The 121,896-nt window shown below is 39.4% G+C and overlaps 5 protein-coding genes across 7 annotated transcripts; 3 read left to right on the top strand and 2 right to left on the bottom strand.

Moving 5' to 3' along the window:
* Positions 1-527: 527 nt before the first annotated feature.
* On the top strand, positions 528-34,242 carry LOC133448772 (6-phosphofructo-2-kinase/fructose-2,6-bisphosphatase 4-like). 2 transcript variants are annotated; one of them, XM_061727625.1, is made up of 14 exons: positions 528-630; positions 22,760-22,876; positions 22,982-23,078; positions 23,357-23,423; positions 23,513-23,587; positions 23,675-23,731; positions 25,755-25,876; positions 25,952-26,159; positions 26,277-26,423; positions 26,517-26,621; positions 26,713-26,842; positions 27,040-27,102; positions 28,898-28,962; positions 33,802-34,242. In XM_061727625.1, exons 1-14 carry the CDS (start codon positions 588-590, stop codon positions 33,859-33,861), a joined length of 1,356 nt encoding a protein of 451 aa, XP_061583609.1. In that variant the 5' UTR covers positions 528-587; the 3' UTR covers positions 33,862-34,242. The 2 variants fall into 2 exon arrangements, with proteins under 2 accessions (XP_061583609.1, XP_061583608.1); XM_061727624.1 differs by lacking the exon at positions 528-630 and adding an exon at positions 20,772-20,978.
* A 346-nt stretch (positions 34,243-34,588) lies between these two features.
* arpc4 (actin related protein 2/3 complex, subunit 4) lies at positions 34,589-38,747 on the bottom strand. Its single transcript, XM_061727626.1, has 6 exons — positions 38,697-38,747; positions 36,315-36,433; positions 36,080-36,191; positions 35,868-35,963; positions 35,605-35,775; positions 34,589-35,405 (listed from the first exon to the last, which is right to left on the bottom strand). Exons 1-6 carry the CDS (start codon positions 38,697-38,699, stop codon positions 35,400-35,402), a joined length of 507 nt encoding a protein of 168 aa, XP_061583610.1. The 5' UTR covers positions 38,700-38,747; the 3' UTR covers positions 34,589-35,399.
* Positions 38,748-41,158: 2,411 nt separating this feature from the next.
* Positions 41,159-49,136, bottom strand: rab7a (RAB7a, member RAS oncogene family). Its single transcript, XM_061727623.1, has 6 exons — positions 48,797-49,136; positions 45,204-45,266; positions 43,541-43,667; positions 43,130-43,348; positions 42,606-42,734; positions 41,159-42,478 (listed from the first exon to the last, which is right to left on the bottom strand). The coding sequence occupies exons 2-6, from the start codon at positions 45,254-45,256 to the stop codon at positions 42,383-42,385; spliced, it is 624 nt and encodes a 207-aa protein (XP_061583607.1). The 5' UTR covers positions 45,257-45,266; positions 48,797-49,136; the 3' UTR covers positions 41,159-42,382.
* A 5,790-nt stretch (positions 49,137-54,926) lies between these two features.
* Positions 54,927-59,990, top strand: si:ch211-157b11.8 (fibroleukin). The gene is made up of 6 exons (XM_061727622.1): positions 54,927-55,428; positions 56,900-57,095; positions 57,423-57,500; positions 57,579-57,691; positions 57,811-58,073; positions 58,979-59,990. Exons 1-6 carry the CDS (start codon positions 55,165-55,167, stop codon positions 59,319-59,321), a joined length of 1,257 nt encoding a protein of 418 aa, XP_061583606.1. The 5' UTR covers positions 54,927-55,164; the 3' UTR covers positions 59,322-59,990.
* Positions 59,991-77,823: 17,833 nt separating this feature from the next.
* gata2b (GATA binding protein 2b) lies at positions 77,824-86,232 on the top strand. 2 transcript variants are annotated; one of them, XM_061727620.1, is made up of 6 exons: positions 77,824-77,986; positions 78,236-78,652; positions 79,329-79,934; positions 81,377-81,522; positions 83,944-84,069; positions 84,893-86,232. In XM_061727620.1, the coding sequence occupies exons 2-6, from the start codon at positions 78,430-78,432 to the stop codon at positions 85,175-85,177; spliced, it is 1,386 nt and encodes a 461-aa protein (XP_061583604.1). In that variant the 5' UTR covers positions 77,824-77,986; positions 78,236-78,429; the 3' UTR covers positions 85,178-86,232. The 2 variants fall into 2 exon arrangements, with proteins under 2 accessions (XP_061583604.1, XP_061583605.1); XM_061727621.1 differs by having other exon boundaries at positions 77,824-77,990.
* Positions 86,233-121,896: the final 35,664 nt, after the last annotated feature.

Here is a 121,896-nt window from a genome sequence, read left to right as displayed (position 1 = left end):
AAAAAAATATTGTTCCACTGGCAGAATTTTCTACTTATTTCCAGTGAAAATCTACTTGAAACAGGTGAAAATTGTTGTTTTTTCCAGTGATGAGACATTTGAACTAGAAATAAGACAAATATTCTTGTTAAGATTTTTGAGTTTTTGCAGTGATCCATTTTACTTATCCTGTGAAAGACAGATGCATATTGATAAGTTCAGAAAACTGTTTTTTATTGTTGTGTTTTGATGTATTTGATGTAAGCCCAGTGGATATTTAAAGCTTACAGAAGGCTGCATTTAACTGCTGCTATGTCATTCCTGCAGTATTTCTGCAGGTGTTTTGGTCAGTGCTATTATTTCTAATATATTATATTATTTGTATTCAGCACAAATTATCTGTCCCCATATGATAAAATCCACCACCCCCCCTGATTTCTTTTTACAACTCGAGTACTACCTGTAAATAATAATAAAGGCTCCTGCAAGTAGAAGTGGAGGAGCACGCACGCACGCGCATCAGTGAACGCGGCTCCGCTTCATTCATTGCTGCTGCTCGGATCAGACGCTCCTCTGCGAGGGGGAGGACGAGGCTGCAACCCGGGACCATGAGGGGCTCCTGCCGCCCGAGAAGCCCCCGGAACAAGGAAGGTCGGTTGCCAACTCCACCTCGCGTCCCACTTTCTTCTCCCTCTCTGTGTTTCTCTGGCATTTGTGTGTGTAGAGCTGCAGAGCTGCGGAGCTGCGGAGCTGCAGAGCAGCTGCTAGCAGGCTGGCCAAGTAAACAAGTCCGTGTCACGTAGCCCTGCTCCGGGGCTGACAGGAGCTCCCACGCTGGCTGGGGAAGATCTGCTCAACGTGGTTGTTTAGTGATCGGCACCGTGAGGACCGGGTCACTTATCTGGTAGTTTTAGCAGCGTGCTTTCCATTGCAGCGGCGTGTTTTTATTGCGAGCAGCAGCTGACAGTTGTGGGACTGTAAAGCCTGATTTATGGTTCTGCGTTAAATCGACGCAGAGCCTACGCCGTAAGGGTACGCGGCGACGCGCGCCGTACGGTAACGAAGGCTCTGCGTCGGTATAACGCGCAACCATAAATCAGCCTTAAACTGTTGACACACCACGTCATTTATAATTAGGTGTCAGAGCCAAAATACGTAACATTTGGTGATTTGCTTTGATTTTTTTAAGGATGATGGTAACATGTAGACTGCACCTTTTATTTAAAAAATCTTTTTTATTTTTTGAGGAATGTTTGTTATCCCTACAGAGGCAATTTGTTTTACGGGCAGTCTTTCTCTTACTTTTTGCTTTTATTTTATTAATTTAATTAATCTTTTTGAGGGTAGGCAAATAATAAGCTTTGCTTCAGCCTACCCCTTTTTCGGTCTAGATGTTATTTGTTTATTTGTATACTGGAAACTTCTTTGTTATGTTTTCTTTGAACAATTGAACGTTTTCTTGTTGTCAGTTTTATTCTTGTTTTTTTTATTTTTTATTTTTTTTTGTGTCATGACCGAAAATAAACTAAACTAAAACATTTCGGGGGGTAGGGGGATAATTATTGGACTTATGTAGTCGGGACTTCCAAATGTTAATGAGCAGAGATTTGTATAGTTCAAATATTTGACAAGTAAATGGGAGACAATATCAAACTGTGTGGTGTGCTGTGACGTCAGGGCTCAGTTTAAACCCCAGACTTTTTATTTAAAATTTATTTAGATGGGTTTTCATGTTTGTGGACATAATTCCTGTTTCATGTGAGGTCAGTGAATGGGACAGAACAGATTTCAGCGTAACTCCTCTTTGTTTACTTCTCTGAAAACCCAGCCAGCATTTCTGCATTCTTCAAAGACCAATGCTGAATTCCTGGTTTAGGATCCACAATGAACAGTCTGCATACAAACCAAAAAGACACTGTGCACACGTGGTATCTGTGATAATACTAGGGCATCTATAATCCAATGCCTTAGTTATTTTGAGGATAGTTCATTATGTAATTTCATGAGTCATTCATCCCGGAGGCCTATTTAATGTTATATTGCCGTGCTGTCATGTTAGTGGGCACTGACAGACACAGACTGACAGATTCGAAGGTGGTAGCAGTGGTTTAAATGTCTACAGCCCAAGCTGTTGTGGCAGATGTACAGGGGATGAACAAAGCTCAGGCTGTACTGGTGAGTAGGAGATGTAGCAGTCGGTCTGCCTGCATGGCCTAAGAGGAAGAGCTGAGCCAAAAATACCCCAGAATGCATTTTTATGTTTGTGGAGGCTGTCTAGCTTGTTTGAAGAGAGCAGGTGAACATGTAAACAACTGTTTTGGATTTTAGTGTTGAGCGTGGTGACAGCATGAAGTTGTTTACTGCTACAGCACTGTGAGGCTACTTCCAGACTGGCTGATAAGTATTGACTTAGCTGTGTATCCACATAAAGCACATGTGTTATTGCTGCAGTGAACATGCCTCAGTGGATGCAGCAGGCCAAACATGAATTACATGATGACGTTCACCTCACCATGGCTGCAGGACGTTAATCACCATACCGGAGAGGGTGCCTCTTAGAAGCTGCCACATACACGGAGTAAACCTCCTTTCATCCTTTTGTTTCCATAATCTTTATTGTTTTTCATTTATATGTATGTCAGATTTCCACTCCAAATCACCACTCTCTCCTTCTCGTCCTTGTTAGTAGCTATCTGTCACAGCTCCTCCCTCTCGCCCTCCCTCTCGGTGTCTGCTTTATCTGGGGGAAAGTTCACCCACTCTCTCGGAATCACATTAAAGGCTTCAAGCAAGGCTGTGTGTAATGCATGTGCTGTAAACTGTTTGGCTGTGCTGTGCACTGACGGAGCTCCTTGTTTGCATGCGGGGATAATTAATGTATGTCAGGATTGGTTGTAATATTTTTAATATGTATTGCTGTGCAGATGTAGTAAGATTTCTGTACAGTGGGGACATTTACTTGTGGTCATGCAGTCTGCGAAGACGACATTCTTGTAATCCTGTGATGAGTCTAAATCAGTATGAACTAAATATGAATACAACTAATACATTCCAAAAAACAGTCTAACATTCATTTATGTGATTGATTAGGAAACTAGGAACTGATATTGAAGTAAAAGATTTTGTCATTTGTATATTTACACTCAAAATATTCTAAATATCAAAAAGTGTGCAGAGTCCCTTGATCATGCATGATCACGTAACTTATATCTTCCTTTTCTTACAAGTCTGCACCAGAGGTAGGGTATGCTTTCATTGCTAATTGTCCAGGTGCAGGGTATGTACAAATAAACACAGGACCAAATTCATGGAAATGTGAGGAAGATAGAGCATGCATAAATGAAGAACTCACTCACTTGAACACTTACAGTTACTTGCACATCTAAATCAAGCTATTGGCAACAATCTAGCAAAGAATTAAACTGGAGTTTCAGAAAAGTCCAAGTATACATGCACAAGAAGACAATCGATTATTGAGTGAGCTGCTTTCGACTCCACGATGCTAGGTGGCGACACGCGCCCTTTTGTGTTCTCCCGGTTTGTTCTTTGTTGTTCGTCTTCTTCTTCTCCTACTGTGTTGATATTCTGGCTTTCACGCTTGTAACTTCTGGAAGGGCCAGTCCCAGGACGGCTAAGCGTGGGATGCGTATACATACCCGAATAACTCAAATTAAGACTGCATTATCTGGCACAAAAAGCTCAATCTCAAGAGATTCAGTTCGGTTCGACTACAGCCCGGCTAAGGTGTATACATGGCTTTTACAAATTCGATATCGGTCAGATTAAGGCAACAATTTGACTTTCTATTAGTGCATGTAAACGTACTGACTGAAGTTTGATGAGGATTTGGACCCATAAGATCATGTGATTTGTCTTCGTGCCTCTTTGTCTGATCTCTCCACTTGTCAACCTATTCAAAATATTTTGAAGGATGTTTTGAGTCCTAAAAGGATCCTTACAAAGGGAGTTGCGAGGAAAGAAGAGCCTAGTGTTAGGAACTATGAATGAGGATTCACCTCACTTAACTTTCTGGAGGTATTTTTCATATCCCTGTAAACATGTAAAGGGGGCATGACATCATAATCCCACTTTGTTTAACAATAAATCCATGTCTGATATTTATAATATGGCTGCACATATTATATGAAAGGGATAAATTACAGAGCAGGATTAATGGGTTAGCAAGGCTCGTTGGGCCTAAAACCAGTTTTCAGTGTAACAAAGGAGTCTCTCTTGACCTGACTGGATCACTATAGTTGTGTTTCTGTTGCCACTATAACTGTGCAAAACTTCAATATCACAAAGAAAAACCTGTAATGAATTTGAAAAAACTGTCAAATGTTACAAAAACCTTATTATGCTTTCATTAAGTAATTTTTCAGAAGTGTCTTGTCCAGTTTAGTGCAAAAGTGTAATGAAAACACTTCGTATTTGGACGTCTCCAGCATCACTGGATGTGACATAGTCGGTCATACGACCAGAGAGAAAGCAAGATGGCCTGCTTTGTGCAAAACGGAGGAGGACACGAAGAAAGATCATCCGCTGCCTTATATTCTGTTAACTATTTTCACAACGGCAGTAGCGGCAGTTGGAATAAGTTGCTTATAATGTTTCTGTCCATCTTCTTCGAAGTCGAGATCTTCTTCATTGTTTTGAAGAAAGGTATTGCTGGACGAGATTCGAAGAGATTCACGCTCTTAAAAAGAAGTCGAAAAAGAACTCGGCAGTGTTTTGCTGTTCATAAGTTTATATGAAATCTTAATTGAAAGAGGGTGAATAAAAGTTCCCAAAGACAAACATGAACACAGTTAGAGATACGAGGAACGCAGGGAAACAGCAGAAATCACAAGACGAAGTGAAAGGAAAAAGAGGGCCGCCATTTTCCTTGAGCGAGGCGAGCGGAAAGAAGGGCATGATGAACTCGGAGGAGATTTTCCGGGAGTTGAGAGAGTTGAGGAAAGAAAATAAGGAGTCGTTTGCAGACACGAAAGCCTCGCTATCTAGACTGGAAATGTCGGTTGCGGACCAGAGGATGGAGAAACTAGAGCAGAGAACTGAGGAGGCGGAAACGAGAGTCAGCGCTGCGGAGGACACCGGCCAGCGTCATGAAAGGATGCTGCAGTTCTTGGTGAAACGTGAGGCGGCTCTGACTAATCTGTGTGATGATTTGCAGAACCGAATGCGCCGCAACAATTTATCAAAAGAAATTTATCAAGTCCTGGAAGAAAGTGAGAAAAACGACATGGTTGGTTTTACGAAGAGATGAATTGAGAGCGTACTACAACTTCCGCCCGAGGTAAATATACAGATTGAGAGAGCACACAGATCGCTGGGTCTAGAGCCAGCCAAAACGGCGCCTCCAAGCTCCATCATCGTGAAGTTTCTGGATTACACAGTAAAGGAAGCGGTGTTGCGGCAAGCCTGGGCCAAAAGACAAGTAAAGTTTCAAGGTGAAGTAATTTACTTTGACCAAGACTACTCTCCAGAAGTGCAGAGGGAGAGAGCGCGGGTCTGTGGAGTGATTAAACAACTGAAGGAGAAGGGGATTCATGCCAGGTGCTGCTTCCCGGCACAGCTGAGAGTCAGACTGAGAGTCAGCTGTGCCGGGAAAAGTTTTCGGGAGTGAAAACTTTTCCTACACTGGTGGAGCTTGGCATCGCGGTGCAGGTGAGCGAGAGGGAGAGGCTGGAAGGGGAGCTTTCAAGGGAGACATGGCAAAAAAAAGACGGCGGGAACAGAGGAAGAAAAGACACTTCACTGTCTGACCCGGACCTGCGGTCCATTTTGCAGGGTTAAAATGATGAGTGCTGTGCTCAGGTAACAGATTTCGATGAGGTTGCCCTGTCACACTGTGACAAATTGTCACATTATCACTGACAATGACAAGGTGTTATCTTTATCACAGTGTATTACGGAAACAGCTGAACCTGCTGATTATAAGTGAAATTCATAAGGATGTTAGTAAGACAATAGGGGAGTTAACTCTGTTTTTATTTTATTTAATTTTTATGAGACCCAAGACAGGATTACTACCTTACCAAGGATTTTGTCTTTTTCTTTGGTTTGTGGTTAGGTCAGCACTTTCATGTTGCCCGGAGGGAATTAAAAGTCACAACCCTCTGCCTGTATTACAACAGGGGCTGGAAACATTTCTGTACTCAGCTGGACTTTTGGGAGTCACATATGTTATTTTCTATGTTCTGTGTGTTAAGAGTTCCTATATCCTTGACATGTTGGTTAAGTCCATACAAGTGGCTTTTGTACATATTATGGTATGGTCAAATACTTTTTGCAAAGGTGAAACTGGGGAGAGTAAGATGATAACAAGGAATGTTAATTTACCGTATGTCTGATTTAGGGGTTGTCAGTTATAACGCGAAAGGAATTAATAATCCTATAAAAAGAAAAAAGATTTTAACTCAGTTGAAAAAACTCAATTGCTTAATAGGATTGTTACAGGAAACTCACTTAAACGATGTAGAACACAGGAAATTGAGAAGAGACTGTGTTGCACAGGTATTTTATGCTTTTTGTTCAAACAGTAGGAAGAGAGGAGTGGCAATCTTGATGAGTCGGTCCATTATTTTTGCAGTCCAGAGAGAAGTAAAGGATAAAAAGGGTAGATACATACTTATTATAGGAACAATAGGTGGAACAGAGTTAACCATCATGAATATTTACGCTCCTAATGAAGATGATCCTACCTTCTTTAGTGAAGTAGCATCTGTAATGGCAAAGGAAGCCAGAGGTACCATAATTTTAGGGGGTGACTTTAATTGTGTTTTAAATGTGAACATGGATAAATTACCTTCTGATTATGCACCTCCTGGCAGGAAATCAAAAGCAGCGAAACACATGTTGGAAGAACTAGGGCTTGTGGATGCTTGGAGAGCCAAGAATCCAACGACTAAAGATTTCACCTTTCTGTCCATGGTACATGGGTCATATTCTAGAATTGATCTGATTTGCATTTCGAAAAAAAAGAGCCTGCATAAAATTAGAGAGTGTGTTATTGAACCTGTTACTTTGTCTGATCATGGTCCTGTGAAGCTGAAATTAGATTTAGACTTTGAGTGGCACTTCAAATACTGGAGAGACTGAATATCTAATTGCTAACTGACCCAAGTATCAAAGAACAAATAAAACAGACAATAAACGAATACTTCACAATTAATGATAACGGAGCAGTATCCCCATCAACACTTTGGGATGGGGCTAAGGCGATGCTGAGAGGGAAGTGTATTGAGATTGCTGTCAAATTAAACAAACAGAGAATGGCGAGGGAAAAACGGTTAAAAAGTAATATAAAAAGATTAGGACATGAACACAAAATGACCGGGGATGAAAATATACTGAAGCAATTACAAGATTGTAGAGCTTCCTTGGACGAGCTTCTTACACAAAAAGCGGAGAGAGCGCTTCGATAGACAAGTCAAAGATACTATGAGATGGGAAATCGTGCGAGCCGGCCTTTCAATTGAGAAAAGAGCAGTCAACCCGCATCGTTCCTAAGATAAAACACCCAACATCTTTAGCTGAGGTCTCACACCCAGAGGAGGTAGCAGAAGCATTTCAAACTTTTTATAAAAAGCTCTATGATGCTCCAAAAGAAACACAAAACAAAAGGAAATTGGAAGATATGTTTAAAGACCTTAATTTACCAAAACTATCTGTGTCTGAGGTGACCGAATTGGTAGCTCCAATTCGAGAAAGTGAGATACAAGACATCCAAGTCAAGTCACTGAAAGTCAAGTCACTGAAAAACAATAAATCTCCTGGCACAGACGGTTTACCAGGGGAATTTTATGAGACCTTTATGGAGGAGCTTGCACCAAAACTTTGCCAGGTCTCTAATTACGCTTTACAGGAAAATGACCCCCCAAAGAGCTGGTCAGAGGCCATAATAACAGTAATACATAAAGAAGGGAAAGGCCCACTGGACTGCGATGCCTATAGACCAATCAGTCTGTTGGGGAATGATGTAAAAATGATCAGTTCCATATTGGTGAATAGGATGCAGAAATACTTAGGTAAATTGATTAACCCTGACCAAACCGGTTTTGGTCGTCAGGGAGCAAATAATATAAGAAGAGTTTTAAATGTACAATCAGTAGCAAGACATTCTGCCCACCCGTCAATGCTTCTCAGTCTTGATGCTGAGAAAGCATTTGACAGGGTAGATTCATTGTATCTGAATTACACTATGGGACAAATGGGATTCAATTTGACATTTATAAGATGGATTAATGCCCTGAATAAAGACCCAACATCAAGGGATAGGGTCAATGGATACTGCTCCCAATTTTTTGAGCTTAAAAAAGGTGTTAGATAGGGAAACCCAGTCTCTCCTATTTTGTTTGCGCTGTGTATTGAACCGCTTGCTGAGTTAATAAGGGGAAATGATCAGATTGAGGGAATAGTGGATGATGGAGGCATGATGCATAACATTTTGTTGTTCGCAGATGGTATTATTTTGTTTATAAGAAATCCACAGTCATCTATACCAGCTCTTATGCAATGCCTACATATAGAGCATGGTTCAGTAAAAAGTACGTCACTCTCAACCCTTCCCACTCTAAATTCAAAACTGTGGTGTAAACTTAAAGGGGACCTATTATGGCATTTAATGTATATTTTAAACAGGCCTTGAATGTCTTTAAAAACAATCAAAAGCTTGTTTTTTCTACATAAATCAGAAATTCAGCCTCTGGGCCATGTCTCTATTTTTACCGCTTCTAACCTCCTTCTCTATGCTGGATTCTGAGGGGAGGGGAGGTTATGATAATGAGGCTCTGTGCTGATTGGCTGCCTGAATGACGTGTAGCAGGGGAGGACACAAAGCCTCTCCGGCAGAAGAGCAGCGGCTGCGTACACAAAGCGTGTCCGATGCGAGCGAGCTTCGGCGACAAAATCAATTCCATTGCTTTATTTTTTTGTATTGGACTGTCCTAACTGGCCGCGAGTTTAACGGTTTCAGTGTGGACAGAGAGCGTCCGATGTCACGCAGCTCGACGCGATAGTCGGACGCTCGCATGCAGTTACATGGTGTAAACGGATCTTAAAGCCTGAATTACAGTTCTGCGTTAAATCAACGCGTTCCCTACGCCGTAGGCTCTGCGTTGGTGTAACGCAGAACCATAAATCAGCCTTTAGTTACCTGAAAGGGGGACTGGGTCACTTCGTCTTCACACAGGAAGATTTAATTGAATTCTAAACGGGTACACCACAGTTATTTACTCCGATTTCTCATCATTTCATTTCTTATGTTACAAGACAAATGAATCATGTTAACTGTAAAGAAATCACAACACTGAATGTTCACAAATGACAACTTTATTGTTTAAAAAAAATAAAAGAACATAAGTTGTATATAAATAACATTTATGCGCTATTGCTGGCTCAATGAAGGACCGTGCTTCTTCTGAAGGTGTCGTTGAACAGCTTCAGGTGCATTGCTTGGAAGATCTGAAACCATTGTGGACAGGTGAGGGGTAACAAGTGATGGGGGGCGTGTCTCTGGCCCAGGTGTGCAATTATGTGGTGTTGAGCCAGCTGGGACAAACATTTTCCATAAAGGCAGCGGCGGACAGGTTGCTCTTGACAAAAGAGAGTGGAGAGTTGCATTTTAAGTCAAAAGTGCCTTGGAGTGTTCGGCTGTGGCCGGGGAATGGGAGGATGCAGTGAGTAGCAGCTCCATGCTGCAAAGAGTGCCTGTATACATTGCGCAATACCGCATGACAGACGGCATTCACAATCTGCATAGAGATGTAAGTTCTCTCTTGTGTATGGTGGTTTATGCACTACTGTTACGTTTATTCATATTCTATTATGAGTAAGGCGTCATTCGAATGTGGTTGTTTGTAGTGAGCTGATGCACCGCGCTGTGGGGAGACTGGATTCGTAGACTCCATGTGTTGCAGCACTTTGGTGAGCTGTCTTTTTGGTGCGTGTTGGCTGGGATGCGGTGCTCATCGACTCACGCTGTTGATTAATGGTGTTTTGTTTCAATGTCTTATACAGGGTTGTGCTGAGTAGTCACTGCTTTAGACCCGGTTTTGTTAGAGCCATAATACCACAGTGGCATTTGGGATAGCTGCTGTTAATGTGTGCCAACCTGTCTCTTTTATCGTTCATTACCTTATATATTTTGGGATAACGTGCTTTTTGTACATGTGTTTTTATCCAATGGATTTCTAAATAAAGATTGTATTTTTATATTCAGTTATTGTCCGTCTGAAGTGGTCTCTATAGCCCTGGGTTACACCATAAACAGAAAAAAATGTATTACGGTACTAATAGAGCTCCGGTGTTACTTAACGGGTAGGTGCCTCCGTTAGGGAACACTGGAGCTGCTCACCGGTCCGGTCCGGTGAGCAGCTCCGGAGCTAAGCTAAATACTTAGTCCATGCAAAGATCATACTTGTATACAAATATAAATAACATAAAAAAAATAACGTCACTTACCGCTGACTCGTGTGCAGTTGCCGGGTCCGTACCTTGGGTACTGATCCTTTTATGAGGGTAAGTGTCGATGCAAAAACTGTCCCTCGTTGTTCAAACAGTCACCACTTCCAAACAATGGCGGAGTTAGTTGTGGGCGTGGTTTCAGCAGCGGAGGCCGACCTATGGAAATCTGCGCCTGTCGTTACGTAACGACAGGCGCAGATTCTGAGCGGCTCGTAGAAGTTACATGACACTGGAAGGATCCTCCGGTCGGGGTGTGCAGACCCTGCAGAATTTGGTTGCCTTCTTCCTTCTCTGTGTTGGCAGGCTGAGGGGAGACCACTTTACATATGTTAAAGCAAGAAAAAACGTGTTTTTCATAATAGGTCCCCTTTAAGATACAAAATGAATGGGTTAATTATACACTAAAGGTATGGGAGAAGACTAGACAGATGTTGAATTTACCTCTATCTCTATCAAGGGCAACAAAAATAACTACTGTCTGTGACTTTCTGCCAGTAAAAATGGACAAGGGTTTCTTTAGATGGGCGGGGAAGAGCCTCAGCACAATCAATCAATTATTCGAAGGAATGACTCTTAGGGCTTTCTCACAACTTCAGGCAAAATATGGTATTGATTCTAAGGATTTATTTAGATATTTTCAAATTCGACATTATTTGATGACACACAAAGAGTGGGAAAAAAATAATGTATTGGTTATTTAAATTAATTAAATTGGCTTAAGCCTCATCCACCCACACTGGACCAGTGGACCCAAAGACTTAAGGATGTAAACTGTATGGAACACATAACGGCAAATCTTCGACTCCAGACGGACTTGTATCTTAAAAAACGGACACCTGTTATAATGTATTTAGAGAAGTGAGAATATAGTCTCTGTGCAACTGGGCTAGTTGGATTTTATTTTGTTTTATTTCTTTATTATTGTGAAATAAGTGGACTTATGAACAATATCATTCAACCTCTTGGCAATTTGATTGTTTGTCTATTTGGCATGATGTCATTTTGATACCAAGCTGAGTATTTGTACTTGTCATACTGTGTGAGAGACTATCAAGGAACTGGTTCTAATGTTAAAAGAAAAAAAAAGTCTTGCAGGAAGACATTTGACAACCCCTCTTAGGGGAACACATGCTAGCTTCAAGAAGAAAACACAGACAAAGCCAGTTGATAAGGTTTTGTTAAGTAATCTGACACATAGAAATCTAGAGTACATTCAGCTGTCCTGATAATCTCTTCCTCCGATGTAGCACTTGCTGTACAAAATAAGGTCAAGAGTTGCTGAAATTTCAACACTATTGACAACTTTGTGTCTTTGTCTTTGCTTCAATAGATTTAATCTGCACAAAAGTCCACAAGTCATCAAAAACTAAACCTCGTGAAGGAAAAAGTCAACTTGAGTGCACTTGACTGCATCTCTTAGCAAAAGGAAAACCTGTACATTTTAAACATTAAGACTTACATTTACACTCGCATTAAGCCACACTGTGTATGTCTATTTAATTTTTTTGGTAAGTGGCCTCGTTAAAATTCTGTCTGGTAAGACACTCCTCTGCAGCAGGGTGTGCTATTTTTATGTAACTGTGTCATTGTTTTTATAAGTGAACTTAACCCCACAGTAGATTACCATCTCTTACATTATGTTCAAAATAGCCCTGCTGGTTGACATGTGTAACTATTGTACCAGCTCAAAAATGTGTTTTTCACATTTCTTGACCATTTCATATAAACACACTGATTCAGATGCTAACACTTATGGAAATTGTAGTGTTTTGCTGAGCAACCGACCAAATGTTTAGAGATCAGAGTCTCCTCTGATCTCTAAACATTTGGTCAAACCTGCTACCACAATGGCATCCTGACAAATGAAATGTGAGAGACTTATTAGATTTAAAAAAAAAAAAAAAACGCTATTTGTTTTTTTATTTTATTAGTTTTATTACTCCTTTTCTGTTTATCTTCATCAGGTCCAGCTGATGTCCTAGCTGCTCTCTGACCCCTGGCCTCTGTTTCTATCACAAGAGATGCTGAATTGCAAACACAGCTGAATTATTTCTCCTGTGAAGATGCATCATTGTCTTGTATAAGCCACTGAGTGGAAATCTAAACTTGTTGGTTTTAAATATGAGGGTTCACAGTGCCATCTGGTGTCTCTCATACATTGGGTCTCACCAAGGCTGAGAAACAAAGCAAAGTAGACTTCCAGAAGCCTGAATGATAATATTAAATTGACAAAGTCTGGTCATTACTCATGTTTGATCTATACGATTCAAGAGGGGTTTATTGTCGTTATAGCCATGTACACAGTGCAATGAAATAACGTTTCCTGAGAAGTGTCAGTGCATCAATAACATAGGACAGCATGGGAGAACAACAATACAACATCAATAAACCAAATTATATCACTGGTTAAGTCCTCGGCTGTTGGTTTTGCAGTGAGAAAGAGCATAGAGCAGAAGTGATTCATCCTATCATTCTACAGCTGATATTTAACTTATCTATTTTGATTAATTTTTGTTGTTTGCTGTATATTATTTATATAATTACTCCTCCTCTCATGTTAATCATTTATGTTAAGCTTTACCATTTTTCATATCAATGACACTGACTATTTACTACTGGCCATGTGGTTAATGTGAGGTCCATGAGTGGGTGGGATGGGAGGGAGTTTAGTAAGGGGATAATAGGGTAAGGGTTTGATGTAAAAAAAAAAAAAAAAGAAAAATTACTGATTGTTTTATTGTTACTGTACATTGCTGCCTGGATTCAATAAAATATGTTAAAAAAAATAAACCAAATGATACATGTAACTGCTGGTGTAGTGCAAAAAATATGTATAAAGCTAATACAGAGTGACTTTATTATTATTAACATAATCATTTCTGCGAGGCAGAGCAGCTTTATAAATACAAATAAGAATATCTACAAGTTCTCTGCACACTTGTCAGTCTAAATTGAGTATCTACCTCTTTATTGAGCCAACAACACATTTTGTTAAATATTTTCCTTCTTTTTTCTGGATATAAATAGTGGCTGTTATTACATTTTTCAGCCATATCCGTTTAACTGTTAACCTATTTTTGTGTGTGAGAGCGTCATGGAATGGGTTTCTGTGTCCAAGCAGCTGCATCCAAGCCATATATCACCAAGTGCAATGCAAAGCATGGGATGCAATAGTGCAAAGCACACTACCATTGAACTCTAGAGCAGTGGAGACATGTTCTCTACAGTGACGAATCACGCTTCTCCATCTGGCGATCTGAGGGATGAGTCTGGGTTTGGCAGTTGCCAGGACAACGGTACTTGTCTTATTGCTTTGAGTCAAGTGTAAAGTTTGTTGGATGGGGGGATTATGGTGTGGGGTTGTTTTTCAGGAGCTTGGCTTGGCCCCTTAGTTCCAGTGAAAGGAACTCTGAACGTTTCAGCATACCAAGAGATATTGGACGATTCCACCCGCCCAACTTTGTGGGCACAGTTTGGGGATAGCGCCTTCCCATTCTAACTTGACTGTGTGTCGCTGCACAAAGGAAGGTCCATTATGTGGATGGATGAGAAAATTTGGTGTGGATGACCGTCACTGTCCTGCTCAGAGTCCTGACTTCAACCAAACACAACACAACACTTTTGGGGTGAATGATACCCCTTTTCCACCAAACCAGTTCCAAGGCTGGTTCTGGGTCACTGACTGCGTTTACATGCACTCAACAACCCTTTTAAAACCAGAATATTAGCAATAACCCGGTTTTGCACGGCCATGTAAACACCAATAACCCCTTTGAATAAGGCAAGGCAATTTTAATTATATAGCACAATTCAACACAAGGTAATTCAAAGTGCTTTACATTGACATTAAAAGCGGCAAGCCATAATTAGACAGTAAATAACAAATAAGATTGATAAGATGATAAGAAAAGAAGTAAAATAATAAAAAGCACAAGTTGTTAAAAAGTAAGGGCAGTAGAGTACAGCAGGTAAGTATTTAATTTAGGAGTACGCTTCAGTAAACAGTGATGTTTTTAGGCCTGATTTAAAGGAGCTGACAGTTGGAGCAGACCTCAGGTCTACAGGAAGTTTGTTCCACCGGTGAGGAGCAGAATAACTGAACGCTGCCTCACCTTGCTTGTTTCTGGTTCTTGGGACACACAACAAACCAGATCCAGATGAACCTCAGGGGTCTGGGAGCTTCATAGGAACTAACAGATCAAGCATGTATTTTGGTCCAAGACCATTCAGTGCTTTGTAGACCAGCAGTAAGATTTTTAAACTCTATCCTTTGACTCACTGGAAGCCAGTGTAGTGATTTCATGACCGGTGTAATGTGGTCCAGTTTCCTGGTGTTTGTAAGGACTCTGGCAGCAGCGTTCTGGATCAGCTGCAGCTGCCTGATTGATTTCTTGTTCAGGCCTGTAAAGATGCCATTGCAATAATCCAACCTACTGAAAATGAATGCATGAATTAGTTTTTCCATGTCTTGTTTAGACAGAATCCCCTTAATTCTAGCAATGTTTTTTAGGTGGTAATAGGCAGATTTAGTGATAAACTTTAGATGGCTGTTGAAGTTCAGGTCTGAGTCAATAATTACACCCAGGTTTCTGGCTTGATTTGTAGCTGTCAATGACATGGAGCCAAGGTGAGCGCTGATCTTTTCCCTTTCATTTTTAGGGCCAAGAAGGTGAAAAATGAATAACCCGAATTTGCTCATATTCAGGGTTTTTAAAAACCTGTATATGACCCCTGGGTTACTCCTTTTAAAACCCAAATATTCGGTCATGTAAACGCCTAACAGGATATCCCCATCAAAAGGAACATGAATTTGTTTTCTGCGCATGCTCTTTTTGCAAGGAATCTTGGTCTTTTGAGTCCAGGACGTACTTCTAAACATGGAGAAACGCAAGACCACGCCACACTTTTGGAGTGAGGAGGAGACTAATCACTTCATAAATGTAATGAAGGATATGAACATTTTGGCATTTGTAGACGGTAGAAAGTACCGGGATAGCGAGATTTACAAGAAGGAGAGCGAAAAGTTGCGCGAAGCAGCATTTGTTTTGAATTTGGATACAGGAAGAAGAAGTGGAAATGCCGGGAATTGCGTCATGATGTTCTCCGCGCGTCACTGTTTTGATCTAGATATCCCAAATGATTCATTACCATGTATACAGGGATAACCCTGTTTGCTCACGCATGTAAACTGAATATTCCGAATGTATCAGTAACCGGAATATTAGCAATAACCTGAATTTTGACTGCATGTAAACGTAGTCACTTTTTAGTTTGGAACTGGTCTTTCTGACAAAGAATTGGCTTTGGGCCAGAAAAAACGGTTCCAAGGTAGTACCAACTCTTTGCTGGGCTAGAGGAAAGAACTGCTTACATAGGCAGAAGGGGGCAGAGTTGTTAAGACCAACAGCAATAGCAAAACTGCGATACAGCGGCATTTACAAATAAGCGCTGTGCGCTGAACACCTGTCGATGATGACAAAGACATTAGATTTGCCGTTTTCTGGTCCCAATGAAGCAGCATAAAGCCAGAAGCATCAGCTGTACAATTGCGATAGTTGTCGTCCATAGTTGTTGTTGCTTCAATTTTTTTTTTTTTTAAACCCGTCGATTTTCAACGTTAGCACTCCGAGCTATGGAAAAGCAAACCGGTTCTCAGCTGGTTTAACGAGTTGTGAACCAGCACCAGCAAAGGCCCAAAACCAACTCTGGAACCGGTTTGGTGGAAGAGGGGTATTAGAGAGGAGACTGAGAGCCAAGTCTTCTGGTCCAACATCGGTGTGTGTGATCTCACAAATGCGCTTCTGGAAGAATGTTCAAAAATTCCCATAAACAAACTCCTAAACTTTGTGGACAGCGTTCCCGGAAGAGTTGAAGCTGTTATAGCTTTAAAGGGTGGACTTACATCATAGTAAACCCTAGGGGTGGAGAATGAAATTATTTAAGTTAATATGCAGGTCAGGGCAGGTAAGCAAATACTTTAGTGTGTGTGTGTGTGTGTGTGTGTGTGTGTGTGTGTGTGTGTGTGTGTGTGTGTGTGTGTGTGTGTGTGTGTGTGTGTGTGTGTGTGTGTGTGTGTGAGAGACTACCGGGGGGAAATTCACATCATGGAGTTGCTCAGTCTATTACTGTATGTACTCCTCTACACTTATGGTGATCTAAATGATTTTCCTGCAAAAGCAAACATCAATTAATCCTGTACAGGGTCATTGGGGTCTGTTGGAGCCTATCCCAGCTCATTGCAGGCAAAAAAGGGGTTACACCCTGGACAGGTCGCCAATACATCACAGGGCCTATAATAATAATAATGATAATTAATGATAATACTAAAAATTATTACGGTTATTATTCTCTGTTTGCTCGTGTTTCCACTCACTTGTGAACGAACGACAAATTATAATTTAAAAAAGGCAACAACATACTCTAATAGTTAAAGAATTTGCATTAATTATCATCTGGACTCCAGGTTTCTCCATCCTTTCTACAGACAACAGTTTACATAGAAACCACTCTCACACCTGCTGAATAATCTGTTTAAAATTTCACTATGGCATTAAATCAACAGTTAAACAGTGTGTTTAATGGTTTTTGTTTTTGTTAATCTTAATCTAGTAAAATTAATAGTGTATTTTTCCTGTTGCATTCCCGTGTGTGTGTGCGTGCGTGCATATGTATCCTTTTTTTGTAAAAAGTGTCAGGAATTTGTGAAAATGTTTTTTTTTTTTTTTTTTTTTTTTTTTAATTCTTTTTAAATCTGTTCTATTTTTCAGTTCATGGGGCCCATAACATGCTTAACAGTAAACAGAAAAAAGCAGACACTTTATTTCATTTTATTTTATTTTTTCTCCCCCTCCAAAAAATGGTTGATAGAATACCTTGACAGTCAACATGTTTACAACTTTTACAGGAAAAAATGTTCTGTTTCAGGGGAGGGCGTTGAGGGTCTGAACTTTTGCCATCAAAGCGTGCATGGGCTTCACTTGCTGGGGCTCGTGACGGGATCGTGAACAAGACTTTTCCTTTTCATCCATGTGTTCATGCGAGCTTCGTGCAGGCAGCGCGCCCTCCACTCCTCCCCCCGGCCTCTCCCATTGGCCGCTGAGCCTCGGGCTCTCCTCTGATTGGTCGCTTTTAAGCGCATTCGCTGCCCATGTGTGCTCCATGTGAACAACCGAGAAGTTGTTTTCTCCCAACATTTACCAGCTCCCGCTTCGTCTGCCCATCTACCCTTCCCATTACGGTACAACATCTAAAAGGTCTTTTCTTAGAAATAAAGGTTTTCTCGTGCTGTGGAAATGTTTGTGAAAACGTATTGTTTGAGGATTTAAACATTATTCATTTACATTAAAATATACTTAAACATGGTGGAGAAAACTAGTCTAAATGTTAATGTTTTTTTTAGTTTTTTAGGCCTCTGTGTGCATATATACATACACATATGTATGTATGTATGTATGTATGTATGTATGTATGTATGTATGTATGTATGTATGTATGTATGTATGTATGTATGTATGTATGTATGTATGTATGTATGTATGTATGTATGTATGTATGTATGTATGTATGTATGTATGTATGTATGTATGTATGTATGTATGTATGTATGTATGTATGTATGTATGTATGTATGTATGTATGTATGTATGTATGTATGTATGTATGTATGTATGTATGTATGTATGTATGTATGTATGTATGTATGTATGTATGTATGTATGTATGTATGTATGTATGTATGTATGTATGTATGTATGTATGTATGTATGTATGTATGTATGTATGTATGTATGTATGTATGTATGTATGTATGTATGTATGTATGTATGTATGTATGTATGTATGTATGTATGTATGTATGTATGTATGTATGTATGTATGTATGTATGTATGTATGTATGTATGTATGTATGTATGTATGTATGTATGTATGTATGTATGTATGTATGTATGTATGTATGTATGTATGTATGTATGTATGTATGTATGTATGTATGTATGTATGTATGTATGTATGTATGTATGTATGTATGTATGTATGTATGTATGTATGTATGTATGTATGTATGTATGTATGTATGTATGTATGTATGTATGTATGTATGTATGTATGTATGTATGTATGTATGTATGTATGTATGTATGTATGTATGTATGTATGTATGTATGTATGTATGTATGTATGTATGTATGTATGTATGTATGTATGTATGTATGTATGTATGTATGTATGTATGTATGTATGTATGTATGTATGTATGTATGTATGTATGTATGTATGTATGTATGTATGTATGTATGTATGTATGTATGTATGTATGTATGTATGTATGTATGTATGTATGTATGTATGTATGTATGTATGTATGTATGTATGTATGTATGTATGTATGTATGTATGTATGTATGTATGTATGTATGTATGTATGTATGTATGTATGTATGTATGTATGTATGTATGTATGTATGTATGTATGTATGTATGTATGTATGTATGTATGTATGTATGTATGTATGTATGTATGTATGTATGTATGTATGTATGTATGTATGTATGTATGTATGTATGTATGTATGTATGTATGTATGTATGTATGTATGTATGTATGTATGTATGTATGTATGTATGTATGTATGTATGTATGTATGTATGTATGTATGTATGTATGTATGTATGTATGTATGTATGTATGTATGTATGTATGTATGTATGTATGTATGTATGTATGTATGTATGTATGTATGTATGTATGTATGTATGTATGTATGTATGTATGTATGTATGTATGTATGTATGTATGTATGTATGTATGTATGAATGAATGAATGAATGAATGAATGAATGAATGAATGAATGAATGAATGAATGAATGAATGAATGAATGAATGAATGAATGAATGAATGAATGAATGAATGAATGAATGAATGAATGAGCTTTACTCCGAACATGAGAAAACATAAAAACACACAAGTCAAAATAGTCAAAACAACAAAAAAAACCAAAGCACGAAAGAAGCATGTGCTTATTTAATCTTTATTCATTTTTATCTTATTTAATTTAACCTTCTCCCTTCTCAGTAATTATCAATCCTCAGTTGATTTCAATATCCTGTCTTAAGACATATTCACAAACTACCGCATATATTGTGTACCAACACCTCATGAATATACATAGTTACATATTTACATTACATATGTACATATTTACAAAGAAAATAAATAATGTAAGTAAACAAGTGACTAAATGATCTGTGGAAACACCTGGTGATAATTTTTATATATATATATATATACATTTATTTATTTATATATACATTTATTTATTTGCACAATAACAACAGTAAAGTTTTTTTTATCATACAAGGACAAATAATTTGTGCAGGAGAGGAAAAGAAGCCTGAAGGGCTTATAAAAAATCCTCCCCCTCAATACAAAATCACCAAAACAAATCAGTCAATAGAAAAAGAATCGAAAGGAAAAGAAAAGGTAAAAGAAACAAAGAAAAATAAAATAAACACCCAAACAAAAATATCTATGAAATGGCAATTTCATTTTAGAACGAATAGCCTGTTAATTTTGTCTATATAAAAGATACCCCATTAAGTTGGTCCTAAACATTTTTAAGGATGACACTAACTTAAGAGATCTATCTAAACAGTTCCAGAGTTGAGGGCCATGAAATCTGATAAAGGATTGGTGACTGCAGGTACGACAAAGAGGTAAATGAAAGTTCTTCTTCCCACCTCTAACTGAATAAGAATGAATATCTCATGATAACAGAAAAAAATTATGAAAAGTGCCTGGAATGTCTTGTTTGAAATGAATGAATGAATGAATGAATGAATGAATGAATGAATGAAAAACTTTATTTCGAATATGCTAAAAAAAAAATATATATATATATATATATATATATATATATATATATATATATATATATATATATATATATATATATATATATATATATATATATATAATGATCAGTACAGACCAACATTGTGGACACAATTCCCCATTTGTTTGAATTAGAAGATGTGTCCAAACTTTTGGTCTGTACTGTGTATGTGTATAATATATACATATTTTACCATTATCTAAACGATAACGTAGACCGAAATGAATAGAAATGAAGAAAGTAATTCAATTCAATGTGAACGTGGAGAATGCATAACTACACTCATGGATTGAGGGGATAACAAAAGGACTGAGATAGAGACCCATATGTTATTGTTGGGGTTGTCGTCGGTAATCCTCGTTGCGCTCAGTCTTGGGGCGTTACGGTAGCGACAGGAGCTGCTGTTTCTCAGCTGATATGAAGCATCCTCCCCCTGCAGCCCCGCGTATCAGACCGGAGCTGAAGCCCACCGTCTCACTCCGCTCAGAGGACTGTAATGTACAGCTAAGGTCCCGGAATCCACGATGTTAGACAACGACGAGTCTGTGTTGGAGAGCCGCCCGCGGGAGCTGACCCAGAACCCGCTCCGGAAGATCTGGATGCCGCACAAGAACGGCCACATAGCGCAGAGACGCGGTGAGAGGACCGAGCACCGGCGTCTGCGCCGAGGACGAAGCCGGGCATCCACGGATATGTTTCTTACGGCTGATTCATGGTCCCGCGTTACACCAACGCAGACCCTACACCGTAACTTACGGCGTAGGCTTCGCGTCGATTTAACGCAGAACCATAATTCAGGCTTTATTCTTCAATCACAGGGGTTTAGGATTGTTACATGTGTAAAATCTGGCACACTAACGCGCGTTTTTACACACATTTTTTGCCGATTTTTACCGGCGGCAAGGGGAGACTGTTTATTTTTGCATTTGTCCGTGTCGCATCAGTTTTTTTTGTAATCCGTGATTATACGAACACGCCATTGAGGGCAAATTTAGGATTGGGATTAGGAGAATAATTGTCCACGCGGATCACATCTGTGGATTTAAGGCTGATTTTATGGTTCAGCGTTAAATCAGCCTTTACTGAGGGCCAGAACTGACCGGCTGCTCTTTTATCTTGCACGGTTGCTTTCTTGCAGGTCTGTCCTCTCTGCAGGTCTGCTTGTTTCTGCTGACTCAAGACACCCCCCACTAGCTACAGCTAGTCCTGTCCTGTATCTGAGTGTTCTGCTACTCTTAATCTATTAACATTTATGCCAAGTAGGCTTTGTCCTGCACGAGCACCAAAAGGCATAGATCCAAACCCCCCAGAACAGTGTTATCTTACAGGAAGGTTGCTCTCCTTCAGTTGAGTCAGGAGTTTAGGCAGGGACCCAAAAGTTTAACCCCATAAGGCAAAATTGTTGTTTGCTACAGAATGATCTTTTATTTTTCAAAAAGAACAAAAGAAAAAAAAACTGAAATGGCTTGAGACACAGCAAAATGTACATGGACAACAAGCAGAAATAACCCAAAATGTGGGCTCCTTTTTTTTTTAAATCTACAGAGCTCAATCCATGGCCTTTGTACTACAACATGCTGATCTCCGTAATGAATAGGCATGTGTCTCCAGTTAGCTGTTGAAGAGGTTTGTCAGATGGACTAAATACAGACTTTATCCTCTCCTATAAACCTGCTGTTTCTTAACGTTTTTCTCAACACTCCCTCTTAGATCTGACGGAGTTTATGATGCTGAGTCAACATTCATGAGCTGAATTTTTATTTTCACTTTCTATGTTTTTTTTTATGTCAATTCTTTTCAGACTTAAATTAAATTTCAGCCTAATTGATTCATTTTGAGGTACTATATGTAGGGAGTTCAGTCCCTGTTCCTATGGTACCTGGGCTTTGTATATCAATTCATAATGACCACAAACTATTGATGTGTGGAAGAAACAGACGTATTTGTCTAACCCCGTATCAAATACATGTAAATGTATTACACTGTTATTTGTTGTTATCACATAAGGCCACTGTGTGTATTTCAATTGTATGTGTGTGATGTTTGTTACGGGAGGCAGCTGATTTGTACTGCTGGAAAAAAGTGTTACAATTAAGACACAAGAAGACATAGTAGTTCATGTGTCATCAGCTCAAGCACATTGTGACTTAGAAGAAGATTAGATCACATTTTATGGCAAACTAATGCAGAAAACCAGTTATGTCCAATGGATCTGGATTGTTTTTTCTTGTCACCATATGACCAGCTGACAGTGAATAGATCAGCCACATGGACGTGTCCCATTACCCGATACCTGATCCAGCTATTTATTTATACATATTGGATTCAGTATCTGACATTGATATCAGTATTGGTGCATCAAATTTAAAAATGGGATCAATTAATCTATTAAAATGTGTTTTTCTTTCTTTTCCTAGTATGTATGACAAACTGTCCAACTCTGATTGTGACTGTTGGACTTCCTGCTCGTGGGAAGACTTACATTTCAAAGAAGCTCACTCGTTACCTGAACTGGATTGGTGTGCCAACCAAAGGTACGCATCCCCACATGTAACACCTAGATATGGACATGTTTTAAAATGGAAAGCCATTAAAGCCATAATCTGCTTGAAATACAACTGTCGTGTCATCTGTGACAGAGTTCAATGTTGGCGACTACCGGAGGGAGTGTCTGAAGATCTATAAGTCCTTTGAGTTTTTCCGTCCAGATAATGAAGAAGGGGTAAAAATCCGAAGGTGAGTGCGCACAGAATTTTCTGGATGTCACTCAGTATATTTCAAGGAACAGTCAACAATGACAAAACAGCAGCTTGCAGGTTTTTGCTTAAACATTTTGGCAAACACTCTTTCAAGAACTGTGAAATTTGGTAATGCTGGGACCAAAAACCTGCAAACCTTTTGTCTGCGGTGTCTGGTCTGCCATTGTGCATAGTGCAATGACTGACATTACATGACTTAATAGAACATCCAGTAAAAACTCAAAGTGTTTAAAAAAAACCACCTGTCCTCCACAGTCACTGTGCTACATCGGCACTCAATGATGTTCGCCAGTACCTGAGCGTTGAAGGAGGACAGGTTGCGGTGAGTCCTTGATAGTTTCCCTGAGGTCTGCATGTAAAATAATCGATTGTGAGAATTGCATCATAATTTCTTTTTTCCTTCATTTTCAGGTGTTTGATGCAACAAATACCACAAGGGAAAGAAGAGAAACCATCCTCAAGTTTGCTGAACAGAATGGGTTCAAAGTATGATCAAAGAAGGAGTGTTGTGCACTTTAAACCTTCATTTTTATGAATTTCAACTTTGTCAACAGTATTTTCTTTTCAACGTAGGTGTTTTTCGTGGAGTCTGTGTGTGAAGACCCAGATGTCATTGCCCAAAATATTGTGGTAAGTTGTACCTCCATTCACTCTGCTCTGTATAAATCCATATTAAACAAACAGTACTGATTTTATTTCAAATAAATGTTTTTTTTTTATGTACACACACTATCCATCTTAAGTCCCAAAGAGGTCTTGAAATGGGATAAATCCAACTCGGAAGAACAACAACCCACCATCTTACAGCCTTTTATTGATTTCACAAAAACAAATTAGCAATGTTACCTCCTCCATCAGGATTAAGAGGGCACGCAGCACCCAGTTGCTGCTCATTAAATGCACTTGACTAATTGATCATTAACAAGTATGACCACTTGTTATATGACGACTTCTATAAAAGCCTAAGTTTTTGTGGTTTGCTAGACTGGAGCATTTAGATATGAGCTTCACTAAGTCAAAAAGGAATGACATCAGCAATGACCTCCATTAAAAACAATAATTGCTTCCCATCAACCTAGGAAATAGAATAAAGATTGCATTCTACTAGTAAATATTTAGTCTTACCTGGATTGGACTTCCCAGTAAGTTAACTCTAAGGTCAGACTGTGCAATGCTCAATTTGCAAAAAGAAAAGGGAAAAAAAGTATTTTGGGCAAAGACCAAAGTGGAGATGCTTGCTGATAATCCTCAGAAACAAAAATAGCTAATCAGACCAAATACTTCTTGTCAGCTGTCAAGCGTAAAGGTGGAAGGGTGATGTTATGGGCTTGATGACGTTTTTTGGATCAAACATAATGATTACTTAAAATAATGACTATGGTTCTACAAGCTGGTGAATCATGGGTTGTATCTTTTTTTTTTCCCCCAACACACTTGACTCCAAGTCATCCAGGTTATAGCAACTCTCAAAGGCTTAAATTGAGGCAACTAAACTTTTATTTTGTTCGTTCACATGTTTTCCGCAGGGAAGGTGAGAAAAGGTCTAATTGCATTGATTTTTGTAAAATGATGAGTCTCGTATGCTGTTTTATGCCCGGTGAAGCCAGTTCCTACAGAAGAGTATAATTTCAGGTTTATTCGAGATAACATGTCAACAGAGGCAGCTAAGATGTTTATGCATTCTATGGTCATTTCCCATATCACTTACTGCTTAACAACCTGGTCGCAGGCTAGCACCACTACTCTAAAACCATTACAGTCTTTGTATAAACGAACACTCAAAATCCTTGATAAGAAATCAGTACATTTTCATCATTGCCCAATACTAAAAAAATATAACTTGTTGAGTTGGGAAAATATGATTAAATATGTAGATGTTTGTCTTATGCACAAGATTATATACGGCCTGACTTCTCCTCCACTCAGACACTTTGTCAATATTAGAACAACTGCTGATCGGTTCACATGAGGTGCAGCAAGAGGGGATTGTATTATTCCACTCAGAAAAAGTGCTTTCAGTCAGTCTGTATTCTCTGTTAAAGCTGCACAAGAATGGAACTCCATCCCTGCAACTATCAGAGAACTGGACACATACAGTTTATTTAGAGCTCATTTAAAGAAATGGTTGATTAATACTCAGCTCTGTCAGCACTAAAACTTAATTTGCACCTTTCTTTATTTCTGTACTTTTGTACTTTTCTGTACTTTCTGTATCTTTTCTGTACTTTTTTGTATTCTTACATCTGTCCAGGGACTACAGATGAAAAATAGCCTCTTGGCTAACTCTGGCACATTTACAGCAATGTTTTTATTGATGTGCATTGTCCCTGTCAAATAAACCAATAAATAAAATAAATAAGAGCCAACTTATTTTTTTTGTTTATCATGTGACCTAGAGAATCAAAGGAGATGTTTCCATTGCACTTTTGCAAAATATTCCCTTTTTAAATAGCCAGAAACTCCCCTTATGCAAGTATAAATCTGTCTTGCAGTATATGGGACTCTGTGAAATTTCTGTTTCCATTAGTTATATTTTCTATTCAATATGCACATTTTCAAGGGTAATGGAAACACACCAGCAGTCAGACAGCTAACCCCTGTGCCCGCTCCTTGTGCTCTGCTCACATCCTCTCCCTGTTTCTTCTCATTAAAGCAAGTTAAACTGGGAAACCCAGATTACATACACTGCGACGGCGAAGAGGCCATTGAAGACTTCATGAAGAGAATCAAGTGTTACGAGTCATCGTATCAGCCCCTGGATGAGAATCTTGACAGGTGAGGCCAAAAAAAAAAAAAGCGAGGTAGTTACCTGGTCCTGAACTCTTGATTGACCACATTTCTGTTTTATAGGAATTTGTCTTATATAAAGATTATGGATGTGGGCCGTCGCTACCTGGTGAACCGTGTTGCCGACCACATCCAAAGCCGTATTGTCTACTATCTAATGAACATCCATATCACTCCGCGCTCCATCTACCTCTGTCGCCATGGAGAGAGCGACCTCAACATTAAAGGACGCATTGGTGGAGACTCCGGGTTGTCTCCCAGAGGAAAAGAGGTGTGTTTGTTTACATGTGGTGTTTCTGCATAACGATAGCAAACTCATTGATGTATTAGCGTGTTTTAAAGAAGATATCACTATTACATTTTTCTGAAGTGGTCTTTTATAATCTAGTTTGCCAAACGTCTGAGGAATTTCATTGAGGAACAAGAAATCAAAGATCTGAAAATCTGGACGAGTCAGATGAAGAGAACGATCCAGACAGCAGAGTGCCTTGGAGTTCCATACGAACAGTGGAAAGCCCTCAATGAAATTGATGCCGTATGTCAACTTCTGTTTTCATTGGATTCATGCAAAAATCATAAAAGCACCAGTATTGAATGTTGACGTATCATATGTCCCCTGTTTACCAAGGGTGTGTGTGAGGAGATGATGTATGAGGAAATCCAGGAGCATTTTCCACAGGAGTTTGCAATGAGAGACCAGGACAAATACCGCTACCGCTATCCAAAGGGAGAGGTATGTTTTCTTTCTTTTTTAAAAAGTAAAATGAGTTTCTCATCTGTCCTGAAAAGCTTTGAGCATTTACTTGAGGAGTTGTTTCTATCAGTCCTATGAAGACCTGGTGCAGCGACTGGAGCCTGTGATTATGGAACTGGAGAGACAAGAAAATGTCCTCGTCATCTGTCATCAGGCCATCATGCGCTGCCTACTTGCTTATTTCCTGGACAAGACCGCAAGTACGAAGCACCTTTTTTATTACTTTTTATAACTGTTTTTGCTTATTTTATTTACTAATTTGTGGTGTGTATGTCTCCATTTATATTTTAGAGATATTTCTATCTGTCTGGATAAAAGCTACAGTGTGTTAAATAATTTGGTTGTCTAAGATTAAGAATTGAACAAACTTGTGTTTTGTCCCCCCCCCCCATCACAGAGGAGTTGCCTTATCTCAAGTGTCCTCTGCATACCGTGTTGAAGTTGACTCCCATAGCATATGGTAGGTTTCACATTTTCTTATGGGTTTCTCAATACCTTGACTTGTCACATAAAGGATGTTGCTGCTATATTATCAAAAACAGGAAAACTTGTTTAAATGTTTTTTTTTCAGCTGGTTTAAGTACAAACCCAATTCCAAAAAAGTTGGGACACTGTACAAATTGTGAATAAAAATAGAATGCAATTATGTGGAAGTTTCCGATTTCAATATTTTGTTCAGAATACAACATAGATTACATATCCAATGTTCAAACTGAGGAAATGTATAATTTAAGGGAAAAATATGTTGTTTTTCAATTTCATGGCATCAACACATCTCAAAAAAGTTTGGACAAGCCCATGTTTACCACTATGTGGCATCCCCTCTTCTTTTTATAACCGTCTGCAAATGCCTGGGGACTGAGGAGACAAGCTGCTCAAGTTTACAAACAGGAATGTTGTCCCATTCTTGTCTAATACAGGCTTCTAGTTGCTCAACTGTCTTAGGTTGCCTTTGTTGCATCTTCCTCTTTATGATGCGCCAAATGTTTACTATGGGTGAAAGATCTGGACTGCAGGCTGGCCATTTCAGTACTCAGATCCTTCTTCTACGCAGCCATGATGTTGTAATTGATGCAGTATGGGGTCTGGCATTGTCCTGTTGGAAAATGCAAGGTCTTCCCTGAAAGAGACGACGTCTGGAAGGGAGCATATGTTGTTCTAGAACTTGGATATACCTTTCAGCATTGATGGTGTCTTTCCAGATGTGAAAGCTGCCCATGCCACACACACTCATGCAACCCCCTACCATCAGAGATGCTTCTGAACTGAGCGCTGATAACAACTTGGGTTGTTCTTGTCCTCTTTAGTCCGGATGACATGGCGTCCCAGTTTTCCAAAAAGAACTTCAAATCTTGATTCGTCTGACCACAGAACAGTTTTCCACTTTGCCACAGTCCATTTTAAATTAGCCTTGGCCCAGAGAAAACGCCTGCGCTTCTGGAATTTGTTTAGAAATGGCTTCTTTTTTGACCCATAGAGCTTTAGTCGGCAACGGCGAATGGCACGGTGGATTGTGTTCACCGCCAATGCTTTCTGGAAGTATTCCTGCGCCCATTTTGTGATTTCCACTACAGTAGCATACCTGTATGTGATGCAGTGCCGTCTAAGGGCCCGAAGATCACGGGCATCCAATATTGTTTTGCGGCCTTGACCCTTACGCACAGAGATTGTTCCAGATTCTCTGAATCTTTGGATGATATTATGCACTGTATATGATGGTAACTTCAAACTCTTTGCAATTTTTCTTTGAGAAAATCCTTTCTGATATTGCTCCACTATTTTACTATTTTACTATTGCCGTAGCATTTGGTTGAATTGGTGATCCTCTGCCCATCTTGACTTCTGAGAGACACTGCCACTCTGAGAGGCTTTTTTTTTATACCAATTCATGTTGCCAATTGACCTAATGAGTTGCAAATTGGTCCTCCAGCTGTTCCCTATATGTACATTTAACTTTCCCGGACTCTTATTGCTACCTGTCCCAACTTTTTTGAGATGTGTTGATGCCATGAAATTGAAAAACAACATATTTTAACCTTAAAATTATACATTTCCTCAGTTTGAACATTTGATATGTCATCTATGTTGTATTCTGAATACAATATTGAAATTTGAAACTTCCACATAATTGCATTCTATTTTTATTCACAATTTGTACAGTGTCCCAACTTTTTTGGAATTGGGTTTGTAAATATTTTTCTTGAGTTATCTCTTTTTGGTCCACCATAAGAATCCTCTTATTTCCTTTTTCTCAGGATGTAAAGTGGAGTCCGTGTATCTAGCTGTGGATGCTGTGAACACACACAGAGACAAACCAGAGGTGGGTACATCCGACAGTAGACAGAGACGTTTCACCTGGGATTTAAAGCTCATGTCATCTGTGTCCCAGATCTCAGTGAGGGGATTCCTTTCAGTTAACTCTATATACAAAATACGTGTTCGCGGCCCACACTTGGGCCGCGAGCGCCATCTAAGTGGGCCGCCAAAAAAAATTCAGTTTTGTACGTGTGGGCCGCGAGGGCCGCGGGACTGCATAGCAACTCCCAACCAAATGAGGAGAAGAAGACACTCAGCTAGCTGTACGTGTAAAAGTAAGAGAAATGGTGTGTATTTACAGAGAAAATCCTTCATTTTGCACAGAGTAGGTTTAGATCCGCCAGGATTAGGGATCGATTACTTGGGTCTGCGCCCAGAGCGAGCGAGCGCGGCGTGATCATTTATCCCGGCGCGTCCCCACGGCCGGGGAGGTCGGCTGAGGCTGCCGCTCGGGCGGTGGGCTCCGTCGTTACTGCTGAAGATGGTAGATGTAGATGCGTGGGCTGTCGTGTCTGCTGGACTGGACTGTTCGGGCTTTCGAAAAAGCATCGGAAAGTAACTGCTGCAGCGCGACCAGAGAGCTGCGGTGCGGGCTGTGCCCGTCGCAGCTGATCAGGCTCGGATGAACCCGACACACTGAGTCCTGACAACTTATTAATGTAAATAACTTAAAGTAAAATCAAACTAAGTTTTGTCCTCGCTGTATTTTTAAATATGCAACCCGGAATGGACCAATTCATCCTGTTCAGTCTTCCCACTGGGACAAAACCAGTGTCTCATACGTTCAGAGACCGTGGCGTTCAAAGTGCGAAAGTGAAAGGCCACTGAAACAAAACACAAAGTTTTTCATCAAACATATCCACTCAAGTCTGAACTGAAGTCACAGAAAAATAAACTGACCATCTTAAAACATCCTGCCCATGTTTGGGTCCAGATACAGCTGTGAAGCAGCTTTCTCCACAGTTAACATAATTAAAACTAAATATCGTTCCAGGTTCATCAATGAGCACATTCACATGTGAATGAGAACCTGACACCATCCAGCCCAGATTTAAAGTCCTGACAGGAGAAGTTAGAGCTCAGTTCTCTCACTGAACAACAGAAAGTGGGGGCATAAGATTATAACAGGGGAAGAAGGAAAAACTGCAAAACTGTTAAATTGTTAAGATGTGTTTATATTAATTTAGTATAAAAATGTGTTGAGACAATTAACAAAGAAAAGGGGAAATTCAAACTGCTGGTAGAGAAATAAAATAAGATAGCTTTGAAAATAAGATTTGAAAAATAAAATAAAATCTACTTTATTTTTAAGAGAAAAAAATATGTTTAATTCAAGTTAAACATGTTAATTGGCAAATATGTACTTTTTTTTAATATAACAGTCAGATGCAGATGTTGATACAACTATGAGGCTACTTGAATATATACACACACACACACACATATATATATATATATATATATATATATATATATATATATATATATATATATATATATATATATATATATATATATATATATATATATATATATATATATATATATATATATATATATATATATATATATATATATATATATATTATGATGATCTGGACCTTCGCTTGAGTAAATTTTCTCTAAATGGACCTCTTAAAGTTTTAGTCGAATACCCCTGCTATACAGTGTTTATATTTAATGGGCCCCGGGCCACTCTGTACTGAAAAAATTGGGCCCCAAGGTCAGAAAGGTTAAGAACCCCTGCTCTAAATCACCTCCTTTAGCATATTCAGTCTGTCATATGAGCTGGCCTCACTGTCAAAATACTTTTTTTTTTTTTCAGTTCAGTTGTAGGATAAATCTCTCTGCTCTGTGTGCGTTTGTATAAATAACAGTGTCACAAAAAAAACTGTCACTTGGATACATTTTTAGATAAGTAGCTATTGCACAAAGTGAATAATGTGACAAAGCCAGTGTTAAAATGGGGTGTATGCGTGTTAACAAGAGTGTGTTTGTGCGAATGCAGCAGAACACAAGAGGAAATGAAAAAGGAAACAGCACAAACACAAGCTTCCTGAAATGTTTTTATTATATGAAGCCATGTGTGCCTATCTTATGTTCAATGTAATTGCTTTGTTGGGCCTTGTGTTGCCAGAACTTTACTTTTTGAATGTGAAAAATTGAAATGAAATATTCAGTGGCATTAACTGGAACTCTTAAGGGCAAATGTTACTAATTAAATTTCAAATTTGCCATGGCTGACATATTTTAAATGAAAAGAGTTATTTGCCTAATGGACTGTTTCCAACCAAACACACAAAGACTAACATCTTTGTAGAGAATTCAGATTTTAATGATCCTAGATAAAATACTTAATTGTGCATGTTCTGTTTGACTTCAATGAAAAAGTATTAAAGCCATTCTATGCAGTAATACCACTCTTGACCATGTGCGGGCACTATAACAGATTAATGCATCGGCCCTGGGGTGAGGTTATAAAGTGTATCTATAGTGGGACAAAGTGGGATAACCATTGACTGCATAAAACAGTGGATGAAGCATTAGTCATGTGACCCACTAGTTTCCGAAAAATGGTTTTGAAACTTTTTTTTCTTCGTATAGTGCAGTCATGTTGCTCGGCCAGCCAACGGGAACACACCTCTGTATGTCAGATAGCTGCAGAAGATCCCGCCGAAATATCTCCAGAGGTGTTGCGAATGTTCACAGCACAATATACCATATAACATGTTGACTTGATAGTGAATTCAAAAATTACCGCTGATTTTAGACACACAAACAACTGAGTGCTTCGCCAGATCACAGATGAAGTGATAATGGTTGGCCATTGGCTGAGCTTACTGTCAATCATATTAGAAATAAATGTATTGCATTATATAACTTCTACCATGTTACAGATAATGGCCGGGTTTCCCAGATCAGTTAAGTAGTTCTTAACAGCGAAAGACTTCTTTCAAACCTTCTTAAGGAGCCTGTGAAAGAAAATCGCGTTTCCCAGAGTCACTCTTAGCTTAAGTATCTCTTTCATTAAGAAGGAAATGAAAGATGCTGCTGACCCAGTCTTTACAACCATCTTAGTGAACAAAGACTCACAGATCCAGCCGCGTCAGGCAAATCAATATCACACCAAGCAATGAGATATTAAAACAATGCACCCCGCACAAATTTTGATCTATTTTATACTTTAGATTTATATTGTTTAGCATTTATTGGTGACAGCAAAGGGAAAAAAAAAAATAAAAAATAAGGAATAACAAGTGTGTTCCTGTATATGCTTTATGCATTACGCACAAATAAAACGATCATCATGAATATCATTTATTTGATAATTTGGCTGCTATACAGCATGTTCTCGCTGCAAATCAACCGCGTCGCCGTGCGCGAAGCAGAACTGTTTTTATGAACGCATTCGTGCGTCAGCACTTCAATCCCCTGGACGTTCTGTCGGACCGGCTGTCCAGGCAGCCGGGACACCGATCCTCCTGCCCGAGCCCGAGCGCACCTATGTGATGACAGGGAATCAGCAGCCGAAGAACGGAATCCTTTGATGAATCGTTCATTACAGTCTCAAATATAATCACTGGTGTCGGTTTATATTAAAGAATCTTTTTGCCCAGAAGAAAAAAGAGCGAAGACAACGACCCATAACTATTTTCTTCTCTTGAAAAAACCTGCACCGCGGGGTTTAGGATAAAAAGACGCTGCAGCGCGAGTCGGGATGCAGGGTCTCAGAAGAGCAGGAATACGTGCGAGGCGGGGCTGATCTCTGCAATCTGAAGCGCTCTATAATTGTAAAAAGAATTTCACTTATCATGGGTTCTTTTTGGAACATAACCCCTGCGAAAAACCAGGGATTGCTGTAATTCCACGTTGCGATTTGCGAAACTCGCCTTCTCTTGGCTCATGTTTTTGAACACACACAAACGCCCACCCCGTTTCCTCCCGGTTTCTGCGTGTGGGGAAAAAAAGCCTCACTGTAGCCAGAAATAACGGAGTAACGCACCGTTTGGATGAAAAAGGGTCATTGAATTATATTTATCATCTTAATTTTTTATTATAACGCACAGGCAGCAGTGAATTAGTGCGTTAGGCAGCAGTGCTGCGTGTGAAAATGCGCTGATAGTGATCGGTGATCGATTTACCTGGCATCGATTGCTTTGGTTTCAGAATCGGACAGCTGCTCCAAAGAGCTTCTGAAAGAGCGAAACTAAAGGACGGTGTTAAGAAGTCATCTGGGAAACACCCGTATCTTAGGGTTCTCTCTTAGTTCAAACCTTCTTTGAACCTCTCTTAAATCCTTAAGAGAGGTTGGATCTGGGAAACCCGGCCAATATGAATGCCCCCCAGAGTTGTTATAGGTTTAGAATGAAACGATTAAGACAAATGTTTTGGGTTTTTTTTGATAACCAGGCTGTAAATGTTTATTTCTGCTGTAAAGTTGAACATTAACATTGGAGTCAATGGACTCGCTTCCAACAGCCAGTCGAGGAACTGCAACAAATCTTAGTTCTGCATCACCCCAGAAATTAGCTGGTTGGCACTCGGGGATTACAAATTGTGTGGACGTTCCACCTCTAGAACTGTATGGTGCTTGCCTTTTATGTCAACACGGCAAATGTATATGCCCCCATGTGGTCAATAGGGGCATTACTAAATTGTGGCTTCAACCCATGTAATTGACCTTTTAAAGGGTGTTTGAATGACAGCTGCACTCATTTGCAATCACAAATACATTGAACAGGGAGGGGGAAAAACCCCAACAAAAACAAATACATTGGACATTTTTGTTTATTGTGTAAGCAGCATAGACCTAACTATTTCTTTTGTCTTGTTACCGTTTCAGAATGTGAATGTGCAGCGCAGCACAGAAGATGCTCTGCAGACAGTCCCAGCCCACCTCTAGTTTCTGCATTTCCTGCTGCAGCCAAGACCTCATGCGACTCGGTTCAGACCTCTGGACATCACAGAATGTGAACGGTGCTGTTCAGCTGCTTCTGTGGCAGCTCCCTCACTGACGGACACCTCATCCCAGACTCACTGTAAAGCACTTTCACTAAATGCCATTTAAGAATCTGTCTCTTTGTAGTAGCTTGACCTTCAGTGGGGAAAACTACAGACATGCCAGTATTTCTGATATGTGAATCCACTGTTGCTGGTGCTATGATGATCCTAATGTTCAGATTTTTCTTCCATGACTACATTTAAAAATCCACTCCATACTGAGCACCGTATCTGGTGCCCTATGCTTCCACTGCATTTGAAAATGAAAAAATGGTGAGAAAAATGTCAGTAAAAAAAATGACACTAATTATATTTTAACATTTTCTTTTTACTAGTTTATATTTTATTAAATAAAAATGGAAGTGACGGATTTGAGTGCACGCACCATGCTGTAACAAAGATTAATTTTAATCTTATACATTCCGGTGTTGAAGACAAAACTCAAGTCCTTCAGAGATGCAGAGGACTGAAATTCTAATCTCCAATCATGTGACTCTTTTTTCCTCTAAAATGTATTTTGCTAAGTGCTATAGTTAAAAATACAATAAATGTGAAACCAAATGGGAGTTTGGGATGCTGAATCAGCTTTTAATTAAGATGGAGAGGAAAAAAAAAAGCTATGACAAATCTTCAGTTGTACATACAGTATTTTACTTCAGGATGTGTTTTTATAATCATTATCTGCCACAAACAGAAAAAAGGAAAAAAGACTGGGAGTTTGAAGTAAGGTACTGTGTAAACTGTACATACATGTGTAATGCTTTGTGTTTTTGTTTTAATTGCGAGGTAACTTAAAATTGTATATTAATGTGCAAATAAAATTCCAAATGCCTTGTCTGTTTTAAGATGCAAAAGTTTAAATAAATGTTTGACATTTTTGGAAAAAAAAAATCAATTTTATATCTGTTGAAAAATATTTTAAAATAACCACATCAAGAAAGATATTGCACTAGAATACAAAGTATACAATATTTTTATTACATTTATTTCCAGCAGGTATACTTATATTAACTTGTGAACAAAACAACCAATTGATTGCTTACATGGTTTAAGATATGTGGTAATAAAACATAGCAAAAAAGTAATTTATATGCATATGTGTATATATGTTTTTTTTTATTACCTGAAGAAAAAAAATTCCTGTGCTCTTTAATATTGATAATTGTTTGTTATTTTCTAAGGACCAGCCGTTACCTCTAATGATCTAAAGGCAGAAATGCATGTCTGTTGTATATATATTCATTATGTACAAATATCAATATATAGAGCAGAGGAACATTTTCATGTTAAAGGGTCAAACCCAGTCGGCCTGTACAGTCTTACTGTACATCCTATGCTTCTTTATTTGTCTTGGCTGATCGTGCAGGGATGATCTAACCTGCAATGTGAAGGCCCCACAGTGATGGCCAAGATAGAAGGAATGTGTTTCTGGCATCTCTCTCAGAACTGAAAGAAAGAAAAAGATATATATAATGTTATAATACCTCTTAAACACAAAAGATGAGTATATCCCATTTTATATGAGTACCAAGTACACAATGGTATTTTATATTAGTAAAAAAAGTGATGCAAAACAAGGTCAATGTTATAAAACTCAACTACAATTTTTACAAATCAAAAAAGGTGTGATGACAATGTAACTCACGTTTTTGAGGAACTCCTCAGCAACAATACGAGCCCTGGCATTGACAGACAGCTTCATTTCGCTGATTTCTTTGTCAATTTCTTCCATAAAATGAATGACAAAATCCACTAGTTTATGTTTATACATCTGCTCTGTGTGGAAGTTGGTGATGAGGAAACTGATGTCGTAGCCCTGCGAAAAGGAGAAGAACATAACTGCATTAGAGACTCATCACATGTAGCCGTTTTAAATGGGTGATATAGTTAAGTGACAGTAACATTAACCTCCACTGGTTTTCTCCGTAGAATGAAGAAGTTCTCCGCTCTCATCATCATGAAACGCATGAACTTATGGCACAGAATCTTCTCAATCTCATCTGCCTACAACGGAAAATGTATTAAATGATAATGTCAGACAGTTATGGTTTTACAGCGCAAGTAACTTCAAATAAGCTATTGAATCTGGCTCCGCACATAAGTGAGACAATCAGACCTACCTGCTTCACAGCAATGCTGACTCTGACAGAGTTGATGGAGCCCTCAATCAGAACCTTCTCCTTGTCGTTGCGGCTGATGATCACAGGTTGAAGGAGCAGCTCTTTACTGCTTCTGCACATTAGCAAAAAACCAAAACCGATTTAATAATCTATCGTACTTTTAGTTCATGGACTTTATAGGGTTAAGTTCTTTCAAGGCAGTGTCACAAATGCCGCTTTTTCCCCATAAATTCACCTGACTTCAACCTCTGGCTTGTTGTGTCTTTCCACCACTTGCGAGGAGAAGTTCTCCAGGCAGAGAGCGGCCTGCAGCGTGGCACGCACAGCATTGAGATATGGACGCAACGTTGCCGTCTGACAGTGGAAAACAATAATTACAGAGAGTGAGAATCATTTCTAATTTAAAAAATATCTACATTTAAACCCATATACCATTCTAAGATTGAAAAAAAATATAACTAATAATTATAGATAAAAATCCTTTGTTTTTTTTTTTATAAAAATCCTTTGTTTTTTTTTACTTCACATAAAAAAAACTGTAGCCTGCTTTAAGTCTCAACACAGTGCAAACTACTTGTTTTGCCTTAGTTCTCTAACATGTACTCATATTGTCCAACAGAAAATGAGGAATTTGTTGTCGTAGAAATAGACGTTGAATGAATTCTGTACAGGAGAAACAAAGCCCTACAATTTCTCACTTGAATAATAAATAATAAATAATAACCAACAATTGTCTAATATCAGCTCATCACTTAATGCCTGACAAATTCAGCAGTAAACACACACATCTCAACATAAACAGTGTCTAAACAAAGCTTCAGTATTCTGATGGAGGATGAGGAACATCATTCAAAAAGGTTTAACTTTAGTTGATATTTAGCCCAGAGCTGATTGGAGAGCGCTCCATCAAACACAATCTCTCGTTGACCCTCAGTAAGGTTGAAGTCTGGTGACTGATAACCTCATATCATTTGATTATCTACATTGTCCGAATTAAATCAGTCACTCCTTGTATCCTGTCAATCAAATATCATATGGAGGTGATGACTCCGATCAGGACTGAAATGCTCGACTTTGGAACAACTTTGCACTGATTTGGACCCAAACCATGTCAGTAAAATGTTTCAGACAACAAAGCAGAAGGATCAGATCTCTCTCAATTAAGGGCCAAGATGTAGAGGTTTCTTTGATTCTTATCGTGTCTGTAGGTTGCACATATGGACAACCAATGAAATGGAATTCTGTACTACTACTACTACTATAACTATTACGACTACTACTATAACTACTACAACTACTATCATAACTATTACTACTACTACCACTACCATAACTACTATAACCACAACTACTACTATTACTACTACTACTATAACTACCACTACTACTACTATTATAACTATCACTACTACTATTATAACTACCACTCAGTACTGGAGTTGAGGGGGGATGAGGGGGGGGCATCCCCCCTGAAATAAAAACGGTCAAAATCATCCCCCCTGTAAAACTGACATCCATCCCTTATGTCATTTCATCAATGAATGTGGTGTTACTGCTATTTCAACATTTAGTCATCGCCAGAAAAATAACGTGTTATTTGACAATTTTCATCTGTTTCAAGTAAATCTGAGTAGATCTGCCAGTGGGACAAGATTTATCTTCTCATTACAAGCAAAAAAATCTTTTTCCACTAGCAGAATTTTCTACTTATTTCCAGTGAAAATCTACTTGAAACCGGTAAAAATTGTTGTTTTTTCCAGTGATGAGTCTTGGTTTAAGTGTAATGAGATTTTTTTTTAACTAAAATTAGACCTTTTAACGAGAAATAGGACAAATATTCTTGTTAAGATTTTGAGTTTTTGCAGTGCTCCATTTTACCTATCCTGTGAAGGACAGAGGCATATTGATAAGTTCAGAAAACTGTTTTTTATTGTTGTGTTTTGATGTATTTGATGTAAGCCCAGTGGATATTTAAAGCTTACAGAAGGCTGCATTTAACTGCTGCTATGTCATTCCTGCAGTATTTCTGCAGCTGTTTTGGTCAGTGTTATTATTTGTAATATATTATATTATTTGTAATCAGCACAAATTATCTGTCCCCATATGATAAAATCCACCATCCCCCCTGATTTTTTTTTTACAACTCGAGTACTGATTATAACTACCACTACTACTATAACTACTACTGTCATTTAGCAGACGCTTGTATCCGGAGCCAGTAGAAACATGGAGGTGATGTATGTACTGTTATGAGTGTCAGTAGTATTTTCACTAGTTATTAGTGTTGTGATGCTCCAGTGAGGGTCAGGTTCAGCTCAGCTGGTACCGTCCAGCCCCGGTAGCAGCTGAGCTGCAGCACAGCTGTCCACAGATAACTTCCTTCAAGTATTTACATCCAGACATTAACAGACCAGCAGTGAGAGAGTGGAGATGATGCTGTAGCAGAACCAAGCTAACGGTAGCCTGCCGGCTAATGGCATCATCCTCGACCAGTAACCAGGAGAACACACACAACAACCCCGCGTCGGTGGGCGCAAAAACAATAAAAAAGGACTACCAGAAAGCTTCGAGAAAAGTGACAGTTAAATGATGTTTGGTTTTATGTGTTTTTTCTCACCATTTCCCGGTAGCAGCAGAGGAGGCTGGAGGCGGAAGTGGCTTCTACCGGAAGTGAAGAGCCGCCGCTTCCGCGTCAAACTATCATTAAAAGCCTTCTGCATTAAATCGACGCTGAGCCTACGCCGTAGGGTACGGCGTATCCTACGGCGTAAAGTACGCGGCGACGCGCACCGTACGGTACGTGTCGCCGCGTACCTTACGCCGGCTCTGCGTTGGTGTAACGCGGAACCATAAATCAGCATATACCAGCAACAGATGCATGGCGACAGTAAAAGCTTTATCATGCAGACATACAAGCTGATAACTGCAAATGAAGATATTCTCCGTTAATATTGCCAGAAAAATGTAAAATAATCAAACACTATGATAAGAAAAGAGACGCATTTACCAGAATTAAGCTTGATGCATCAATCTTTAGTACAATATGCACTGAAGAGAAAGTTGTCTTAACAGTCCTCCCTTTTTCACAGTCCTTGGGATGATCCTGCATGCCATTCACATGACACACAAATAAAAAGTAATTTTACCCATACACTAATTATACAAAAAAAGTGCATTGTAGCAAGGTAACCAAGTCTGCTGGTGAAAGTGTCCAAGTAAAATATTCAGATGGATCTTCTGAAACCCTGTGTGGGGTTGCTTAACTCCCTCAGCTAAATGGAATGCATCCCTGATTAATAATCTATACTCTTGTGTCATTTCTTGACTGGAGTTGATCCACAGGACGGGCTTCGTGCAAAGAACTGCCATTGCAGGAAAATCAAACATGGAATTAACACTTTCACATTTCATTCAGCTGCTTTGCTTTCCAGGGTCTCAGTATTGTACCTGCTGCTCTTTGTTGCAACCACCTCGGTAATCACACTGTGCATGTTTTTCCGTTTTAATATGATAAACATAAATGACTAGACTGCTATAACCTTCTGCTCTACACTATCCTTCAAATAAATGTAAATCTAAAACTTTTTAATTAGCTCTCTCATGGCATTAGACTATGCTATGCCTTAAACTTTGCACTCCACCACAGTGTAACCCCCCCCTTTTTTTTGTAGGTGGATCTTGAAAAGGGATAAAATGTGAGTGAGTTTACTAACAATGCAAGTTCTTCAACAACTACCGTAACTAAGTGGCAAAAGAATTGGGTTTGAAAAACAAAGTAGTGTGCTGTGTTAGTGACAATGCAGCTAACATAACAAAGCAATTACAATCCTGAAATGGACCCCTCCCATGTCTTGCGGACACAATTAACTTGTTTGTACGAGATGTACTGAAGGGGGTGAAGCCCATGTTGGACAGTTAAGGCAAAAGTAGAATTCGTATTTATTCATTGTTTCTGCATTCAGATTTGACATGACTGAAAATATAATAATACATTCTATTAAATAACAATCAGCTATGTTACAATCTCTAAAATGTTAATCCTGTGCAGGGGGTCTACAGAGACGGACAGCTGAGCAAAAAAAAAACAGAGGAAGCATGGGAAAAGTGAAGCAGTCAAAGTTTCACAGAAGGGAATATAATGCTGTCCTCTCAGAAAGCACCATTCTTGACCTACGGTTCAAAAAGTTGGCCTTGAGTGACAATAGAGCAGTTGATGATGATGATGAAGCTCTTCAAAGAATAAGTGGAGCAGCAGCAATATCAAGCCAGTTAACTGCACTGCCAGGAGGCCAGAGAGCATGAACCACAGGAACTACAAGCATCTGCTGTTTGGAGATTCTTTGAAGAACGAGCAACTGGTGACACTTTAAGGAGGAATCCATCAACCAAACACTGGAGGTGAAATCCTATCTCGAGGAGCTCCTTCTCCAGAGAAGTGCAGACCCACTAAACTGGTGAGAGAGCGGTGTACAATCTACTCATGTCTGTGATAGAGCGTAGGCTGTGTATTGCAGCATCTGTCCCCTCAGAGAGAATATTCTCCAAAACAGGGCAGATCATAACATCATAACAGAAAAGAGAAATGTTTAAAGGTTGAAACCCTCAAAACTGAGACACTTGGGGTTTTTTTTTATGCCAGTTTTTGTTAAAGGTGAGCAACTGTTACCTTAATGCTGCTTTTCTTTTGTTTTTGTACATTTATACTTTCTGTGGTTTTGTTCGTGTTGCTTCACTATAATTTGGTCACATTAATTGAAGTAACAAAAAATCTGAGGAGCCACTTGGGAGCAAAAAGAGCTGTTTTTTTTTTTAGGGAGCTGAACTGAACGAACCAGCCCTCTAAAAACAGCTGAAATTCCTACCGCCAACAATCAGCCACTTGTCATCTGAGCACGTGGGGAGAACACTTGTAGAATCTCAAGAAGCCCTGGGCAAAACAAGTGAAAAGTCCTGTGTGATGGCAGTGCTTCCCCAAGCATCCAGTACACTCAAGAGAAACCTGGGCCAATTTCACAATTGCGATCCGACAGCTGCTTCAGTACAAAGTTCAAGCGATAGAGACAAAAAATGCAAAACTACTGATTTATTCAAGAGTTTTATTGTTTGACGCTCAAATTTTCTTTGACAACATCATTGGTATTGCAGTCATGTTTTCTGTAAGGAGAAGGAACAATACCAGGGCAAATAGTTGTATATTTTCTTTAAATGGAAAGAGACAAGATAGATTTCAGTTCAATCCTTTACCATCTATACACAGTAATACACAATCCATTAAAAATATTTAGTACTTAGCCAACCTGAGCTACAAGCAGATAGAAGAGCAATAACAAAGACATGACAGGATAGGTGGTATGCAGCATTGGTGATACATAGTGTGTTTTTTTTTCTCATTTATTTTTTTTAATTTTTTTTAGCACTGAGAGATGTCTGATGAGGGACACAACACTTACAGCAGTAATAGTAGCAGTACAAGTAATGTTACATAAAAGGCAAAATTAATATAGCAAGGAATAAACATTTTACACGGACTGCCTACACAGAGTGACATTTTCTGCAGGGAGGCAGTTGGTAACCCTTATCCTGGAGATAAAGAGGCCATACCATCACCAGAGTGTTTTAAAGATTCTCAGGATATATTTGAGGGGAAAGTAAAGTGAGGAAGTACAAATTTGAAGCTTACCAAAAGGCATTAGATAGACGACGTTGCCCAAAATCAGTCATTCCTCTAAAACGTTTAAAGGCAAAAACATAAAGTGCAAAAAATAAATTTGAAACACACACACAGACACACACACATACACATATAGATATATATGGTGTTTGTGTGTGAATGATTAATTTTCCGCCTAGATAGATAGGCAACAGAAAGCCAGAAAACAGAGAAGAGGATAGTTGGAATGCTGACATTAGCCAACATCATCTTACAATACAGAGCATCACTCACTCACCCTGGTGTTCCCAAAAGCACGCTTCTAAATGGACTATTTCGCCTAACAAATTTGGGGCAAGACACAGAGTCAGGATTTGTGAGATTAAAAAGGGGTGTCATTTTTCTTGTGCGATCTTTGGGCACTGGATTTGACAATGTATAATGGGAGAATAGGCTAATGTTTTAATTTGTATGTAAGTGAAAGGGGATACATCCAAGTGCAGCTTACTGCGTGAGTCGAATTGAATAAATGAACAGTGGTGTGAAGCAGGAAGACCAGTAGGGAAGTCCTTTCCCTGGGAGCGAAGTGACAGTGATTTAATAGAGTGATGGTATGATGTTTAAGAAAGCCAAAAGATGGTCCAAGTTGTTCCTCAGCAGCTGCAGCTCTCTTGAGAGGGTTTAGCTCTGTCATTCCTATCCAGCTTTATGGGCTCTGGAAATTCATTATACAACTCGACTTCTGTCTCCTATGGGGCATCAGGATAAAAAATAAAAAGAACAATATGTCAATTAAAATCAACACCAGAAATAACCAAGATATTCTAATATGGGAGTTCACATGTCCACATCTCATTTAAAGAAACGGTAACTCACCTGTTTAAGGGCGTTACGTGCAATTGTCTGGAATGCCTGTTCTACATTTATGGCTTCTTTGGCACTGGTCTCAAAGTAGGGGATGTTGTTCTTACTCTGACACCAAGCCTGAGCCCTTTTGGTGGTCACCTGTGTGTATAGAAGAATAGTTGGATCAGCAATTACTACCATCAATTTGAAGTTGCCTTCAAATATATTAACATTTTGTCATTTTAATAAAGTCGTCATTGTTAAACGAAATAATCTTTATAAATTAAATGAGCCATATTTTGTTAAAAAAAGAAAGAAGGCACTTTTTTTTGTATAATACATTAATGACGTGAGTTGTTTGCTAATGATTAGATCAAATATGGGAAGAAACTACTTGTGAACATATCACAAGCCTGTCTGTCCCCATGTAAAGTGATTCCTGTAATTTCAGAGTGGTTGATATAGATCATTACACCAAGACTAATTCTTTGAAGGATTATGCATACATTCCTCCATATGTACACCAGCAACGTAAAGCTGCGTTTGATAACTACCTGTCTATTCTCCAAGTCAATCTTGTTGCCTAGCACCACGAAGGGGAAGTTCTCAGGGTCTCGGGGGCTGGCCTGGATTAGAAATTCATCCCTCCAGCTGTCGAGTGTCTTGAAGGTATTGGGTGCAGTCACATCAAACACCAGCACGCAGCAATCAGCCCCACGATAGAACGCAACTCCCAGAGACTGGAACCTCTCCTGGCCAGCTGTGTCCCAGATCTTCACAAAGAAGACAGAAGAAAAAAAGCAGAAGCATACAAACTAAAGTGAGGTACACCTGGATAACAGCTGAAGTAAAAATAAGGCAACTGAGAAAAATGTAATTCCTCTATTAAAATTGTAATGCTTTAAATTCTTGAAAAATTACAATTCCTTTTGTCACAAGATTATGTTTATCAGTTGTATTTATACCTGCATTGTAACAAGCCGGTCATCCACCATCACCTCCTTGGTCAAGAAGTCTGCTCCTATTGTAGCTTTGTACTGGTTACTGAACTTTTTGTTCACATACTGGTTCATTAGGGAGGTTTTTCCAACACTGACAAGGCAATAAAGAGCAGGATAACAGAAGGAAACAAAGCTGTTAGGATCAAACACGCAGCATTAAAGAAAAAAAAACCCCCACACACACTGACTTTGAGATGTACAGTTATTATACATGGAAATAACCAAACGACTCAAAAATCAACAGATGAGCCACATTCAACCAAGATGCCTACCAGATTGAAAACAACCCGTCTGGTAGAATTACTTCTTAAATGTAACCACTTCATAAGTGGACTCTGGAGCTTCAGTAGAAGATTATATAATCATTCATAGTTTTAGTTAGGGGGTTGAGAGGTTGCTAGGCTGCCATCATATATAAGACATTATATATGGTTTAAAAAAAGATATTGTATATAAGACAGCAGCCTGAATTTTTTTTTGCAAAAACCAAATGCAGTTATATTAAATACAAACAAATTAAAGTAGACTCAATTATACAGCACAGGATGTACCTCTTGGAAAACAGCATTGCAAAAACATGTTATACACCATAACTATTTACTAAGTAATTGCTATGCAACTGGTCATGCTGTAAGTAGTATGCATCCATGTGATTTTTCATGAGGTGGTGTCACCATGCTAGGCCAAAGTTCAACTGCATATTTAGAAGACCTTTGTTTTGTCATTGCACAATTTAAAGTGCTACCACAGAGCTACGGTCTTTGGCATGTTGTCTTCCTTTAAAAACAGCCACGGTGAAGCATTTCTATGAGACAACCAACAACAGCCCTGCTAGGTGGAAATATTATTTACATATTTTGACATGCTGTAAAATGTACTCGGGCGTTTGGCTATAAGCTAAAATAAGATACCAGGTCAAGCTCTTGCCACATTGAAGGCATTAAGTTACTTCAAAACAAGAAAAGTACTAAAAAAAACAGAATAAAAATAGGGTTATCCACGTGTTTAAACAGCTAACAGCTGTCTCAGCGTTCAGTTTTGAGGAGGGATGGGTAATAAGAGCTGCTCCCACACCAATACTGGTAGTGCTAATGCTATTTATGTTACATAAACAAACAAAAACACACAACACTTTGCAAAGTCATACACTCAGTATTCACTGGATAATTTTAGATAGGGTTGTTGTCACTGCAGAGTCTACGATTCAGACATACCACTCTTGACATAAGATGTTTTGACACAGTTGTCTTGGCCAGGTCTCTCTTATAAAAAATATTTTAATCTCAATGAAAAAATGTACATGGTTAAATAAATAAGGAATATATAAATAAGGGATATCACACACATACACACAAAAATGTGTGTATATTTGTACATATACAAATAGTTGTTTTGTTTGTTTTTTTTAAAGAGAGCCTTGGAGCCTTACTCTGCCTGGAGACAGTTTATGGCACAACTCCCGACAACAAGGAAGTAACCCAACCCCGAAGCACTAAATGTGTCTCACAAAATAAAATAATACTAAAGCCCCACCCAAATAACAAAAAAATAAATCAGACCAATCATTTCCCCTTGTAAACTTTTGGCTTTGACATGCAGAAGAATAATCAGCAATGTTGTGACTCACCCAGAATCGCCCAGGATGATGACTTTCAAGAGCACTTTCTTCCTGGAAGTCATTTTTCCACAGCTACAAAAAGACAAAAGACAAACTTTAGCTTTTAATCCATTCCTAACCTATTCTTTTAACTCTCCACCTAATCACAAGTTCTCCTTTCCTTTTTATAAAATTGTCTACAGACAATAAAATGCATACAAAAATTACAACCGATTCTATGCAGACTGAAAATCTGAAAACAGTCAACGAATGTGTGTGCTGAGTCTCATGCTCCTTGACCAATAAGGTTTGAATGCCACTCATTCCAGTCATGTGTTTTCTAAGCTGTTGGAAAAATCACGAGGACTACACCCCCCTCCCTCTCACTACAGAAAGATATCTTAGAAGGCTGATTACTTGCTGATCTTGCTATCACTAAACCGACAACCCATTAATGCAAACGCTGCTCTCATTTCAGACATAATAGAGAATGACTATGTAAGATGACCTGAACTGCCTTTATGTCAATTAGTAGACACACATTATCTAAACATGTATTAAACCTAGCTGCCTGTGAAAAATATTTAACAGAATGCAATGTATCTACATATTGAACTATATAAGTCACCTCTTAAATACTGTCTCATATCCTAATTTCCTGGATTGTGGCCAAAAAGGCATTTTTGGTTTTAAATGTTACCTAAATTTTAGTTTATCTAACAAGTATGACACAAGTTTAAAAGAAATGGCTTAGGAAAGTCAGGGAGAAACAGGGTGTGGACATAGTTTCAACAATAATATAATTTTACTTCAATTTATGTAATGTGTAAACATCCACGATAGTGCACACAATTTCAAGGAAGTTTTGGGGTTTTTTTTGTAAATATTGCACAATACACAAACCAGTGAACACATGTACTGTCCCACTTATTATGTCCCACAGATGTGGTTTATTTGAAGCTGTAATGTAAGAAATAACAACAACAACATGAATAATGATAACAACAATAATAATTTCCACATTATTAGGCCCAAGTGTTTCACAAGGACCTGAGGTACCACATAAGGTCAGTCAGTGAACTCTTACAACAACAGGCTAAAGCAAATATTACTTGTCAAAGTCTGATCACGGGTGAAATGAAATTTCTTCCAGTCTTGAAGGATTATCGATGAACTATTTCCTTGTACAAATAGGCAAAACAGACTAAGTAAACTGTGATTTCATAAGATTCTGCTTGATCTTTCCTCGCACCTTTATATTATTTGTTTTATATCAACTATCACTTCATTGCCCCTGCAGAAAAAAAAACCCTTCAAAGTGTATTTGAAGTATGCATATAGTCAATGAGAATGATAAAGGAGCAACTGTTTGACGGTCATACTAAACAATTTTTTCTTCAACACTGAAAAAGATCTTAACTCAACAAGCACTTCTGTTTACAATTTTGAAAAATTAATAACTTCCTCTTTTTTTTTAGTTAATGAAAACAAAATAACATTTTAGATATTTCTGACAGAGTTTCACCACTTCACAACAGCTCTAGATCAACAAACATGATACATATAGTAGAAAAGTCCCTAAATACTCAAATAAAAGGCAAGTGGACTTCATTTATTGACTCTTAAAGATGTTTCACTCTTCCTCTGAAAGACTTCTTCAATTCCAACTTACTACAGTAATGTCCCCCATACCAAGAAAATATGCCTCTTATTCAAACCATCAGGATTACCATGATCTGGATGACTGTGTGAATCTATACCAACACAAATATGTTTTTGTTTCATGTTTCTGTTGCGAGCGAGAAACAAGATTTGTACCCAATAAAAACACCATAACGCAAGGTTGAAAATCCATCAGTTGTACTTTAACAGATACAAAGTAATAATCCTGTAAAATGAATTCCACAACTAATCCCAAAAAAGAGAAACAGTTTAGGCTCCCATTGAAAGCTAGAAAGTCCACCTGCATTCTCTCTGAGCTGTACAAGCACTCCAGTGCCAATACTGTGACTCACAGAAGCATGAACAGCAGTCCTGGTGTGCCCAGTCACATGATTATAGAAGAAACTATGAGCAGGTACGGTTTATGCAAGACTTTGTATCAGAGGAAGCAGGTTTATTGTCATTCACAACAATAATTCTTATTCTAGTCACAATGAAACTATACTAGGAAATGTTACATTATTGTAATAGACTGAGAATTTTGTTGGATGTTGAAATTGAGCAACAGTCGAAAAACAATTCCCTTTTAACTGAAAACCCTTGCCAAAAGTAACAAAAGCTTACCCTTTATATGGATTGTGAATGCACACAAAAAGATACAAACTCTAACCTAAATATAGACTTTAATGGAGGAGTTTAGATGTTTTTTACTGGACAGTCCCTCTCATTATGTCTCAATGTTAAGTACTCACCATGTTTCCTGGATTACAATGTATACACAGCATATTACAATAATTTATATAAACTTAAATTAACAAATCAAAGCAGGGAACTGTTTTATGTAGCAGAAATAGGTGCCAAAGATTTCTAAAAGAAAACAAGCTGTTAAAAAAACAGACTTGGTGCAACTCTATCAATCCCCAGATATCGGATTTCAGGAGCATACTTAACAGGAAGCATGGATAATATTAATAAAAAGAAAAAATATTTTTTAACATGTAAGAATACATCAATACCTCAATGCGCAACAAAGTTAAAACATCCTTTTTATTGACCCTACATGAACAGTCAGTTGCTTATAAAACCTATATTCAAAGAACCCAAGATTAAATCAATGTATATTAGAATGATTCAAACCTAATGGCAAGTATTTTGTAACATCCTTCAGTAGTAACCTGAGATAAACTGACCAAGCAACGGGAATAGAAATATTTCCCAATGACAGTCCTCAACAACTACAGAAATATTATATATATATATATATATATATATATATATATATATATATATATATATATATATATATATATATATATATATGTGTGTGTGTGTGTGTGTGTGTGTGTGTACCTACTCTATAGTGTGTGTAAATAGAATAGCCTGTTAAGACTGATGGAGGATCCCAACATAACACACTTTTGGGTTACGTAAGGCAGTAATGCAAAACACAAAGTCTTTTGAATAACTATAAAGTAATAACTATCTACTGTGAGGGAGGAAGTTCGACTTATACCGAGTAAACTGCGTGTTCTCACATTACCATCGAGTTACAAACGAAACAAAAACTGTGTAGCACATCACTTATTTTTCCCGAAAGCAACACGTCCGTCGGGGAGAGATGTGTCAAATGTCGACCCTGTAAAAGCCCACCCTGGTCTGGACTTCAACAACACATAAATGTGTACACTTGTAAGGACATCCACGTTCTTTATGGAAATTATTATAAAAGGGTCAAATAAAAACTAAATAAAGGGCGAACTTGAGTCAGATCTGCGGGCCCGTCGCTTGTGAGTTGACTGCTCTGTGTTTCTGGACCGGAGCTGCGGGCCTTGTTGTTGCCAAACAGCTTCCCGAAAAACACTCTCCATTCGCGGCGTCCAGCACATGATTCCCCCCGCTCCCCGAGCCCCGATCCGTGAGCACCGAGTCCCAGATACGCGGTAAGTGTCCCCCAAACTCACCCTGGAGTGTAACCTTAGCGAGCAGGGGTGTTGTCCACCGGGGTGCGGGTGAGGGTGTTGTTGTGCAGGACTCGCTCCGTCAGCGCTTCACCAGTCACGGTAGCTGCTAGCTCCGAGCTCCGCTCAAAGGTTCAACTTGGCACAGACTCGTGGCGAACAGTTCCCCAAAATACGTTGCCTTTTTACGCGGATACCAACGGGAAAATTGTATTGTTAACTGAAAAGCCAATTTATTTGCAGGTATTGTTTAAATCCAGCACTTTGCTTGAGGGTTTTGTCTGCTATGCACCGCTGCTGCTGCTGCTGCTAGCTTCGGTCTGCTCTTCTTCTTTCACTTCCTCCTACAAAAGTGCGTCTGCGTCTGACGTCATGACGCAAGCCGCATACGCCTCATATTAGCGTTATAAAATTAACTGGAAGAAGGTCTGGCTCTCACCCAACCAATACCTGGTGACAAACAAAGTTAAAGAAATTTCATTTAAGTTCATTCATAAATTCTATCCTACAAATGATCACATTGTAAAAAGATTCAAAAGAAATATCGATTCAAAATGTACTTTTTGTTCTGCAAATTCGGAACAATGGGACTGTGCGCCATTGTTCAAACTTTTTGGAGTGATATGTGTAATGTTGTGTGAAAGCATTGAAACTGATTTCAAATTATTTTGGAAGGATGTGTTGTTTGGTGTTTTTGACCATTTAACGATTAGAACCAAGCCAAAATAAACATTTATTATTAATTTGTTGATTATCCTTGCAAAATTCCACATCCACAAATCCAAATTCTTACACAAAAAAAACCCTCTTTTTTTTACTTTTCATTGTGAATTCAATCAGTATCTGGACTCTATTAAGTTTTCTACTCACCCATGGGTGCAGATCCCCGGGGGGACGGGGGGGACATGCCCTCCCACAATTTCTGAAAAACATGAATTGTCCCCCCCAATAAAAATACCCTAAATTATTCAAAATTGAACAAATGTATTTTCAGACTTAATGGTTGAATTTTAAAGGTTTTTAAAGGTAGAATTTTTGATTTTCATGATTTTGTTGTGTCTACTGGTCAGATTGATGATAAAAAGGGCAACATGGGTACATTTTGTTGATCATTTTCATGATTTGGTTGTCTCTTCTCTAAATGAAGGACTATATAAATGAATTAATATTAATTTATTTTCAAGTTGTATTATCCATGAGTTGTCTACAGATAAGAAGATTTATACAGACAAGAAGAGTTAGCCTATTAAGATACAGGATCTCTTCTTCCAGGGAGTCCTGGAAAATGACAGATTAAAATGAACATGGACATTTATGTAAATATATTTGACATTGGGTCAACTTGTGCTGTGTTTATTGTGGTCTTAGCAATGGGTCCTTTTTTTTTTTAGAACTGTTTACCACCTTAACTGTTAAAACATGATCAGTTAGTTTAAACAACTTGTTTAGGGCTCTATATTTCATCCATATATCAATTGATCGTGCATAAAGTAGTCCCATAGGATAAAAGGAAGATGGTGAGAAGAATTTGAGATGAGTAGACACTACATGCCCAAAACCCTTTAAAATTATGATTTACGAATATAACAGTTAAGTAAGCAGTGACACACACTGTTGGCTGTTTAGGACAAATAAACAAGAAAGGTAAGCACAATAAATGATTCCCTGTGCAGTATTTTTTGGCGAGCCTTTACCAATTTATGGCATGGTATGAGTTGCATATCGGCAAAAAATTAAAAATTAAAATCATGTTGGTGTCCCCCCAATCCTGACATCGGATCTGCACCCCTGCTCTCACCCAACCAATACCTGGTGACAAACAAGTTAAAAAAAAATAATTTAAGTTAATTCATAAATTCTATCCTACAAATGATCACATTGTAAAAAGATTCAAAAGAAATATCGATTCAAAATGTACTTTTTGTTCTGCAAATTCGGAAACAATGACTCACTTATTCTGGCTGTGCCCCATTGTTCAAACTTTTTGGAGTGATATGTGTAATTTTGTGTCTGAAAGCATTGAAACTGATTTCAAATTATTTTGGAAGGATGTGTTGTTTGGTGTTTTTGACCATGTAATAGGGGTGTAACAATATATCGTGCCACAAAATTTCGTGATACAAAAACGTCACAAAACGTGTCGTGGAGGTGAAAAAGTGTATCGCGATATTGGAATATTAATATTAATCTATTGTGTTGACTAGTAACGCGCATCCGAAAAAAGAAAAAAGTAAAATCATACATGAGAGAAACTATTCAGTTTGTGGCAAAATACTTTTATTGTATGAAACTGAAGATGCATAATGCAAACCTGACATTTACTTTTAGTTCAGTTTGTGGAAAATGGTTGGCCTGGCTTTCTCTTTATTTATTCTCTACCTAATATCGTATCGTATCGTTATCGTGACCTCAATATCGTGTATCGTACCGTATCGTGAGATTAGTGTATCGTTACACCCCTACCATGTAACGATTAGAACCAAGCCAAAAGAAACATTTATTATTAATTTGTTGATTATCCTTGCAAAATTCCATATCCACAAATCCAAATTCTTACACAAAAACCTTCTTTTTTTACTTTTCATTGTGAATTCAATCAGTATTTGGACTCTATTAAGTTTTCTACTAATTCAAAAGCAATCAAAACCATAAATGTATGTAAATGTTTTGGCTTTCTGTTATAATTTCATCCCCCCTGGCTGGTTATAATGGGTTGTGCTTTTTGTTTTGTTTTTTATTTGAGTTATACTCTTTATATGTTATAATTCAACTTGAAATTGCATAATGTGAAGATTTGTAATCATTGTACTTTTTGCAAATGTTAAATAAAAAAAAAATAAATAAAAAAATATAGCGTTAGAAATTCCGAATGCCAAAGTAAGAGCCTTGTTTCAGGATGGTTTAACTTCCATCCCACCAGCCACATTTTATTGGGTCAATTTCGTGACAGATATTGAGTGGGCAAAAGTTTGGTCGTTACCACAAAGATTCTTTCTAACAAATAAAGTCAAAGAGATCTCTTTTAAATTGATACACAAATTCTACCCTGCAAAACAATATTTATCAAAATTTAAGAATGATATAGATGTTAATTGTTCTTTTTGCCAAGGGCATCCTGAAACATATTCTCACTTATTCTGGTCATGTGAATTCACTTATACATTCTGGAGGGACTTCCACAAGTATATTGCTGATTCTGTCTTTTCTGATTTTCATCTTAAGATGAAAGAATATTATTTTTGGTTTTCATAATTTTAATCACAAAGATATGGATGCTTTCTTTTTTATAAATCTGTCTTTATTTTTAGCAAAGTTTCACATACATAAGTGCAAATTCATCCACAGAAAGCCTGAACTCCTTGTACGGTACTTAAAAAAGAACTTGAACAATTTATGAGGACGATCTACTCATCAAAAAACACAAAGGCACAAAAGACCATCGGCATCTGTAAATCGCTGAATTTGTTTACATGAAACCTACTCTCGCACATTATGCTGTTTTTCATCATCACATGCAGTTTTGGTGTTAAAAGCACTCACCTTTGATTAGATTGTCCTTTATTTCTCCCTCAATGGGGCAATTGGCTTTGTGCAGCAGCACTACACTCAACACACACTCAACACTTTATTATCTAGTTTCCACAGGATCTTTTATGCTGGCTTCTTATGTAATACGCAAATGTTCTCCTCATCAACAGTTTACTTGCAATCATCAAAATACGTCTACTTTCTATTAAATTGATCCATCAAAATCAATCTATTAAATTATCTATTTAGTTTCATCTTAGCTTTTGAATAACAATAGTAATTTTCTTACATAGGTTTTCCTAGTGATTTATATTGAGTATTGTGTTTGATGCAATAACAGAATGTTTCTTAAGACAAATAAAAAATATGATCTAATACACAGGTAATGCTCAATGATAGTTGTACTTTAGATAACATTAATATTCAGACTAAGAAATACATTAAGTGCTAATACAATTCTGTCTTTAGTAGTATTACTAACTGGATTTTGATTTAATCAACAACAACAAAAACAATTATTTAATTACAAACAAAATAAAAAAACACCTTTATTTTGAAATTATACAATTGATTTAACTAACAAATCAATTAGTTAAATATACAGAAATGATGGGGGCGGGAACACAGTCCAGAACGCAGCTCCCGAGGCTCCAGCCTGCAAACATGCACAAAAGAGAAAAAAGGGGGGCCGGCACAAGAAACTACAGGAACGATGGACAAAAATGATAGCTATGAGATATTTATAATAAATAAAATAATGGTAATGGAGAAGAGAGGCAGGGAAAAGGAGAGGAGAAGAAGGGTGAGAGGCACCGCCCAGCGGATCATGTCGGTGCCCCCCTGCAGTATAAGCCTATAGCAGTATATCTACCACGAAGCTATATTTGAGACTAACTATTATAGTCTTGTTCTATAGCTGCAACTATGACTACTGACTCTAACACACTAAAGTACCTTCAGTATGATGGTTCATTGTGGTTAATAATTGAGACTATACACCACCAGAGGTCAGTGTTGACTCATTTTATATGGATGAACAAGTGAACCAAAGGCCTGAACTTTCCACCACATTCACGTTTCTGACCTCTGAATAGCAGTGTAATATTTACAATGTGTTGAGAAAGTTTACAGTTCAAAAACAGGAAACACATCTGTTTCTGATGTACTTGTAAAACAGTACCTTTACACAAAAGTCATACAAATGTGGAGATGCAGATGTTCCTTACAGTCTGCCTCAGGTTAAGACATCCTTAGATCAAAGAAAAAGCAAAACCCAAAACAACAAATGCTGTGTACTGAGGTTAGACAGATCAGCATACCAGATTATTATTTTTTTTAATTTGTGTAATAAATGGATGATATGCACTGCACACCAAAAACAAAAAGGCTAACTTCAATTTATTAGAAATTTGGGGTTGATATAGAACTGATTTAACATATGTGGTCTTTGGCTTTTTGAAAATATATGAGAATGTGATTCTCATGTATACACACACATATGTATATATATACTTTACCATACTATACTATATTATACCATACTATACTATACTATACTATACTATACTATACTATACTATACTATACTATACTATACTATACTATACTATACTATACTATACTATACTATACTATACGTTATGGCACCATTTAAAATCCCTCCAGAAGGAACTGAAAATGAAATTGTGTGGGCCACATGATGAGAGAGCATGGGGAAAGTAAGTAAGAAAATAAGGAAGTTGCAATGAAATGGTGTAATTAATAAATAAAATAAATACATAAACAAAAAAGCAGTTTTACATGAGTTAGTTTTACAAAATAATGCTGGAATTTAGTTTACATGCTTTAGAAAATAAATGGAAAAAAGGCCAGTAAGGCAATTTTGCCAATAAAGGGAAGAAAAACAAAAACAAACAAAAACACTTACATGCTACACATCCAAAGAGCCTTCTCTAAATAGGTTAATGTATCTCATTAACTTAATGTATCCAAAATCTGGAATATTGAATCTTCAAACTCAAGAAACACCATAAAAAGATCCCATTGCTGTTTTCACGAGTGTGAGTGTTTGTCCTCCTCGTTACTGGGAGTGTGTCCCTGCAGAACCCTGATGGTTGTGATAACTCTGGTGTTTATAGAGCAGTTCCTGTCTTTTCACACCTGTAGAGAATGGAATCTTTATGGCTTCTTGGAACTCAGTTGGTAAATAAAAAAAAAAAAAAAACGGTAACACAAAAGCCATATAAGTAAAACACACTGGTTTTTCTAGAGCAAAGGAGTCAAACACATGAAATATCTGCTGGATTTGAATCTCGATGACCAAACTGAGAGGTGGTTAATATTAGCAATGAGAAGCAGAAAAAGATAAAAGTGTGTTCAATATATTTTTTTTATATATGTGTGGGTGTGTAAACATGTCTGTGTGTGGTTGTGTGGGAGTCTAGGACAGAGAATGAGATGGGTTCAGGAGATGGAGAGATGGTGTGTGTGTGGTGTGTGTGTGTGTTGGGGGTGGGTGCATTAGTCCATGTCAGACAGCAAAGAGTACCGCATTTATCTAGGAATCTGAGCCAAAGCCATCTTACTAACAGGGTGAGAAGGACAAAGAAGAGGACGAGGAGTGAGATGAACTAAGACAAAGAAAGAAGGGAAAATCAAGGTGTTGGCAGCCAAGGTGGACAAGGTCAACAATACGAACACCTAAAAAAGAAGAAAAAATTGGCAAACACTTTCCACCTGAAGAGGCCCTTCCTGGATATAAAGAAAAGTGAAAATAAAGCAACTGAGGATTCAGGCAGCGAGATCGGATCACCACTGAAGAGTTTGAAACAAAGCATTTTCCCATGATTCTCCTCAGTGCTCTCAGCATGCTTTCTTTGCTGTCACTGTATGTGGGAGCGCAGCTGTCCTCAGATGCATCTCCAGCCTGCATACAGCCACTGTGCAAGGACAGTCTAGTAGCTGCACCCATCCCAGCTGGGACAGGAGGAGGCGTGAGCACCACCTCCTGTGAGGGTCAAACTGGGACGAGTGCGTGCAGGATGCGGTTTTCGCTCCCGGCCATATCCAACGTTCAGAAAGTGGACCACAGAGAACTTCTCTTAAAGGTAAGCGCTATTGCTTCTAACCTAGTCCATCCTGAAGTCTTAAGCTGCAGAAAAATCAGGTTTATTTTTTTTTCATCTCACAATTGATGAATAATCATTTTAGAGAAAAAAAACATGGAAGCTGCTATTTAGCCAGTACTTTAAGTTTATGGTGTCTCCAAAGCAGCACTCAGCCTCTTTCCCGTGTATTCACATGTGCCACTGACAGTGCACAGTGTACTATCCTCACACAGGCCCAAGGTTTTTTTTCTCATGGGACTCTAAACTTGGCATCGCCTAACAGCCACGCAGCAATAACTGTCAGCAATCAAAGAAGAGATAAAATTAGCTGTGCTTTAAAAATGTCCCCATCATATGGTTGTGCTGAGCTCATGCAGCAACAGGTGTTTCAGGAACATGATCACAATGGGTGATGTAAGTGTGACAAACGAGATACAAAATTGACAGATTAATTGTTGCTACTGACAGACTCGTATGGTTGTTTCATATATACGTCTTACCAAGTGAAAAAGGCTTTCTTACGTGGGTTTAAAGAACGTTGCTCTGGGAGATGCATCCCTGGGAAATGTCATGGGAAGAGAGTTAATAATGGAGAAAATAAAGGTTTCTCCATGAGTGAAAGCAAATGAAAGGGGAGTAATGTTTGCAGAGACTTATAAGATACAGCATTATAACCACTCATCTCATCTTTGCAGATCTTTTTACAAGTTACCTTTTGGGGAGGGGGGGCCGTAGTTGTGCCAAGTTGTGCTGCAAATAAACAGAGACACTCTTGTCTGCACACTGTGTTGCACACCATTGTGCTCACGTTGATCATTTTGATTTAGTCGTGGTTGGTCACAACTGGGACAAAAGGAGGAAAAACTCAACACTATAGCACATTATCCACGAGAAAATGTTGTTCAAGAGTTGGCATCAGCACACAATAGCATGGCAGGAAAGCAGGCAGAACTAGCTGTACTAGAACATTTGTGTTACTTGTTTAAGACCTTTGGAGACAGAGAAATATAGCTTCCCCGGTTTAAAATATTTATTTTAGTTAGAATTGGTTCTAAAATGTCAAAGACTCGGCATTATTTGCATCCATGAATTTGGTTAATGATGTCTTTAAGCAGTCATGTGATGGACTGGCGACCTGTCCAGGTGAACCCCAGCCTTTCACCTGAAATTAGCTGGGATAAGCTCCAGCAGACCCCCATGACCCTGCAAAGGATAAAGTGGGTATAGAAAATGGATGCATGGATGTCTTTAAGCAAATAAATTGAAGCTATGTGCTTGGACACTTGTTAAGCTCATTTCAAGAGTAGATCAACACACAAAAACCAACGTTTTTAATCAGACAGGGTTCCCTCTGAAATGACATTTTCATGGTTAGTGGTCACAGAGTCCTCATTTCATATTAAACTTATTCCAGACATTCGTGTCCCCAACTGTCTTTGAGAGCCTGAGTATTGCTGGAACTGTCTTGCAGACTGGAGGAGTCAAAGAGCGCCTGGTTCAGCTGCAACACTGCATGCGCACTCTCCAGGAATCAGGGGGCCCCTGGAGTCATGGCAGCCAGGAGGACAACTCTCTAGGGTCCATCCTGGCTTTGATGGCAGCTGTTCTCACAGAGTGTGACCTCCACTGTCACAGCCAAACCCTTGGAGCGATGGCCAAGCGACTCCGTGAGTAGCACACATTTATAACTCCACCTCTGCAATGCGCAGACAACCAGGCACACACAAATGCCAATGCAGTCACTCCCCCACGCATTGTAAACAGAACCTCAACGAGGCCTGCGAAGTGGCAGTCATAGGTGAGTGCATAGGAATTTAACTGCACTGGGAGGCATGGCAAAAAACTGTGTGTACATGCACAAATAGACACACATGCTGCACGGCTTTGTGAAGAAGTTTTAAAGAGCTATTTATTGTACAACTCCTTTGTGTCAGCCACATTTATAGCCTATCCCTTTCTCTTATTGATAACCTGCTGTGTCTCTGGGTTCACAGAAAGTGCTGCAGTCGGTAGAGAAGGGGAAAAAGACCTTCTGCTTTTCCTCAAAAGTATCACACAGAATCCACCCACAGGTAAAGGCATCATGGGTAAACATTCGAGTTGTTGTTATTTAATAAACTGAATAAAAATGTCCTGTGTTTGGCTTTCAGTTGCCCCCATGGAGAGGTTACATCCTCAGGACTGTGCAGATATTTACAGGCTTGGGATCAAAGAGAACGGAATCTACACCATCCAGCCTAATCTGTACGGGCCGGCACTGGAGGTATTTGATATAGACCACAAAAAAAGCACACACTAACCCCCGCTTTCGTCGTCTTCTTTCGTACTTGTAGATCTGTGAAATCCAGCTTTCATCACATCATTATCTTTGCTTTGGCTCAGGCTAAATGTGACATGGAGACAGCGGGCGGCGGGTGGACGGTGATCCAGAGTCGGCAGGATGGTTCGGTGGACTTCAACAGGACCTGGCAGGAATACCGGGATGGGTTTGGCAGCCTCCAAGGAGAGCACTGGTTGGGTAATGCCGTGCTGCATACCCTCACATCTACCAGCCAACACCAACTCCGGATCGAGCTGGAGGACTGGCACCACCAGAAGCGCCAGGCTACCTACAACAATTTCAAAGTGGCCTCAGAGGCGCAGAGGTGAAGCACACTGCAGGAAAAACAACAGATGGTCAGAATTATGCTGAAGGTCTCGTGTTAGGAAGCCTGCTGTACCAAACACTCTCATTTCTGCATCAAACACAAACTTTAGACACTTTTATGCTAAGATAGAGAAATTTAGCAGCAGCAGAAATCTATCTACTCTGTTTTCTTTTAAATATAGTCCGCTTGTTCTTAAACTAGCAAACTCAATAAAAGCATACAAGATATTATTCAAAGCAAAGGTAATGGACACATATATAGAAACACAATAAGCAAACAAAGAAGAATGCACACATGCATGAGATAAAATGACAACTTAAATTGGTTTTGTCGTTTTCCTTAGCATCTTTTCACTTTCTGTTTTCAGAGTTATCATTATTATTATTATTATAATTATTATTATTATTATTATTATTATTATTACTATTATTATTTTGTTTAGACTTATGATACTTCATTTGTTCTTTTTGTATATTCTATTCTGTTAAAGGTGGGCAAGATAAACTTTATGCTTCAAGCCCAGACCTTTTCGGTCAAAATAATCACAATGTTGACCAAGGAAAAACCTGTGTTATCTTGTTTGTTGATTTTTATGTTTGTGATTGACCGAAATAAATATTAACTAACTAACTAACTAACTAACATCAAACACACAAGGTAATTCAGACGTGAAGGAAATTTGGTCGTTATAGATGAGGGCATTCTGCATTGTGTTGTACATTGAGATAATAGGTGAAGTGCATGATGGTGGCTAGTTTGCAGAACATGACAAACACTCAGCTCATGGGGGAAAAAAAGTTACACATTTCACTGGTTATCACAGCATCAACTGTTGGCAACTATGGAGTGAAAAAGCCACCTCTATGCTTCACTCACCAAACATTTGATGTTGTTTCCTGCAGGTATCGGCTGACAGCCCGGGAGTACTTTGGCAATGCAGGCAATGCACTGAGCTACAGTAAGCGTTACAACCACGACGGCAGATTTTTCAGCACTGCAGACCGAGACCATGACCGGTACAGCTCTGGAAACTGCGCTCAGTATTACGGTGCAGGCTGGTGGTTTGACGCGTGCCTGGCAGCAAACCTGAACGGACGCTACTACCATGGACGGTACACTGGGTTGACCAATGGTATCTACTGGGGCACATGGTACATCCTGACAGACGGAAGGATGGGAGAACGCTACTCCTTCAAGGAGGTGGAGATGAAGATCAGGCCCAGGAACTTTGCAGAAGGAAATTGAGGATCATGTGAAAAATTCACAGTGCAATAGTTACTGCAACACACTCCAGCAGTCTTGATAGGAGACACGCAGATGAAAACGTCTTGGATTGCTTTTGATAGATGCTTTAGTCATGTTATTATGTACAGTTCTATTTAGACCAGATTTCCACCACTTACCAATTATATACAGTTGGCAACTGATATATTAAAGAAAGAAAAACAAAAACCCAATTTTCTTTTGTTTTATAGTGGATAATTCAAGGATTTCCTCCGACATAACGAATGTAACAATATAACAATGGAACAGAAGCTAAAACTATTCTTTGTAGAAGTTGCAATGTGTTTAACAGAACCTTAACTGTATGTTAAAAACCTTATTCACCTCTGATCCCCATGGAAAAGCGTCAATCCGTGAAATTGAGTCCATATGAGGTAGGGCCTTATGAGGGAGGTCAAGATATTTTGGCTCTATTTTTTCGGGGGCAATCATGTCTTCAATCTTTATATATATAATCTAAGCTCATGATAGAATAGCCTTCACCAGGCTCAGTTCTGGTTCTGACGCTCCCTCTAACACTTTTGTTGATTCAGTAATATGAATACCTCCACTGCTGCTTCAGAGGTGCAACAACTTTGCCCCCAATTTCCACCTCTATATCCCACAATCTAAACGATAAGGAGAAATAAAGAATGCTTTTGTGACAAAAAACTAATCAAAGTGCTGCAATCATTGGGGAGGCCATGGTCTCAGGTAGAATCGCACTCCAGCCCCTCATCTTATAATACGCAACGCTGCATGAGTGTGTTTTGTGTCTGTGTGTCTGTGTGTGTCTGTGTGTCTGTGAATGACTGAAACACAAATACAATCTGAACTGCTTTGTAAAACCTTGGCGAGGTGAAAGGTGCTATGTAAGTACGAACCATTTATCATTTACACAGATTAACCCTGGTCTAAAACATTGGCATGCAGCTGGGTGAGCTTACCGGTAGTCTAAACACAAACCGTCTGCAACAGCTTATATGAATTATAAACCAGATGATGTCACAGATGACCAGCGGCCATCATGCGTCTGCATTCCTTTTTCCCAGTTAGAGTTGTTGCATACTCATTACACTGCAAAAGAAACAGACAGCTGTTGGAGATTGAAAAAAATAAAGAAACTTTTCAACCTTACCAGTTACAGCAATGTTCTGCCTCTATCAGCATTACAGTTTTTCTCAGTCGCTTTGGTACATTTCTCAGATCATCCTCGACATTTGCCAAACAGTAAGTGCATTTCTCAAAACAGTTCGTACAAATAGCAAAACACCATGGATTACCTGCAAAAGCCAGTCTCTTGCTCAAAATCCTTAGTTCATCTCTCAAAATTAAATATCTGTGTCAATGAACGTGTCAGTGCATCAGAATCACAAGTGCTTGTGTCATTGTGTACGGATAAGACAGTCAAATTGCTTAGTCTTTATCTCCCCTAGTCTTATGGCATTGTTTTGTACAACCATGGTGCAAATAGCCTCCTCCTGTTCAGGTGGGAAAAGGGGCCCTCTGCCACCCCTGTGAAGTTGTCTTGCAATCCTATGTGGAAAAAATATAGTAATGCAAAACACAAAATTGAGTAAGATAAAATGTCACTATATATAGTATACTTACTGTATATTGTAAAATGAAAGTAGAATACTGTCATATTGTATGAAGCATTACAGAAAGTATACAGTATTACAGTACAGTGCCTATTGTTAGATTACATACCTGTTCTGTCGACGAAAAGTCTGAACGATTGAGGACACAGTTGTTCTCCCAACATTTGGCTGCACCCTTCGACCTGCCTCGGCCATTGTAAGCCCATGATTGAGAACATGGTCTACAAGTGTAGCTCTTATCTCATCAGGAACGCGCATATGTCCTCGGCCTCTTCTGCCTCTTCCTCTGTTTTGCCTCCCAACTCCTCCGCCATGCAGCCTCACTCCTCTTCCTCTTCTTCTTCTCTCTGGCCGTTGACCCCGTCCAATTCCTTGTCCTTCCATTGTCAGACATTGTAACATTGTGTTGTGCTCCGGCTATATGTATACTTGCCAGCTGATAGTTCATGAGATGCACCTTTGAGCTATTTCAGAAAACTGGTTGATCATTGGTTGATCTAATGCTTGACATATTTCCCTTCATTACAGAAAGTCAAGATTCACCTGGGATCAATTTACCAATTCAGGCCAGATTTAGAAACAAAGTCTAATGGAAATGTATAGAAATATGCTGACATATTATGACAACTTGTTCAACCATTTTGCATGTAAAGACTTATGCGATGAACTAATGCCTAAATGTTGTGGGGGGTGAGACTATTCAACAGAGACCCATTATAATACATTTTGATCAACATGACATAAACAACTGATAATGTAGGAAACAGCAGAATTGTACATTATCATTTGCATGGATGACAAATTCATTTGCAACTTGTTCAAAGAAATTAGAAACTGCGTTTTTGATGTGCACAAGTGACACAATGATGTGAAGATTGAACAAGTAGTTTTGAGAATTTCAATTCTGATCTGAGAAATGTACCAAAGCGACTGAGAAAAACTGTAATATGATGCCAAACTAAAGCTCACAGTTTGACTCTAAATGTAGTGACCCCATTTTTGAAGAGACCATTTTTATTTTCTTATGACACACCGATGCTGGCCATTAGGGGTGTTGCTCTTGTTTTAATACTCCAAATCTGTCTTTCCAACCACCACCATTAAAATCAAAAACACACACATACACTCAGAAACACACGCAGCATCACTCGCTCTCCAGACCTGGCGTCAGGCCGGCGGTTTCCTTCATGACTGTGTTTCACAAATCCTTATCTGGGTGTTTAGAGCTGGAGTCTGAGCGGTGCCGTTTGTGTGAGTGTGGGTCTGACCGTGTTTGTAAAAAACTATTTTGGCAGTTCATGAGCCGTCAGTCTCTCTTGCATCTCTCTATGTCTAATATTAACATGTGAAGTGGCAGTAAAAGCCCTCTGATCTATCCAAACAGAGGCTCACAGACATGAAGGCATAACACACACACACACACACACACACACACACACACACACACACACACACACACACACACACACACACACACACACACACACACACACACACAACTGAGTGGATCTCTCAGCAGAGCAGGAGGCGCATGACGTGCTTGGCTTCATAAAAATAAATGGCCCCCACTGTGCACATGATGGCGTCTTAATTATTGTTCAGAAACCACAAGCTCCTCTTTTCTGCTTTGTGTTTTACACGTATGCGTGCATAAACACACACTCCCACAGTACACTGTGACTTTAAGCAATCAAGCTCAGTCACCCATGAAAGCCATTATAGAGATCAGCTTTCTCATTTTAATTTCACGTGCTTGCCTTTGTATGAGTGCAGCCTTGAATCTTTAGAAAAAAACAAGTTAAATCCAAAGAGTGCAAGTGTCCCACGTTGTGCCCTCTAGTGGCTCCTAGTCTAGCCACAGAGACCAAAATAAAACTTTGTTTTAACTGAAGAGAATGGGTCAAAACTGCGCTGGTTCAACCTATAAGACCAACTGAAGCTTTGGTCTTTGACAGATATTCTTGATATTTACAGAAAAATGATAGGAGCCCACTTGGCTACGTGACCTAAGTTTGTCATCAGCGAAGAGGAATCAGCAACAATCCCCTCATGACACTTTCTATTAGTCTTATCTAGCTTCATTCTTTCAATCACTAATTAGCTTTACATTATCTTCCTACCGTTTGAATTCTCACCTTCCTTTTGATTTAGTATACCCTGTACATTTTCCATCCTGTCCTCATATTCTCTTCTCATCATCCTCTCTCCATCTATCAGCCTCGCTGACAAGCGAGGAACAGAGGCCCAGGGTTGTGTCACCACAGTATCCTGGCACAGTGTCTGGAGTGGGGTGATAGTTGCGATGCTGTAAGAGTGTGAAGGGTACCAGCAGCGTGTTTCATCCCAGGGCCGGAAGCCTGGACTGGGGAACGGTTAGCCAGCACATCCTTTTGAGAAACACTGTGCTCCTCTGACAGAGGTCCCTGTGTCGTTCGTTACTGAGAGCCTGAAGAAAAACGTCTGATTGAAAGCAGAAGCCTAACTCATGTTGATGCTCTGGAGTTGACCTTTTCTGTTATATGTAGAAGGGAACCTCCAATCAGTACCATCTAACAAGACTAAAAACTACTAAATATGAATGCAAAGGATTCATGAAGGCATTCTGCACTGCTTCACAGAAGTGCTATGTAAAGATGAAGCTCTTCTTCAGTCACTCAAAGGACACTGTTCACAAATGCCAGTTAATCATGTCAACATGAGGTGGCAGTGTTGCTCAGTTGAAATCAGGAAAACAGCTTTCAACTTAATCCCCATTCTGAACAAAAGAGTAAGTAAACACAGACAGAACTGATGAAATAATAACAGATTTACAGGGTTTTAAAGCAAAAAAAAACCATCAAAGACAGTAACATGTCACACTTAAAGCCTGTTTATATGAACACTGATAAGTAAAGAGATACATGATGTTATCGTTTCATTGTTTTGTGATTCAGTAAAATATGATTTCTTTCAGTGGAGGTTAAGAATATTTTTCTTTTTTTTAGAAATAAGAAAAATATCAGTGAGACAAAAGGTTTGTAACTGTTCTGTTGTTAAAAAAATTAATTGGCATAATACATTCAAGCTGCAGTGACTCTTTTGAGCACTGGGGGCAATATAACTGAGGTTGGAGGTCAAAGGACAAAAAGTGTCCACAGAGGTACACATTGTGGAATTAAAGGCTGTGCATGTAAGAATGAAAGTTAGTTTTAATGTATAATGCTGGGAAAGTAAGCTTCAGGTTCAGTAGTCTGAAAACGATGAATAAAGATGTGACAGTGCGAAAGAGGCAGAAGGAGGTGATGAACATCGTGGCCTGCAATGGAGGAAACTTTTCATTCTTTAATCCGCTCTCATGGCGATAAGGGTGCATGCAGCGGCTGTCAAGGGCGAGGAGGGGAGGAAGACCAGGGGGTGGGGAGGAAGCAGGAGCCGCAGAGGTTTGAAAGGTGTGTGAGCGTGACAGGCCGTTAGGGGCTCCCCTTCCCTGACCACAGGACCACTGAGAGACAGCTTGTGCCTGCTTTTGATACTGGTCCTGCAGAAAAACCAGAGCAAGGCAGCGTTCCGTTTGAAACCGGAATTCAGCAGAACAAGTGTATCCTGATGTGGTGAGAAGCTGGGGTGAGATGGGGAGGGGAGGGAGGGAAGACACACAGGGCGTCATGTGGCAGGCCTCACTCTATTTCGTGTCTAAATCTGCGCATTACAGTGAATGCACCAGAGGCTTTGCTGTGTGAATGACACTGAATTTCCCTAAAATAAAGAAATACATTTATGTGATTATCACTCGGCTTACTGTATGTAGCGTGACATCTTTTTGAGCATTCACATGTCTGCAGAGGTTTCTATGACTTCTTCGTATGACACCTCTCTGAGTACTGAGTGCATATCATGCACATATTCATTTGTAATTCATGCTATTTGAATGTTGTGTGCAGATTCTGTCATAAGTCTAAACAAAGCTAACCAATGTCAGTCTGAGTTACCTTTGGAGTTCTTTTCTAACAAATCATAAAAAAAAAAGAATCCTTAAAAACGGCAACAATCTGCGTGAAAGTGATGCACAGAGGGCGTATTATTGATTTTCACACAGACGCAACCATATTTTGGCTTTTATTGAGACCAACAGTTTTTGATGGCAAGGATTTCCCAAGATGTTGGAAACATTTCCATGAGATTGTGCTCCATGTTGGCACGATTCCCTTTGAGGCCTTCACAGAAAATTGTGACAACATGGAGTGACATGTTGGAGATGGAGCCAAATCCCACTGCTCACTGAGAGCTTGCTTAAAAAAGAGAAAAATCTTTTGGATTCACTCATGCTGCCCCCTCTTAGGATGTCATTAAAAAAAAAAATTATGCAGATTTGTGTATATTTACCCTTTAAAAAAATCTCTGTCTGTAATGTGATTTGCATGAAACAGATGGTGCTGCATGTTCCCATAAAAAGGTGCATTATAATCTGAAAGGTGAGTTTAGATTGCAGCATATAACTCTGCAGATTTGGATCTTGCACTTTGCTTTGCTAACAGGAGCAGGGTCCATTTTTCTCTAACGATCACAAGTGGCTCAAAGCCATTTTCCAGCTATAATTATTTGTCTTCTCAAAGCATTTGGTGCAGCTGTTCCATTAAACTGTTATACAGAAGGTAAGGCAGAGCAAATAGGAAGAGCAAAGTTGAAAAGATGCTGATCAGACAGATATTATTTCTTAAATCAGAGGATTTTATAAATTCAAAATACCCCTTGACAGGGAAGCAGACAAGAAACCTCAGTTCATAATAATACCCATTCTTGTTAAACTACTAATCCAACAAATATGAAACCTGTGTTTGTGAAATTCTGAAACATAAGGAGAGTGAGTGGATATGTGTGTGTAGAGGAAGAGGTGAATTACAGTATGAAGGATGTGGTAAAGCAGTCCAATGGTCAGCTGTGTTTCTCTTCTCTGCTGTTTTTTGCACCTGCAGAGTTGTGGCAAAGTGACAAAAAAGATACCAAAATATTATATCTCTTATAACAGTATTATCTCCTGCTGGAACAGCATGAATTATTTGAAACGGCTTGACATTTAGCTTAGTTATGTTTTGTTTGTGGTTGCATATGTTGCATATTATATTGCATATGTTTGTCTGAAATACAACACTGGGTTAGCTCCAGAAAATGCGCTGAAGCAAAGTTGTGGACCAGTGGAAGAAAGTCATAAGAAACATTTTAAAATCACTGGCACTCAGACACAGAGACATGCTCATAATACATGACTATTAGCACGTTCATTTCAAATTTCATAAAAAGAGAAACTCTGTCTTTAGCATCTATACTTACAGATGCTCTTGTAAACTGCTGTAAAGTATCAAATCATTAAGTCTTCTCCTGGGAGATAAGCTGACTTGGGCCCAGATGTACAGTATTTAGAAAATGGCAGTTTTTACGGTTTTGTGTTCACACACTACCACGAGTGATTTGAAATGAAACAATCAAGATGTGATCAAAGTGTACATTTTTTAGAAAATTTAATTTGTTATCTGTCTTCAACGTGAACATCTATCAAACCTGTGTGTTTATGTATAAGTATGTATATTCATCTCATGACCTGCCACTCAGCTTCCAGAATTCTTTTAAGTTTTCCTCAGACATCCATTCATATCAGACACGACACTCAAAGGACTTTCACCTTCCTTTATGCCGGACTTCACACAATCAACGCACTTTAAAATACAGAGGACCGTCCCTATGGAACAATTTACCTACATCACTAAAATCAATATCTACACTGGCTTTGTTCAAGAAACACTTGAAAAAATCATTCTTTAGTTAAGATCAGAAACGTTTATGGAATTGTTAAATTGTACTTCTTTTCATGCAATTATCCTACATCTTCATCATTTTTCCTATCTTTCAATAATTCAGTATTGTTTTTCTTTTTCATACTAAATTGTCTTTTTCTGTTTTATATTATGCATTTCTATATCATGTTTTTGCTTTGAAGTCAGCTGCTGCTACTGCTGCTGTTACTGTTGTTGTTATTGTTGTTATGTTTGTTTTATAAAGGAGAGGCATTTTCATAAGCCTTTTTGGCTTCCACCTCTCCTGCACAATGTTTAATTTGACAACATTGTTTTTACTGTTTTTACAGGTTCTGTTTTATGTGCAAATAAACTATACTTACCCCAGTCATCTAAAAAAATTAGAAGTTTTACAGAAAAAAATTATCCGTGCCATCTCTTGGACTGAATTTAACTCACCTACTCGACATCTGTTTGCCCACTATGGTATTCTTCGACTCAAAGAATATAACTACTTTCATAATGCGTGTACAATATATCAGGTGGTCTCAGGTTTGAATCCCAGACTAACTCAACTCATCCCAATCTCCGTTCCCCAGCACACCCACAATACGAGACATAAACACATTATTATAGGGAAAAAACGTAAACTTGTGGGAACAAGTATGAGTGTTGTGTGTCGGGGACCACAGATTTGGAATGAGCTGAATGATAGCCTTAAAAAGTCACAGTCCATCTCCATATTTAAACGGCAGTTAAAGAACCAATTGTTAAGCTCATATACGTACACTCCGGGATCACAAAATGTTTCATGTTAAGTGTTTGTAATGTGATATGTTGCATGTAAGTGGTAGTCTAGTATAATGTGCATGTTGTTTTGTTGTGTTATGTGTGTATTAAGTGCAAGTGTATGTATGTATTCCTGCCTACTGTATGTATGTTCATTGGCTCCTACCATAAGCTTTTGATAGCTTCTCCAGGAGACCAATTCACATGTGTGAGTGTGAATAAAAATGAATAAAATAAATAAAATTCAAAAACTAAACTAAACTAAATTTTCCATCCATCCATCCATTTTCTATACCCAGTTTATCCTGTGCAGGGTCACAGGGGTCTGCTGGAGTCTATCCCAGCTCATTACAGGTGAGAGGCAGGGGTTCACCTGGACAGGTCGCCAGTCCATCGCAGAGCTGAATATAGAGACAGACAACCTGGTATACTCACAGTCACACCTATGGGCAATTTAGATTCATCAATGAACCTACTCTGCATGTTTTTGGACTGTGGGAGGAAGCCGGAGTACCCGGAGGGAACCCACGCAGGCACGGGGAGAACATGCAAACTCCACACAGAAAGACCCCTGGGCCAGGGAGTCGAACTAAGAGCATTCTTGCTGTGAGGCAACAGTGCTAACCACCAAGCCACCGGGCTGCTGTGTACATTTTCAGTTTTGATTTTGAAAGATTCAAAAATAATATTGCTTTCACCTTTTACGAATTGACAGATATTTTAAGAAAAGTATTTACCTTTACAGGGGCTTAAAAGGTTTTGGACACTTAAAAAAAAAAGTTATTTGGTTAGTTGCAGCTCTGGAGTTGGTGTTGGGTATTGATTTGACATTTGGCAGTTGTTTGACAGGAAATACCAGTTTGAAGTCCAAGGAGATCTCAATGGAAGTGAAGGCTAACAAATCCTACATAAATCTATGAAAGAAATTGAAAAAAAAAGCTTAGGTGCGGGCCAAAAAAGTTTGGCACGTCCCTGAAAAAGCTCACCTACGTCAAAGGCCAGCGTTATGGGATGGGCACGTACGGTGAAGAGAGAATGGGATCACTGGTGTTTAGCTTTTCTTACATTCAGGCAAATGTCGCAAAGGTTATGGACAGCATTTCATTACAGGTGTATACGGACCCCAAACTGTACATAGTACAAGACGCTTTTCAGCTGCTGAGGGCAAAAGTGAAGGCAGAAAGACCCATAAACAAGCAGCAGCTGAAGGTGCTGGTCATTTTACTTTTTAATTACTCTTTGAAATGGAATGTATCCGCACAAGTGTGAAAGATTTCCTCAGGGTTTAATGGAGTTCAGTGGCCTGGCTTACTCATGTAGACAAGTAAGAGTTTACTGCCGGATATCCTGGGTAGACTCACCTCTGCCTTTCAGGCTTCCAGAACATGGCATGGGACTTCTCAGGTGCGAAATTGCAATCTCAAAGTTCGGCTACAAATATTTGAATTGAAATTTGCTTATACAACATACACACCCTCAGACAGGAAATAGAAACTGCTTCGAAATGAAACAGAAAATATGCTGAATGCAACAGCAAGTTTTTGTGCTGCATTTTTTGTTTTTTGATTTCCATGAATCATGTCCACGTTATCTTTCCTTAGTCCTCCTTGTCTTATTTGGAATCATCTTCATGTCTGTTTCGCACTTGGGTTCTGTTGCACATCAGCATCTGCATCTTTCCTGCCAAGCACCAGTAAGCTAGTTAAATTTATTTGGGCTCTCACTTGTCTTGAGGAGGGTCATACCTATGTTCCCTCAATTACTCCATCCCTTGATGCTGATTGGTCCACAGTGTTTTCTCAGGTGACTGCTATTTGTGGAAGGGTTGGGGATTTAGTTAGGGTATCGAATCAGAGTTGGGGTATCAGGTTGGGTTTGCTTTAGGTTGTAAGAGCTGTCAGCAGTCAGCTGGCCAGCCGCGACCCCACCTTACCTGACACCCTGAACAGCTTCTTTGCTTCGCTTCGACACATCGAGCAGTACAGAAACTACACATTTACCCCGGCTAAAGGAGCAGCCCCTTGTCCTGCAGCAGCACCAGGTGACCTCCACCCTGAGGAGGATCAACACCCGAAAAGCCACAGGACCAGATAAGGTGTCAAGCTGGCAGGAGTGTTCCTGGACATCTTTACTGGTCCCTGCAGCTGGCAACGGTTCCTCAGTGCCTCAAGTCCTCCATCATCACACCGGTACAGAACTCATCCATCACCTGCCTGAATGATTACCAACCGATCACTCTGACCACGGTAGTCATGAAGTGCTTCGAGTGGATTCTTCTGAGGCACATTGGAGACATCATCCCTGCGGACCTGGACAGCCTTCAGTTCGCCTACAGTAGGAACTGGTCTACAGAGGATGTGGTCTCCATCACCCTGCACACAGTCTTGACCCACCTTCAGCATTCCAACACCTGTGCCAGGATGCTATTTGTCGACTTCAGCTCGGCTTTCAACACCGTCCTTCCAGACAAGCTGGCGCTGAAGCTACGTGAGGTGGGCCTGAATAGGCAAAGAGACAAAATAATTGGGTGAGAATCTGGGACATGACATCGTCTTCTCTGGTCCTCAACACAGGCACGCCGCAGGGCTGTGTGCTCAGCCCAGCCCTCTTCTGTCACAGGTGTAGTTTGTTGAGGACCCAAACGCAGGAGAGCAGGAGGCAGGAGTTTCAAAAAAGCAGGATTTATTTAGCAAAAACCAAACTAAAAGCACTGCAGAGCAGGATACAAAACAAGAACATGAACGTGGCTAAAAAAACCTGACGAGGAAAACATATATACACAGGGGATAACGAGACACAAGTGCAGACAATCAGGGCAGATTGGAAACAGGAGGGACAGAACTGAAACTCAAAAACTGGGGGGAAGTGTCAAACCCTGACATCTTCACTCTGTTCACACACAACTGCACTGCCATCCACCCCATCAACTCAGTCATGAAGTACACAGATGACACAACAGCAGTGGGTCTCATCTCTGACAACAACGAGACCGATCCAGCACCTCACTCAGTGGTGTTCAGCCAACAACCTGGTGCTGAACACAGAGAAGATCAAGGGGGTCATCGTGGATTTCAGGAGGTCCAGGAAGACGTATCACGCCCCCCTTCTCATAGGAGGGGAAGTGGTGGAGCGTGTGGACAACATCAAGTTCCTGGGCCTTCACATCTCATCTGACCTTTCTTGGTCCACATACACCTCCCACCTGGTGAAGAAGGCACAACAAAGACTATTCTTTGTCAGGAAGCTGAAACGTGCTGGACTGTCCTCTCGTCTGCTCACATGCACATTTTCATTCCATTTCAGAATATTATATTTTATTTTATTGTTGTATTTTCTTAATTTTCTTTGCAAACAAGAGCTGCAATGCCAATTTCACTGGACTTGTTCAGCGACAATAAAGACATCTAACATCTAACATAGACACACTCCCATCCTGAGCTTGAGTCCGAGCATGGGCCATGCTACAATACATGACACAACTATTCACACTTGGCGATCAAATCAGTCAATACATCTCCTTGATAGATCTAAACAACTGTGGAACAGCATTAATGATATACAGATGCTCAAAGATGTTTTTCTTCTTTGAATGTCTCCATCTTATTAACTAATCTCAATCATCTCCCATTAATATGACTTTGGAAATCTCCTGCCTTCACATTTTGCATCATTAGCAGCAAGTCTTTATTCAGTGAACTATCTTTACATCCACCTGATGAATTGAAGCATTTGTTGATGATTCTCAGAGTAAGTTTCTCACTCACTCTGGCAAACCCTGAATCTTCCTGGAGTTTCAACATAAGGTCAAAGTCTTAGTGACACCTGACACTGCTATCCTAAGACTCAGTCTTTTTATGTTACTTTAAATGAAATAGTGATATGCAAATATATTAGATATGTTAAACAACAGGACATGTTCACAGTTTACCACAAAGCACCCAGAAAAGTCACACACATGCACAACAGCACACTTCATACTTGCAATCTCTTCTAAAGTGATATTTTTAGAGTAAAGAGATGACTAAACTACATTTTTTCCCATATTACTGACCAGATGCCCAGTTCTGATCACTATAATATATAATAAATATAATATAATATATATAATATAATATAATAATACGCACGCACGCACGCACGCACGCACGCACGCACGCACGCACGCACGCACGCACACACACGCACACACACACAAAAGGTTTGTTTTGAATTTGACAACTCCAGTGAAACAGAGAGTGATTGGCAGGTGGTTACTGACAAGGTGTTGTAAACTCTCACTTCCTGCTGTTCTCTGGGAAGGAACTGAACTAGTGAACCTCTGACCTCTGATGACTCAGAAACAATCAGACTGCACACGGCGAGGAACGAGATCAAGAAGGGAGGTTTAAGTGATATAAACAATACAGAAGACAGCATGTTAAGTTTTCAGTAAGACATGCCGACATTATCGGTGAAGTTTATTGTAACGGACAAAAATAAAATCATAATAGCCCATTTCTGAATTTTGTATTGTTTATTTTTATCAAGCAATGCTAAAAGTAGTAGAGCATCTCAATGTGGACCCTCAACTATTGTAGCTGGAAAAGATGGGGCCATGCAGGCAACTTATATTTCTTTGTAACTTCTGGAAGCAAGAGAGGCCCAAATAAAACAGCCTGTTCCTAAAGAGTGCACACGGACTCCCAAAATGTCAATTTGACAGCTTCATTGGTGCTGCCATAGATTGTGCAAATCTCTGAACTCTGCAAAGATGCTCAACCTCGTTTCCGGTTTTATTGGCTCATTTGACGTTTGGATATTGCACGTGCCAGACGGCCACGGGTAAGTCAGAATGTTTTAAATGCAAACGGAAACAGGACAAATGAAACGAGGGAGCGGCTGTTTTTCCATGTAAATGGCTGCGTTAACAAAAACAATTCCTCTCCCCTAGGTGTCACTATTCACCTGCATATTCCATCAGGCAGCAAAGCGTCCAACATCTCTGAGTCCTACTAACGAAAGCGCTGAAAGTTTAGAGCAGAAAGCTTCCTCTTTCAGGGCTTTCACAAAGCTGCTGAGAGCAACTTTTACTGAGGTACCGAGAAAAGACTTGGATGACATCATGTTTCTGAATTCAGTACTGACTCGCCTATAGTGGTTGCAGACTAGTGACTGGTCTGTAAAAACAATAGAATCGAGAAAACAATTTAAATCAAATGAAATACAAGCAATTAAGTATTTTTTAATTATACATTAACCAAAATAATTATAATTAAACAAAAATTGTTTTTTTTAATCTATATAGTTTAAAAAATAAAATTGCAATGAGTTCAGCTTTTGTTTCATAGCAAAATTATTATGTAAAAGTTTACACTGAAACAAATTCACTTTGTGGTTGCATACAATTATTATGCTCATAGTAAAACAGGAACACAAATGCATTCTAGGTTTGTCACAGTACAGAAGATTGTGAGCCAATAAATTATTTAAAATATATCACCAAATATATAAAATTTAAATAAAAAAATGTGGAAAAGAACATTGTTCTCAGCTCTGGGGTGTCGGTAGGTGTGTGGCCCTCCAACAACTGCTATGCTGTGTTGCTTCTTCACAAAATTATTCCACCTGGCCCTCTAACCTTGTGTTATAATCCAGTTCTGTTCTTATACAATCCCTTAACAGTCATTATTTAACAGTCCTTCAGTCCACTAAAATATAATTGATTTTCTGAGTTTCCACTTTTAAACATTGGTCTTCACAGCACTAATCTTTCTTCTTCATCCCTTTATTTCTATGCGGTTTGAAACAGCAGCCCAGATTGTGTTTATTATGGCTGAATCTAACGAAGGCAGAACAGTCAGTGAGTTAGATGTCAGATACACAGCAAGTCCAAATACATCATACAGGCCCATTTACAACATTATGGTGGCGGCAGTTAACGACCATGACAAAAACGTTAATATTTATTTAATTGATCAAAGCTGAAGGTATATTACCTTTGAGAATTTTGAAACAAATGTGTCTCTAAGGATCATTTTGGTATGTTATATTGTTCCAAGTTCACCAGTGCCGCAAACTGCATTTTTCCTACAGTACATATCTTGTAAACGTCATCTTGATTTACCTTTTTCTATCATTTTAGTCTTCTTGAATATACAATTTAAAGGGTTCATTATTATTTTTATCTTTGAAAAATAATAACAAAGTAAACAAAAAAATTTTGACCGATTTAACTCAGACTCAGAGGTGCTTTTTAGTAATTCAAGTGTGAGAAAAATAGTTTTTACTCTTCCAAATAAAGTCCTAAACGGACACTCTCTCGTTTTTAAGAGAGGGTGTCTGTCCTTACTCCTTTCACCTTATATGATGGTTCATGGATACAGTTATTGGACTACACCATCTCAGTTAATGCCATATCTTTGAATCTGTACAGCGAGAACAAATGTAGCACACCCCTGCATACCAGTGAAGAGCTGTTTTATCGTATGAACTTCATTTTTGCTCCTGATTTAAGACAAGGCAATGCTTGGGTCACAGGAAAGAATTTATATGAAGGACTGTGATTGCATGGAGATAATGCATATGCCAAAGAGAGAGAGAGAGAAACAGTTTTATGAACATATTGCGATAAATTACAGGACATAAAATAGACAAACACTGCTCGCCCTGAACAGAATGCATCTGTGGAAGATTAAAAGAGCAGTGGAAAGTTTACATCTATCCAAATGCGCCTGCAAAGGTCATTACACTGTTAAAATAAAAATGGCAAATGCTTTGTCATTGCAGAGGGAATCGGTGAAGAGGAGGGTGAGGAGGAGGAGGAGGAGGAGCACTCCTGGCTGGCTTGACTTTATGTTTGACCTTTTCAGGAAGGAGAACTAATCCTTGAATATAATAGACTGTAAGATATGGAAAATGACTTTGCTGTTATCTCTGTTACCGTGGAGACCATCAGCGGTGCCCAGGGCTGCTGCAGCTGCCAAGTTATTAACCATCCAGTTTGTACATATTGGAAAAAATATACCTTTTTTTTTTGGTCATAACAGGTCACTTTCCAAACACACACTTAGTGTTGTAATAAATGGGTTTGCCTTGATTTTTTTGTATCTAACAGGACACAGCCTTCTTTTTTAATTTTATCTATCTAGAAAAATATCTTATCTATATTATATCTGTATTTTACTGGTAATACATATATATATATACACATATATATATATATATATATATATATATATATATATATCTGTGTGTGTGTGTGTGTGTGTGTGTGTGTGTGTGTGTGTGTGTGTGTGTGTGTGTGTGTGTGTTATGGTAGTTAGCCGTTTTGCTTTAATTAATAATTGCTTTAACAGGACACATCAAGAAGCTTACACATGTAAAGAGTGATGTTAACCTTGATTTTGGTCAGCCTTTTGCAAAATGCATTTAGCACCAAAACACAATGCAGCCACATCGTGGTTGGCGAGGGATAAGTAAACGAGCAAACTCCTTATTTTATTCTTTTTGCCTTTTAACTCACTTTACTTTTAACTTAAATTGAATGAAAAATGAGCAAGTCTCTGCTCCTAAGTCCCAAGTATTCAATAAATGTAACAGTGGGAACAAAAGCCTAACTGCCTGATGTCACTGTTGTTTGCCTTGAAAATAATAATAATGATGATAATAACAATAAAAAATACCAGTGCGAAAAATTATTCAAATATTTATACATTTTCCCTGGATGGAAGAGGCTTCATCTATTAAACTCTTATCCAGTCAAATCCAAGATGAAAGAAATAAGAAGCGAAACCTCAGATGGCTTTTGAAGATAACCTAGATAAAAAAGGAAAACGTATAGCTGCATTTATTATGTCAAATAGGTCGGATAAAGACTTTTTACTTGCAGAACATTAACCCCCTCCCTAGATGTCTAACTAGCAATCATGCACGCAGATCTGGTCCTGTAAGTGATGCATTCCCTGCACAAGATGTATTTGTTGTGCGAGTTTGAAAAGGCGGTGATAATCTGGGAGAGAGAGATAAGAAATGTCATTTATTCTGCGGCACTTTGGAGCCTATTTCCCGGGCCGATCAGCCCCATTCTCCCCGACACCTCCAGCAGCTCGCTGATAACGATTAGGCTATTTATTATCTTCACAAAGAACAAAGATTAGCCAGAACCGATGAAAAATTACCCGGGGATGGGCTATAATCAGAGGGATCCGAGGATCATAGCAGCATTGGATTTCTCTTTCTCTCCTTCAATCTCACTCTCACACACACGCGCGCACATCCATAAAACATTAGTGGCCAAAATAATGATTTTGATGCAAAATGTCCCCAAATACAATAAGAAAGTAAAAAGAACTGAAACAAAAGTAATAATAATAATAATGATGATAATAATAACAACAATAATCATTATTATTATTATAAAATAATAATACGTAACATTTTATCTTTTTGTTCGTTTGCTTTTCAATGGCAGGACTATAATGAAATTCTCAGAGCTGACCCCCGTCTTTCTCCTGAGCTCGCGTGAGAAAAAGAGGCGTAAATAAAAGGGTGAATTGAATTAATGTCAAATCCTGAAATGGAAGTGGATGTTCGCCGCCGATAAGGTTTTATCGCCAGGCCAGATCAAAAGGGCTCACACTGGAAGCATGTGTATTTCCACATTATCATGCTGATGAGCTCTAATACTGCCTCTTTTTTTCCAGTCAATATTGTGGAACCCCCCCACCCCAATACTGCCAAAGACAATGGTTTACAATTTTTATAAATAATTACAGCGATGATACTGTGCGTTGATTTAAAAATAAATAAATAAATAAATAAATAAATAAATAAATAACATGAAACAAAGAAGATTTGGGGCCTTTGCATTATTTACAATTTAAACGTTTATCATCTTGGCCTTAAATCTTTCAGGGATAGATAGATAGATAGATATAGATATATAGATAGATAGATAGATAGATCTTTCAGGGATAGATAGATAGATAGATAGATAGATAGATAGATAGATAGATAGATAGATAGATAGATAGATAGATAGATAGATAGATAGATAGATAGATAGATAGATAGATAGATAGATAGATAGATAGATAGATAGATAGATAGATAGATAGATAGATAGATAGATAGATAGATAGATAGATAGATAGATAGATAGATAGATAGATAGATAGATAGATAGATAGAGGTATTCTTGAAGGTATCCAGCTTGTCGGGCCTGTACTTGAATCACAGCGGGAGGATGTACTTGATGTATTATTAATGCTTTCACAGTGTAAATATCACTGTCTTTTCCTCGAGCACATCCGCTGGGACGGCAGCAGACTCCGGGCAAACCCCCTGCTCTGCCTTTCTCTCACTACTTGGTCCATCCGTTGGTTGCTGGAAAAAGTTCATGTCCCGCGGTATGTTTTCCTTCTTTCTTTCTTTTTTTTTTTTCCTTTTTTCTTTTAAGATGCACTGACGTCACGGAGCGGCGTCAAGCAGGCGGCAGCGTCGGTCGGCCGGGGCTGCACGCGCTCCCTCTCCAATTATTGTCTGTCAATCATGCGCGAGGACGGAGAGAGGGACAGACAGACAGACGGAGAGAGAGGGAGAGAGGGAGGAGTGTTTGTGTATGTGTCTGTGTGTGCGTGTGCTTGAACTTTCAATCATTAAACAGGCCCCTCAAAACGGAGAAAACATACAAACACAACCTCAGCTCTCCGTTTAAACGTGGTTATTATTAATGCCGGCGTCTCCCATAACAAGCTATTCTTCAAACTGATTGAGCGCATTAATCAGACCATAATACTGCTGGTCTTCTTCTATGTGTTGCATTATCACGGTCCTATTATTACTCCAGATTTATTCCACTGATCAAAAGCTCTTTGATATAACTGTACGGTTAACAAATGTCTCTTATAATCGGTGACATAATGAATGTTTCACATTTCTCACACGCAGTGAATTATTTTAGCAAGCCAGAAAAAATGCTATATTTGTGTTAAAAATGTAAAATGTAAAAGTGTTCAATTTGTCAAAGCGCTTACACACTTTGACACGTTTGGGCACCCCTGAGATCCCCCACTGCAGCCTCATCACAGTATGGTGGACATTGTTTTCTGGGAATATTTGATTTCAAATTTTTATTTCAAGGAATTTTGGACTGGTGATGAAACAGTAAGGTTGTTTTTTTTTTTTAAAGGAGTCGGGAAGACTTAGTAGAACATGATAGAAATATCTCAGCGGTTTTCAGGGACAGGGACTGTGTGTCTGAGGTTTCGTCGAGGTTGACTGCAATTGGCTGACTGAAAGCTTTATTCCAGACTCCGCCCAGGACTGTTTAACAAGCCTGTTCCGCCGCTGTCAGCCACACTTGTACGTGTTGCTCAGAGCTCAGCTGCACGGAGTATACTCTGGAAAACGCCGAGTGAAGTCTGCACAGGGCCCGCAGCTGCAAACGGGGAAAAGAAACAGTCTCTTTTCTCAAATCCAGCGCCAAGGATAACCCCCCGGCAGAGCCACGGTAGGTCCGTGTTCATATCCAACCAGTCCGCTGTCAAGTTGCAGGATTCCGTGCATCGGACGGGTCGTGCGTTGTGCTTGGTCGTTATGATATTATTATTAGTTATTGTTATTATTAACGCTTAATTAACACATGCATCAGATGAGGGGGGGTTGGCATGGTTCGTGGTTATCTGTGCTTATAAAAAGACACCACATCTTGGCACCTCTGCCTTTAAAATATTAACAGAATGATGTTTGCGTCTTGCAGGTCTCCAGTGTCAAACTGGACTCCAGTGTCCAGCAGGAGAGGACGGGAACTAAACTAAAAAGAGGAGCATCAACCCGATCAGGAGTTCCGTGCAAAGAGTCGATCTTCTGAATCCTGACAGCTCCTTGGATATCTTTTTTTTTTTCTTTTTCTTTTGACTGATTATTAAAACGCGCAACTAGAGAGCCACTGAAATGGATGTGGCGGCCGAGCAGCCCCGATGGATGCACCATCACCCGGTGCTGAACGGACAACACCCGGACTCTCACCATCACGGCCTGGGCCACAACTACATGGAGCCCGCCGCGCAGCTGCTGCCTCCGGACGAGGTGGACGTTTTCTTCAACCACCTGGACTCGCAGGGAAACCCGTACTACCACAACTCCAGGGCCAGGGTGTCCTACAGCCAAGCGCACGGTGAGAGCACCCACACAGCACAGGCCTCCTAAAAGGGGGAAAAGAAAAAGACAAAGAAGTTATTTTGGGTCTTTTTAACAGTTACAAAAGTGTAATATTGAAAGGTTGTTTTGTAACGCCAACAAAGATAATTAGATTCGTTTTGGATGACCTTTCAGACTGATGAACTGGGTTTGGTTATTATGTGGCCCATTTATTGGTTAAATAATCAGCAAACCTTGACTTTTTTGATACAGAAAAATACTAGATTTATTTTAGGAGGAAGTAGGCTAAATGAAACAATATTTTACTTTATATTTAAATAAAGTCAATTGATCCACTGAATCAACAAGTCTGTGTAATAAAGGCTGATTTATGGTTCCGCGTTACACCAACGCAGGGCCTACGGCGTAGGGTACGTGCGTCGATTTAACGCATAAGGCAAGGCAAGGCAAATTTATTTATATAGCACAATTCAACACAAGGTAATTCAAAGTGCTTTACATTGACATTAAAAGCGGCAAGACATAATAACAAATAGGTAAGAATAAGAAAAGAAGTAAAATAAAAAGCACAAGCTGTTAAAAAACAAACAAAAAAAAAAAAAAAAACATAACCATAATTCAGGCTTATTAAGTTTTGCGTTCACTTCACGGTCTCCCCGTGATAATAACACATAATGCCGTTTGTTCCACAGCTCGTCTCGCGGGGACTCAGGTGTGCCGGCCGCATCTCCTCCACAGTCCGGGCATCTCCTGGCTGGACGGAGGGAAAGCAGCTCTGTCGGCCGCTCACCACAACGCGTGGGCCGTGAGTCCCTTCAGCAAGCCCAGCCTGCACCACCACCACGGCTCCTCCGCGTCCCCGGGCGCCCTCTCCGCCGTGTATCCGTGCAACAGCAGCAGCAGCAGCAGCAGCATCAACTCCAACACGGTGTCCTCCCTGACGCCGCCGTCACACTCCTCCGGCTCTCACCTGTACTCCTTCCCCCCCACGCCGCCCAAAGACGCGTCCCCGGACCCGGGAGCCGTGTCTCCCTCATCCTTGTCCGCCAGCAGGATGGAGGAGAAGGAGTCCGTCAAATACCACAGTGTGTCACTACCGGAGGGCATGAAGATGGAGGGCTCCAGTCCGCTGCGGATGAGCGCCCAGACGCCGTCCACGCACCATCCCATCCCCACGTACGCGCCCTACTCCCTGCAGGCGCACGAGTACGGCGGCAGCCTGTTCCACCCGGGCAGCCTGCTGGGATCATCACCCGGCTTTAGCCCCAAGAACAAAGGAAAGACACGCTCCTGCACCGGTAAGTCCATCGCAAACACACACACTGAGATCCAGTCTCAAAATAAAGTCTAGGAAATTAAATCTGAAACTATAGTCTGGCCCGCATTTGGACACGGAGACAGTCCGTTGGTTTATATAACGATCTTATCACAGGTCTGCATGGTTTTGATCTTCTGCGAGTCAGTGTCAGTTCAACTAAACTTAAAGTTTAGTCATTTTAACATGGCATGCTTGAAAGACGGTCATTTGCGGTTGATAATGTTTGTTTTTTTTAAGCAAAGATGCGTTTAACCAGTTGGGAATATTTAAGAACCTTGCTACCAGCTTAAATTAATTTAGTCTGCTATTGTTTTGTTATTTCACTTTAATTCAAAACAATCTACCTATACAAAAATAGACCGCATTATTATCATACAACTTTTAGAGGCCAAAGAAACAAATATCCTTTAAAAGTTTATTTATTTGATCCTTTTTAAAGATTAACATCTAAAAACGCGACATCAGGAGATGAGTTTATTACCGGAATGTATAAATTTCACATCGAGCGAAATAATCAGAAATGCAGCTATATTTTAGAGTAACTTGGTAAATTGCACTTGAAAGCAGCTGCAAAATGACTATCAGCAAGCTGTGACATTATTAACACTGCAGTAAAATAACCAGCGTCTTAAAATTGAATAAATTGTATAATACTAATGGTAAGTGTCCGACCTGCACTCTGCAAATGTCCAAGAGTCCCGGCAGAGCCGCTTCAATATTTCCCTTTTGTTCCCCTTGGCTGTGTAATCACCCTGAGCTCTCTGCAGCAGAGCAGTGAACTAGATCAAGCTCAGAGGTGTGAAAGGCGGGTCTGCAGATGCACAGAGCCCAAACCTCCGTACCAAGACAGTAGTTGCGTCTCTCCTCCAGAAGACTCTCTCAGAAGAGTTTGTCTGTATTGTTATTTAATTGTAGCCCTCAAGCTGCAAGTATGATATTGTATAGCAGAGATATAGAGTAAACTAAACCTATGTTCTTTTTTTTCTTTAAATTAACCAGTTCTGTGATATTAATTTCTGTATAAGTCATGAAACCAGTTCATCACTTAAACATTTTATAATGACTCTGACCTAAATGACTGTTGTGGTTGTTGTTGCTTTAGGGATTTGGCTCTAAAGTCATTCAAGGTGTTTATTTCTTAAGCATTTATAAATGTCTTTTTTACACTATAAATTGGACACACACTGTCTCGGTAATTTATAGGGGTTTCTGAGACATTAAGAAAAATTTAGAGGTGCAGAAATGATGTAAATCAGTATTCACCTATATTATTTTGCAGCTTAACTAAATTATCTGAAGTATATACACCAGGTGCTCACAGACCCGTGTGAGCACAAAGAGTTCAATACTGGCTTGATTCATTGATATACTATTTAACTTGTAATTCCATACGCATTAATCTTGATCCGTTCTCTCCCACAGAGGGCCGTGAGTGTGTGAACTGCGGAGCCACTTCTACACCTCTCTGGAGACGCGACAGCACTGGGCACTACCTGTGCAACGCCTGCGGCCTTTACCACAAGATGAATGGCCAGAACAGACCACTGATCAAACCCAAGCGCAGGCTGGTGAGTCCCATCCACGGTTCTCTGTGTGAGTTGTGAAGGGTAGTAAATAAAAAGAGTGTAAGGTGAAGGGTGAGGGGGAGGAGGTACAATTCCAGGAAAGTTATATTTTCTCAATCAGTTTCCGCGAATTATGTTTCCCACTCACCTCTTGCTCCTTCAGCTCAGGCTGCTAGCAGAGTGGGGCTATCTGCATTGTTGGTGTTATCATTATTATAGCTACTTCAGATACTGGCATTGATTGCAGGGCCAGGTTGACTTCCCTTGAAGCAACATAGTGCTTCATTGATCCTTCATGGGTCGCAATAGTGTTGTGTCGCCCTTTTGGCTTTGCGTTAGGCATGTGGGCAGCAGAGCATCAGTCTAACTCTGTGTCTCTACTTTTAGGGATTTTGACTTCCTTAAAAAATGTTTTCACTTAAAGCTGCAGGATCAACTGTGTGGGCAATTTTAGAAAGTTCCTATTCATCTGAAAGCTAAACAAGCCATGAAAATCCATTGTGTTGAATGACGGGACAAGTAAAACTAAAAAAACAGATTTGCTATTCTGAGTTCATGAAAGTTGACATTTTGGAGGTATGGTGTTCTAAAGGTCAGGAGGAAAAAAACATAAAATGAATAAGAACAGCAAATAAAACAGACATTTCCCCCCACAAACTGCACCCAACATCAGCATTGCTGGTGGAAATTAGACCAACATTAAAGTTCATGCCATACCTGATTTCTAAACGGTTTTAATGTATTTTAGCTTTATTAAACCAATACCAACAGAGGTGGATGAAACCAGGATGAATGTAGTACTTGAAAGCAAGAATCCAGAATGTTGTTTAGATACTAATATATATATATACTTATCATTTTTAACACTTTTAATTCAGCTGGAAATCTTGGCTGTAAAGTGGCCTGAGTTAAAATCCTAAGGAACTGCCCTGTTTTAAGTTGTGTGTTGGAAATGGAAGCACTTTTAAAAAGAAAATGCATATCCACCCAGTACACCTAAATCAGGAGTAAGAAAGCAATATACGCCAGGATATTTATCCTTATGAACTCAACATTTTCCCATCAGAAAAGCGATGTAGGTTATCACGATGTGCAAACTGCATCCACTGGACAAAAGGCCGAGGCTTCAGGGAGAAGGTGAGCAAGTGAGGGAGAAAAAAAAAACATGAAAAGAAAACAACAGTTAGCGAATGTAGTAAAGTGCGAGGTGACCAAAAGCATGTTTTTTTTTTCTTAAAAAGAAAAAAAAAACAGATTTATATGCAAACGCGTTTGTTCGTTTACGCGTCCGTGCGGGCTGCTTTCGCCATTAGATCTAAACCTTTTTAACACTCGCACAAAAAGTGCAGCGATACAACTGTCTTCTTCATAAAAATCATTTCCCGCGTGAGAAACTCTACCTATAAACACACATACGGCCGTATATCAGGGCTGGTTTCCGTGCAGCTGAGCCGGAGCTCGCAGCGCTGCGCGCAGACAGAGCTGCTGCAGCGGCAGCTGCTTCCAGTTGTTTCCTCTCCGGATGTCTGACCAGTGCAGATAAAGCTGGCGGGCCAGCCTTCCCCCCGCGGCCTCCCGACTGCAGGCCCAGACCTCTCCGTCTGCTGGTCAAGCCTTCCGTCCACCGCGGAGACGAACACACACTCAAATGGAAAGGGTTTAAAAAGGAGGCTGGTACACCCATTAAAGCTGAAGCATGCGCAGTGCAACCTGAGCGCACTAAACTTGCAGTACCTTTGTAAAAACAATGTTTAAGAAAGACAGTTTTGAAAACAATTATAATATTCAAGTTGTATTATCTTAATATCTAACTGAATTAAGAAGATACAATTGGCTGCAGGAAATGTCATACCAAAGTTGCAGGTTTTTGTCACACGGAATTTACTCCCTTCTCCCTCTCTGTAACTATCTATGCTTGAGTTTAGATGGGATTTATATTAATATTATATATATAAATATATGTGTGTGTATATATATATATATATATATATATATATATATAAATATATGTGTGTGTATATATATATATATATATATATATATATAAATATATGTGTGTGTATATATATATATATATATATATATATATATATATGTGTGTGTGTGCGTGTGTGTGTGTGTGTGTGTGTGTGTGTGTGTGTGTGTGTGTGTGTGTGTGTGTGTGTGTGTGTGTGTGCAAATAACTACATCCATTTCAAATGCTCCACCAATAAGCCACAAATTATAATAATGATAATTGATATTCATATATGTATAATTGTAAATTAATATTCTAAAAATCTGTGGCTGTGCTCTTCATTCATGCATCTTTTTAAAGAATAGAAAATTCTACCATTTGTTTTGACAATTGTTACACTCCTTCTTAAGCATCCCTTGTTTGCAGAATTGAGCCCTAATTAAAGCTGAATCTATTTCGTTCCACAGTCTGCTGCCAGACGTGCAGGCACCTGTTGTGCTAACTGTCAGACGACCACCACGACACTCTGGCGGCGCAATGCAAATGGGGACCCGGTGTGCAATGCCTGCGGCCTCTACTATAAACTCCACAACGTAAGTCCCTGACCGCTCGTCCCTGACCGTTCGTCCCCAGTCTGGGTTTAGCATAGGGCTGAGTAGCCTGAAAGTAAAAGCACAAGGTTGTGCTGATTGAGTATTAAGAGAAGAAAGACAGAGTGATAGGATAAGAGAAAGACAGAGGGAGAATGAGTGTTGCTCTGTTTCAGGCACTGTTGCACTTATTGCTCTTTTCTTTCTTTGTGCTTTATTGTTTTCATGGTAAGTGTAATCCTTTTGAGGGTCACAATGGTGGGCTTGTTGTCGAGGGGGGATGCCAGAAGGACGTCCTTCATATTAACAGTATTAAGGCTGGAAGCATTGAAATAGACTACATAGTCAATAGGGATGCAAATTTGTAAAAGCAACAATCAGTGTATTAAATCAACAAGTACTCAAGTAAAACTAAAGCCTGATGGTTGTATGCCAGAGTAACATTAGGGCCCGTCAGCAAATAGAGTGACATGTTTGTTCATGATCATCAACATGTGCAGTCGTTTCTTTTAAGTCAATCCCACATATGTGTTTCTTTGACTCTCAGAGCTCGGTGTGGATTAATCCATGACTTAAATATAATCTAACAAATGCATGTTTTTAATGCTTGCAGTCCCCAAAAAGCTCCCAAACCCATTTTCATTAATATTTCTTTTTTAGCTCAGACAAAGAAAGAATCAATTACAATGCCATCTGGATCTGGTTTACTTTATGTCAAACTGGACTATTAACTTGCTAGTGAAAAAAAACTTGTAAAATGCATCATTTCTGGATGTCAGCTGTCACTCCAAATAAAATAACCAACATCCTCATTGATCCTCCTCAGGTGAACCGGCCTCTGACCATGAAGAAAGAGGGCATTCAGACACGCAACCGGAAAATGTCCAACAAATCCAAAAAGAGCAAGCGGGTCAGTGACAGCTACGAAGAGTTTTCCAAAAGTCTGCATGAGAAGAGCTCTCACTTCAGCGCCGCATCTTTGGCCAGTCACATGTCCATGGGCCACTTGCCACCTTTCAGTCACACTGGACACATGCTCCCCACGCCCACGCCCATACACCCATCGTTTGGTCACCCGCACCACTCCAACATGGTGACCGCGATGGGCTGAGACGGCAAGGAGAAGAGGTGTTACATGGACTAAAAGAGCGTGAGACTGCTACATGCAGGGGGGTGAGGGTCTAAATAGAAGATGATAGTCTTGCAGACATGCAGCCTGCGTGTCTTTATCTTGATTGTCTTTTGATTGATTAAGCCAGTAGTGGGTTGTGAGAAGAAAGGACCTGTTACTCCTTATCTATAGGTACCAAAACTGATGGAGAAACATTTGGCTTCCTGTTGGCCAGGCACACGTATATGAAAACAAGCGTCAGTGCACCTCGTATTTCGTGCTCCCTGACAGCCTGACCACAGTGTGGGTCAGCGTGCTGAACAGGTTTGTACTTACTGTGAATATTGTAAATGTGTGAAAAATGCCCTTCACTACTTAAAATATGCTGGGTTTCTTTTCTCATGGAGAGTTTTAAAGCGGTTTTCCACATGAGGAGAAAAAAAAAGCTAAGAAAAAAAGGTTTATGAATTCTAATTTGACACTTTATTATAATTATTGTTATTATAATTAATATTGTTATTCAGATAATTTATTTTCACTATTGTTTTTTTTTCCTTCGATTATAATACCTGATTCATAATATGGATACTGTTATCTCAGTTATGAGTATATTTTTAGCTGAAGCGCTTTGTCTGAGCTGGTCAACATTTATACTCTTAAGAAATAAAGAGATCAAGTGGACTTTCAACCTGTTTTGCCTTTTCAATATCAGCTCCCTCTACAAGTCCTATGAGTTGAATATCGATGCAGAAACGCAGCTAAATCTACCAGTGCAATGAGGAACCTCAGAGACAAACGAGGCAAGGAAAGCCTCAGATAACAATTTTGTGATCCTTATGTCTCGTTTGTATTTTCCTACTAATAATCTTTTTCATTCATGTAGCACATCTAGGTAAGAGAGCGCTGCCCGTTTATGAAAGCTCAAAGTCTGGCAGTCATTGCATACTACTGATTGAAAAGATAATACATATATAAACCTTCCAGTGATGACTGTGATTTCCCTTCTGATTGTACTCTGATTGTAAAATAAAAAATAGATCAAGTGACCTTTTGAATATGTTGTGCACAAGGCTGATCTTGTGAGGGACTGCAGTGGTGTTCGAGAGTTTGTAAAAAACCCTTTTATCTATTTTCTAACTCTTCATCAGCAGGATCTAAATGTCATCTGAAATTCCCAGTTTTTCAAAATACACATAAAATAAAAACAACAACAAACTACTGGACAAAGTTTGTGAACCTGTAGGATTGTAAGTTAATTCAAAGCTTAAATTTGAATCAGGTGTATTCAGTCAGTGGAATGGCAATCATGTGTAAGTGGGTTTTATTTAAAGAACAAAGGTCTATAAAAATCTGACCTTCACATCATGTCTGTGCACGTGTGTCACGGTACAAACAAATGCAATTTGTGAGAACTTCAGAAAGGGAGTAGTGGAGGATTATCAGTTTGGAAAAGTTTGAGAAAAGGTTAACGTCTCCATGGAGTTTCACAGTCACTGATCTACAGATCCTCAGTCAGACAGACTGTTTACACACAGAGTAAATACAAGGAAATTGGTGTTCTCTCCAGTGGTTGACCTCAAGAGTGGTTAACCAACAACGGTAAGTCCACAGTTACTTTCCAGTAGCCAAAGGCCTTGCTGACATTGTAGAAGTTTATGTTAATGAGCCCACCTCCAAGAGATCACTAAATACATATGGTACTAAAACCATCGTACAAGAGGAAAGCCAAAGCTTTTCCCTCCATCTGCAGTTTGCTGAAGATGACAGATGCAACCTAGAAAGCTGCTGAAAATGGAATTTTTAGAGGGATTAGATCAAGAATGGAAATGGAAATACGGAACTCCAGCATTGAAGCTTTTTTTGAGACATGGTGGTGGTAGCTTCATGGTTTGGGCCTGTGTTGCTGCATCTGTGCTCGGACAAGGAGCCATCAACAATTAATAAAAATTATATTAAGAGCTCTGAAATGAAATGATCAGGATATCTGTCAGTGAATTGAATCTCAGAGTCAAAGTTTGGACTTTGATCCAAATTAAATTTTGTGGATTGCCCAGCTGGTCACATGAGAAAATCAATAAAATGACAAAGTAAAGGCATTAAGGCTTCACAAGAAATATTTTGAAGTTGTTATTGTTGGACATCAGGGTCAACGTCATTTTGAATGCACTCTTTGCCGCTCTTAAATCTGTATTACTGTTTTTTCATATATATATATAAATAAATAAATAAATCTAAAAATATTCTGGTTGTTTGATTAGCATCTCTTTATCTGCCAGGTCATATCCATGCAAAAATATAGAAAACTGTACAGGGTTCACCACCTCTGCAGTTTCCCTTAGCTCATCTTACTTCTTTACTGTCTTAAGCTAAATGTTTTTTATTTTCTTTTAAGCAGCCCAAACTCATTTTTGGGTCAATTTTATATTTTTTTTATTTGTTTTTATGAGCAGTTGCCATGAGTAAAAAGCCCTGATTAATCATACTAGACCTGCTCATCTGTTAAAACCAGAAAAGAAAAAAAAAAGTTGGTTAACGTAACATTCAGTGGATAAAAGCTTTTATAAAAGTTACATGACACATGTGGACAGAACGATGACTCCAAATCAATGATAATGTCACCCTGTCTCAGCTAATAATCAGTATTTATACCTGGATAATCTTAGAAGGGGGGTTGTTTATTTGTTTGGATTACTATTAAGTGATTGCTTATTGCATTTTTGTAACATCCATTGAGCCTCTTCGTGTCATTTCAGGACATTTCCTTTAATTCTCAACAGTATCACTGTCTCTGAGTCACCCCGCTAACCTTTGATGACATGTTCCTCCACTTTTATAAAAAACAAATTACCTAACTTGGCCGCAGAGATTAGCAGCGCTTACAGAAACTGAATAGGATGAACCATATGTTCCCGCAGTTACTCAACCAATCACATCTGCTCATTGGATAATACTCTAATACTCTACTCTCTCTTATGAAATGAGCTTCTTCATCATCAGTTTGTTACATACAGTTAACGCAACATAGACTATAGAGCACAGAAATATATATATATAGTTTACATCAAAGCTAACAATGTTTAAGAATTCTCAAATAAAACTTTTACAAACACTTATTTAGTTACAGCCACAAACTTCTAAATAGACTCCGAGAAGATGGTCGAAATTGTTATTATTTTGATCAACAATTTAGTCAATTCTGGGTCATAGGATTTATTTTGTGTGTGTGCACTTGGTCAGTGTGAAACATTTTCAATAATCACAGGTTAACAATACAATTTTATAGAAATACATTTTAAATCACCGAATGAAGATTTTTAAATGGAGGCAAAAGTAATAGTTATTTATTTGTTTATTTATGTATTCCGATCCGTGACTATGTATACAGCATTTCAGCTTCTGTAGCGGCTACCAGGTCAAAAAGTTATTTTGGTCTACTTGTGTCCCTCAGGGAGCTTTTCAGATTTGCACGTTTCTGTGACATCACAGAAACAGATCAGAGAGGAAATATCCAGCATTCCCTCCTTTATCTCCACCCAACTTCGCATCATGCAAAAATTGCTGTAGTACCACAAAGCTTTATGACAGATCACATAACAAGCTTAGTGAAAGGGTGAGGTGGAGCAGAGTCAGGAGCGCTAACCCCATCCCTAGAACTGGGTTGAATGAACAGAGCTGTAAAGACGTGGTTGAAAATAAAGGTGTTTATACTGTATATCTGTGGTATTTTCAAAGCGGGAAACACAAATTTCATTAAGACCTTGAACAATTGTGTCCATCTGTTAAAAAAGGGCACGTTATGCATGTTTTTAGTAATTTATTCCATTAAACAGAGAGAAAATGCATGGAAGACCAGCAGTAAAACCTATGATTTTGTGGAACATAACATAACAACCATACTCTGAAACAAATTTAGTTTTGACATTTTCCACGTGCATGAGGTGCGTAGTTAAGGGTCAGTTCAAGTGCAGCCCGTATCCTCTTAGGAATGCCCTGACCCGGCACCCTGGAAGCACTTACCGTGTCATTCTTGCAGGGTCTTTTCAAAGGACTTACTGGCAGATCCTTTTAAAAACATCACCTCAACCTCGAAAATATGAGTTGATGGTTTCCCAGTGGAGCGCTTATACAAAGCATCCTGGTGGCGAGAGCTACGTCACAGGGGGAACTTCTTTGGAGGCCTATTTGAAGCAAGGGTTTTTGGATAAGGTGGACATTTGTAAATCAGCTCTAACAAGTGGAATTCATAAGTTCCACTTTTGTATGGCAACAATCTGTAGGACCAGTTGTTTGTTTTTCTATTAAATGTATTTATCGGAATCAGAATAAAGAACTAAAGGGACTTTAGGAGAGTGAGTTAGCAAACAGATGCAGACGTTGAAAAGTTTTACCTGCCATTGTTTATGAAATAATTGCTTGGGGGTCATGGTCTGGGTCTCTGGAAAGCACCTAGAGACAACTAGTGTTGTAATAGACGTTATATAAATAAAACTGAATTGAATTGACAAGGAAAAAGAGTGAGGTTTTGCGCACCGAAGAGAAATAACAGACTAGGAAGAAAGCAACCCATCCATAGTTTGTTTACATCCTCAGACTTTAAAGTTGATATTGTGTTTATCATAAATATTTACTGACCTCGACTAGCAGGGAGAATATGATTACAAATGCATTTGAAACTTATATTTTAGCACTGTAGTTTATTTTCTGAGTGGGATTAGCTGTACAAATCCCACAATGTTCCCACAAAGTTTTATTGATCCAAGGGTTTTGCTGTACACTTGTTTCCCGGTCAGATCACATATAATGCTCCGATGGACAACAAAGCATCCATAAAAAAATGCTTCAAGCTTAATATAATAAAATCAATGTTTCCAGCTGACACAAAATGAGAGAATGCATCAAATCCTTTATAGTTTACAACGCTGCAATACTATGAAAAAAGTATAGCAAGCAACATGTCTTTGTTCTCTGAAATTAGAGGCTTCTTATATCTGAAACACAATTAGGAAAGAGGTACAATAATTTCCAAACCGAAACCGTGTGAATAACTCAAAGACTGTAAAGGACATGCTCGAATTCAACACCGCGTGTCGGTTTCATAGATAGTTGCTGGATATATTTAAATAAATATGAAGCAAATCAAATCTGTGCCTGAACCCTCAAGAGATTGGAATCAGTTTATATGCTTTTGTGACTGGTCAACAAACCTGCTGTCACAACACTTCCCTGTTCTTTATCACTTGTGCGCATCCATGAATGTTTATGTAACGGCAGTGGACGATTGCTTTGACATGTTTTAGTGTTTAAACGTTGTCCCAATGTCGCCTGAGTAAATCAGCCCAGTTGGTTTTTAAGCCATTCAACACATTCTAATGGATGATATTTTGATAATCATTGAATCTTTAAAAATGTCACTGCTTTTATTAGACATGAATATGGGCGATAAGATTTATTCCCTCTAATGTTTTGTGGAATTCAAACAAACCCCAGGTCTGCGGCTAACTTATTATTTTTGTCCTCTGGGCAACAATTACTCTTAAACTCTTACATGGCAAAATATTTTTGCTGTCTGTGGCCTTTAACATCTAAAAATATGCAGCTCAACTAGCTGTTATGGGATACTGTGACCTCACAGACCCTAATCAGGATATAATCATTCAGCGTGTCTGTTATTTGCACCGAGTTTCATATCATCATTGGAATCAGGTACAGCAAAGCTGTAACACCAATCTTAAAACAGGCACAACCAACATGAGAGACACGTGGACTGTTTTGGGGGAAATGCATATTTGCATATTGCATATTGTGACTATGATATTTTGAAATAAGCAATCTAAGACTTTTCATGAATGCTTCAGGACATTATGTCATCTTTATTGATTTAACATGTAAATCTGAAACCCTAAACTTGTTAGGGATGGGTTTTCTGGGATCATTTTCTCATGCTGGCCACTAGCATAAAATGCAGACTTCAGGTTCTTTAGCGTACCAGTAGTTCTGTTGTTTAGAAGAACATTTATACTGTCATCTCCACTGCTATCCTTAAGAATGTTGTAAGGATGTTATATTTCAGATCTAACACAACTGAATATCAGTATTCCTGGTGAGCATCACTCTGATGGCATCTAAAGAGGAATGAAATGAGAAAGAGAAAGCTTGTATTATTGATCATCACTGCCCTTGAGGATAAGTGAGGGTCACAGTCCAAAATTTCAGACCCACACAGGCACACCGATGTACTTCCACTGCACCTATATGAATATGCAAATGTGTCACCGTACTCGAGCCTCCATCATCATATTATCTTATAAAGGGAGCCATATTGACATAGGAAATATAGAAGGTAAATAGTGAAGATTTCAAAATGAAGATTTCAAAATTAGTCAGAAATGCACAACTGTAAATACACACTGTCATGCACACTCCAACACTTCCTATCGAGACACTCAGAGTGGTTGTGGACTCGGCTCTGCGGAAACGGTAGAAGATGCTGACACACAGTGCATTCTCTCTGAGCGGGAGAGGGACACCCTCCAACCACCCGATCCACAGTCACTGACAAGTCCCTTTCAAACTGCTTTTCTTCTCCTGTCTGAGGCAGACAAATTCATCCCTCTTGTCCCGGAACAAACACCTCTTTTCTTCTGCCTATTGCACCGATGAAAGGAGGGAGGAGGGTCCAGGAGCAAGGGAGAGAGAATTACATCTGCCTGACAGTGCTATACTGTAGGCACAGCGCTAATGTCCTGTGTGTTTGGGCCCCTGGGACTGGGTGTCTGGGCCCCACTATCTTATAACAAAGTTGACAAAAAGCCCAGGGCTCAGCCTTTAGGAAATTTGAGAGGCAGGGTATCTAGGCCAGAAGGAAAGAGGGAAGGAAGGACAAAACATCTCAGCTACGCTGCACCTACCCTGGCCTATATGTGTCAAAAGTTTGTTGAGCATCTATTTTGTATTACAAGTCAAACTTTAAAACTATTTGTTCCTGTACTGAAATGTTATATGGGGAAAAAAAATCAAGATACCATCCAAATTTAGAGGAGCTTTTCCCTATAAATAGGATACAAATATGCAACCTATAATTTCATGTGAGTATCAGTTTGAGTTTTGTCATGTGTCAGCAAAGGCCTGATTTTAACTTTTGATCATGCCCTAGCTTAATAGATGTCTTTAGTGCACAGTAGGGGTGAAAGGATTAACTTAACTTATAATGCAGCCCATTAAATGTGGCAACTGACAATGTGACATTCTGTATAAGCAGTTTTGATTGACCATGTTAACTATGCAGCAGAAGCTGAGTAAGGTATTATTACTTTTTCTGGGAGTTAATAGTTGGTGGGACAGAGTCAACCTCCGAATGGAACCGGCTTAATCCTGTTCAAGGTCGCGGGGAGGCTGGAGTCTATCCCGGCTGTCACGGGTGAGAGGCAGTGAGCATCCTGGACAGGCTGCCAGTCAATCACAGGGACAGAAAAAAAGAACATTCATGAATATTTGAAGGAGAAAGAGATGTTACTGTTGCAGGAAAGTGTGGCTGACGTTGCTTTGGAAGTCAGAGTTCACGTTCAAACAGGCCGAACGACCAGCTCAGCAGCTGGAAACACCTTGTTTCACAGTAAAACTTGAATTCACTCAGTTGAACACAAATTGTGTGGTTTTATTCGTGACAACCAGCATTAATTCAAGGTATGCACAGTCAGGTACAGTCAAGTATCTAAACAATGAAAAATGTTGATGATTTTGCATTTATAAACCACCACAATGGATTTCAAAATAAGATTTTCAGCTTTTTCGGTGTATGATTCTTGTTAGAAGAATGTGACGCAGAACCTCCATTTCCAGTTCACTTCTCAACAGTTTCATGACACCCTATTTGTTTGATTTTAAATCTACTGCAGTGATATATGAAGTCAAAATCATAAAACGTGTTATAACACTTTAGTGGTTCACACTTCAAACAAACAACTTTATCCTGTGATGACCACAAGCAAGTATTCCCAGTGAAGGGGAGATGATCACATTTAGGGTTCATGCTGGAGGTCAAGAGTCTTTGCTGTTTATATTGCCTCTCGGCTGACCCTCTAATGACCTGCGGAGCATACAAGGCCCCTTTGGCAGCGAACCAATCACTGGGGAGAAACAAATGCAGAACGGCAGGACGAAATGAGAAACATGGTATACCAAGAAAATATAACAGACAGAAAGAGGAAGCCATGATGACAGACAAGCAAGGGAAGTTGTGAGAAGGAGAATAACAAGTATGAGAAAGAAGGAAGAGAGTGTTGAAGGCTGATGTTTGTTGGTTTAAGTGATCAGGTTTTCTTCAGCAGGGCAGAGCATGAGAGACCCATCCTGAATCCAGCCAACAGCGCACTGATAGCATTTCCTAGAGCATTCACCTCCTCCAGACAAATCACAGCTCCGATGAGGCGGCACTGCATCATTTTTATCACAAGACCAGACAAACAGTTTTTTGTTTGTTACTTTTGCAACACCTATAGACTCACGTTTCATTCTTTATTTTTCTTTGACAGATCTTTAACAAATACCTTTTTGGTTTTGTTTGTGCAGAAAATGTTGTTCAATTGTGTTTGAATTTAAACATTTTCACTCTCACAAAGGTTTTGCTGATGAATATCCAGCTCTCATCTACATCTGGATCTGCGTGTACTTCATTGTTTCACGTTTACGGCAGATGGGGAAAGGAACAATATATTTGTCCTGAATTTTGAAGTGCAGTCATACAGAAAATGTGCACTGTGAAAACAAAGGGAGGTCATGTGGAGGAAAAAAAAAACACGTTTCAGACTTTTATCCTGAATGTTTTGCTGGAGCATGTGCATCGCCTCCAGCGTTACCTCCTTTAGCTTGGCAAAGGCTACCCAAATTAGGAGCACCAAACTGTCTTTTATTGTTCTGTTAAAGGTGAATTGCTGGACAAAATTTCAGGAACAATATTAAAAGTGTAAGATTAGTATACTCAACATTTTCCTTCCAACCTTTATGTAAAAACATGCCTTCAAAATCACATTTCCTAAGCAAATATGGAAGTACAGTTCACTATCCCAGTTGGTCTAAAACAGAGCAGCTAGGCCACCTGGGAGGCAGGAACTAACAGGTGACAAGGTATTAAACTTCCTGACGCACAATGTGAAAAAAGGTAAAGCAACAAAACTTGTCCAACAGATACGAGTGTCACCGAGGAACCACAACATCAAATACTGACTTGCTTTATATCTTTCTTTTTTTTGGCTGTAGTTGTTTTGAAATCATCAATACAGTACAACCTTTTTGTTTGGGCCCAGATGAGTTTTTATTCTATTCTTGGCCACGAAATGTTCACGAAATGCAAAGTAGGTGTTGTTATGAGTGACAACTGGTAATCTGCCGCTACCTGTTTGACTGCAAAAAACGATCACACACGCTAAGTATGCATGTTGGACTACCAAATGGCTAGCAAATGCCAAATGCCAAATTTCCATAAAATGCCGAAGTGCATCAGTTTCAACGCCTTTTAAGTTGTTTATGTTTTATTGGGAATAAAATATGAGTTTGGGGGATTTGCAAATCATTGCATTCTGTTTTAATTTACACTTCACATGACATTCCAGCTTTTTGGAAATTTGGGTTGTAGAAAAGTAGAAAGTGCAACAATAATTGGTGGGAGTATTTCACACCGCCTTGACTGACGGATTCGCTTTTGTATCAGTCTTCAGGAAACTGATTTAATTCTTTATTTTAAAGATGTAAAAAGTGAACCAATCAAACAAACAAGGAAATACAGATGCTACTATTCAAATACATCTCTCAGTGTTAAAATATGACACATCTGTTGTCCTTGCCCTATGTGTATGGCAAGCACTACTTAATTTTGTTGTTTTTGTCATTCGTTGGAAAGATTTGTGGCACCTACTTGGCAAAAGTAGAGAAAACTTTGGTTATTTGGTTTAAAGTACAACCTCCTGACAACCATTACCTGGCTGCACACGCCTCTGTGGTGCAACAAAGCAAGTCCTACATTGTTATGTCCATGGGACCACAACATCTCCTGCAGAGGATGTTTGACTGTGCTCTTTGAACATCTGCTTCAGACATGGGGTATCTGCTAAAATCTGCTGGACTAACCTGCATGTTTGAAAATTACACAAAAGGGGTACACTTTGCTTGATAAGTGGACACTCACATTTCCAAAAGTGTCTGCATGTTGGGATCAAGGACAAGTTGCAGAAAGTATAGTGTAAATAGTTGCAGTCAAATTTGACAATGGGTTCACGGGGGTCTGCGGGAACAGGCGAGGGGCAGGGGGTTCACCCTGGACAGGTCGCCAGTCTATCGCAGGGCCACACGTACAGACAGACAACATGACATACCCACATTCACACCTACAGGAAATTTCGAATAATCAATTAACCTAGTACACTTTTGGACTGTTGGTGTACCTGGAAGGAACCCACGCAATCACGGGAAGAACATGCAAACTCCACACAGAAAGACTCCTGCTGGGCCAGGGAATGGAACCAGGAAACTTCTTTTTTGTCCTTTGTCCTCTTTTAAAATGTTTGTTTTTTATGATTCCCTTTTCAGTGAGTGCACCTCTTAACACCATCCATCATCATTGCCTTTTTTATTTCCTCCCCTTTCTGATTTGTATTTATTTATTCATCTTTTTCTGCAAGTGCATCTCTATCCTGTCTCACCAGTGTGCCTAGCACCAGCTGATCACATGCATTAACTCATTGTTCCTGTTTATTCTTAAGAATTACAAAATTCTTGAAAATCATTTGACTTATCACCGACTGCCGTGTGATCTCACGTTACCTCACAAGAACACTGAGGCTGTTTGTAAAGAGGAGAAACGACGAGAAACAACTTTCACACAGTTAAGTGGGACGAGAGGTGGAAATCGGGCCAAAAGAAACTAGAGACATGGATGTGAGCGACAAGAGAAAAAGAGCCACTGAAGAGAAAAGAGAGTGATGGACATGGATCCGCCTCGTCTGTGGTGTCTGCTGCTACTTCAGCAGACACTACGCCATCCTCCCAGCCCTCTGTAGCCATTTGCGCACACCCTCTACTGGCCTCTTCACATCTTTAATTTCAACACTATTGTTGCTGTGGCCACAACACCCTGTTCTATTGCCTTTTATTCAGAACTGATAATAATGAGGCTGTTTTGTCACCTGCAAAGCTGCCATTTTGTACGGACAGAAATCACTGCAGGCATTTGCAGCTGCTAGAACTCAATGGGCCCATACACAAAGTGTGTTTCCTAAACAGTTTAACCCCGCAACCAGCCACTTGATCATATGCAGGCCTGCGCGACCACACACATGCTTGTATTTTCCTTAATTTAAAAATCTAGGAATAAGGCAATATTATATGAAAAATATATTTTATGCAAGACAAAAATATGCAGTTCAAAAAAATTATCCTCCAAGACATTTTAAATTTCAGTATCTTAAAATTAGAATGAGGGCTACTGCATTACAAATTTGGGTAAAGTTTGAAGTCATAATAGAAGGTGATGAGCACTAGTGTGTTTTTGCATAGTTTATGGGACAAAATAAATATCTTCAATCATTTGAGACTAGATTGGAAAAAAAACAAAATAATAGATGAAAAGGGGCCAATGTAAACTTTAGCTCTTAACGGTAGCCTGTGAAAATAAACTCAGAGGAATGGACCAACAATGAAGTCCAGATTTTGATTTGCTTATTAACTGTCTGTTATGTTGCTTCAGTCTTCCTATCCTATGTGTCGTTTCAATGCACAACGTGTATCAAGACTGTGCCTAATGGAGGGGTCTGTACCAACTGTAAGCAGCTGTTAATAGCAGTAAATATATAGAAAAAGGCACTTTTTTTTCTATTTCATGGAAATTTTAAGTTAGCATTCTAACCAACGAGCCTCGGCTTATTCTCTGATGTCATATAACTTTGCACGTCAAACTGTAATGAATCACTGTGGTGTCTATCCAACTTTCAATGCATCATGAGAGAAAGAATAAAAAGTTTTGCCTCCATTTATTTAAGAATGTTGTTCTGTTTTCAGCTTAATGGTATATAAACATAATCTCTCCAAGAGGAGGGGGTGTGAGAACAAAGAAGGCTACATTTCCAAAATATCAGATAGTGAAACGTAAATATCAGGGCAGTTTCCCATTTCTTCCTCAATCTGTCAAGCTCTCAGTGCAACTAAAACCTTTTTTTACATTCCTCTCCATTCAAGCCCTTATTCGGGTTTGGTCTCTTGACCTGCTGATGAGCGAGTCAGATAGCATCCCAGCAGCCTCCCTCTACGCTACACCAAAGCACGAGTGGAGAAGGGTGGGGGTAGGAGACTGGTTTTAGTACAATGTGTTTACTGTACCATTGTTAGGGTCCTGGAGTCAGTGTGGGTTCAGGCTTAGCCGGTTACATCAGCCTGACCTTGGAAACGTTGACCTCATAGACCATAACACGCAAAATTTAGTGCCAAGCATGAAAAGAATGATACGTGACAAAAAGTTACCCACTGCTTTTTGGGCTGAAATTAAAAATCTTGTATCAAGAACAGACTCGCGAGTATTTCACCCACACCTCTATGAACTTTGAGATTTTCATGCAGTCTACCTGCTGAAATTAAAGTGCAGACAAAACAGAAGGTAATCCATCTGGCTCCCCTAAATTCAATCCTTTTTGAAATAAACACGATCAAACTGCTCACTTACACTTTCCTATTGTGCTTTTTATTGTCATTTAAGAAAATACTTCCCTCATGTACCACTGCCCTGGGCGAGTAACGGAACAATGCTGCTCAGATTGCTCCAACAACACAACCAAGGAAGCACAATCGCTGCTGATTGTGTGACACCGGGAGGTTATTAGTCCATGTTCTGAAACCTTATACTCACCTTTTCCACTCGCCTGCACCTATAAATTACACCTTGTACTGCGCTGTGCTCCTGTTACACCTGCACGACCATGAATGCCTCAGATACCACGTAGGCCAATATTACTGTCTTTTTAAGCAGTTTAGGCGATGTGTCCATTCTTGCCAGAAGTGATGTCCCACAGAAGCAGTAATGTGATTAAAACATCTGTACTGCTGTCATGTAAAGTAGTCAGTTTGAAATAAATTTGTAGTAAAACAAGAAAAAACCGAGGCATTCAAGAAGTTAGAAAAATATAAAAGGCCTTTATTAAATCATGGCTTAGAAAAAGTTAAAATGCCCCCGGTCTTTGCTATCTGCCTTGAGGAAGGCCTACATGGCCGAAACATGTTGGCATTTTAACTTTTTCTAGGCATTTTAACTTTTTCTAAGCCATGATTTAATAAAGGCCTTTTATATTTTTCTAACTTCTTGAGTGCCTCGGTTTTTTCTTGTTTTTGAATCTTTTGGATCCCCATGCCGAAGAGCACCTGAAGTATACTCTTTTTTACACCCAGCAGCACTCCATGCGTTTGTAGTTGCCTTAAATTTGTAGTAACTCCAAAAGGCCAGATTTGAAATCTTCCAGTGACATATGAGTGGACTTCATCTCTTCAGAGGCACTTTATTTATTTATTAATTTATTAGAACATAGAAACTTAAATCAAAATTGCTCAACTGCTTCTAATATGACTGTGGATTAATTTTTAAGCTAAGTTAAAGCTACACCAGTCATATTTACAGTCTGGTGTTGCATATTTACCAGATGATTCTGAATTGAACATGCTCAAGAGAAAATATTCTTATTCTTGAATAAATAAATATTCTTAAATATTAAAAAAATCATCAAAAGTATAGTGGGTCATTGTGAGCAAATACAACCTTAAGTGAACAACATCTGAACTTTTTCTACCATGACATCAGTTATTTAACAAACGTTAAGCAACAAACAGATGAATATGAATCAAGCGCTTGTTGATCCACCTTTAGAAGCTATTACCACGAAACAGTCATTTCCTGTGTGACTTTATCTGTCTGTTACATCATTGTGGAGGAATTTTGTGACCCATTCTCTCGCAACATTACTTTAGTTTGTTAAAGTTTTTGAGCATTTTGTTGTGTGTCTGGGCTTTGACTTGGGCTTTTTCCAAAATCTTGATTCTTTTATATTTTTAGCCAGTTGCTGGTGTGTAGTGGATCATTGTCCTCTTGCATGACCCAGCTTCAACCAAAGTTTAGCTGGTGAAATAATGAAAGGGCTGTGTTTGGCTTTCGACAAACATGGTGCTAAGTTTTAAGGCCAGACATGCCCACTTTGGTCTCATCTTCCCATAAAACATTGCTCCGGAGTCTTGTGGTTTGCTTAGATGCAGTTTTGCGGACCTCAGTTGTGCTTCCATCCTCTGTTAAGACAGAAAAGGCTTTATTCTGGCAACTCGTCCAAATAAACCACACTTGTTGAGTCTTCTTCTTATTGCTCTGTCATGGACTTTACGATTATACATGCACAGCGAGATCTCCAGGGTTTGAGATGCTCCTGTTTTTCTTTTCTTTTCTTTTTTTGGTACATTGAACATCACTTTAAAGCCACACACAAGCAAATCATAACACTGCTGCTATTATCTGCCTCGATTCATTGGTTCAGTTGGTTCACTTTGTCTTTATAACAAGAAACATTTACAGAAGAAAGAATTTCTTATCTGTGTTCAGAAGAGAAAACGTCCCAGTGAATCTGCAGGCAATAACTTCTCTGTACTCATTAGCTGAGGGTAAACTTTGACAGGGGATCTCTAATTTCTGTCATACCATAACATAGTTCAGTGGCAATGATGTATTCTCGACTCTGACTTTTAATTACACGAAGCAACGCTGTCATGGTCAGAAAATCTTTGAGACTCTTAAACGCCTTGTGTGTTTGCGTGTTGTGACATTACATCACCCTTTCAGCTTTCAGTCTCTATTTTCACCACACTCCTTTTCTTGCATATGGTTTCTATTGTGTGAACAAGACACACACACACACACACACACACACATACATCACACGCATTGACATACACATTCTCCTATGGCTGTGTGTTCCTCTGTGTGTGTGTCTGTGCACGGGGAACTCGGTTCCGCCAATTTCTATAACAGGAAGCCGGGCTGGAGTCAGCCCACACACCAAGGATGCTGGGACACTTGAGGCCCTGCGGCTCAACCGTGGGAGAGACCGGAGAGGTACGACAAAGTAGGAATCAGCCTGCTGGGGTTACACATACTGACGAGTCAGAGGCTAAAAGCTTGAAAAAAACATTCATCATTCAGAGTCCAAGAATATTCTTTGGAAGCATTTGAGGAAAAAAGGAGTGAAATGATTGACAGAAAACACACATGTTCTGTTGATGCTGCACCCAGCTTCAATAGAGACTACCTCATGTACGTATCTCCCAGCCCACTAATCTCTTAATGACAATTCACTGAGAGCGAGAGTCAGCAGGCTGGAGGAGAGGCCTTTGAGGCTTTAAATGAAAAGTTGAAACTTTTAAAAGACTTTGTAGACGTTGGTTTTCAAAGACACTGCTTTAGTGTAAAGGCTCGGAGAAAGATCAGGCTGTGGAAGCGCCGTTAAATTTGAAAACAAAGAGAAATGTGTGAAGATGAATAAAGAACATGATGCTGTAAATATTGATTATCCTCTATATGATGTTCAGTATGAGCGGCACAAGGAGACAAAGAAAGCATTTATTAGTGTATGTGATGTCTTTCGCTCTCTCTCTTTTTTTTTTTTTTGCAAAGCATGACTGTTTTTGGAGTGTATGTGTGTGTGTGTGTCTGTCTGTGTGTGTTGTTCAGATTAATACCCCATTGTGAATGAAGAAGGAGGGCAGCAGAGGATCATGTGACAAGAGTCAGACTGAACCCGGCGCCTACACGCTTCTCAGGGGTCACGCTGGGGTCGTCATGTGGCTACTGTGCCCACTGCCAAATATACAGACACACACACATGCACACACAAACACAAGTGTACACAGAGACACAAGAGCACTTACGATACAGTTCATTAACTTTTAATCAGTCTACATGGATACAAATTTTGCAAACTGAGAACTCAGGAGCAATGACGGAGCGGGTCATCGTTTTATTTTCATGACATGTGTCACCTTCATTTGTCCCTCTAGGTCAGGGGTCGGCAACCCAACATAATAAAAGAGCCATATTGGACCAAAAACACAAAAAACAAATATGTCTGGAGCCGCAAAAAATGAAGTCTTGTATAAGCCTTAGAATGAAGGCAACACATGCTGCATGTATCTATATTAGTTAGAACTGGGGGGAGATTTATTTTCATTATGCACTTTGAGAAAAAAGTCGAAATGTCGGGAAAAAAGTCAAAATTTCGAGAAAAAAGGCGGAAATGTCGGGAAAAAAGTCAAAATTTCAAGAAAAAAGTTGAAATATCGAGAAAAAAATCAGAATGTCAAGAAAAAAAGTCAAAATTTCGAGAAAAAAAGAAGAAAAAAGGAAAAAAAGAAAAAAAGACGAAAAAAAGGGAAAAAAAAAGGTCAAACATTTTTGAAAAAGCTCCAGGAGCCACTAGGGCGGCGCTAAGGAACCGCATGCGGCTCTAGAGCCACGGGTTGCCGATCCCTGCTTTAGGTTGTCCTCAGTAAAAAGGTTGTAATCGTCTACTATGCCATAACATGTAGTATGTACAGATCAAATATAAACTTTAACTCACATATTTCTTCTCTCCTAATATTCATATTCTCTTCTTGCTGAACACAAGTTACAGAGAGTCATATGTGACATAAGCTCAGTTCAGCTCACCAGTAACATAGAAAGGAAATATTTTGTGCAGGGAAAGAAACACTAACAAGATGAAAAGGAGAGAGGAACATAGAGGTGGTGGATCGTGTTTCATTATGTTTTCATGTGCAGTCCCCATTAAAGTAATGTGTTGGGACCACTTAACTAATGCATAAAAGCACGGCGATACCCACAATAAACAGCATTACACAATGAATTAGAGTCAGAGAGGCAGAGAGGGGCATTGAAAAATGTAGACATTGCGTACTTAACCCCCACTCCTGTTCACCTCTCTTCCTCTGTCAAAACACACACGCTGAGAGATGACTAACTTCATTACCCTCCCCATTCCTCTTAGCAAGCACAGTGAATTGAAACCTGATTACCACACCAGCGCCAAATTAAAAGCTTTTCCTCTCAATGGCTGCAATCCATCTGCTAACAAATGAACAGCACTGCTTCCACTGTGTTAATGCTCACTTTCTCCCTGCCTGCGTTGAAATATCTCCATTCATGCCGTCACGCTTCCTTTTCAAATAACACCGAGGCAATAACGTTCAGACAAGTAAGCACATTATCTCACTTACGCTAATATCAATCATCTTCCACAGTATAAAAACAAATCTGCCTCCCTAAAATCAATTACATTTTATATTGTATTCAATTCAATATGGTATAATTAAAGTCAAACTTTCTTCCAACATGAAACAACATAAAGTCCTTTTAGTCTGTCGTCATAGCCCATCTTTACAATATCTCTTTTAATCACTCTTCATGGATGGAATACTGATTTGACTGCTGTTGTCCATTGCAAGCCTTGCATAAATCTAAATCTCACATAGCAAGAGCAAGTCTTTATGACACAGCTTGAAGCCAAAGAACACGTAAAATATTTTACATTTTTATGTAAATTGCAATGTGTGAATTACATAAATTATTATCTACTTCAAATTACCTATATATTTACTTATATTCTAGACATAACGATGTCCGTCCTCTACTGTGATGGAGAGTTAAATATCTAAACAAGTACAGGACATTTCAGGCAGCTCTGAGCTGACCTTTTTAGTCCTCGGAGGATTGGAAAAATGTTTTTGGGGAAAAAAACAAAAACAGATGTTTGGTACATCAACAAATAACTAAAATAATAGTTATAACAATGAGACTCCGGCCTGTTCTTGTTTTAGAAGCTTGATATGGAGTTATTTAGTCAGAATCCTCTGTTTTCTCCTATAAACGCATGGTAGTCATTTCCAAGTTCATAGCTTACACTTCTGCGGGCAACACTGTCTAATTTTCCTGCAGCCTTTTCCTGTAGCCTTGACCTTGGCCTCAGTGCTCTGATGTCTGAAGATATCTTTGGAGCAATATTTGAAGCCTGGAAAGTAAAGGCAAGTTGGATATTTCCACCATTCTGAACCGTTCCTTGTGTTGATCACTGGTGAACACTTGAAACACCCCACTTGAAACTCAGCCTTTTGACAAAATGTGTAACAGTCCTGGCTTGTAATCTCAAGGTAAGAGTATTCATTTTAATATATTGTTCTTTTTATATTCAATTTTGTGTAATTCTTGATCAAATTAAGCATTCAGTTAGATTTAGGCAACAAATATCCTTTGTTATTCTTAGAAAGACATCAAAGTTTAGGTTTGCACATGGATGCTATCTCACACAACACACCTGACTCAAATAAATGAATCACCATCATCTTGTCATCAAGGCATGCACAAATTTCTTCGTGACCCATTAATTTGAGTAGAGAATCCATCTATTCCTATTTAGCGTCATGGAGATCTGCTGGAGCCAATCCCAGCTCTTTCTATGGGCAGCCCGTCCATCCATCACAGGGCCACATGTAGACAAATGATCTCATACACTCACACGTATGGACAATTTAATCACCAATTAACCTGACATACACATTTTTGGACTGTTGGAGGAAGCCAGAGTACCTGGAGAAGACCCATGCAGCTAAACATTAGTGCAATAACACACTGACAAAACTGTGTTAAAATAAAACTCATCTCCAGCTCATTCCTCCTCTGAAATAAGTGTTTGAAGAGCACGAGAGAACGTAAAACGCGAGTGCAGGCGTGAGGGTTCCTGCCATGCTTTCAAGATGGGCCTTTAAGTGTAATCATTGGTTTGCCATCTGACCATCTGTAATTTCACTTACTAATTAATAAGGACGTGTATCAGTTAGAGATCAGATGTTTTTGGTTGTAGGAGTGTATGCTTAATCCAATGATGTCTCCTTTAAACAGATAGTGCAGGCTCCCAGACATCAAGGTTATCAGACTGGTGCTCTGCTCGCTGCCACTTAATGGAGATCACGGGAGATTGTGGCTCACAAATTCGGTATTACCGTTACATTCTGCCGTCTTTTCTTGTCTGTGGCATTTCTACTTTTTTAGTGGGAGATTTGTGGCTGACTTATAGGAAACGGCTATGGCCTCCAATTATTCTGGGAACAAAGATCCAAACCTCGGTAAACACAACCCATTCAATCAGTCACTTCCCATTGTGCTGCTCACGAGCACGATGATCGATGTGAAGCTGGTTTAGGAGGAGAATTCACCCAAACCATTAAAACAAACCAATGCTAATACATGTAAACTGTACTCTGTTAGATTGTGAATACTCCACCGTAAAAACTGGTGCTTATCACATGGAGGCCAAAGTGCTCTTTGTTTAAAAGTCTTTATCACTCGTCAATCATGGCCAAATGAGTTTGAATTGATGGCAGATCACTGGTGATCAGCTTCCAGGTACTAACGTGATTATCATCCTGCTTGTTGCATCTCTGTCTGTCTATCCTAATCCAATAAGACACAATGAAAAGTTCCCGGAGGGGACAGCATCCAAAACACATTACGTCTGCTTGTTTCACTTAAGTATTTATTTTGCAAAGGTCCAAAAAGGACATTGTAACATTAGCAAGGAAAGGTGTCTGTGCCGGTCTGGCTTTTGGTTGACTGGGCCACAAATCCTTTGCATCCCTTTATTTTTATTTTCCCTTAATCATGCAACTTTATCTGTTTAGTCCTCTAAGAGTTCATGACACCACCTCTTGACATTGGTCTTGTTATAAATAAGTGGTGCATGGTTATGGTGGCAGCATATAAATAACTAAAAGAGTACCAAAAATGATGTTTCTATATGTACTCTAATTTACGGCATAAATTAATTTATATAAGAGTTTACATAGGAGAGTGATCAGCACATACACAAGGTGCACAGTTTCCCTGTGTGATCTACAGTAACAGGAAAACAACTCAACTCAGGAGGATGCAGCAAGGAGACTAAAAAGTGATGTTCAAGCCACTTTAGAAACAAGAGGAGGAAAATGGGATGCGCTGTATGTCAACACAAAATGAAAACAGCACACCTAGCATGATAAACAAAATAGTGTCTGCATTTTTTGAATGGATCTCTTTGTGTTTCTTTTTTTTCATATAGGGTGGTGGTTGTTTTATGCAACTCCATAGTTTGACATTTGAGTGCCTGCTGCATTCTTTGTCACAGCAACAAAGCTGTTGGGCTATAGTGCGTAATCTTAGACCGGGCCGCAGCAGGTGGAGAGACGACACAAAGTGAATTAACCCATTTCAAGCTAATGAGTCGAAAAACGATTACACCCACAAAGAAATGTGTAAACAAACTGTTTACTTTATATTTGCTTACACTTCTGTTACTGATACATTTGTTTTTCCGCTCACTATTTAACAGTGGATTCACGGTAAAGTCAAGAAGCGGTTCCTCTAATGCCATCAGCAGCACGTCCTTTTCCTGAAAGCAAGAGCTGCGTGAGCAGAGATGGCAGCAATACAACCAGAGCAGCTTAATCCAATCAGACATCATGAGTTTGTTTTCATATAAGACCTTACATATATATAATACAACTGACATCCTTTTCAAAACTAAGTATAGCAAATTTAAAAAAGAGAGAAAGATATCTTAGGACGTGGACACAGATTAGCTGTAGAGTCATAAGCAAAGAAATACATTTAAATATTTTCACAAAGATTAAAACAAAGAGATTCATAGACTGAATGTGGCTGTTGGAGGGGAGACGCAGTGACAGGGAAAGGTGAATGTCAGGTCTTATATGGAAATAGAGTCATGAATGTGTCTGCCTTGACCAACTCTCCCTAAACAGTGACCCACTCTGCCTCCCTCTCTCTCTCTCTTTCTCTCTCCTCCTCTGGATTCAACCTCTCCTCACTTTGAGATAAGCACTGAAGCAACCTCCCGCTTTCCTTTCTCCTATTGCACCCTCTCATTTCCATCTCTCCATCTCTCCAATTTTACTTTTATCTCAGCGATTCTTTTACTCCATCCATCCTCCTCCCCCACAGAGACCCGTGCTGCTCCAGCTCCCCCAACCTCTCAACCCTGCAGCTTTCTCTGCAGTGGCAAATGATCCAAGGTGCCTGAGTTACAGGCCGGCGTTTGTTGTAACGAGTAAACATTCAAAGACTGGAAAGAGGGTGTGCCAATCAGGTATTTTGTCCCTGACTGTAGACAGAAGTGCAAAAGGAGAAGGGATCTTCATGGCTTTGTCTTTGCAACATGATACAACGACTCGAGCAAAAAAGGAATAGTTTCTGGATCGGCTGACGCCGGGCCAATTCCATGAACTAGTTTCATTGTTTTGAGAATAATTTCAAAGGAAGACTGAAATAATGTACACGTATGTTTCATTATTATTTCCCTGAGTGCCGAAAAGAGCAAATTTAAAAATGAAAAGAAAAACAAATTACTGAAAACTGACATTTAGTGATAAGATTTTGTCTAGTTATGTCATTAAATACATTATTGCTTGTGCAAGATCAGGAAGAAACCAAAATGGAGGTAGCATGTAATAAATATAAGTCGTAAGAGATTATGGTTTAAATCCTGCATATCCTCCTGTGGTTCTGTAAGTGGCCCTGTGTCCCCTGAAGAGCCGGAGGTTCGAGGACTCTGCTCCGTGACCCGGTCCCACATAAGCAGCAGGATATGTACGGATGCTTGGATGTCGTTTCACAAGCCATTCTGAATGTAAAGTGGTCGAAATCATCTTTTCTGGATGGTGCCCAAAAATATGATCTTTAACAAGTTAACTTTGTAAACTGAAATTTCCAATTATATTCTACAATGATTATAATTTTTGTAACTGTAGAGACAGAAATGTCTGTTCTGTAATGATTGATAATTAAATCATCTGCTTACAAAGACAACTTGTGTATGTATGCCACTATACTGACATTATTCAAACATGCCTCCGTCTTGATCGGCAGAGGCTCAAAGGCCCCCCCCCAGTCTGTTGTAATGGAAAAGGGCAATGTCACTGGAATTGAGTTTGTTCAAAATATATTCTGAAATCAATGCAATAAAAGCTTATTTGTGTGCAGTTAATAAAAAAAAAAAAAAAAAAAAAAAAAAAAAATCACAAAAGCTCCTGCACAATGAACTGGATGGATAGTTTCCATGTATACACAAGTTTATCAAGCCTGTTATTACTCTAGTTATGTGCCACCATGTTTTCAGGGAGATTGTACCATTTATCATTATCAGTCTGGATAACTCTTGATAACTTTAGTTATGTAGTATGGCATTACTTTATTCAGAATAGTAAAGTTCTAAACTGAACCGTGTTCTTTTCTGAGCTGGAAACAAGCTAATTTGGTCCCGAAATCAAACAAAAATGAAAAGAATCCCAAATTAGTGGAAAGGAGTTCTCAAACAGATCTGTAAGAAGAAAGAAAAATCTCATGCTGCCCCTAAAATCCAGTCTGTTATTCAAAGTAAAATGATATGATCCCAAACTGAGGCTCAAACCTCCTTATGCAGACTTTGTTGGTTGTTTATTAAGAAAATTCTTTCCTCTCAGCCTTTAATCCTGCTGCAGCTGCTCTCTATGTGTATCCCTGAGAAGCCACTGGCTTTAAACAAGGAGCAGCATTTGCTGCCTGATAGTGACAATAGGTTGTTTAATCAGGGAAAAATGTCTCTTAAAACATCATTCATGTCCTGTAACAGTAACCGCTGCAGCATCAACCTCTGCTCAGAAAATGTAGGTTATGGCTAGTTACAACCAAGTCCCTTCTGATTGATCAGTTTGTTGTTCTGATTAGTCATGTGGTCTAATTTGTTAAAGGAGCACACATTCGTTTTATTTTTTTAGTGTTTAAATATCAATTTCAATTAAATGTAATGGCATATTTGTTTACATTTAGGAAGGATTGTCTTACTCTTGTTGTCTCATGTCCCTGCGTATCACTTTGCAGTATATATTTTAATATTTTGGTTTGGTATCCCTTATTGCATTTAAGACAATTATCTTAGATAGATAGATGTAACTGAGCTGTTTTATGTCTGTGGATATAGTAGTAAATACAAGCAATAGATTTTGAAGTCATGGCATCTTTTAATATCTTCATATTCATTAACGCAAAAATTTACGAAAAATAAAACATTTCTATATTTTATCAGCAAATGCATATGAAGTAAGATATTTCATTTTTCTTTCAACTGCTTCAGGAATGCATAACTGTACAAATCACCATCTAAGTCTGTTGATATCCATCAGAGATTTATGATCCATTTGGTAAGGACTTGATGCTGTGATTATTGGTGCTTTTGGGTTTAAACTTGTTTTTAACAATGCACTTTGCCTCGTTTCGGTTAACCGCACGCAATCTGGAACAAATCCTCACCGCACACACAACACTTAACACTTGACCTCCGACTCAGCGAGTCGTACCACACACTACGAGTCTTTGGAGGTGGATATAAATAATGAGAGACGAAAGGAAAAAAAAAGAAGGCATAAGAGTGTCATGTATGCCTCTCTTCTTAATTCTTCTGACATTCAATCGGAGCTCTCTCGCTTTTGTCGCTCTCCGGTAATTATGACAGTGATTAGATCATGCCTTTGTGTTCTCCATTTACTTCTGCCAAGTATGTTCGCGGTACCTTTTTCCAGACACTATGAATCTGATCATAACTTGGTATTAGTGTATTATGGAGCAGAGATGATAGCTTGTTCTGCTCTCCCTTGTCTCCTGATTCGTGGTCCGTCTTTGTCAAGCATCCTCCCAACTCCATTCACGGAGTTACGACCTTTCTGCTCTCGGCTGTATGACAGAGGAGGAACAAGTTGTCAATACAAATGAACTCAGAGAGGGGGAGAAAAGCAATTACAATTTCCTTTTAATCCCTGCCAGTTCCAAAAGTCATAGATTTAGCCCATCTTCGCTCACCTCGCCTATTCCGTGTGATGTGTGTGTATATGTGTGCCGGTCCTAATCAGGATATAGTGAACAGGGATCAGGTCTCTCTTTCACTGATCAGGATAACAAGTCCAATTAATCCCGAATCTCTATTCAAACCGAAGGTGAGAGAGATGAATCTTTGAAAAGACCCAATTCTTTTCTTAAAAAAGGGGGACAAAACATACACAGAGAGCGATTCGACCGGGGGGAGACGGAAGTGGTGAGCAAATGTGGGTGCTGGGGGAAGACAGGTGGTGGTGGTGGTGGTGGAGGTGGAGGGCAGGTCTGGATTAGTTTCTGCCTATTCCCCACCTTCAGCTGGAGGAATTAGACGGGGGTGGGGGGTGGGGGGGGATGGGAGAAGAGAGCTGATAGTTTTAACAGTCTGAAAGGAGCCCAGATAAGGAGCAGAGAGAGGCTGGGCACAGAGGGGATCGAGATGGGAGGTAGAAGTTAATTACCTGAGCAGAGGGCATAGAGGGAGAGGTGATTGGAGTGAGGGAGGAGAGATATCTCACATGGTTACCCTCCAAAGTCTGTGATGCATACTGAAAAGAGATTTAAGGGACACACACACACAGTTGTTTAAGTGGTCTTGTGGTCCCTTCTAGACCACAGACAACACTGAAATACTAAAGAGGAATCAAAGGGACACAGTCAACTTTGGGTGCTCTTCCACATAGCCTGTAGCAATAAAAAAAGCACGAGGGAGTGTTTAAAGTAAAGTTTATGAAGGCTTTCTGGGAGGCAATAATGTAAATAGATGAGCTTTGTAGAAATGTAGAAAATATTCTTAGCAGCTTGTACATGAGCGCATCAGCCTTAATATAAACAGCAAGATATCTCCAAGATTGTGCCTTGAAGAACAAGAGTTTCACAAGACTCAAAGAGGAATGCAGGGATGGCGAGAGTTAAAGGATATGAGAGGGAAAAGGAAAAGCAAAGACCCATTAATAGAGTGAACTTCAGAGCCAAATTACAGAGGCGCCGCGGAGATAGCGATCAGAGCGCGGCTGTGCACCCTGGGTCTGTTAACGCAGCACTCAGTGCATTTACATTACTATCATTACTGTCCTTATCATTAACATCATTCAAGGCTACACATAAAGCTGATATAAAAGCTGTAATGGACTGCATTAGTTCATGCTCTGAGAGTTTGCTTGGGTCCATAGTTGCAATGTTGAAAGGGGGGAAATACAAAAAAAAAAAAAAACTCAGCATTTTGGAGCTTCCATGCCTTTTGGAGAAGGAAGTGGTAGCGCCAAGGCCCTCTGTCATTGGTCCCTGCAGACCAGCCCCGCGGCTCATTCGCTGGCTGGACGGTAATTTTGTTAAGGGCGCGGGTTGCTTCCTGTGCTGGCTAAACATATCTGTGCAAATGAGGTTTGGGATGCCTAAGGGGAGTGGGGCCAGGGAGGAGCAGGGGGCCCGAGTAATGGAGCCAGTCGAACAGAGCACCACGGGGAGACAGAGGAGGGGGCTGGGGATGAGGTTAAAGAGGGAGGACTGAGACGTGGAACGAGGAAACAAGGCCGAGGTAATGGAGGTTAAATCAAGTGGAGATAGAGGGAGAAATACGACTGCATCAAACTTGCATTAGCTTTGATTAACAGGCCTGGTCTGAGTCACTGCTCTAATGTTTCCAGACGTCAAACAAAGTTGACCCAGCGAGCTGAGAGCTGTGTTCTCGCTGACCTCCCGGGTCAGCGCAAACCTAATGTCGCTCCTAAAGCAGAACAAAAACAAACATGTAGTGGGCCTCGATGGCTGAAGCTGCTAACACGGAAAAGTGCTACATGGTATTTACCCTAAACAGTCATCAGTCAAAGACTCTTCAGTTTTTTGTGGGTTTTTTTTTAAATAAAGTTTTTAGCCTCAAATGCCCTCTGATTCTGATATGAAAACACTGCAATCCCTTGCACAGCACAGCCCAGGGAAATCTAAATTGTCCTAACAGGTTAAAATGAGACAAAGGAAGACTAATTTTGTGACACGATGGGAATAAGAGACGCTGAGCTGCTTTATGTTTACTAATACAGCCTGATCAGATCACATCCCCTACTCAAGTCTGGATGTCAGTGGCAACTCTACCCCACGGTCCTTTCCAAATCCAATTACAGCTAAACAGTGACAGTTAGCAGCCCAGCAGCCAGGTATCTTCCACTCCCCTGTCCCCCGAGGCCGACACACCCCTCTCTCCATCCCATTTCGGCTCCACTGAGCCCTTTGCTGGACCATAATTGGATTGGTCAACAGTTAACTGCATTACAGAGGAACAGTTAGGCACTTGATATTTCTAAGTTGTTGGCAGTAATTTGCTCCTATTAGCAGCTTTTACTGAGAATAAGAGTCACTGCGCAAACAATCAACTAAGTAGGGTTTCAGTGTGCAGATTATATGTGTTTGTGTGCATGTTCATGGGTATAAAAGGGTGTTTGTTTCAGAGGGAGATCCAATTTGAGGAGTCAAATCTAATCAGAGGGCACAGAAGTTTTGCAGGACAGTACACGTTGAAGTGGGTGTCAAAGGGGGCCTGGACAGCTCTGTTTCCCCCCAGAAGTGATCCAATAATGAAAACTGGGAGGCTCAAGACTGCTGTGCTGTGCTATAGAGAGGTGGAGGAATGAGACACGGATGTAGACATGGCGTATTTGAATAATGCGTGTAGGAACATTAAAATCACAATGCAAATCTGTTCAAAGTGTGTTTTACGGTTATATTTCAGAGTCAGTGTTTCTATCAGCACAATGACAAGTAAAAGAGGTATGAAAAAGGAGAACTTTGTTACTGAAGTAAAAATTACAAAAGAAAATGGTTTAATTCCCTGTAAAGATCTGAAAGTTTTTACTGAAAGTTTTTACCATGTGACAAATATTCATTTATTGTTTTGTAGCCTTTTTAATCTGATAAAACACCAAATGAAGAAGAAACATGATTAAGATTCATGATTTGAATATGAACGGTTTTATCTAGCGTTCAGATTTATGTTCTGCAAACTGATGCAAATTAACCTCATTTGACTGATAAAGTTGAAGTTGCAAGTAAAGAAGCACAAACTGCTCGCAGAGTCCCACAAGTTACATGTAAATATAAAGTTGTGGAAGAAATACAGATCGCTGTTAACAAAAAAAAGAACAATTGCTAGCTTTACTGACGTTATATGTTACAAAATATAATTTCAAATAACTCCGATTGTGTCTTTAAGAATGCTTTACATTTGTTTCCTTATTGTTTTAGTGTCAGTTTCTACTTTCATTAATTTGTTTACTTATATATTTATTTTAAATGCCTTCACTTTTATTTACATTCTAATTATTCTTGCAGTTATTCAAATACTAATGCCCCAATCTTCATCTAATTACTTAGCTGTGTGTTTCATGTATTTTAAGTGTCATTCTTCAGTGTTTTTCTCAAATACTAAAGACTAAATATTAATGATATTGTTGTGGTGTTTCTGTGTGTGTGTCAGTGTGTTTACGTGTTAATGTGTTTTGGTGGTCAAGGTTGGATTTCTTTTTCTTCACTTTTGTTTTAATTCTGTAAAGCACTTTTTGTTTTACAAATTGTGTGAAACGTGGTGAACAAATAATGCTTGTTTTATTGACTATTTAAGTTTTATATTCATAAGAGCATCACCACTGGGGAATTGTTCTTTGTTTTTAAAGCTCATTATTTTTTCTTACCGAAGCTGGATCAGTGGATGAATGACATGTTAATTTATCAAAACTGATCACAAAAAATTACCTCTAATCTCAAAATGAAAACAGACCTCTGAAAGATCCCAATTAATTATGTTTATGGGATTACAAATATTTCTTTCCACAAATATTAAGTTGAAAAAAGATTAAAACCACAAACATAGAATTAAAATCAATAATCACTGATGCACAATGGTTTATCCGGTGCATCCATGCTCACAGACGTAGTTTATGGAGCACGTCATAGTCATCATTAATGTTATTATTTGCTCATTTTTACAAATATATTACTCAGCTTACTCCGCTAAATATGGGAGATTGTTAGCAGAGTTTATTGCGTGTGGATAGTAATCACTTGGCCTTAGATTATTTTTTTTTTAGAAACATGAGGAGCATAAAACTGAGAGCTGAGACAGCTCCAGGTCTCTCCAGGAAGCAATAATCTAACTGACGATAACAATCTGAATGGAAAAGGCTGGTGGGAGGATGGGGGATGACGAAAGCTGACAGCAGAGGGGGCTTCTCAGTTTCATCCAGTTCTACTTGAGGCAGGTTATTTCTCCAGTTTTAACTGGAGAAATACCTGTTGTATTTTGTGCTGAAGAAGTACACAAGATGAACCTGTGCTGGAAACGAGGGGCATGTTTTTCCTAAAGCGTTCCTGGGGTCCATCTGCTGGAGAATGTGGTGAAAATGGTGCTCAGACCCAGCCAATCAAATGGAAGGAGTGAATGTCAGGCCGCTGTATGAAAGACTCACCTGAACTCTTGTTCTCACATTAAATCTACCTTTTGCTGTAGGTTGTCTGCTGCATTTCCTTCTTTTCTCATCATGTGCTGGAAGGAAAAGAAGATCACTTTAATGGCCATCATTCTTCAGACACAGACTGAGAAGAAACAAGGTAGGGAGGATGTAGAGCAAGAGAAAAGATGAAAATATTGGGGGAGGGGGGATTCAGAGGTGTATCTGGGTGTCTCCTTATGAGGAGAACCGCTCCACCTGTCAGAGCCCACATTCCTGGACATTCCGAGGATCCCACAGACAAAGTGTGGTGAGAGGGCCAGGAACTGACCTTGGCTCTGTCTGTCAGCAGCAGATCCCTTTGATAGAGACTGCAAGGCTGCATAGTCACTAATTCATGATATAAGAGGACACAGCTCTGTATGAACAGGTGCATGCATGATGTGCACACATGATTTCAATACAATTTTATAAAGTCATCGCATTTTCAAGGAAGGAGCCTTGAGTGGCATGTGATTTTGAATAGATCTACAAATAACAACTGCCTTAAAAAGTTATTAGTTGCAATGTAAGATGAAAACAACATTTAGGACACTTGCACACACACACACATATATATATATATATATATATATATATATATATATATATATATATATATATATATATATATATATATATATATATATATATAAAGTAATCCATTACATATTACTAGTTACTTTAAAAAAACGTAATCCCTTACACTACTTAGTTACTGGTTGCTGAAAGTAACTAGTTACATTACTAGTTACATTACTTATGGATTACTCCGCAATATCACCTGAGCTGCACCATAACTCGATTGCCAATGAACAACATATACAAGACTTTCTCAGAAAATTAGAATATTGTGATTTTCTGTAATGCAATTAAAAAAAAAAATGTCATACATTCTGGATTCATTACAAATCAACTGAAATATTGCAAGCCTTTTATTATTTTAATATTGCTGATCATGGTTTACAGCTTAAGAAAACTCAATAAAACAAAAAAAAATGAGAATATTCTGGGAAACTTAATCTTAAAATGTAAGCCATAATCAGCTATATTAAAATAATAAAAGGCTTGCAATATTTCAGTTGATTTGTAATCAATCCAGAATTATGACTTTTTTTTTTTTAATTGCATAACAGAAAATAAAGAACTTTATCACAATATTCTAATTTGCCCAGATCAGCACCAGAATGTCCCGTAAAATCCCGTAAAATCCCGTAAAATCACGTTAAAGGCTGATTTATGGTTCTGCGTTACACCAACGCAGAACTTCCGGCGTAGGGTACGTGGCGACGCAGCGTACCCTACGCCGTAGGCTCTGCGTCGATTTAACGCGGAACCATAAATCAGCCTTAAGTCAGACAAATGTTGCGCAACGCGTGAAGACGCATGAAAGGCAAGTTTGATTTTCTTTTCTGTTCTCCCGTTCTACATGTAGCTGAAAAGCTTAAAGTAACTAAAGTAACGTATTTTTTTGTCTTAGAGTAACTATAACGGGATTACCCATACTGGCGAATGTAATCTCGTAACGCGTTACACCCAACACTGTATATATATATATATATATATATATATATATATATATATATATATATATATATATATATATATATATATATATATATATATATATATATATATATATATATATATATATATATATATATATATATATATATATATATATAATAAATAATGAGCAAATCATCCATCATAGGAATTTTTTATGTTGTTTTACTTGTTTAAAGCAGTTACGTACAGTTAAATAGTGTGGGTTCATGTTATTCATAAGCCACTGCAAACTGTCGAGAGTAAACAGTCAGGGCAGGTCACATTTTGACATAGTATGACCCACACTATATTCAAATAAGAGGAGCAGGAAACTAAAGCTCCACACACAGGGACATTATCCTGAGGCTGTCATATTGTTGTCTGTCCACCGCAGTTTCATAACATGGTGAGCTCTGAGCCGTGTAGCATTTCAGCTGTTAACAGAGTCGAGAGACAGCGGGGAGAGGTGGGGCTGGGAGTGCGGAGAGTGCAGCAGCTATGAATGGAGCTCATTCATCCCGGGAGGACTTCAAATAGGCCCACATCAATCGGCCAGGTGGAGCACCGGTGGCTGAACCATGCCGGCAGCCGTCAGCCCAGAGGTTTCAGATGCACCAAGCATGCACCCTCACAGAACATACTGACTGACACACTGACCAGGACTGAGCCATGTGAGCTGCTGTCACACACAAGTCCAGCCAAAATTCCAACATGCATGTCCTACCTCATGCTTCTGCTCCTCTGAGACCTCTGGCACTGATTTGGAAAGCCAGAGGATGCTTAAGGTCTGCTCAAGTGCAACTCACGCTCATTTCTTGACCAAGCATTTTTTTTCTTTGCATGTTTTTGTTGTATGTGTGACACAAACAGAGATCCAAGTCTTTTCTAGGGTTTTTCCTGCATATTCGTTGGACGGAGAAAGTAGATATTAAAGCAGCACAACGTAACTTTCAGCTTTTCTGAGTTTGGCGGCATCTTTTGGACAAAAGCGGTAGTGCTTTACCAGAAAGAACACTACGTTTCCCATGAGCACCAGCGCGTACTGCCGGAAAGATCCTGTCCTGTCGCGTGCATTTGTTTTGAGAGAAGACGGGACGCTTCTCTGTTTCACCAAGTGAACAGATGGAACACAAAAAAAAAGTTGTTAAACTGCTGGAAAGGAACTGGAATTTACCGGGATACCTTAAACAAGGAAGCCAGGGAAGGGTATATGGAGAAAATAATGATTATTAACGGTCTGGATCCATATGAAATCCCTAAAATCCCTAAAGAGTGGAGCTCCTCGTCGGAGCTGCACTCTTTAGAAAGGATTTACTGCCGCAGTTCTGCACAACCCACGTCTTAGGCTACCTTGTTTAGGAGTGTTTGGCAGCTGCTTTGGTAAATGTTTGACTCGCCATGTGTTTCAATAAATTAGTATAATAGTACAACATACAGTACATGTTTTGTATTACTCTTACTTTTCTTTTCTTTTTTTTGACTGCTTTGAAGAGACTCCGAGGCGTGAGCAATATTTTTTTTTCCTTGTGAGATTATTTTTTTTCTCTGCAGCTACAAACCAAATAGATAATATTTTTTCCTCAACAAAATTAATCGTACCACAGAGAGCTGGCCAGCAACTGCGTTTAGCTGGAGAAGTGGGGAATAAAACCCGTTTGAATGATCCGACCCCGTACTGTGAGTGTTTGTTTTACTTGTTTTACTGAGGAACGTTATGTTTGGTCGGACTCGTTACAGCCGCGATCCAACCGAGCCGACGACTCTTTTACTCTTTTAATTTGTTATCTCAGATAATTGGCCGGCCTCCGTGGTTCTGCCTCCAAGCAGGAAAGCGGTGAAAAGTTAAACCATTAGGATCTTTTCCCCACGTCTGTTGTGTGTGGAGCTGATGCAGCCACAACACAGCAACGGGTTACCAGCTTCTGCGGAGCTGCGCTCCACGCCCCGTCCATTTTCGTCTCGACTACGAATCGGGAAGGAGGGGGAAGTGATGTATGCCGTAAAGCAGTCAAAGCCGTAAAAATGTGTAGTTTTTTAGTGTGGCAGGGTTCCTACCATGCTCCTCAAAGTTACATAGTGCCAGTGAAGGAGATACAGACCCCTCAGACCATGACAGAGGTGTCATTAAACCTGTTGGAAGTTGATGTACCATCACAATGACTCTGGACATATGATATTAAGGTGGAAAAGTTACATAGTGTTGCTTTAACTGTGAGGTTCATCATCTGAAATTTACTCTGCCATTTAGATTTCAATTTCCGCATCAGTTGTTGACCTCACCTTTGCTTCACAGTTACACTTAGCATAAAAACTAGATGCCATTGCCCACCCCGCCAGAGTGAAGAAAATGGCATTGGAATGTTCAAAACTGATAAAACAATATTACTTCAAGGAATACTAAAATGTCTCTTCAGACTCAAACCATGATCTTTTCCTTAACCAAAATAAGTACATTTCCCGCCTTTAACATACTGTTATGGTCAAAATTATCAGAATCAGAAAAGGGTTTATTGCCAAGTTTGTTAACACACACAAGGAATTTGTTGTGGTGATTGGTGCAATACAATAAAAATAAAAATATAAAAACAAACAAATATATAAGAGATAAAATAAGAGATAGAATAAAATGTATAAACAGAAATGTACAATATGAGGTTTTAAAGTGCCGGTTATGAGTCTTTACAAAAAGTATTAGTCCCCTATGAAACAAGACTATCAACTTTTCCAACAGAAGTGACTGTAATTTAGTTTAAAAAGAACAGATGAATTTCTATAAAGACAAATGAACATATTTTGATATGTTTTAAGGTCAAAAAAGAGGAAAAAATGTCCCAAAGGCAAAATGATTATCCCGCCTATGATTAATAAACAATTGTATGGCTTCATGACTTACAACTGACAACAATCTCTGATTGCATGTTATCTGATCATGGACATTAGCGTTGAGATCCCTCCTTACGCTCAACAGAGCTGTGATCTTCGCCCTGACTGGCCACTCCTGGACTGTGATCCTGGTGTCTTTCTAACACCTTTAGATCACAGTTTGGGCCTCTGTCTTGTTGAAAGGCCCAGCAGCCACCTGACGCTAGATTGGTAGCAGATTCCCATGTATTATTCTTTTTTAGGCATCATTGGCATCCTTGTACCCCAAAGAGCAAAAGAATCCCACAGCATCATGTTCTCACCACCACCATGTTTCATTGTAAGGGCTGTGTATTGTGGGTTGAAGGATTCCCCCTTCCCTCTTCTAACAATAGAGGAATCCAAACATCCCAAGTCTGGTCCCATCAGAGAAAATGACACCTCTCCAAAACTGAATCTGGCTTTGATCTCTCGCTGTGTGAAGAATGGAGGTTTTGGATTATGACCACAAAAGCCACTGTCCATGAAACCTTCTTCTTGACATCTCTCCCTCTTCTCCTCTGTGAAGCCCAGGTTAGTTTTTTACGGAATTGACTGCTTCAGATGGGCATCTACTATCCTTTATTAGGTTGAAATGGTGACTGATTGTTCAGATGTGGTTTGAAGGCAGAAATCTTTACTTTTGGCCACCTCAATATTCACTACATTTTGTACATTTCTTTTTTTTGATCCACATTCAGAATTTCTATGAGCATGAGAGTTTTAACTTCTGCAGAGGCACAGATGTGCCATAATTACAAGCTATTATTTTCAGAGGTGTTGCTGAACCCAGGGAATTAATTCCCACCACAGAACCATGTCGGCTTTTGCAACAGTAGGGCATGTCGGCTTGAGAATCACAACCATTCAGTACTGCTTTTGGGCCTTGCCTTTTCATGTCAGGGATTCCTCTGGATTTTCTGAATATTTAAGAGCATTTTGATGCCTAAATGATGATATCCCAGAGTTCTTTGCGACCTAACTCTTGGAAACATTATTTATAAATTGCTGCACTATTAAGCCTCAGTCTTTCACATAGTGACATCATCCCCCCATGTCTCATTATAATCATTAAGTTCCATCATGCCTATTTTTTTTAAACATGTTGCAGACATCAAATGAAAACAAGCACACATTTTCAAAACCAATTTAATTCTTTTTTTCCCCAACGTTTGATATGGCATTATTAAAACTTACTTGAAAACAATGAAAACAACCGTTTTATTGGGTTTTTTCGCTAGATTGCCCTGAAGGTTACAAACTGAAAGTTCAGATATATTATTTAAATTATCTTCAGATAACTACATTCCTTTTCTTTTATTATTACATTTTATGTTAAAAATATCCCAGCTTTTATTGGACATTAGAGTTGTATCTATCCATCTATCAATTTCTGTTTTCTACCTTATCACAGGTTCTTCCTTTTTTCCCAATGGAAAACATTCTTTCGACTTCCTCTGCCTCCAGGCATTAACAGTCAACAGTACTTCAATCAAATGTCCGACTGAACATGATACAGTGGACAAACAGCGTACTGTTCTATGGGCGCTCAGGAAGTGCAACCTGCTCAGCGGCGTCCACTCAGCTCAGGCTGGCAGCCTCTCTGAGGCTGAGATGGCACAACGGCAGGGCCGCTCAGTGGGCCCGTCTTTGTGTTAGTGCTACAATTACACACTCTCTCTCATCCCCATGGCAAGGCCTGTGACCTCTGGGTGAGGGTCAACATGCAAGACGCCCCTTCCAACAAGTACAATGGGCTTCCATTCACAAGCCAGTGGTGGACAGAAAGAAAGAGCAGCAAAAGAAGAAGGAATGTTCTCTCAGACATCAAACTCCCTATCTCTCCATCATTTCCCCTCATCTGTCTGAGCAGAGAACGCTGCACAGACTCTGCCCACATCCTCCTGCAGTTACAAGACCCTCTGTCTGCCGCCCTTCTCTAAAACAAACCCACTTAGCCCACATCCCCCAGCTTCACAAGACCAGGTTGTTCACTGTGAGTGAAGCAGCGCCAGAAAACCCTGGGAAAGGCCTGCATCACAGAGCTTTGAGAGCAAACGCAGCCATGCACCCTTGCAACATAAAAGTACACAGTCCAACAATCCACGGACGCCAGCTGATTCTAAAGCATCCATGTGCCACCTGCTGCCCTGTGTGAGTTCAGCCTGGTGCTAGCATCGCAGTCAGAGCAGGGGCAGGTGGAGGGGGAGACGGAGCGGAGCAGGGACCCTCAGGACCGAGGGGGCGGTGAGAATATGCTAGTATAGGATGGTGGTGGGTGTACTGGACTGGTGTTGATGGGTGGGCGGGGAGGCAGAAAGGATTTAAATGGAGATTGACGCCCCAGGGGTAACCTGGCAACAGGCTGGAGCTGCTGTCAGATTAGGATCTGAAAGAGAGAGATAACCACTTTACTGCCCCCTGGACTGAGGAGAGCTGGAGGGCTGCTGTACGTGTGTGTGTGTGTGTGTGTGTGTGCATGTCTGCGTGTGTGTGTAACCTGCAGTGTTAAACACACACACACACACACACACACACACACACACACACACACACACACACACACACACACACACACACACACACACACACACACACACACACACACACACACACACACACACACACAGAGGCAGCTGCAGAGCTGTTTCTAAAGACGTGGTTAAAATGCCACACTGCAAAGACAATCCATCCATAATTGACTGCATCACTTCAAGCTCCAGGATGTAACGCATGAAGAGGATGCAGACGCACAACAGAAACAAGGAGAAAATCTAATGTTTGACCAACTGCAACAAACTGCCGTCTATATTATACTTACATTGTTTAAAGATGGCAGAACAACAACACACACTTCCAGAAACTGACTAAGAAAACTTATAAGATGCATTTATTGGCTTCATTTACAAATGGACTCACTCAGAACGTCCAGTCTGATTGATTTAAATATTCATGTGGTTACAGAGCAGCAGAGCACCTTTAGATTTGTTTTCCCTTTGAATTAGCAATAAATATTGCTAAGTAGACACTAATGTAAGCTGAAACCATGTAGGAAAAAAGAAAAAGATAAGAGAGACTTATAGGAAGACTGATCCACCAGATAGACAAAAACATTAATGTGAGGTGACAATCTGATCAGACAGAGGATTGATGAGCGCAACAAACTGGTTCAAAACAAACTTGTATTGATGTCCAATTCACTGATAAGCTCCAAAAGTCAATCAGCAGAGTGTGGGTCGCTTTTATTTTGTCTTTTTAAAAACAATAATCAATGAACTCACTTCTTGAGCCATAGGAGGAACCCCAGCGAAATCACAGTAGGTAATCACTGGAAGATCTGTAAAGAGAAAACTAAAACAGATACAAAAGCAGGGAGGCAACACAGAGCCAAATACACTCAAAAGCAGAGCCCATAAAACATGCAGATGAACACACTCCAAAGCTGAAGACCCTCTCAAAGACACACACAGGCCCTCTGGGGGCCTGCTGGCCGCCGAATTGAGAGGGATTTGTTGGACGGCACGCGACTGTGTCATGGCAGCGCCTCCACTTCCTGTCAGCTGTGTTTGTGCAGGGACATGGAGGAGGGAGGGGAGAGGGGAGTGGGAGCCGGGTCCTCACAAGAGCACCGTCTCTACATAAAAGGACTTAAAAAAAAAAGAAAAAAGCATGTAAATCTTCTTGACAAGACAGAGGGGTGGGCTGAGAGAAAAGAGGGGACACGGGTGAAAGTTGAAACAATTGCTTTTTCTTTCGTGCAGGTGTTTTTGTGTATGTCTGCGTGTAAAGAAAGGGAGGGAGAAGGTGGGCTGTCTGCAGCGTGAATGACATGGACA

This window comes from Cololabis saira, chromosome 8 (genome assembly GCF_033807715.1).
Source record: "Cololabis saira isolate AMF1-May2022 chromosome 8, fColSai1.1, whole genome shotgun sequence".
Classification (NCBI taxonomy): domain Eukaryota; kingdom Metazoa; phylum Chordata; class Actinopteri; order Beloniformes; family Belonidae; genus Cololabis; species Cololabis saira.
The sequence above is the reverse complement of the archived record's forward strand: the minus strand, read 5'-3'. Positions and strand labels throughout refer to the sequence as shown.

What these genes read in the sequence shown, in the direction of transcription:
- LOC133448772 (XM_061727624.1), top strand. Translation starts at nt 20,867, where the DNA reads ATGTTAGACAACGACGAGTCTGTGTTGGAGAGCCGCCCGCGGGAGCTG. An exon ending in TTTCCTGGACAAGACCGCAA is followed by an intron (nt 26,843 to 27,039) that starts GTACGAAGCACC and finishes CCCCCATCACAG; the next exon opens with AGGAGTTGCCTTATCTCAAG. An exon ending in GTTGACTCCCATAGCATATG is followed by an intron (nt 27,103 to 28,897) that starts GTAGGTTTCACA and finishes CCTTTTTCTCAG; the next exon opens with GATGTAAAGTGGAGTCCGTG.
- arpc4 (XM_061727626.1), bottom strand. An exon ending in AAGCCAGAGGTTGAAGTCAG is followed by an intron (nt 36,192 to 36,314) that starts GTGAATTTATGG and finishes GCTAATGTGCAG; the next exon opens with AAGCAGTAAAGAGCTGCTCC. An exon ending in TACGGAGAAAACCAGTGGAG is followed by an intron (nt 35,776 to 35,867) that starts GTTAATGTTACT and finishes TCCTTTTCGCAG; the next exon opens with GGCTACGACATCAGTTTCCT.
- rab7a (XM_061727623.1), bottom strand. Translation starts at nt 45,256, where the DNA reads ATGACTTCCAGGAAGAAAGTGCTCTTGAAAGTCATCATCCTGGGCGAT. An exon ending in ATCATCCTGGGCGATTCTGG is followed by an intron (nt 43,668 to 45,203) that starts GTGAGTCACAAC and finishes TTGCCTTGTCAG; the next exon opens with TGTTGGAAAAACCTCCCTAA. An exon ending in CACGTAACGCCCTTAAACAG is followed by an intron (nt 42,479 to 42,605) that starts GTGAGTTACCGT and finishes GATGCCCCATAG; the next exon opens with GAGACAGAAGTCGAGTTGTA.
- si:ch211-157b11.8 (XM_061727622.1), top strand. Translation starts at nt 55,165, where the DNA reads ATGATTCTCCTCAGTGCTCTCAGCATGCTTTCTTTGCTGTCACTGTAT. An exon ending in CACACAGAATCCACCCACAG is followed by an intron (nt 57,501 to 57,578) that starts GTAAAGGCATCA and finishes TTTGGCTTTCAG; the next exon opens with TTGCCCCCATGGAGAGGTTA. An exon ending in GTGGCCTCAGAGGCGCAGAG is followed by an intron (nt 58,074 to 58,978) that starts GTGAAGCACACT and finishes TGTTTCCTGCAG; the next exon opens with GTATCGGCTGACAGCCCGGG.
- gata2b (XM_061727620.1), top strand. Translation starts at nt 78,430, where the DNA reads ATGGATGTGGCGGCCGAGCAGCCCCGATGGATGCACCATCACCCGGTG. An exon ending in TCAAACCCAAGCGCAGGCTG is followed by an intron (nt 81,523 to 83,943) that starts GTGAGTCCCATC and finishes TTCGTTCCACAG; the next exon opens with TCTGCTGCCAGACGTGCAGG. An exon ending in TCTACTATAAACTCCACAAC is followed by an intron (nt 84,070 to 84,892) that starts GTAAGTCCCTGA and finishes GATCCTCCTCAG; the next exon opens with GTGAACCGGCCTCTGACCAT.